Source organism: Saccopteryx bilineata, chromosome 1 (assembly GCF_036850765.1).
Source record: "Saccopteryx bilineata isolate mSacBil1 chromosome 1, mSacBil1_pri_phased_curated, whole genome shotgun sequence".
NCBI classification, from domain to species: domain Eukaryota; kingdom Metazoa; phylum Chordata; class Mammalia; order Chiroptera; family Emballonuridae; genus Saccopteryx; species Saccopteryx bilineata.
The window spans coordinates 70,275,091-70,419,269 of record NC_089490.1 but is presented as its reverse complement, the minus strand read 5'-3'; the positions used below and the strand labels follow the sequence as shown (position 1 = coordinate 70,419,269).

General features: G+C 37.8%; 2 protein-coding genes across 2 annotated transcripts; both read right to left on the bottom strand.

Moving 5' to 3' along the window:
• Positions 1–52,203: 52,203 nt before the first annotated feature.
• On the bottom strand, positions 52,204–86,060 carry FHL5 (four and a half LIM domains 5). Its single transcript, XM_066254345.1, has 6 exons — positions 85,934–86,060; positions 66,707–66,877; positions 65,702–65,876; positions 64,642–64,811; positions 60,505–60,691; positions 52,204–55,986 (listed from the first exon to the last, which is right to left on the bottom strand). The coding sequence occupies exons 2-6, from the start codon at positions 66,863–66,865 to the stop codon at positions 55,823–55,825; spliced, it is 855 nt and encodes a 284-aa protein (XP_066110442.1). The 5' UTR covers positions 66,866–66,877; positions 85,934–86,060; the 3' UTR covers positions 52,204–55,822.
• A 5,859-nt stretch (positions 86,061–91,919) lies between these two features.
• UFL1 (UFM1 specific ligase 1) lies at positions 91,920–124,648 on the bottom strand. Its single transcript, XM_066254340.1, has 19 exons — positions 124,375–124,648; positions 123,170–123,315; positions 121,861–121,889; positions 121,118–121,215; positions 120,456–120,570; positions 118,027–118,157; positions 113,942–114,000; positions 111,923–112,069; positions 110,520–110,695; positions 109,258–109,437; positions 108,066–108,186; positions 105,786–105,902; positions 99,559–99,676; positions 98,004–98,170; positions 97,418–97,548; positions 96,634–96,714; positions 95,449–95,534; positions 94,751–94,931; positions 91,920–94,135 (listed from the first exon to the last, which is right to left on the bottom strand). Exons 1-19 carry the CDS (start codon positions 124,449–124,451, stop codon positions 93,917–93,919), a joined length of 2,379 nt encoding a protein of 792 aa, XP_066110437.1. The 5' UTR covers positions 124,452–124,648; the 3' UTR covers positions 91,920–93,916.
• Positions 124,649–144,179: the final 19,531 nt, after the last annotated feature.

The window sequence follows — 144,179 nt, the reverse complement described above, 5'->3', positions numbered from 1 at the left end:
GAGTGCGAGAGCCCGCTATGAGCTAGAGCCCGCGGCACCCGCACAATAGCTATGCCAAAGGACATGACCCAGAAGTGGGGGTGCATGCGCTGTTGCTCCCAGTAATATAACCTGCTGCCTTATCTATAGTTTACTCCAGCAGAAGGTGGTGTGCACATGCGTGAATTCCTCTGCACTGTATAAGACTGGCCATGGGAAATTCATTGTGCAACAGCTTCTGTAACCTTTTCTCCCCCTATGTTGGCTCTGAGTGCAATCTCTTCCCTCAGCACCACCCCTCCCAAGGGGCCCCAAGATCCCAACAGGTTGTAGCCTAAGACAACACAAATTTAATTTCTTACAGTTCTGGAGTTGTTCAGAAGTCTAAAATCAAAGTGTTAGCAGGGTTGTGTTTCTTTCAGGGGGCATTTGTTTTCTTGTCTTTTCAGCTTCTAGAGGTCAACTACATTCCTTGGCTCATGGCCTTTTCCTCATATCATTCCAGCCTCTCGCTTGTGTCATAACAGTTGTTTCTTCTACTCATTCCGCTCGGACATCTTTTTATAAGGGCCCTTGTGATTACATTGTGCTCACCTGGATAACCAGGAAAATCTCCTCCTCTCAAAATCTATAACTTAACCCTGCAGAGTCTCTTTTGCCATATAAGAGTAACGTTCGGAGGTTTCAGGGGTTGGACATGGATGTCTTTGGAAGGCAAGTATTGTCTATTGCTCCCATTAACTATATATACTAGGCTGCCTTCCACTATATCAATTTCTGCTTTAGCTGGACTCTTCCAATTGCTGCCTCATGGATGGACCTGGTGCATTCTCATCTCAACACCTTTGCTCTTGACTTTTCCCAGATGTTTTTTATATGGATACCAGCAACTTAATTCGACTTACCCTTTAGTTTTCAGCTTCCTTTCCTCACTATACCAGCCCACTGTGATTTTTCTTCTTTGTGACTTCTTCTAATTGTTATTTTATATACCATGTGAGGAGGAAGATAGTTACCACATTTTATCTTGTATTGTTATCATAATTGTTACGAAAAAATTTAACAGTGTTTTATGGGAAAAAATCAATTTTAGGTGATAAGGGAAATATACATATATATAATGGTAATGCGTGATCTAATAGAATTCATAACCTAAGAAGAAATTTTAAAAATTGTTAGGTCAATGCAATATGTTTGAAAGAAAATATATTTTTGAACCATAATATCCTGAATTAGATTATAGTTCTAATCTGGGGCAATTTATTTATGGATACTGAAATTCAAGTTTTCTCATCTATGAAGTAAAGATATTTTTATTATAAATTGTTTCAAAATGCAAGTATATTATAGTTTATAAAGTAGCTGGTTCATAGTGTAAAAGCAGTAATATTCCTACATAATTTTTGACATAAAAATGTCTATGGATGTTCAAAAATCTGAGAGAGAACATCTACTCATGACAGACTTAATCAAGAAAGTGAGATTTGAGTTAGACCTTAAAATCTGGACATGATTTGCATATTGGAGATAGGAAAGAGGATCATGGCCACAAGAATTTGCTTCTTAATGATGTATACAGACAACCAATTTGGGGTAAGCATGTTAGATTACTGCAAGGAAACCTTAAAATACAGGCTGAAGAATCGGAAGGCTAGGGTAAGGGTTCATCCTGTTGTCAAAGGGAGTGATTCGTTCACAAGCCTTTGTCTAGGCTTTCACCATTACTTATCTATGCTATTGAAAGCTCTCTAAAGATAAGAACTATGTCTGTTTTGTTCATTTTAGTACCCCTGGCAGCAGGGCAAGGCTTGGCACATATTAAATATTCAGAAAATGTCTGCTGAATAAACATAAATAGAGAAACAAGAAGATAAATATTACCATATAATTACTTTCTCTTTTTCTCTCTCATGCAGAATAAAATACCTGAAAATGTAGGCATCTTGTACATGGTTCCCAAGGTTTGAGTCTTTTCCAAAAAGCCTGCGGTGAGGACTATGAAAGTGTGGAGATAAATTATCTGCTGTGTTGAAATCTGGCAACACCTGCAAACACTTGAGTGCTTTTTCAAATTCAATAATCAAAAGTATCCTGCATTATAGTTCTCAAAGTAATTTCTGTTATACATTACGTATTAATAACTATTATGTATTAATGTTATTCTTATGAGTCTGAAACTTTGATTGCCTTTAATTTATGGTGATATTTTTGTGTGTAGAATCAGAAGGATCGGTCTATTAAGTGATTGAAATGAATAAACAGATTCAATTTGCTGATGCTTTTTGAATTTTAGACAAATTTATATTTTTGCATAATCTCATCAAGTTTCTCTCTTCCCAGGAAGTTATAATGATCTTAGAGTGCATAAAATGCTCTGAAGACTAATTTCTGTAGTAAATAAGGGGAAAAAAAATCACAATACAAACAAACATTCCATGGACACAAGAGAAGAATCTATTAAACATCAGAGCTCGAAATGGTTTCTAACATCCAAACTTTTATTTGAGACTTTGCCTTACAATCTGCTAATAAACTAAAACATCTTTTCCGTTTTTACAATATACATTTTAATGAGCACAAGGAAGCACGTTTGATCATTAATAGGTAGATAACCATGGCAACACCATAGTTACACTGCTATAACGAGCATCATTTTCTATCTTAGCTAAGAATAGCACATCATGTTGGGAGGTTTACTTAAATGTGATTTCTAAGACTAGAGGTGGAAACATGAGAAAGTTTAAATGCCATATTGTAAATATTCAGCCAAAATTTCACATTTTCTCACAGATCATGGGCAAGTTATTGAGACGTCAGTGATATCTACATCAAATATCAATATATTTCTATCACACCAAGCTATAACTTGAAGGGATGTGTAAGATTTTCTTTAATAATTTTTCTACTACCTTTTAGGGAAGTAGCCACACAGGAAGTGGAAAGAAATGAAAAGATGTTGCAGAATTGGGAGAAGATAGAAACCTATTCTTCGATATATGCGACAGAGCCTGCATCTAGGTGGGACCAGTGAGACGAGTTCTAGATGAGTGGAATATGAGAAAGTATATGTCATCCTTCAGGCTGATGGTCCAACCATATGTCCCCTTTTTTCTCTGGTCACTGTTAGCTGTGTGGATGAAGAGGATCTAACAGAAGAAGGATAGGAGAGTCATAGATAAGGATCAGCAGTCCTGGGATCATTGCATAAAGCGGAGCCCACTGCCCACCCCCATCGCACTATTACAGGAGCAAGAAATACTGGGTTAAGCTGTTGCAAGTTAGGTATTGTTTGTTCCAGGGATCATCCTACTTAACATGGATGGAGGACTTTGGAAGTCAAGGAATTCTCACCTTTAGTTGACTCAGGCTCAGGAAGTGACGTTGGCATATGCATCAGAAAATGTTCATAGAAACTCATCACATTTTTCTTTGTCCAACGAGTCATGGCAGGGGCTGTGGTTGTCATGCCCCTCCCTCTCTCTTCACCTCTGCTTCTGAGGCACCTGTCCTCAAAAAGCAAAGGCCACAACACATGCTCTGCCTTAAATGCATGGTACAGAGCTGATCTTGGTTGAAGTGCATTGTCAAAACCACTACATGATGACGAATTAAGTTTAGTTATGCCACTATTTAAAAAACCGTTAGCACTATATTTTTGTTAGTGAATATAGTGCCAGTAAAGTAGCTTTATTACTTATTTTTGACTGAATCACTCTATTTGCTTTCATTTTATATGGTGCAGAGATATTGATACACTCCTTTATGAAACATGGATCATTTTTCTATAACTTCTCAATAGTATACCTAATATTCAAAAAGGAAAGAAATCAACAACTTTTAATTTAGAGTGCAAATTTTTTGACATAAAGTAGTTCTAAGTAAACCTTAGGAATATTACAGTAACTTCATGTATGAATGTTTTAATTAGCCAAAAGTTTTTGTTTTACTTTTAAATTATTTTCTTAAGAAATATAAAATGGAAAAAAAAGGAGTCATATATGATATAATTATTCTGGTTTTGAGTCACCTATATTGGGCTTAGGTTCAGAAAGAAAATATGCTTTCAATTTTCTCTTAAAATGCATTTATGGAGATGTTGCCAAGAATGTTTTCAACAAGTGACCCACAGGAAGATGGCATATAGCAGGGGTCCCCAAACTTTTTACACAGGGGGTTAGTTCACTGTCCCTCAGACCGTTGGAGGGCCAGACTATAAAAAAAAAACTATGAACAAATCCCTGTGCATACTGCACATATCTTATTTTAAAGTAAAAAAAACAAAAAAACAAAATGAGAACAAATACAATATTTAAAATAAAGAACAAGTAAATCAACAAACTGACCAGTATTTCAATGGGAACTATGCTCCTCTCACTGACCACCAACGAAAGAGGTGCCCCTTCCGGAAGTGCGGTGGGGCTGGATAAATGGCTTCAGGGGACCGCGTGCAGCCCGCGGGCTGTAGTTTGGGGACCCCTGGCATATAGGATAATTTATAATTTGCCTTCCTGCATGAGATCCGTTTCCCATCTATTTTTTGGATTTGTGTCTACCATCTGCTTGGTTCATAGCAAGAAGGACCTGCAGCTTTAAAGCAGGCATCAGACATGGGTACATCTTGCCTCTTGAAAAAGTAGGAGTGACAGATGATCTTTGATTAAGCTACTGAGGGACAGAGAAGACCAGGGCAAAATTGACAGAGTGTGGGTGTGCCCGCTCCCATTTTCAGTGATTTAAATGATATAATTTTTAAATTTAATTTAACCTTCAGGTGTCATAGCAAGCCCAAAACATGTCTGTTTTATTTAAGTTCTGTAAGAATGTTACATATTTTCTTAAGGAATGAATGATTGTTCTTAACCCCCCTAAATAGTTTCTCATTACAACAGCACCCACAAAAGTGGTGTAGGGGAAACTCAGCAAAAAACATTATTTTTTTTCAGAAAAACAGGCAGATAATAAAAGTGTGTGTGCAGCATGGGCAGGGGGGCACACACATAGTGTTTCACTACACAAGAGTATTGGTAATTATTCCAGTTATTTCTTTTTGTATAACAAATCACTCACCGCCACCTCCACGCCCCACCCCACACTTACTAGGATAGAACAACCAAATTTTTATTTTGCTCACTTTTCTCTGTGTTAGGAATTCAAATAGCGCATTGCCTCTGTTGCTGCGTCCTGATATGTGGAGCCCCAGCTGGGATGAATTCGATACCTGGTGTTTATCCTGGGATGGCTCAGCTGCGGGGCTGTTGACCTTAGTCCTTACCTGTTATCTCTCTGTGTTGGCCTCACGGTACTTGGACTTCTCATTTAGCAGGTTAGGGCTCTTAAGTCAGGTGTGTAGCAAAGCAGGCAGAAGTGGCATGGCTTTTTATGATTTGTCCTCAAACTCACAGTGTGTCCCTTCCTACATACTGTATTTGTTAAAGAAGCCACAACCTAACAGAATCAAGAGGGGGGGAGATATAGACCTTTGCCTCCGGATGGGAGAAGGAGGAAAGAATTTCTGGCCGTATTTTAAAATGGCCACAGGAGGATTTGATGCAGATGGAATCTAAAATTCAACAAATTATTACTGTATTTTTCGCTCCATAAGAAGTACTTCCCCCCCCCCAAAGTGGAGGGGAAAACATCCGTGCTTCTTATGAAGCAAAAAATACTGTATTTTATTAAATATTTTAACACACCATTTGGTTCAGAATATTTTTTTCTTATTTTCCTCCTTAAAACCCTAGGTGTGTCTTATGGTCAGGTGCGTCTTATGGAGAGAAAAATACAATAATCTAGATTTCCCAGTATTCAGTATTCTGAAGACCAAGTGTTTGGATATTAACTTTTCTCCTTTGGCCCACTCCAACCTACATTTTGGGTTCCTGAGAATGTCAATGTAATTTTCTTTTCTTGTGGTTTTTTTTCTGTGTGTGAGCTTTAGCAAATATCTACAGAGTAATATTAAATATCATTTCCTCTGTGTTTAACTGGTGACAATTGTACTTACCAAGATTAAAGGCAGTTTTGCCTATAGAGCTGGATATAGCCTTGAAATAGTATTATAAATCCTCTGCAAGAAAGAGAACTACCACACTGCTCTGACTCGGGGAAATTGCAGTTGGAAGTGATGTGTTTCTCCTTCCCTTTATCAGCTTAGCTGCAGAGCTGACCTTGGCTCCCTCCTGTTTACTTCTGTAGGGACTGGCTTTCCCTATAGAGACAGCAATGCAGATTGAATGGTGGCATCCAGCTGCTTCTATCTTCAAGAAACTGATTTGATGTGCATTTCCATTTATCCCTGTCTTGGTCCTCCTTGATTTTATACTTCCTGGTTTCTGTCTGGTCTTCTAGAAATATTCTCTAAGCCTGATCATTGGTTGCATCATTCAGAGACGTCAGATGCTTGCTTTTCCTGACTCTGCTTGCACTCACAACCCTCTTTGTATTTGTGATGTGTTGGCTAGCTTCTAGATCCTGGCATCTCTCTGTTCTCCTCCCATAAACCATAACTTCTCCCTGCTTGACACCAACAGAGGCTAACCTTCCCTACACACAGGTCAACATGGCTGAAAATAACAGAATGCTAACCTATGGGGGAAATTTTCCTCCCTGAATTTCAGCCAGATGGAAGTAAAAACAAAAAGTAGAAGGCATTTCTTTTTGACAAATTGTAACCATCAGTTTTAGTGAGTGCTTTTAAGTTTTAGCTTTATTGTATAATAGGGCCACATTGTCCTGTAACATAAGCATCATCATTCTTTAAAAAAATGCTCAGTCCTACTTTTTTTTATTTGCTTTTGCAATGTCAGTTTTGTTTGATTGTCGCTACCAAATTGGTTTAAATCAGTTGTATTTGTTATTGTAAGTGCATAACTAAATGATATAGAAAGTGAATAAAATGTGAATGCAAATAGAGAGTTGTGGCTTTTTGAAAAAAAATTCAACGCATTTATTGCTTTATTAAGTAAAATCTTTGTAAAATTAAGGAGGAAAAGGTAAGTTTGAAAGGTTGTAAAATAATTGAAAAAATGTAGAAGGATTCTGCATTAAAGCTACCTCATCTGATATTCACCATATCCTAAATAAATAATAACTATTATATTATAGTTTTTAAGAATAACCAGGTAGACAAAGTGCATATTAGGTTTCGTTTGTCATTGGACTGACACTTGAAATGAACCTTGGGTGGGAGGGGAGAGATTGTGTTTATCTTTCAAGGCATCAAAGAAATTGTGTCTTTAACATCTTCTAAATACCTACTTAAAAGGTTGTGTTGCCTGACCTATGGTGGCGCAGTGGATAAAGCATCAACCTGGAACGCTGAGGTCGCCAGTTAAAAAAAACCCTGGCTTCCCTAGTCAAGGTATAAATGGGAGTTGATGCTTCCTGCTCCTCCCTGTCCCCCTCACTCTCTTGTCTCTCTCTCTCCTCTCTAAAAGGAATAATAATAATAAAAAGGCTGTGTTCATTCTTTCAAGCTTTGATGGTCACAGACTGTCATGGTGGTGAATTATACATCTGCTCAAATAATGTATCAGGGAAATTTTGTAATCTAAAATTGAACAAAATTCAGCCTCATTTTTGTAGGCAAAACAGTTCATCCACAGGGTAGAAGAGGTTGAGCTGTGGCATATAATGATGAGAATTGTACAGAACGCTGAGGTCTTCCCCAACCACCTTACTTAAACTGCACCCTTATCCCACCCTTTGTCCGTGTCCTCCCTACCCCCTTTCCTGCTCTATTTTTTTGGCACAGCAATTATTGCCAGATGCCCCACTGTCCACACTGACCTACCTCTATAACCATAAGTTTTATAAACTTATGGCCAAGAGAAGATGAGACAAGTTCTTCCTACTGGTTCTATAACAGAAGGACAGGACAATGGAAAAAAGGTGAAGCTGCACTTTCCTGTTCCTTATCTTACACTCATCAATAAGTCACCCCTCATTCCTGGGAAGAAAGGGAATGTGTGTGAGTGAGTGTGTGTGGGGAGGTGTGGAGAGGTATTGAGGGGCCAGGAATGTTAGAGAGTAGAGCTCTGTTCACAGAGGGTACCATTGTGATCTGAATTCAACATAAGAATTGCAAAAACATTTATATGTTGAAATCCTAATGACCAAGATGCTAGTATTGGGAAGTAGGGGCTTTGGGAGATGATAAGGTCATGAGGGTGGAGACCTCAAGATTAAAATTAGGGTTCCTTATGAAAGAGAACCATGGCTCTGGCCGGTTGGCTCAGCGGTAGAGCATCAGCCTGGTGTGCAGGAGTCCCGGGTTCGATTCCCGGCCAGGGCACACAGGAGAAGCACCCATCTGCTTCTCCACTCCTCACCCTCTCCTTCCTCTCTGTCTCTCTCTTCCCCTCCCGCAGCCGAGGCTCCATTGGAGCAAAGATGGCCCGGGCGCTGAGGATGGCTCGGTGGCCTCTGCCTCAGGCACTAGAATGGCTCTGGATGCAACAGAGCGATGCCCCAGAGGGGCAGAGCATCGCCCCCTGGTGGGCATGCCGGGTGGATACCGGTCAGGCGCATGCGGGAGTCTGTCTGGCTGTCTCCCCGTTTCCAGCTTCGGAAAAATGAAAAAAAAAATAATAAAATGAATGAATGAATGAATGAATGAAAGAGAACCCAGGAAACCCCTGAGTTCCTTCAGCCATGTGAGGATGTATAAAAGGAAAAGTTCGAGACTGGAAATAGGGCCATTCTTCAATCATGCTGGCACCCTGATCTTGGACTTTTAAACTCCAGCACTATGGGACACACATTTTTATTGTTTATAAGTCACCGAGTGTGTGGCATATGATTACGGTAGTCTGAGAGGACTAAGACCGAAAAACAAAGAGTGGGAAGGTTCATTCCTCTACTTATAACTTCAACATGGAAAACATTAACAATGGTGCTAATTAGGCAAACAACAACAGAAAGTAGAAAATTCTGTATAGAAAATTAGCCAAAGGACATGGACAATTAAAAGAAGAAATTTGAAATATAAATAACTATCTTAAAAACTGTCCAATTTTACTTGTAGTCAAATAATCCAAATTTAAGATAATGATGAGATACTGTTTTCCTTCTGAGAAGTAAAAAAACCCACATAATTTCCAAAAAAAAAGGATTTTAATCAAGAACTTAATGTGTTTTGATGTAAAAATGTCAGTTCTCAAAATATAGCCTAAATAAATGATAATAATATGGACAAATATTTAAGCACAAAGATGTTTCTTACTGTTTATATGAGACAAAAAAATGAGATAACTTTAATACTCAATTGTGGGAACCTGATGAATTATTAGGAATGATGGACTATTATGTAGTCATTAACATTAGTTTTGAATAAAAAATTAAAACTTGCAGAAATGCTCATAATTAAAAAGATGCTCATAAAAATAAAATAAAGATTCAATGAAAAAAATCAAGAAACAAATCTGTGTGTACATATAAAATAATGCAAATTTTATTGAACATGTATTTGTCTAGAAAAATACAGTTGGAAGAAACATAAAATATAACCATAGCTTGTTTCATTTTTATTTTTCACTGTATACCTTCATGTATTTTTAAATTTTCTGCAACAAGAACCTATTAGTTTTTTACAATTAGGAAAATATAAGCATTTAAAATAAATCATGATTTAACACAGACCAGCCCACAATCATCAATTAAACTCTATAAAGAAAGAACCACAAGAAGTGGAGGATTTGGGGGAGCAGCAATCAGAAAACCATAGAGTGGCAGTGAGCTGAGGACCTCTCAGTACCCAATGTTACCACTTGGCTGTTAGCGTGCTTATAATCACAGGGACTATTCATTTCATTCTCAGAGCAGCTGGGCACTGCCCTCAGAGACTTGCATGAATTAACTCATTAAATCCTTGCAAGAACTCTATAAAGAAAGTACTAATTTATCATTACCATTTCATAGTTGATAAAACAACTGAAGCAGAGAGAGATTAGTTAATCCACCTGAGTTTCTACAAATAAATTCTGACAAATTCTGGTAAGTGCAGAGGGCAGGATTTGATTCAGAGCAATCAGGTCCCAGAGTCCATGCTTTTAATCCTGCTGTTTCACCTCCTCCATGCTTACATTTGTTGCTTATGTTAGGGTCCAAAAAGGGACTTTATAACACCATTTGATCTTGTGGGAACTTTCAGTACAGCAGTCTGTTTATCTCCATTTTAACTGTGTGGCCCCAGAAGTTTGTCAGCGATCAACTACTAGATATTTGAATCCAAATTTCACGTTCTTCCTACTTCACCATGTAGAACACCAGAAAAGCTCTTTCTCGCTATTATAAGATAAATCTTCTCATAAGAAGGAGACTAACACCAAGAAGCCAGCTTTGCTCTGTATCTTGGATGGTACCTTAATACTTGCTGCTGGTTATTAATGACAATATTTTGATTCATTGTGGGCCATTTGTATTTTATTTTCTAAGTGAGTTACAAGATAATACTGTTAATTAATTAGAAGACCAAATCACATTACTTTAAACATTCTTATTTAGTTAAATTGTGAACACTGTTTAGACAGAACAGGAGACCAGAAAATTGACTTCCGAAGTTGAAGAAGTACATATCCCCACCCAGCTCACAACTAAAAATAAATTAGTCATCAAATTTTGTAAGTCACATTTATAGCTTAAAATAATGTAATGAAAAATATAAACTCTTTCAGTATCTTGAGCTTCCGTGTGCCCCTTATAAAAGTTACCTAGACAGGCCATTCAATGGTGGTCTAAAAATAGGTCTTTTTCCTCTAATTGTTTCATAATAGAAATAAGCTTTAAACCCCCTAAAAAATACTGTCCATACAGAATGATTTGAGAGAAATTTTGAAAACAAAAATAAATGACAGCCCATTACTCTTCCTAATTAAAACAAATTAATTACAGCAAGTTGCTGTCAGAAATAATGCTATACAAGGCAGGTTTAAATAGCTAATTGAAAAGAAATTCAGATCATATGAGATTTTACTAAGGAACACTAGATATTTAAAGTCATTGTTACAACTGACAGTTGCATATTGTGTTTTCATACTACTTCATACTTTTATTTTGAAAAATGTTTTAGTAAAAATCATAGGGTTTTCAGTGTTATAAATGTAATCTGTAGACCAACTCTTGTACTGCATCTGACCCCTCACATCCTTATTCATGATGTCAATTCTCAGCCATTCAAAGAAAGAAAATAATTTTCATAATGCACTGGATGGTCCCCTTCCTAATCTAGAAAAGTAGCGTGTTGTTAAATAAACAAGTGCTTGAGAAAACTTTAATTTTGAAGATATTTTCTTAGACAACTTGCAAATAAAAACTAGGGAGGATGCAGCAGTGAAATGGCCAGATTTGATTAAAGATCCGCATGGAATAAATCCATTCTATCAGACCCCGATAGAGTAGAGAGCTGATGATGCCTGGGACCTGCTGGGGCCTCCCTCTCACCCACACCCCGTCAGAACACAGAAGCAACTGTAGGGAAATGGAGACTATGTAAGTTTCTGCTACTTGGAAGACTAGAAACCAAAAATAGTTGTTTCAGAAAAAATAAAATTTACATTTCTTTTGTATGTAAATTTACAGACTGGTAAGGGAGAGAGGGAAAGACAATAAACAGATCTAAACACACACACACACACACACACATACACGGAAGTATATATAATGCTTTAGAATTTCAGGAGATACCTTCAATTTACATAAGCAAGAAAGGTCTGTCAGAGAAGGTAATATTTAAGCCAATACTTAAAAGATGCATTGATATGGATCATAAAAATTTATGAAATACAAAAAAGCCAGTACTAGAAAAGAAAAGTAGAATCACCAGGACTGAGGACTCGGGGGGGAGGGGGAATGCGGGAACATGAGGAGATGTTGGTCAAAGACTACACACCCCCAGTTATAAGATGAATATATTCTGGGGATGTAATGCCCAGCATGGTGACTATAGCTAACAATACTGTATTATGTACTTGAAAGTTACAATAAGAGTAGATCTTAATTGTTCTGAACACACACACGATAACTGTGGGAGGGGATAAAGGTTTTCACTAACCCTATTATGGAAATCATCTCACAACATACACATGTATCAAATCATGTTGTACACTTTCAACTTACATAATGTTATATGCCAGTTCTATTTCAATAAAGCTGGGGGGGACAAATAAAAATTGTAGATAAAAGGGTATTCAAGGTAGAGGCTGCAGCAAAGGGAAATCCCCAAGACAGGAAAGAGCTTGTAGGTGGAGGGGCCTGCAAGATTTCAGGGTGTGTGTGTGTGTGTGTATCTTACTTACAGAAGATGTGAATTAGGCAAGGTAAAGTAGAACAAATAGGCAGGAAACTCATTGCTCTCTCAAAATACTCCAACTACCTACAGTGCTGGCAGAGGTCAATTTAACTGAACCAGACCTCGGACCTCACTTAAGTCAATCATTCTTTCCCCTGGAAGTTTAGAAGTGGGAACAGCTGAGACCACAGGAGACAGCAGGAGGCTGAGCTGCATGGTCATATTGTGTAGGACAGTGTCAGCATTGGGGGAGGCAGAGCCACAGGGAACTACGGTCATGGGGAGCCAGAAACTGGAGTTTGCAAGAAGAGACATTTTTGTGAAGAGGACAAAGGAATAGATAGATGCTCAAAGGGAACAGAAATAAGAGCACTTGTGGAACCAGGGACAGGCTGACAGAGAAAGTGGCGCCTGAGAGTTTGTCAGTTTCTGTTTGGTTTTGCTCTTCATACCCCATGTGAGTCTACGGGAGACACTTTTCATTTTTGTTTGCTCAACACTCGTTTATCCTTTCCCCAACTAGGGACTCTGGTGGGACTTTCAGTTATATCATGCATCTGGTCCTTTGATCTAGGATGAGCATGTGACCCAGTGAAAGTCATCCCAGAGATTTGGTTCTGGACAACAGGACAAAATAGATCTCTCTTCTTTTGAACCCTGAACTATGAAGGATGTAGGTCCCCAAAGGCACCATTACCTTCCAGGTGGCAAGAGGTTACCTGTGGTAGAACAACGAGGCCAAAATATGAAGAAAAACAGAGACAAGCGAAGCTGAGACAGAGAATCCGCGTAATGCTGTTAGAGTGCTTACGTGCAACCCACAGTCATGCCGTCTCACCCTTCTACTTGAGCTATTTTAGGACAACCTGTTCTTTGCAAATAAACCACCCTTACTCAGATACTTTGTGATCATTTAATTCAGTTTTCTCTTTTCACAGATAAGAAAGTTAAGGCTCAGAGAGGCTGACTTCTCCCTTGACACTCCAGCACTATGACTAATGGCCTCCCAATCACCAACCAGGGCCTTTCTCCTTTTTGGACTTGCAGGGAGTGCTTTACAAAGAGCTCCTAGTTAGTGACAATTTCAGTGCTCTTAAAAATAGGGTTACAGCATAAGAAAGATAACTAGGACATTACGAGATAAAGACACCCCAAAGCAACAGATAATTCAGTTAAAAATGTATCTTTAGAAAATTGATAGATAAGGATCAATCTCATAAGTGTCAAGTAAATGCAAATAAAAATAAAAAGATGTAATGTTTCACCTATTAAGTTAATTTTCCTTCCAAATTAACAATATCTAATACTGAAAGCAGCATATTCAAAGGTTCATTGTTCCAGAAGACCTTCACTAAACTCCTCTTCTAGGTTTAAAGCCTTCTTAATGCTCATAAGATATTTAATTATTTTCTTTCTTTCTTGAGAAAATAAAATTTAAGGCATTTGTGTTCATTCTCAAGTAATTTTTACAAAGAGTTCAATGCACCTTTCTCAGAAAGATAAATTTTGCAGTATCGCAATGATACACACTCAAACTTGGTTACACTTCCAAAGTTCCATTGAGGAAGCATCCCTCAAAATGTTTGCCAGTTTGTGCTTTGAACATGTCTCAGGGGGTGTAATGTCTTTGCTGTCAATCACATTTGCTAATATAGCTTTTAAGATGGGGAAAAATCCTCGTGGTTGTAAAAAGAATCCCAATTTTGAAGTTCTAGTTATGTTCGGACATATAAAAAATTTTAAAAAGTCTCAATCTGACTAAAGCAGTGAGGAACTATTTACATCCTGTGTATTATTGTTTCGGTAGAAAATAAAAGAATAACTAAATAACACTCTATTTATTTATTTTTGTTAATAGCTGAAGTTTTAAAATGTCTTAGCCAAGACTTCCACAGGGACTCTTGAAAAATAACTATGGGAACTTAGGAGAAGGAAGGGAAGGTCACTGAAGAGTGAGGTTCTGCAACCTAAAAATACAACTCACAAACATGCCACTTGCGTATTTGCCAATATAGCATAATGTATTATTTATTTATTTATTTTTGTATTTTTCCGAAGTTAGAAGTGGGCATGCAGTCAGACAGACTCCCGCATGCGTCTGGCCGGATCCCCCTAGCATGCCCCCCCAAGGGCGGGTGCTCTGCCCATCTGGGGCATTGTGGGGCATTGCTTCGTTGTGGCCAGAGCCATTCTAGTGCCTGAGGCAGAGGCCATGGAGCTGTCCTCAGTGCCCGGGCCAACTTTGCTCCAATGGAGCCTTGGCTGCGGGAGGGGAAGAGAGAGATAGAAAGGAAAGAGAGGGAAAAGGGTGGAGAAGCCGATGGGCACTTCTCCTGTGGGCCCTCTCCAGGAATCGAACCTGGGACTTCCACATGCTGGGCCAATGCTCTATCGTTAATCCAACTGGCCAGGGTGTATCATTTATAATAATGTTGAGCTTTAAAAATTAGTTAGACCTTTTCCTAAGATATCATGTTAAGAGTGACTGTAACTAGAGAAAGCGGTCTGTCTAATTACAGAGAGGATGGGTGCAGGTTTACAATGAAAGGAACAAGATGTATTCAAACAGTGGCTTGAGTATTCATCTCAGGGTTTAATTAAAAAGTATAAGTGGCCTGGCCATGCTATATTACTTCAATAAAATAGGTCATTAAATTTCCCACAATCGGGATTTCCTTATCCTTTACAATAGAAATAATATCCTAGAAAAGTAAATTATGAATGAATGAATGAAAAAATAAATTAATATTGGCAAATTCTGCAGGGAATGGACATAGGACTGTTTACCCTTTTAGATTCCTCTAAGGTAGCTTCCTATAGGTAGTTACTTCTTATTGCTTCATGGTGATAAAAGAAGCAATGATAAATTATCAAGCACCTTTGACAATCCACATGTTCACTCATGGGCTGCTGCCTGAGTCGTCCACAGACCAGACATTGCTGTTGGAAGGTAGGTTAAGAAAGAACATGCAAAGGAGATCAGAGTTAGTTTTAGTCGACAGAACCATCCTTATCTATGATTCGGCTAATAAGAACACGTTTAAGATATTAATATAGACGGAAATGGCGCCGTGAGCAGCGCGTCCGACAGCTCTCCCCTAAATCACAACAAATTTATCAACTAGAAACAGAAAAATTTATCCTCGGAGCATTCCGGAGTTCCACACAAACTAATAGTGAAAAGACTGTTATCACTTGAATCTGAGAGACGAGGGTGTGGAGGAATCTACCACAGGGACGTTCTTTCAAACAGCAAGGAAGTGCGCCTGTGGTGAGTCAGCCCATATACTTGGGAACCGCGAGCTGCTGCGAGCGGCCGACGCGAACCGCCGCCGCGAGCGGCCGCCACGAGCCGCCGCCGCGAGCCGCGCGCGCGCCGGGTCCGGTGCGCGCGCGCCGGGTCCGGTTGAGCACCGCTGATGTTCCCAGCGGCCCGCACACTGCGAGTGGGGGTCGCCGGCCACCGGTGCCAGGAGCGCCCCATTCGCGCGCGTGCCTTGGGCATTCCACGCGCCCAGGGCGCCCTGCTGGCCCGCACACCCAGGGGGCTCCATTATCCTGCGCCTGGTGCGGTCCAGCCGCCAGCGGCGGGGCCAGCGGGAGAGGCTTGGGAGATTCTCTCCGTGGGCGGGGCACCTCACCCAGCCATTCAAGCTAACAATCAAGTGTTGGGGGAGGGGCGCGCGCAGGCAGCCTAAAATACGTTCGGAAGCACAGCTGCGACCCAATTACTGAAATTAGCTTAACCCATGAAATCTGCGCACCCTCGGTTCTAATTGATAAGATCTCTCTCAATTCACTTTCCAAGACAAGAGGCGTGATATTTTTTAGTGCCTCTCGCTAAAGGGGCGGGGGCAACTTCTGATTAATAGAGCCTCCATATTTAGGGATAAACGCTAACAAGAAGGACTTGGCAGATAATAAGGTCTATACTACACTAGTCGTAAGCAGAGACTAGTGCCTCTTCTTCCCTGCAAAAACAGGCTACAAAGTGTGGAAAGCCTGGGTTGAGAGGTCCAACTAAATGATAGGCGCTGAACAGTCACCTTGACAACAATTGACTCCCACCCCCGCCTGATTACACTGGAGGCCCTGACTGTCAGAGCCTTTCCCAAAGCCTTGCACTGAGTGGGGATAGAGTGGGGATTTCCCAGCTCTTTGAGCCTCTTACTCCCCAGGCAGAAGCAGTTGCAGCCTTATAGCTGGATCACCAGGCTGCTAATTCAGAAAGAGGGGACTAGGAGAGAGAATCCAGGAAAGCAAACTCTCTCATCGTTGGACCCTGCAAACGCCAACAAGCCTTTACTTCCAGCAAGACTAAAGCCAATTATATGACATTGCCATAGAATCCCATCAACTGCAAATCCCTACCTAAGAGTGACACAGGGGCAGAGCCTGGGGTACAGAGTCACCGACCAGGAAGAGGGAGAGAAAAGAAAAAGGAAGAAGTTAACCTCTCAAAATCAAGAAAAACCCACAGACTTTACAACTTGATCCACTATTTTTTTTTTGTTGTTGTTGTTGTTTGTTTCTTCTATCTTTTTGCCTTTATTTCCTCCACCTCGGTCCTTCTATTCTCTGCCCATCTTATGCTTCCCCTTTCTTGAACTACACTACCCATAAGTGTTGCATTTTATTTTTCTTCTTCATCCTCACCCTCCTTTAAGGTTATACTCCAAAACACTTAACTTTCACTCTCTCCTCTTTTGTTTTTTTTTTGTCTTGCTTTATTTTGTTTTTTTCTCTTCCTATTTTATTTCTTCCTTCGTTTTTCTCTTTTTCTTATTTTTTCCTTTCTATTCGTTTTTTCTTTTCTCATTTTACTTTCCTCCCATATAATCCTCAATCACGAACAAATTAGTTAATTTGGGACTCAAGGCTTTTTTTTGGCTTTATTTCTCTTTTTTGCTTTTTTTTTTTTTTTTTTCTTGTTTGTTTATTTTTGTGGCATTTTGGGTCCTCCCAACCCAAGGTCTCCATTGTATTTAGTCTTCGCTCCACTTAATACAACAGATTTTTACTTATTATTTTTATTTTTTCTTCTTTATTATTCTTTTTTGGTCCTTTTTTCTGGTTCCCTCTTATCCCTCTCATTATATCTCTTAGTTGACCATCACATACAAGCAAATCATCTTATGCTTGTCTAAGATTTTCTTCCTTTTTTTTTTTTTTTTGCATTTAGTAGGTCCCTACTCCCTTTTTTTTGCCCCTTGAACTCTTCACCCCAAATCAGGCCCTCCATTATAGGCACGATATTTCCCTGAGGAGGGGAGAGGAGGGAAAGAGAAGAGAGAAAAAAAGGGGGAAATAATAAATTATTACTGTTTTTTTTTGTGGGGTGTTTTACCTTTTTTATTTTTATTTTTATTTTTTTTTTACTTTTTACTCTTTATTAATTCTAATTAGTGCTATCAATAAGACCACCCTCAGATGCCGATAAGAAAGAGGAAATCGAATATTATGGATACAAAAGAAAGAGAGGTAACACAAATAGATGTGGAAAAATCTATGGAGAAAAGACTTAACATATTGGAAGCCTTGGAGCTAAATGACAGAGAATTTAAAATAGAAATCTTAAAAATACTCAGAGATATACAAGAAAACACAGAAAGGCAATATAGGGAGATCAGAAAACAACTCAATGAACACAAAGAATATATTACCAAGGAAATTGAAACTATAAAAAACAAATCAAACAGAAATGAAAAACTCAATTCACGAGCTGAAAAACGAGGTAACAAGCTTAGCTAACAGAACAGCCCAGATTGAAGATAGGATTAGTGAAATAGAAGACAAACAACTTGAGGCACAACAGAGAGAAGAAGAAAGAGACTCAAAAATAATAAAAAACGAGAAAGCCCTACAGGAATTGTCTGACTCCATCAGAAAGAATAACATAAGAATAATAGGTATATCAGAGGGAGAAGAGAAAGAAAATGGAATGGAGAATATACTCAAACAAATAATAGACGAGAACTTCCCAAGCCTGTGGAAGGAACTAAAGCCTCAAATTCAAGAAGCAAACAGAACACCAAGTTTTCTTAACCCCAACAAACCCACTCCAAGGCACATCATAATAAAGATGACACAAACCAATGACAAAGAAAAAATTCTCAAGGCAGCCAGGGAAAAGAAGAGTACAACATATAAAGGAAGGCCTATTAGATTATCATCAGATTTCTCAGCAGAAACTCTACAAGCTAGAAGAGAGTGGACCCCAATATTTAAAGCCCTGAAAGAGAGGAACTTTCAGCCAAGAATACTATACCCATCAAAGCTATCCTTCAAGTATGAAGGAGATATAAAAACATTCACAAATACAGAAAAGATGAGAGAATTTATCAACAGAAAGCCCCCACTCCAGGAAATACTAAAGGGGGTTTTCCAACCAGATTCAAAGAACAAAAGAAAACAACACCACAAGTAACAGCTCCACCAAGAACACAATCAAACCAAACTTAAACTGTGACAACAAAGGAAAAAAAGGGGGGAGAGGATGGAGATTAACAGTAGCAAAGGATGATGAAGTGCATAAATACTTAAAGATAGGGTACTACAATGAATATGGTAGGTACCCTTTTCATTACTTAATGGTAACCACCCTTAAAAAAACCACCACAAAAACACTTGACTTAAAAAAGGTAGCAACAGAGGAAAGAAGTATGGAACACAAACAAACAAAAACAAATGATAGAAAAACAAAAGAGAAGAATCAAACTAGATACAAAACTAACAGAAAGCAATTTATAAAATGGCAGTAGGGAACCCACAAGTGTCAATAATTACACTAAATGTAAATGGATTAAACTTACCAATAAAAAGACACAGAGTAGCAGAATGGATTAAAAAAGAAAATCCAACTATATGCTGCCTACAAGAAACACATCTAAGCAACAAGGATAAAAACAAATTCAAAGTGAAAGGCTGGAAAACAATACTCCAAGCAAACAACACCCAAAAAAAAGCAGGCGTAGCAATACTCATCTCTAATAATGCTGACTACAAGACAGAAAAAGTACTCAGAGACAAAAATGGTCATTTCATAATGATTAAGGGGAAGTTGAATCAAGAAGACATAACAATCCTTAATATATATGCACCAAACCAAGGAGCACCAAAATATATAAGACAGCTACTTATTGACCTTAAAACAAAAACTAACAAAAATACAATCATACTTGGAGACCTCAATACACCGCTGACGGCTCTAGATCGGTCATCCAAACAGAGAATCAATAAAGATATAGTGGCCTTAAACGAAATACTAGAACACCTGGATATGATAGACATCTACAGGACACTTCATCCCAAAGCGACAGAGTATACATTTTTCTCTAGTGTACATGGAACATTCTCAAGAATTGACCATATGTTGGGCCACAAAGACAATATCAGCAAATTTAGAAAAATTGAAATTGTACCAAGCATATTTTCTGATCATAAAGCCTTGAAACTAGAATTCAACTGCAAAAAAGAGGGGGAAAAATCCACAAAAATGTGGAAACTAAACAACATACTTCTAAAAAATGAATGGGTCAAAGAAGAAATAAGCGCAGAAATCAAAAGATATATACAGACAAATGAAAATGAAAATACAACATATCAGAATCTCTGGGATGCAGCAAAAGCAGTAATAAGAGGAAAGTTCATATCACTTCAGGCCTATATGAACAAACAAGAGAGAGCCGAAGTAAACCACTTAACTTCACACCTTAAGGAACTAGAAAAAGAAGAACAAAGACAACCCAAAACCAGCCGAAGAAAGGAGATAATAAAAATCAGAGCAGAAATAAATGAAATAGAGAACAGAAAAACTATAGAAAAAATCAATAAAACAAGGAGCTGGTTCTTTGAAAAGATCAACAAAATTGACAAACCCTTGGCAAGACTCACCAAGGAAAAAAGACACAGGACTCAAATAAATAAAATCCAAAATGAAAGAGGAGAGATCACCACAGACATCATAGATATACAAAGAATTATTGTAGAATACTATGAAAAATTATATGCCACCAAATACAACAATCTAGAAGAAATGGATAAATTCCTAGAACAATACAACCTTCCTAGACTGAGTCATGAAGAAGCAGAAAGCCTAAACAGACCAATCAGCAGGGAGGAAATAGAAAAAACTATTAAAAATCTCCCCAAAAATAAAAGTCCAGGCCCAGACGGTTATACTAGTGAATTCTATCAAACATTCAAAGAAGACTTGGTTCCTATTCTACTCAAAGTCTTCCAAAAAATTGAAGAAGTAGCAATACTTCCAAACACATTTTATGAGGCCAACATAACCCTCATACCAAAACCTGGCAAGGATGGCACAAAGAAAGAAAACTACAGACCAATATCTCTAATGAATACAGATGCTAAAATACTAAACAAAATACTGGCAAACCAAATACAACAACATATTAAAAAAATAATACATCATGATCAAGTGGGATTCATCCCAGAATCTCAAGGATGGTTCAACATACGCAAAACGGTTAACGTAATACACCATATCAACAAAACAAAGAACAAAAACCACATGATCTTATCAATAGACGCAGAAAAGGCTTTTGATAAAATACAACACAATTTTATGTTTAAGACTCTCAACAAAATGGGTATAGAAGGAAAATATCTCAACATGATAAAGGCCATATATGATAAACCATCAGCCAACATCCTATTAAACGGCATAAAACTGAGGACTTTCTACCTTAAATCAGGAACAAGACAGGGTTGTCCACTCTCTCCACTCTTATTCAACGTGGTGCTAGAAGTTCTGGCCAGAGCAATCAGACAAGACAAAGAAATAAAAGGCATCCATATCGGAAAAGAAGAAGTAAAGCTATCACTTTTTGCTGATGATATGATCCTATACATCGAAAACCCGAAGGACTCCACAAAAAGATTATTAGAAACAATAAACCAATACAGTAAGGTCGCAGGATACAAAATTAACATACAAAAGTCCATAGCCTTTCTATATGCCAACAATGAAATATTAGAAAACGAACTCAAAAAAATAATCCCCTTCACGATTGCAACAAAAAAAATAAAATACCTAGGAATAAACATAACAAAGAACGTAAAGGACCTATATAATGAAAATTACAAAGCATTGTTAAGGGAAATCGAAAAAGATACAATGAGATGGAAAAATATTCCTTGTTCTTGGATAGGAAGAATAAATATAATCAAAATGGCCATATTACCCAAAGCAATATACAAATTTAATGCAATTCCCATCAAAATCCCTATGACATTTTTTAAAGAACTGGAACAAAAAATCATCAGATTTATATGGAACTATAAAAAACCCCGAATAGCCAAAACAATCCTAAGGAAAAAGAATGAAGCTGGGTGCATTACAATACCTGACTTTAAACTATATTATAGGGCCACGATAATCAAAACAGCATGGTATTGGCAGAAAAATAGACACTCAGACCAATGGAACAGAATAGAAAGCCCAGAAATAAAACCACATATATATGGTCAAATAATCTTTGATAAAGGGGCCAACAACACACAATGGAGAAAAGAAAGCCTCTTCAACAAATGGTGTTGGGAAAACTGGAAAGCCACATGCAAAAGAATGAAACTCGACTACAGCCTGTCCCCGTGTACTAAAATTAATTCAAAATGGATCAAAGACCTAAATATAAGACCTGAAACAATAAAGTACATAGAAGAAGACATAGGTACTAAAATCATGGACCTGGGTTTTAAAGAACATTTTATGAACTTGACTCCAATGGCAAGAGAAGTGAAGGCAAAGATAAATGAATGGGACTACATCAGAATTAAAAGTTTTTGCTCAGCAAGAGAAACTGATATCAAAATAAACAGACAGCCAACTATATGGGAACTGATATTTTCAAACGACAGCTCAGATAAGGGCCTAATATCCAAAATTTACAAAGAACTCATAAAACTCAACAACAAACAAACAAACAATCCAATAAAAAAATGGAAAGAGGACATGAACAGACACTTCTCCCAGGAAGAGATACAAATGGCCAACAGATATATGAAAAGATGCTCAGCTTCATTAGTTATTAGAGAAATGCAAATCAAAACTACAATGAGATACCACCTCACTCCTGTTAGATTAGCTATTATCAACAAGACGGGTAATAGCAAATGTTGGAGAGGCTGTGGAGAAAAAGGAACCCTCATTCACTGTTGGTGGGACTGTAAAGTAGTACAACCATTATGGAGGAAAGTATGGTGGTTCCTCAAAAAACTGCAAATAGAACTACCTTATGACCCAGCAATCCCTCTACTGGGTATATACCCCAAAACCTCAGAAACATTGATACGTGAAGACACATGTAGCCCCATGTTCATTGCAGCACTGTTCACAGTGGCCAAGACATGGAAACAACCAAAAAGCCCTTCAATAGAAGACTGGATAAAGAAGATGTGGCACATATACACTATGGAATACTACTCAGCCATAAGAAATGATGACATCAGATCATTTACAGCAAAATGGTGGGATCTTGATAACATTATAAGGAGTGAAATAAGTAAATCAGAAAAAAACAAGAACTACATGATTCCATACATTGGTGGAACATAAAAATGAGACTAAGAGACATGGACAAGAGTGTGGTGGTTACCAAGGGTGGGGGGGGAGGGAGGACATGGGAGGGAGGGAGGGAGAGAGTTAGGGGGAGGGGGAGGGGCACAGAGAACTAGATGGAGGGTGATGGAGGACAATCTGACTTTGGGCGAGGGGTATGCAACATAATTTGATGACAAAATAACCTAGACATGTTTTCTTTGAATATATGTACCCTGATTTATTAATGTCATCCCATTACCATTAATAAAAATTTATTTAAAAAAAAAAGATATTAATATAACATATACATCTAGGCATAAAAATTTTGTAGGAAGACACACCTTAATGTATGAATAGTGGTTATTGCTGGTATAATCACAGCATATTATGATTTACTTGAATGCTCTTTATGCTATCTGTGTTTTAAAACTTTTATTACAATGACATATATGACCTGTATAATAAAAAACTATGAAAACACTTTAATAACATAATTTATAGCTTTTAAACTAAAAATATTTTGAAAATAAGTTCTCAGCACATGGTCGTTCAAAAACTGCATTATTTGCCTATTTTATACATGGACAGTGTCAGGTATGAGGACCTCACTGGAGGAGAACAATACCCAAAGTAGCCCACATCTATACTTTGCTGGGAGAGACTTGGACTTTTATATGCAGGCCAAGTATAATTATTGAAGCTAAGTGCCACTGGGGTAGATGGGCATTTATGGGAGGGTTTTAGAAAAGATAATGGACATAGACTTTGAAATAATTCAACAGATACAGAAGAGGAAGGAAAAGTGGTCTGAGAAGTAGAATCGTGGAAGCTTGAAAGAGTGCAGCATGTTCCCCAGTGGGAGTGCCCACCCAGAGTTCTGGAGCAGAGCCTGTGGGATGGGAGAAGAGAAGGTAGAGAGTGATGCATCTGTGAAGACTGCACGGGGAGGCACGTTGCTCACAAGAAGATGCACACCTTTGGGGTCCAGGAGACCATGGTGGAAGTCTTGGGGTTCAACTCTTAAAACATAATGAAGGGATAAGCTACACTCTGCTCCCCTAAAGCGTATGTCTGCAGTCTGAACCGGGCACTCACAGAAGGACTTTTTGGCACTAACGGCCTCAGAGGATTCACTCTAAGCTTGCCTATAAATGACTCACTGCTTATGGGCACTTTGCAGAAACGGGGCAGGAACACACTGACTTTGACTATTTTTCTGAAGCAGTCTTGCAAGTAAACTGTAGTCCATTTTTATGTTATCCTGTACTCCAGTTCTCCCTGGACTTCATCCTTCCAAGGACATATTTGAAAAAAATTAAAGGTCTCCTTTTGTTACTCCTGTCTGAAGTAGTTTCCTCCTGTGAGTCAGGTGTTGCTTCCCTGACAGCTTCCCAGCGCAGAGCCACCAAACGGGGATGAGAGAGCAGTTGCAAGGCCTGCAGAGTTAGAGGACATGCAGTGTGGCTCCCATCCCCAGAGGAGGCTTTTTGGCATCTAATACAGTGTCCTGTGAGATCCAGGCTCACAGCTAGGCAGCTCAGACATTTCTATTTTTATTCTTGTGTCATTCTGTAGTCAAACTTGCAAAGCCACAGTTATATGCAAACTAAGGATACAGCTCCAGTCAATGAACCTCCAGGTTTAAGGGAAAAGTGAAATTTAGACTTGGGTTGAAACAGCTATGAAGGGCCTTATATTTGAGATATCCTGAGCTATTCTATAGAGCAAGATTTTTTTTCCCCTCTGGCCTAGTCTATGGGGACTATAAATGTAGATGCCAGTCACTGGAACAATTTGGAAAGAAGAATTTAATTGATTCTAGCAGTTGGGGTGCAAATTTGCAGAGCCTGCATCAACACAGCATCCCTAGACAGCTCTTCTCCAACCAAGCCTGTGAAATTCTTCCAGGCTCTTCCTGGATCTCACATCCACGTGAGAACCAACACCTCTTGCTGGAGACAGCCTAATGTCTACATACCTCTGGAGAATCTGTCCACTGACGTGGTAGACTCTATAAGAGGTAGATGTGACTAGGGTATCTAGACGGAATGATAGTTTGATCCAATCCTTGGGATGTTATTAATGAATTAGGAGGGGCCTCTCTCCTATTTATAAAGCAGGATTTCTTAAAAGGGGTTTTCCCAGAGCAGTATGCCTTAGCATCTCTGGGGGGTGCATGAGCAAAGCAGATTCTTTGCCAGACACACTCCATCTCCAGGGGGTGGAGATCTGGAACCACCTTTTCAGAAAGGTCACCGGGCAGTTTTGTTAGGTACTAGCGTTTGAGAGTCACTGCTAAGGCAAAGGAATAAAACTACCCTGTTTTCTCTTCAGTTGCCTTATAATGAACATTTTCTCCCCATTAGTGTTTCCTTTGATGGTGTGTTTTAGTTCCTTCGGACTGTTATAACAGAATAATATAGACTGGGTGTGTATGAACAATAGAAACTTACTGCTCACAGTTCTGGAGACTGGGAAGTTCAAGAATAAGGCGTATTTAGTGTCTCATGAGTTCTTCCTGGTTCATAGCTGCCTCCTTGTTGTGTCCTCACATGAATGACAAAGGGACAAGGGTGTCTCTTGGTGTCACTTTTTTAAAAGGGCACTAATCCCATTCATGAAGGTTCTGCCCTCATGACCTAATCATCTCTCAAAGGCTCCATCTCCCATTACACTGGGGACTAGGTTTCAATGTACGAATTTGGGGGAACACGTACTTTCACTTTACAGCAAGGTGTGACAGTGGAGGAAGGTTGGAGGCGGTATGTGGCAGGGAAAGAGGAAGAAAGTTTGATAAAAAATGAACAAAATTCAAGGTCCCTGCCTCTTCATATTCTGATGTTAGCACCTTCAAGCATATAGATTCTGCCTTGGACATTTTTGAAATATTCTTAACTTTAACACAGAATTCTAATTATCACAATTTTGGTTTCTCAGATTCCTGGAAAGAAATTTATTAAGAGCTGAGGATAGAGAGAGTGGGATGAAGGTTGTAGTTCATTATAAACCATTATGTTTATTTCTGGTCTTATTTCAGCCTATAGATGACTGACTGTATGTGTTGTGTATACTTTAGGAGAACATCAGGATTCTCTGCATAAAGACAGTACATTAATACCTATTCATTCATTTGTGTATAAGTTTAGTACTTACCTAATTGTGAATAATAGGTGTTCAGTAATTTAGTAAATGCAAGCTCTTTGTTCTGCTTGTCATTTACTTTATGCTGATTGGTTGATCAGGAATATAAACTCAATTATGTTGCCAAAAAGATGGTGTGGTGTTGTTCACCTAAAAGTAAAAGGCCTTTCAAGGTGAGAGGTAACAAACATCTATTGAGATCAGTATGAATGGCTATTCAGAATAATTAATTCAGGTAGAACCCCATATAGGCTTCTGACTAGGAGACAAAGGCAATGGATATTTACGAGAAAGGGAAGGGAAAATCACATCAGTAGGAGGAAGCATTTCTATTGGTGCCGATAACATAACATGGTGATTGATCGCTAAGCAATGCTTTTAATTTTTAGTCCAGTAGTCTTCAGCCCAGTAGTCATCACAGCTGCTTTCTTGTTACCTTTGCAGTTATTTTGGGGCACAGTGTTGCTCTAGGCCCAGTCCAAAGGTCATTTTAAAGGTCATTTGGTCCTGTTTTAATGTTCCAAAAATTTGAGACAGAGCAGTGCAAAGCAATTTGACTGGTGTGGCAGCTCTAGCTCTATTTTAAAGTTGTTCTATTTATATGATATTATTGTTTACAGTATAATAGGAAGGGCTCACACTTATTAGATAGAGGGTTGTGATTAACATGAAACAAGGGAGCCTTAAAAACTATATATGTAGCACAGGCCCTGGCTGGTGGCTCAGTGGATAGAGTATTGGCTTGGTGTATGGATGCCCAGGGTTTGATTAGATTCCTGGTCAGGGCACACAAGAGAAAAAAACATCTGCTTCTTCCCCCTCCCCCACCTTGACTCTCTCTTCCTGTCCTGCAGCCAGTGGGTCGGTAGGTCCAAGCGTCGCCCTGGGCGCTGAGGATAGCTCGGTTTATTCGAGCATCAGCCCCAGAGGAGGATTTTCAGGTGAATCCCAGTTGGGGCACATGAGGGAGTCTCACTATCTCCCCTCATCTCACTTAAAACAAAACAAAACAAAACAAAACTATGTAGCACAGTGCTGGGTGCATAATCAGTGAGAAATAAAGTTTGGGTTCCTTTAGCCCAGTCAAAGAAAAATGTAATTCCCATTATAACATATAGTCCTGAAAAGCATCTGATAGAAAGCAGAGAGTTTAGACAGCTGAGATGAGCTGATTAAAACGTCTGAGGATCATATGACAGTACTGCTGGATGTACAGGCAGCATGAGACACAAAGGCCTTTATCAACAAGCGCAAAAACAAGTAAGACAACCCGGAAGAACATTTGCACCTCTCTTGTGTGCACGGAGATGAAAAAATAGAACTAACCACACAAATATTGTGTAAAGAATATGCACTTTAGAGATTGTCTCTCTACACAGATAATTTTCCTTTTAACGGTTAGCTCCTGATAACAAAGAAACATTTATGCATAATTATTTTTCTACTGATTCTTGGATAAAAACAAAGTATGAAAACCTGGTAGCAAAGTTATACAGATAAACTGATAACTAGCATCTAAAAATAACCTCAAAGTAAAAATTGTTTAGTACGTGAAACAGAACTATTCACCTGCTGTTTGACTCTAGACAATTTACTCAGCTTCCTTTTAAGTCTTAGTTCCCATATCTGTAAAAATGGTAATAACACTGAATAGCATCACATAAGCATTAAATAAGAAAATGTATATAAAGCACTTAACACAAAATGAATGCTCAATGGAGAGGAGTTCTTTGGGTTACAGCAGTAATATGGAGTGACTAATAGTCCTCGGAAATGTCATTAAAACACGCACCTGAAAATAAGAATGTGAGGGTGGGGCTGATGTTGAGTCTAAAATAGAATTTAGTTCGACAGCACTTTGTAGATATTTCTACTGCAGCATGTGCACTGTCAATTGCCCTTTCCTCCCACTGACACAAAATATTTTAAATGCTGAAATAGATTTTAAAAAGATTCAAGAAGAGATGTTTAGCTATCCTTTCTGAAGTTACTACAATTACCCATGTACCCCCTGGAGCTGGCAACGTTCTTAATCTGAGAAAATTGCTCAGCAGTAGGTGGCATAGAAATTTCAATCAATGTATTTCATGGGAAAAATCACTTTTGGATAATGAATTTTTCTCTTTATAGATATATAGTTTGCAATCGAGTTTCAGTCATGCTTAGAATGATACAGTTGCTGTGGATCAGTTAAACCAGCAAGATGAAGAAAAGGGTGGAGTTTTCTTTCTCTCTTTGTTGCTACCTTGCTTTCTTTCTTTTCTTAAAATCTTGTTGCCATTTCAAACAAATACATAAATAAAATATAGGAGTCAGGAAAAATATTTTAAGGTCTTATAAGTTATTATATATTCTTGTCTATTATGGTTTGGAAAGGTTTAATATGAATAAATGAGCCCACATATTTACTGTATGGCTAAGATATAAGACTTAATCCCAACTCTCAAGGAGCTTATATAAAGGAATGAAAGTGATACAATTAATGTTTTATTTAAAAAATGAGATGTACAATGTATGTTGTATAAAGTAAACAGGTACATTGTTCCTGTGCTTTGAAGTCTCAGAATAATTTGTTTCTAGAAATGGGCATTCCACTCATCAGAAGAGGCATAAGCTAACTCAGAGTGAGAAGAAAATACATGCTTGATGAAAGGGACAAAAAGTAGCTATTCGACTAGAGCGAGGGGCTCTGAGAATCATACATAGTAAGTCATAATGATAGACTAAGGCCATACATGAAGCATCATAACTTTGAGAGCTGTAAGCAAATGTATTATCGTAGTGAGAGATAATCCTGATAGAAAATTGTTCATCGGAATAGTGGTGGAGACAATAAACAGGTTGAGAACAACTGTTCTAGTCACTGGAACATGTTGTTTCTAAGTAGACAATGGATATGATCAGGGAGTAAGGAGACTATTAACTTAATAGACAAGAAGAAATGAAAGCAAGTGTCTAGTTACACATTCAAGTCGAATACATGAATTGAACCTCTGCCTTGTCTTCCAAACTATTTAATACACTAAAGTGACAATGAAGAGATTTTAGTTTTTAAGCCTAAAATGACAAAGGCCAATGGCAAAAACTTTGAAGCTGACCAAGTAGATGGATAAACAAAAACTGATTTAACAGACCTGAGAAATAAGAAGAGGTGAAAAATAACCAAGTAACCAAGTTACACTACAGAATTCTCAATGGCTAAGGAATTGGTGGCGTCAGGTGACTCTGGCAATGTAAGTGAATTTGGGGCTATAAACAGAAGAATTAATTAAAGTTTGTTTAGAAAGAAAATAATCTCGTAGGATAGGTAATATTTTTACTTCTACCCATCTTAGGTTTTCAGCAGTGACTCTAACAAAAAGATAGATTAAAACGAGAAAGAAAAACAGCTTATTAACACAGGCTGTGCACAACACATGGGAGAAACCTAAACCGAAAGTAATTCCGAATGGCAGCTCAGAATTCCAGCCAATGCAGCGTTTTCAACGAAGAACAATATATCTGTAGAGAAATGACACAAGAAAGGAAGTTGTTGTAGGCTTCCCAGAGCAGCAAACCGAGGGGGGAAACAATGGGCTGATGTTTGCAGATTCTTCTGCAGTCCTTTCTGTGCTAAGGCCTATGCCAGTAGAAGAATTTACATTCTGCCTTAAAGCAGAAAAGGAGGAGCTTTTTCTGGGTTGGCTGCTTCTAATTGCCTTCAGAGCAAAATCATTTTTATGTTAAAGAGGCATGTTTTGGGGTGATGTTCTCTGATTTTTTTGACCCCCTCTGTTTTTTCTTCAGATTTGTTCTCTGAGGGTTGTAAAATAGAGGGTCTTTAAATTGGGCAATGGTCATCAGATTAAGTCAAGATTAATGAATGAGGTCTGACCTGTGGTGGCGCAGTGGATAAAGTGTAGACCTGGAATGCTGAGGTCACCGGTTTGAAACCCTGGGCTTGTCCTGTCAAGGCACATACGGGAAGCAACTACTACCAGGTGATGCCTCCTGCTCTTCACGCCCCCCTTTTCTGTCTCTCTCTTTCTCTCCTCTCTAAAACCAATCAATGAATTTTTTTTTTTTTTTTATAAAAAGGATTACTGCCTTGGACGGTTGGCTCAGAGGTGTAGCGTGGGCTTAGTGTGTGGAAGTTCAGGGTTCAATTCCCGGTTAGGGCCCACAGGAGAAGCACTCACCTGCTTTTCCACTCCTCACCCTCTCCTTCCTCTTGATCTCTCTCTTCCTCTCCCGCAGCCAAGGCTCCATTAGAGCAAAGTTGGATGGGTGCTGAGGACAGCTCCAGGGCCTCCGCCTCAGGCCTAGAATGACTCCGGTTGCAGTGGAGCAACATCCCAGATGGGCTGAGCATCGCCCCCTGGTGGGCATGCCGGGAAGACCCTGGTCGGGCACATGCGGGAGTCTGTTTGCCGCCCCCCACTTTCCACTTAAAAAAAAAGGATTACTGTATGAACTCAGGAGCATTAAATAAAAAACTTTTCTGACTCTGAGACAGCCTTCTTTTTTTCTCATTTATCATAATGCTGGTAGCTAAGCTAATACCATCCACACAGACATTGGAGGCTTTTCCCAGGGACTCTGCTCAGCCAAGAAGAAAACTTTTAAAGAAATTGATGTCATATTTTCTCCCCATGTCCAGTCTAGCTGTTCAAGATCACCTTTTACTTGAGAGTTGCACCTATTGGCTTCTGAACAGCCCATTTAGTGAGCCATTCTGAAGAATAAGCTGACATCTCAGGACCATGAACTGGAGTAAGATATTTGATATGGAAGACAGAGACCAAAACAAAAACATAGAGAAACAGACTATTCAGGGAGAAAAGAAGTCTCAAAGATATTCATCACTACTATGTTCTGTGAGACAGAAGAGATTGTGTTCATGAAACAGAGTCATTGGGATGAAATGGAAAAGAGAACAACAACAAATACTGAAAATGTACAATGTGCCATTAGATATGGAAAAAAACTCTACGAATGATTGGAAATAAAAGTTAAGGAAACCTCCCAGAATAAGGCAGAAAAGAAGAACATTCCAGGCAGTTTAACATCCAAATATTAAGAAATTCATAAAGAGAAAACAGGGAAAGTAGAGTGGAATAATTTTTAATTATATATGTATATATTCTATTTTATATAATATTTATATATAGTATATAATCTATATAATCTGCACACATGTATATAATATATAGTATGCATATATATACACACACACACATATATATCAATATCACTATTAAAAGATATAAGTTTCTGCAAGGAAAGTGTTCTCTGAGTTGACTGCTCAGAAAAATGGATGGAACTAGATTTATACTAATGCACAGCACTGTAAAATTTCAGAAGGCTCATGACAGGAAACATCTTGCAAGCTTGCAGAGAGACAGAAAAATAAATAGGAGGAGGAGGAAAAGAAAGTTCAAAAAAAAAAAAGATCAAGAATAAAAATGCTACAGGCAATAGCATCAGTGTAGATTAGAAGATACTTGTGTTTTTTCTTTTAATTTAGACATTCTCTCAATCAAGCGGGAGGGTAGAAATTTAAAAGTCTCAAAAGATGCTTCTTATATGCACCTTTTCTCAGGATCCTATGTCAGCAAACTGCGAAGTTACCTTTGGAAAGAAGACATGGCATCCGGAAAACGGAGAAGCAACCCAGGAGTTGGAAGGATGATGTGGCTGGAGTGATGGCGGAGGAGAGCTACAGGGGGCAGCGATGCAGCCGGCCTGGGGAGGGCTCACAGTCCTCCTGGAGCAGGTCTAAAGTTCCAGTGAGAGATGTCATCAAGGTAGACCTGGAAGGACAGCTGAGCTCTTTGAATGTATTGAGAAGATACTGACACAGTGAGGGAGAACTCATGGTTGAATTCATGACAGAAACATTAAGCAAATTAAACTTCAAAAGAAACAAACTGTTCAGCAGAGAAGGAAAGAACATATTATGCTACATAAATCAATAAGAGCATTTATTTAGTCATAATAACGTGATCAATGATCCGATCAAAATTAGAATATGTTTATATTAGAAGGATGGAGATTGCAAAGTGTGTGGTGAAGGCTGGAGAGAAAGATCTAAATCTTCACCCAGATTCAAACACCAGCAAACTCCACCTTCCCAACCCATTTACTAGCCATGTAGAGGTTGACTGCAAAAAAGTAGGAAAAGCAGGAGTTCAAGACATGTTTGTTTTGATGAATGCCCAATCTCTCTACAGTCCAAGCCATTGGTCTGCGTGCTTGAGGAAAGCAGACATTAAATATAACAGAGTGCACTGTGGCCGGTTGGCTCAGCGGTAGAACATCAGCTCAGCATGTGGAAGTCCCAGGTTTGATTTCCGGGCAGCCAATCTTAGAGTAAGAGGGACACAGACAAAGAGAGGCACTTAAAGTTCATTGCCCAACAAAAAACTAAGCTCTGTATATGTCTGCTTCCAGTGAACCACAGTGTGAAATTCATGCTCTATTTGTACTCTAGACTTATTGCTACTGGCAAGGATTCATCTGGTTCTAGGTGAACTGATTGGGGTTAAATATTAAACCAATACTCTAACTAATGATTCCTAATCATTAAATGTACCAAAGTGATGTAACCCACTCTAAGCTAGTCAATAGGATTAGAGTGGCCTCCAGTGATAGGCAATGTTTTGGTCATTATGCAAAGTTTCTTGCAACAAAGAATGACTTTCTTAGGTTTAACGAGACAGAAGCAGCATGGCGGGATGGCGGGGGCATTGGCTTTGCAGGTAGAGAATTCCTGTGTGTTATGTGTCTTCAGCCAATACTTAAATCATTAGCTCCCTCATCTGTAAAATAATGATACTGATACTTTCCAAGATTATTGTGAAGGTTAAATGATTAAACATAAAAAATGGACCCAACTCAGGGTCTGACATAGATTTAGAATACAATAATTTTTAGTTGCTTTATTTCTCTGTGAATAAAAAAGAAATGGTCCTGGGTAATTGACTGTAAAATTGATCTTTTGTCTAACTGAAAGTGGAGAGGAGCTCACCCTTGTAATCACATTAGGTCTTTTCCATTTTATTATTGCCAGAAAGGTGGTGGTCTGTCGACCCTGCTAGCTTTAATCTCCATAACTATTTTAGGTGAAAGAAGGCTGAGAAACTCAGTATTGGTCGAGAGCCAGACGCTCTTGATTGTTCAACTGATATTAATTAATCCTCAGTAGCAGCATTTTGGCAACAGATCTTGACTTGTGTGACCTTTCATGCTGGGTTAGAAATTATTCTCCAATGACTCCTTTTCTCAGCCAAGCCCTTCAAAACCTTCTTAGGCTGCTGGCAGAATTCCACAAGCACTACAGTTTCCTGAGAAGTCTGAAGTTGGCACCTTAAATGTGTTATTGCTAAATAAGTGAAATGTGAGACATTACATAGGCAATTTTGGTGATGGAAGATACCCAAATAATCATTTTAAATATGCAAAAGTTACCACTCTGAGCGCCTCAGATCTGCCGAGGCTCAGGAGGATGGATTCAGAAAATAGCCTCCTACCTGCTGCCTCTCATCATTCAGAGGCCTGTGGGTACTCAGCACGTCCACTCACCACGGTAAGGGCTGTCGCTGGCAAAACACGTGTTTCTCTCAGAGGATAAGCAGCTTAAACTTAGTGCCTTGGGTAGCATCATTTCTACATTACTTTTTAGCTTCCCAATGTTACTTTTTCTCCTGTTGTACATGAAAAGGTTTCTTAGGTGATTTTATTTTGTATTTGAAATGAAGGCAGCAGGAGTCACAAAGCTGAAACCAGCAATTGACACTTCTAATCTTACCGGGGCCTCTTACTGTCTGAGGTAAGAGCGTCTATGCACAAACTGAGGGCAAGGAAGGCGCGTGTAATGTTCTAATCGTCTTTTGCATCCTTACGACTGCATTTTCTAGTGTAAGATGCTTAATACAATTTAGAAACCTACTGTGAGGATGCGTCTCAAGATTTTGATAATAATAGTTATTATTTTGTAATTGGAGATACTGTTACTACTATGAATGCCCTGAGGTCACTGGTTTGAAACCCTGGGCTTGCCTGGACAAGGCACATAGGACAAGCAACCAATAAACAGCTAGAGTGAAGCAACTCTATATTTCTCATCCTCCTGCCCCTGTAAAATCAGTAAATAAAATCTTTAAAAAAAATGGCCCTGACCAAATTCTGACTAATACAGAATATAAATTACAAAACTGTTTGCTAAAACATTGAATTAAAGTTACTATCAGGGTCCACTTAGGAGGACACGATGATAGTAATGACGACAAACAACACTGACTAAGGTGTTTGACAGATTGTATTAAGTCTACTTAAGGTTTTCATAAAGAAAACGACAAGCTTAACTCAAGTCACAGTCTGAGTTCCACAGCATTTCTATAAATAAAAGAATCTTTAATTTCTTGAAGTTACATGGCCGGAAGAAAGGTCTCCTCCTCTCTTCCTTCCCTCCTTCTAACGCCCACTGTTGGCAGAGCCCAACGTGAAGTTGGCTGGCAAAGAAAGAAAATAACTTGCAGAGTTCAGATCCAGCATTTTAAAGTAGGAAAAGGACAGGTGGGTTTGGCTCTGAAAGGCAACAAGATAAGGGCTTAAAAAGTAAACCTAAATGGGCCCAGATATGCAGCATAAAATGGAAATAAGTAAAACCAAGTCCAACTTAAAAAAGCATAAATTGTTCTGTGAATCAGAAGAGCTTGAACACTTGAGTAGAAAGAAATAAAAGAAGAAATTCATGATTTAACCACTCATTTAATAATCGTTTTTCTTAGTATAAAAATTGTAATCTTAATGTAATGATACGTGTAGATTACCACTCTAGGATTTCCGAAATTGGAAAATATTGGGTGTTTTTTTTTGCTGTTCTTCTTCTTTTTCAAGCTTTATTTAGAAAATTAACTTTGGCCCTGCCGGTTGGCTCAGTGGTAGAGCGTCGGCCTGGCATGCAGGAGTCCCGGGTTCGATTCCCGGCCAGGGCACACAGGAGAGGTGCCCATTTGCTTCTCCACCCCTCCCCCTCTCCTTCCTCTCTGTCTCTCTCTTCCCCTCCCGCAGCCGAGGCTCCATTGGAGCAAAGATGACCCGGGCGCTGGGGATGGCTCTGTGGCCTCTGCCTCCGGCGCTGGAATGGCTCTGGATGCAACAGAGCAACGCCCCAGAGGGGAAGAGCATCGCCCCCTGGTGGGCATGCCGGATGGATCCCGGTTGGGTGCATGCGGGAGTCTGTCTGACTGCCTCCCAGTTTCCAGCTTCGAAAAAATGAAAAAAAAAAAAAAAGAAAGAAAAAGAAAATTAACTTTAACACAGTGACATTGACCAATAAGAGTACATAGGTTTCAAGTAAACATTTCTATAGCATTTGAACTGTTGATTATGTTGTGTACCTGTCACCCAAAGTCAAATCATTTTCCATCACCTTATATTAGTTCCTCTTTACATCCTTCCTTTGGCCCCCTCCCCCTTCTCCACATCCTCTTCCCTGTCCCCAACATCCCCTTTCCCCTGGTAACCACTTACTTCACTTTTATCTATGTCCATGAGTCTCAGTTTTATGTTCTACCTGTGTGTGAAATCATACAGTTCTTAGCTTTTTCTGATTTACTTATTTCACTTAGTATAACATTCTCAAGATCCATTCATGTCATAAATGTCACTATATCATCATTTCTTATGGCTGAGTAGTATTCTATTGTATATATGTACCAATCTTCTTTATTCAATCCTCTATGGGGGGGGGTATTTTGGTTGTTTCCATGACCTGGCCACTGTGAATAATGCTGCAACAAACATATAGGTGCACGTGTCCTTAATTATCAATGTTTTTGAGTTTGGGGGGTATATACCAGTAGAGGGATTGCTGAGTCATATGGTAGTTCTATTCTTAATTTTATGAAGAACCACCATATGTTCTTCTATAATGGTTGTACTAATTTGCATTCCCACCAGCAGTGAATAAGGGTTCCTTTTTCTCCAAAGCCTCTCTAGCACTTGTTATTATATGTCTTGTTGAGAATAGCCAATCTAACAGGTGTGAGGTGGTATCTCAGTGTAGTTTTGATTTGCATTTCTTGACTAGCTAATGAGGATGAGCATCTTCTCATATATCTGTTGGCCATTTGAATGTCTTCTTGGGAGAAGTGCCTGTTCAGGTCCTCTCCCCATTTTTAATTGGATTGTTTGCTTGTTTGTTGCTGAGCTTTGTGAGTTCTTTATATATTTTCGATATTAACCCCTTATCAGAGCTGTTGTTTGCAAATACCATCTCCTATTTAGTTGCCTGCCTATTTGTTTGGTTGTCAATTTATTTTGTTTTGCAGAAGCTTTTTAGTTTGATATAGTCCCCTTCATTTATTTTTGTCTTTACTTCCCTTGCCTTTGGGGTCAAATTCATAAATTGTTCTCTATGGCAAAGGTCCATGAGCTTCATACCTATTGTTTTCTTTTATGTAATTTATTGTTTTGGATATTATATTTAGGTCATTGATTCATTTTGAATTCATCTTTGTGCAGGGGGACAAACTGTAGTCAAGTTTCATCATTTTGTGTGTGGCTTTCCAATTTCTTTAGCACTATTTAAAGAAGAGGCTTTCATTTCTTCATTGTGTGTTTTGGCTCCTATGTCGAAGATGATTTGTCCATGTATATGTGGTTTTATTTGTGGGCTCTCAATTCTCTTCCATTGGTCTGTGTGTCTGTTTTTCTGCCAATACCATGCTGTTTTGATTATTGTGACCCTATAGGATAACTTGAAGTCAGGTAGTGTAATACCTCCAGCTTCATTCTTTTTCGTCAGGATTGCTTTGGCTATTTGGGGTTCACTTATGGTTCCATACAAACTTGGTAATTTTTTGTTCTATTTCTTTAAAAAATGACATTGGGGTTTTGATGGAGATTGCATTAAATTGGCATATTGCTTTGGGTTATATGGTCATTTTAACTGTGTTGATTTTTCCAATCCATGAACATGGAATATTTTTCTATTTCATTGTGGTTTTCAATTTCTTTCAGTAATGTTTTGTAGTCTTCAGTATATATGTCTTTCACATCCTTTGTTAAGTTTATTCATAGGTATTTTATTTCTTTGCTGCAAATGTAAAAGGAAGGGGTTTTTTTTAGTTTATTTTCCAATGTTTCATCATCACCATATAGGAAAGCAGTGAACTATTTCATATTGATTTTGTATCCCTCGACTTTACTGTATTGGTTTATTGTTTCTACTAGTTTTCTGGAGGAATCTTTAGGGTTTTCTATAATATATAAAGGATCATGTAATCTGAAAAGAGTGATAACTTTACTTCTTCTTTCCTGATTTGGATACCTTTTATTTTTTTTTCTTGCCTGACTGCTTTGGGTAAAACTTCCAAAACTATATTGAATAAGAGTGGAGAGAGTGGGTAGCCTTGTCCTGCTCCTGATGTTAGAGGAAAAGCTTTCATTTTTTCATCATTTAGTATGATATTAGCTGATGGTTTGTCATATATGGCCTTTAATTGTGCTGAGGTACATTCTTTCTATTCCAATTTTATTGAGTGTATTAAACATAAAGGCATGTTGTATCTTATCGCATGCCTTTTCTGTATCTATTGATAGGATCATATGAATTTTGTTTTCTGCTTTGTTGATGTGGTGTATTATGTTGATCGATATCCATATGTTGAACCATGCTTGTCCTCCTGGAATGAATCCTACTTGGTCGTAATGTATAATTTTTTTAAGGTGTTGTTGTATTCGATTTGCTAATATTTTGTTTAGAATTTTTACAACTGTATCCATTAGCAATATTGGTCTGTAATTTTTTGTTGTTGTTATCCTCGTCAGGTTTTGGTATGAGGGTATGTTGACCTGATAAAATGTGTTGGGAAGTACTGTTTCTTCTATTTTTTTGGAAGACTTTGAGAAGAATATGTACCACATCTTTTTTGAATGTGTGGTTGAATTCAGCAGGGTAGCCATCTGGTCCTGGACTTGTTTTTGTGGAAGTTTTTGACAGTTGTTTCTATTTCTCCCCTGCTTATAGGTCTATTCTGGTTTTTCACGTCTTTGTGACTCATTCTAAGAAGATTGTATAGTTCTGGGAATTTATCCATTGCCTCAGTTGTTGAATTTGGTGGCATATAATCTTTCATAATATTCTACTATAATCCTTTATACATCTATGATGTCTGTGGTAATTTCGCCTCTTTCATTTCGGATTTGTTTATATGATTCCTCCTTCTTTTTTCTTTGTGACTCTAGCCAATGGTTTGTCCCTTTTATTGATCTTTTCAAAAACCAGCTCTTTGTCATATGAAATTTTTCTATAGTTTTTTGTTCTCTATTTTATTTAGCTCTGCTCTAATTTTTACTATTTCCTTTCTTATGCTGATTTTGGGTTGCCTTTGTCTTTCTTTTTCTAGTTCCTTAAAGTGTGTTGTTAGGTTATTTACTCGGGATCTATCCTGTTTCTTGATATAAGCCTGTATTAATTGATATAACCTTCCCTCTTATTACTGCTTTCATTACATCCCAGAAATTTTGATATATTGTGTTATCATTTTCATTTGTCTATATATATCTTTTGATCTCTGCTTTTATTTCTTCTTTGACCCAGTCATTTTTTAGAAGTATGTTGTTTAATTTCCACATTCTTGTAGGTTTCTTTACTTTCTTTTTATAGTTGAATTTTAATTTCAAAGCCTTATGATCAGATAATATGCTTGGTATCATTTCAATCTTTCTGAATTTGTTGATGTTAGTTTTGTGGCCCAATATATAGTCTATTCTTTTTTTTTTTTTTTTTTTTGTATTTTTCTGAAGCTGGAAACAGGGAGGCAGTCAGACAGACTCCCGCATGCGCCTGACTGGGATCCACCCGGCACGCCCACCTGGGGGCGATGCTCTGCCCATCCGGGGCATCGCTCTGTCGCAACCAGAGCCACTCTAGCGCCTGGGGCAGAGGCCAAGGAGCCATCCCCAGTGCCCGGGCCATCTTTTGCTCCAGTGGAGCCTCGGCTGCAGGAGGGGAAGAGAGAGACAGAGAGGAAGGAGAGGGAGAGGGGTGGAGAAGCAGATGGGCGCCATTCCTGTGTGCCCTGGCCAGGAATCGAACCCGGGACTTCCGCACGCCAGGCCGATGCTCTACCACTGAGTCAACCGGCCAGGGCCTATAGTCTATTCTTGAGACTGTTCCATGCAAACTGGAGGAAAATGTATAATCTTACATTTTGAGATGAAGTATCCTATAAATGTCTATTATGTCCATTTGGTCCAGAGTGTCATTTAAAGCTTATATTTCTTTATTGATTTTCTGTTTGGATGATCTATCTAAAGCCATCAATGGTGTGTTGAAATCTCCAAGTATGATCATGTTTTTGTCTGCTTCTACTTTTAGAGTAGTTAGTAGATGTCTTATATATTTTGATGCTCCTTTGTTTGGTGCATACATATCAAGAAATGTTATGTCTTCTTGATACAATGTTCCCTTTATCATTAGGAAATGTCCATCCAAATATCTCTGGTTCAACCTTTGCTGTCTTAATGTCAGCATTGTAAGATATGAGTATGGCTACACCTGCTTTTTTTGTATATTATGTGCTTGGAATCACTTTCCCACCTTTCACTTTGAATCTACTTTGTCCTTTCAGCGTAGATGTGGCTCTTGAAAGCAGTATATGGCTGGGTTTCGTATTTTGATCAAATCAGCTACTCTGTGCCTTTTTATTGGTGAGTTCAGTCCATTTACATTTAGGGTAATTGTTGACATTTAAGGATTTCCTATAGCCATTTTATGTTTTGTTTTCTGGTAGCTCTGTGTCTTGGTTGGTTCTTCTATTTTCTGTTTTAGTTGCTTTTGTTTGGTGATATTCCATGCTTTTTTTGCCCTGTTTCTTCTTTTTTTTTTTTAAGCAGTGTGTTTTAGTAGTGGCTTTTTTGTGGGTAGTTAGCATTTTAGGTTATTAAGAGAAAAACATCCATATGTACAATAATCCTTTGTCTTATGAGTGTTCCTGCACTCCATCATCTTTTCTTACTGCAGATTTTTGTCCTCTCCCGTTTTAAGTTATTGTTGTTTCAGATTATCCTTGTTTTTATTGTGACCTTGTTGGAGCTTTTACTTGTAGTTTTGTTTTGTTTTCTTCTTTGTATCTGGTCAAATAACCCTCTAGTATTTTTTGCAGTGGGGATTTTCTGGTGATAAATTTCCTCAGCTTCAAAAAAAAAAAAAATTCCCTCAGCTTCTGTATGTCTGTAAAAAATTTTGTTTCTCCTTCATATTTAAAGAATAACTTTGATAGATATAGTATTCTTGTCTGGTACTTCTCTTCTTTCAGTACTTTGAATTTGGTTCTACTCTCTTCTGGCTTATAAATTTTCTTCTGAGAACTTTGATGATAAACTAATGAGCTTTCCCTTATATGTTATGGTCTTCTTTTCCCTAGCTGCCTTGAAGATTCTTTCTTTATCATTGATTTTTGACAACCTTTTACAATGTGACTTGGAGTAGGTCTGTTTGGGTTGACATAACTTGGCACCTGTTTGCTTCTTGGATTCAGGTCTCTAACTCTTTCCATAGACTTGGTAAATTCTCATTAATTATTTGTTTGAATAGACTCTCCATTGTCTTCTTTCTCTTTTCTTCTTCTGAAATACCCATTATTCTTATATTGCTATTTCTGATGAAGTCAGATAATTCTTGCAGAGCTCTCTCAGTTTTATTTAATTCGTGAGTCTCTCTTCTTTTCCTTCTGTAGCATCTCTAGTTGCTTATCTTTGATGTCACTGATTCTTTCCTCTATCTAGCTTGTTCTATTAGCTAAATGTTCTATCTCAGTCTTCAATTCATGTATTGAGTTCTCCACCACTGTTTTTAAAGTTTTAATCTCCTTTATGAAGTGTTTGTTTTGTTCATTAGTTTGTTTTCTGAGTTAATTAAATTGCCTATTAGTGTCTTCCTGCATCTTGTTGAGTATTTTTAGAACTTCAATTTTTAATTCTCTATCATTTATCTCCAAGGTTTCCATGTGATTGATATTTTAATTCTGAACTATGTCTGTTTCTTATGTAGGCATGGTATTTGATTTAGTCTTCTTTGATGGCATTTGAGAATGATATTGTTAAGAACCCTAACAAAAAAATAAACAGCAACTAAAAAGATGAAAAATTAACATAAATATAATAAAATTTAAAAAATTATGACAAGAAGGAAACCCACAGAAAAAATATTGAAAGCAAACAAAAAAAATCAAAAACAAAACACCCACAAAAAATAAGAATAAAAAGTATAAAAACTAAAGAAAATGGAATTCAAAAGAGGATAAAGAATAAGAGGGGAAAAAAGAGAAAAGAAAAAATAAATTTAGGTTTTGAGAAGTTTCTTCCTGTAGGTGTCGCTGTGTTATAACTTTTAGCTGTGTGAAGTTCCTGGGCTGTCCACTGCTGAGATGTTGCTGCGGCAATGATGTCAGCGGGGCCACAGTTGTGTTGGTGATTGGGGTTTTTGTGAGAGCTTTCTGGCTTTGGCTTTCTGGCTTCAGCTTTACAGCTTTATGGCTCTAGCAATGGCGATCTCAGGCTTTGGGGCACTCCTTCCCAGATCTGAACAGACCTGGGGACCGGATGTGGAGTGGCTCTGGAGAGCTAGCTGTGGGGTTTGTCTCTGCCAGTGTACTGCGAGGTGAGGGAGGCAGGATGTGGGAGGCTGGGGGGCTGCACGTTAGTTTTCCCTGTCTCTGCTGCTGAATGCAGACTGCAGTTAGCGGGAACACTGGCCGTGATCCTGTGCTTTGTCTGCTTTGGTTTATCTCCCTCTCTGCCCCTCTATCTCACTGCTCCACCTGGCAGATGGAGACCCATTCACTCTGAGTTTCTGCCTCTGTACCACTCAGATAAAATCCAGAGAGCCCATAGCTTAAATATTATCACCAATCCTCAGTTTTGGGGACATACAGTAGATTTCTATGGTTTGTTAAGTCACCATATTTCTATATTTCACACAATTTATCTACTGACATTTGACATAGAAGAAACGATTTTTTCTACAGTAAATGGTTTCTAAGAAGATCACAACTATCTAACAAGAATTAAACAGAGTCTGAACTCTGGACAAAGTACTAGTGGAAAATAAGGTAAATTTCAGTGCAGTACTGAGACCCTTTACATTTTTCCTGGTTAAAATTTGCCTGATAATCTGCTTCCTAGAAATAAAAATTTAATTCCTCAATACTAACCCACTCTCTTTAGGGCCAGGGCATTCATTAATAAATGGGGTCTAGATAAAATGGGTTCTAATATTGTAATTATTACTTTAAATATCATAAAATTGTTTTTTTTTACGACAGCCTTTTCTTTTAGGGACTCATGCTAAAGTATTTACAAATGAAGTAATATGGTGTCTGGGATTTGCTTCAAAATAATCCATAAGTGGAAGGAACTAAGTAGAGCTATAGAGAAAAGGCTAGCCAGGAGTTAACAATTGTTAAATTTGTATGATGGGTACCTGAGTGTTTATTATACTCTACTTTTGCAAGTTCTCTATCATAAAAAATTAAAAAACATACAGCGATCACCCTTAGCAGCATTAAGTTGTTGTGAACATGATTACTCTCCAAAAGTTCATAGCAACTATCCTTCATGCTTACCACTTTGCTCTGCCCCGAGGTCTTTCTTTAGCAAGCAGTGCTGATTAAAAGCATTACTGACTTTTCAAAGAGAAGCTCCGGAAACTCAGCTTGATTTGTCCTGTGTGGGAGAATCTATACTCCATCTACCTGTGTTTCTGGGGAAGCCCTTCCTGCTGGGTCAGGAGACCTGCCTGTTCAGATGCTAAATAAATAAATAAATAAATAAATAAATAAATAAATAAATAAAATTCTGAAAGGAGAGGAAGAGTGTGGCCACAGTTCAATTTTTATGAGTCTCTATGATACATGGAGTCAACCCATGTCAATTGATGTTTATAAGATTTACTCAAGAGTTTTCCTGAAAATTCTAATAAGTGAATTTCAAATGCTCTTCTCTTGCAAACTACTGAGTTCAATTATAATTTCACCCAGAAAAACAAATTTATTTCTAAATGTATTGACTTTTTTTTTTTTTTTTTTAAGAATTAACCATTGCTATAGCTTAGTTTTCATAATCTGCTATGCCAATTTTCCAACCTGGTAGGCAGCAATGGCTTAAATAACAATGTAGAAACCATTAATGTTAGTGCAGGTAAAATTTTAGATATAGTTAGAAAACAAGACAGGAAAATAGATGTAGTTCTTTCATTAATCAACTATTAATGAGGGAATTATGACATAAAGTTATTCGACTCTGGAACCAGACTGCTGGATTGAGTCTCAACTTTCCCTTTTACTCCGTGAACTTGAGCAGTTGTGATACTTTTCTGGGTATTACTCTTCCCAAGTTTTGTCATAATGTTGTGGATTAACTAAATTAATGTTCATAAAGGATCTAGAACAGAATTGTATCTTGCACTCATGAAGCTTATAGTAATAGACTAGTTGTTAGATATCAATCCTAGAATGTTAGCCCTGGAAAAAAGATTATAATGTCTAGTCTAATCTTTTTATTTTATAGTTGAGAAGCTTTGAAGAAATACCGGTGTCCAGGCTCTACCATGAAAGAACTGAAGTTTAGGGTAGGACCCCCAGGTGAGTCTAATGTGCAGCCAGGGATAAAAAATGTGACTTGAAAGTTAGTGAAATCTATCTTCTAGTACCTGACATCTAGATGGAATATTTTTCTTCCTCAGCTATTCTCCCAATATGTCTGTACATCTGCTCTTACTATGTTAAAGCAGAGCAATACAAGCATATAATAAGTATGCTCATACCTAATATTTATTCCTTTGAAAACCTCTGATTTTTCTTTCCCAGTTTAAAAATAGTCATTTGTTTTAGAATGCCATGTGTGAAAAGGCCAGCATTGCTAGGCGTTGAGGTGAAAGCACTGTGCATAAATCTGAAGCCTAGAAAAGAACCTGGAATCCAGTGAGGTTACTTTGGACAGTAACAATTATCTGCCATCTAGTGGAGAATTCAAAGAATAAACCATGTCTTTATTGTTAGAAAATGGACATTATCACAAAGCTATGACTTCTAAGCCTCCTGCCACTGAAAGGAATTTTTTTTTGTAATAGCAAGATAATTAGTTTTTCACAAACTATGTCTCAAAGGTACTCTTTCATTTTTAATGATTTGACGACTTATTTTTAATGTAAAAAATTTCATTATGTTATTTCTTTTAATGTTGCCAAGAAAATTATAAACTCGCGAAATACAAATGCAGATGTACACAATTCCTAAGTTTGCATACTTATAGGCGTGTGACATAGAATAGATAAATGTGCTCATACTGGCTCTTATTACAACTTCTCCTTTGGAATGTTAGAGACAGTAGTGTCCAAAGTTAAGACCATGAGCTGCAAAGCCAAACCAGATTTAAAATTTGGGCTCTTCCTTGTACTGCCTGTGGGATTTGGAGAACTTAGCCTCTTTGAGCCTCAATTTCTCCATTGGATAATGACAACACCTGCCTCACAGGGCTGCTGGAGGGATTAACTCCACGAAAAGCACTTAGTGTTCAATGCAGTGGTGGGGCTCAGCTAGTTTGCACCAGTTCGGCTGGACAGATACCTAATTTTTGTTGATGGCACTTGTAATCAGGGTTCTCTCTAAGGTGGGAGCCTGGGCAGCTGCCCAATGTGGAAATCACAAATTTACATTCCTTACTTTTTTTTAACGTTCATCTGCGCAACAGTGTATTCTAAGTGCCCGCAGTAATGTTTATTCATCCATAGGTGAAAAATTTGCAAGTGAGGATGCCAATCAAGAAGCAATATGCGGGTGGATCCTGGCAGAGCGACGCCCCGGAGGGCAGAGCATCGCCCCCTGGTGGGCGTGCCAGGTGGATCCCGGTTGGGCGCATGTGGGAGTCTGTCTGACTGTCTCTCCCTGTTTCCAGCTTCAGAAAAATACCAAAAAAAAAAAAAAAAAAAAAGCAATATGAAAGTATCTTGAATAACAGCTTTACTGTTTTCTATCGGGTGTTATTTAATATCTTTTCATTAATATTTTAAAACCCTTTCTTATAACATAATGTATTGTTCTTACATAAGTATTAAATGAGTAAAATAATAAACTACCTTTCAGTGTATTTTTTTTTATTGTTAAAATGGTCATTAGGGCAGAGAGCCAGTTGTTATTTGAATCCCACCACTGGACCTACTGGAGAACCCACAGAGGCTGCTGTGTAAGATGGAGCCATGATCAGGTCCTATTAACGAAACATTTATCTGGTGGAGGATGTGTGAAGGATACATAGAAGGGTCTGAGGCCTTGGAGGCACAGAAACATTTCACTAGGAGGCAATCCCAAGAGGCCAGGTGAGAGGAAATGAAGCCTTAAACTGTGAAAGTGAAAAGGAGAAAACAGACTTAAAACACACCCAACAGGTAGAACAGGGCTGGTACCAGCAGGAAGCAGGCAGCACGTGGAAAACGGGAAATGAGGTTGCTAGGCTTGCTGCACAGACCGGAGGAACAGGTACCCAGACTGTCAGCAAAGCCGGCAGCATGAACTCTGCAGTCAGAACCGCCGGTATGGTAATGACTCAAAGAAATCATTTCAATCTCTTTATACCTCAATTTCCTCATTAGTAAAAAGGGAATAATTTAAAAGTACCACTTTATTCAGTTGTTGTGAAAAACAAGGACAAGCACTACTTCTCACATTGCTGAGGACATGGTGAGCTCTCCCCCTTGGGGCTGAGTTTTGAGGCTGTACTAGGGAATGTGAGGAGAGTAAGGCAGTCCCTGTAGAACCTGCACTGAAGTCAGAAGTGTTTGAAAGAGAGATTGCTCCCACCTTACGTTTGGCAATTTCTCACAAAGAAGAGAATTAGCTGAGAATTTTTCAACAATTATTGCACATTAGAAAATGAGCCACAGCCTGACCTGTGGTGGCGCAGGGGATAAAGTGTGGTCGCCAGTTCAAAGCCCTGGGCCTGCCTGGCCAAGGCACATATGGAAGTTGATGCTTCCTGCTCCTTTCCCCTTCTCTCTTTCTCTTTCTACCTCTATCTCTCCCCTCTCTAAAAATGAATAAATAAAGACTTAAAAAAAATGAACCACAAATTTTCAGTTACAAAAATACTCATGGGAATGTAAAATACAGTATAGGGAAGGTAGTCAATACTATTGTAATAATTATATGGTATCAGAGAGGTACTAGACTTATTGGAATGCTCACATCATACAGTATGTAAATGTCTAATCACTATGTTCTACACCTGAAACTAATATAATATTGTATGCAACTGTAATTAAAAAATAAATTTAAAAAATTAAAACAAATGAACTATAAATTAAAGAGCCCTATTTTGTATTTGGGAATTAAAATAATGGTACGTTTTGCTATTATCCTCTTTGTAGATTGGCAAAGGCTTCCTTTCAGGAGCTAGAAACATACCTCTTCTGAGGAATAAAGAGAGATTTCATGAAAAACCTAAGAATGTGAATTAGACTAAAGTTTCAACACCTGATGTCAATATGTTTTATTTCCCCCAGCCTCGGGGCCTGCGTCTGAACACGTGCTAGCTGTAGCCTCCCCAGCTTGAGAAGCCATGTATAGAGTTTGGTATAGACTAGAGGCACCAGGCAGTATGGATCAAGAAATGTGCCTAGATGTTTACAGTCTGGAATTCCATCCGAGGTAAGAGCAGTCTGACTTTATGTGCAGAGGGAATTAATGTAAATTAAGAGAAAGAAAACACTGAAATAGAAATGTGAAATTGTCAAGAAAAGGGGAAATTTAAGGAGGAACAAGAGGAATGCTGCACCCTGGGAGGGCTGAGGCAGTCGTGGATGCTGGTCCAGTATGGTAAGAGAATTCAAGATGCCCAAAGTTACACATACTCAGCAATAGGTTCAAGAAAACTTGTCTGCAGTTTTGAGAGACAAAGGGAATGCATTTTGCAGTGTAAGCAAAGTAAGTACAGTTACATTTCTAACTATCTCTAAGTACGTGATTACCTAGCTTGTTGGACAGATTGACTCCAAATTTCACAGGCAGATTTGAGATAGTCTGGCTTAACATAAGAGCTATGAGTGGATGCGACAATCCATGTGGGAGGCCCAAGAAGAGAAACTTCAATATAGGCAGGTATTCTCCAGAGAACCTGAAAATTAAGTGGCTCAAGACAGCCATGTGGATGATGATTGAGAGAAGCACACTGTACAGATTAGTAATCTATGAACAGAGGAAACAGTAATGTCACATTCAAAAATTCAAAGCAGCCATTTGAATTTGCAATCTAGCTACCTCTTATATGGGTAGCTTATCAAACAATCAAAGTGAGTAGCAAAAGGGATTTACATATTTATCATGGTTATTGACAATCAACAGAGAGAACATTATATTACAGCAATTACACTTTCACAACTAGAATTTAATCCAGCAAGTATTTACTGGTTGTCTACCAAGTGCCAGATATTTTGGTAGAAATTAGATTTATAAAGGGTGAGTAAATAGAGGTTGAATGGGGTGAGAAGAAAGGTGAAAGTAATTAACATTTAATAACTTATAATAAGTTAGATATGTTCTAGGTAGATGTGAGGCAAATTTCTTTCATTTCATTTACTATTTACAGCAGCTTTTGTAATTTATTTTTGGAAAACTGAAGCTCAGCTAGTTTAGTAACTACCAAATGTCATACACCTAGGAAGTGGCACACCTGGGAACTGAACCCAGTGTTTCTGGCTCCAAATACCATCATCTTTTAATTAGACTGCCTCCCATGTCTAACTGTAATATAAATCAAGTTGTTTCAGCTGCTCATAGAATTGTAAACGAAGATGCAAAAATGATCAACTTTTTTTTTTCTTTTAAGGGATGTTAGTAAAGATTTCACACAGGAGCTAACTTTGATCTGGGCTTTAGAAGTTGATTAAAATTTTGACAGGCAGGTAAGAGGAGAATCTTAGTTACAGGACAATGAAAAGAAAAGGTATTTTGGGGAAACAAAATAAACCTTGCAAGGCAAAATTCTTAAATTGCGGCTTTTATAAGAGGATTTAGATATAGGGGGTTGGGGGGAGGGAGGAGCCACGGCAGAGTGAAAAACAACGTTATTAAGATACACTTTACATACCATATAATTCATTAAATTTAATTATACAATTCAATAATTTTTAGTAATCTTACTAGTCTTGCAACTATCACCATCAACCAGTTTTAAAATATTTTTATTCCCTTTCTAAAGATCCCTCACGCCCCTTACAATGGAGCCCGTTACCATTCTCAGCCCCAGGAAACTCAAATCTTTCTATCTCTGTAAATTTGCCTTTTGTGACCATTTCATATAAATGGAATTATACAGATGTGGTCTTTTCTTGTCTGGCTTTTCCCACTTAGCATAATGTCTTTAAAGTTCATCCGTGTCTTGGCACTTTTTCCCTTTTATCATTGAATCACATTCCATTGTACAGCTATGCTATGTTTTGTTTATCTGTTCATCAACTGAATACTTGGGTTGTTCACTTTTTGCCAGTTATGAATAATACTGACATGAACATCTATGTGGACATGTTTCCATTTCACTTGTGTACATATCTAGGTGTAGAAAGGCTGGGTTGCATGGTAATTTTATATTTAACTTTTTGAGAAACTCCCAAACAGCTTCTTTCTAAAGTGGGTGCTTTGTGCCAATAATGTATTAGGTTACTATTTCTTGACATCTTAACAGCATTTGTTATTGCCTGCCTTGTATATTATAGCCATTATACATAGTTGGGTGAAATGCTATCTTGTGGTTTTAATTTGCGTTTTCTTAAGAAATAATGGTATTGAGCATCTTTTTTATTTCCCCAAGACATAAATTCTAAAATCTAAAGGCTTTGTTTGGATATTGCATTAACTAAGATGGAGAACATAAGAAGATAAATGGAATTCATAGAAAGATAAAGTTATCAGCAGTCCACATTATATTAAGTTGCAGTTGTCCAGAGGACAGAGAAGAACTTGGGTCTGGAACTCAGAAAAAAAATTAAAGCAGGACACACAGATTTGAGCTTAGTTACATAGAAAAGGCAGTTGAACTCATGAGACTAGATGAGTTCACTGGCAGAGAAAATGTAGAGTAAGAAGCTTTAAGAGAGAATATTTAGACATATCTGCTTCAAATAAATAAGTAAAGGATGGTATACTGGTAGCTTTAGTGGACATGAGAGACTGGTGTTATGGATGTCACTGGGAGAAAAAAGTTGTTTTTCTAATGTTAATATTTTGTTGTATTATTTTGCAGAGTTTTTCTTCGCACACAAATTAATAAATTTAGCCATGTTAGATAATATCATACATGTTATTTTATTTTTTATTTATTTTATTTTTAGCGAGAGAGAGAGGGACAGGCAGGTACAGATAGACAGAAAAGGAAAGAGCTTCAATGAAGCATGAATTCTTCACTGAGGTACTTTAGTTGTTCATTGATTGCTTTCTTATATGTGCCTTGACCAGGGAGCTCCAGCAGAGTAAAGTGACCCCTTGCTCAAACCAGCAACATTGGGCTTCAAGCCACTGACCTTTGGGCTCAAGCCAGTGACCATGGGGTAATGTCTATGATACCATGCTCAAGCAGGAGACCCCGTGTTCAAGCCAGTGACCTCAGGATTTTGAACCGGGGTCCTCAGCATCCCACGACAACACTCTATCCACTGTGCCACCTTAGTTATTCATTGATTGCTTGTCACATGTTCCATGACTGGGGAGCTCCAGCTGAGTCAGTGACCCCTTGCTCAAGCCATTGACCTTGAGGTCATGTCTACGATCTCACGCTTAAGCCGGTGATCTTGGGATTTTGAATCTGGGCCCTCAGCACCCCACTCTTTCCACTGCACCACTACTGGTCATGTGTTAAATTATTTTATTTTTAAAAATAAAAATTGTATATATTTAAAGTATAAAACCTGATAACGATATATGTATACATAGTGAAATGATTACTACAGTCAGATTTGGAAGGAACAAGGGAAGGCCAACAATACTGAGACACCCCACAAGAGCATGCAAAGCTGAAGATTTTTTACTTTGGTGACTACATAGTCATGATGGCATCCAAAAAAGTAATTTCCCTTAAGTGGAGATGACAGACACCAAATTATAGTTCTCCAATTCAGAATTTTATCAAAACTTTTTATCTTTTGCCCTTTTATTTTGCTTTCTTTGAATAACCTTATAGTTTTGAAATGTTTTTATTTTATAGAAAAGGTGTTTTTAAAAATCTGCTTCATTTTCTATTTTTTTATTACCACTTTTTTCTTCCATTTTTCAAATTCATTTTCCCTCAATTATTTCCGGTTTGAGAACTTAGATTAGAATTCTTAGGTAAACAGCTTTATAAATGATTCTGCAGAGGCAAATCAGGAATAGGCAGTCATTTGTATAAAGAAAAAATAAGCCTTTGGGATTCAGTGCATGGACTTCCATAAATATCAGACTTGATTTTTGTTTTGCATGTGGTGGGAATAGCATTTAATGTCACTGTTTGAGTCATTTAATGGATCTCTGTTGAAATCATTATTGTTTCTCATTCAGGGAACCCTTTATGGACATCTACTTCATGAGGTTATTACCATTCGTGGGAAAATATTTGACCCAAATACTCTCTGCTCCTCTGTGACATGGATCATAATTCTCTCATAGTGAGTTGTTCCCTTTCTCAACCAGAGACATATATAATCCAGTCATTCCAAATACACATAAATCCTGTTATTTCTTTAATAGACTCAAACTTGAGCATGAATTTTCTGTTGCTTTTTCATTTTTGATTCCCAACTTGAGAAATATTCCCCCCAACAGTATATCTGACCCTAAAGCTAGTAATTTAAGAAAATTCTGATTGTTCAGAATTCTGAAAAAGAAATTCTCTAATTCTCTTTTGATGATGCATTTCTAAGAACCTCTAGGAAGCCACATGAATGACTGAGTGTATGGACTCATTTCTTAAGTTCTTTCGAACTGGATGGTTCAAATGAAGACTCTTGGTATCCTTTTTCTTTAGTGTCCTTCATTATGTTGAGATAATGAAATTCACATACCTTCGCTTTGGAAAAGTTGTAAGGTTAATCTATCTTCTGACATTTCCCCCAAGTCTTGACAGATTGCCTTTCTCTCTCCCTAGAAAGAGGATCTCAAAGTTCCTTAAAATTTTTTTATAGTTATCTAAATTGACTCTTGAAATGTTTCTGGCCGAATAATGATGTAAAGGTTTGATGCTCTGGGGGGGAGGAGGTGTGGAATAAAAGTAATATCTTAACAAGTATAATTTCTGTTGACTTTCTCTTACATTAGAAAAACCTAATCCAAGACATATAGTTTACCTTTTGAGTGCTCATTAGAATTTCATTGTATTTCAAAGCCATGTGATTTTTAAAATAAACTAGAAATGTTTACTGAGCTATGTTCTTCCAAACATTTCACCGTAAAACATGTTCTAACATTTAATGAGTTCATAATTTAATGCAACTCAGGAGAGGGCCTAAGTAGTGTGGGTTAGCTGAAGTTGCACGAAGGTTTGTTACAGCCACCGATTTTGCTTTAGGTAAAAGGGTCTCAATTACTCCAATGTAGAAATAATAAAAAATTAACAAAGACTATCTCAGTCAATACAAGAAAATTTCATTGGAGTTATTTGTGGTATATTTAGAATTATAAAAATGATAATTAAAAATAATTCTTTTAGTTTAGAATATTTAAAAAGTTGATCACTGTAAAAAAGCACAGATGTGATTCACAGAACAGGCATTACTGTTGAGGTCAGACAGAATTGAATTGTTATTCTTTTATTAATGCTCTGTAATGATACTCGAACACATAGCTATTTTGTGTGTTGTTGTAAAAATGAATGAGACAAAGATAAAGGGCGTTATGTTGATTTATGTAATAAAGGTAGAAACACTACAACGTTATTCCATACCTATTCTATTTACTACCAAGTTGATTTAAAAAACTAAAATTCTAAAAACAACTTGAGAAATATGCAGTATGCAAATTTATTTGGCATAAAATTTTGAAAACCATAATTTGTAAAATACGTAAAAATTATATTATTACAATAATGAATATCTATAATTGTATTTGAAAATAATTTGTGTTCAATTAATATACTATATCTAAAACAATCATTTTCTTATTTAAAATATGAACTATTATTAATATACTAGGTAGAGTAAAAAAGTATTTTTTCCTTAGATTAAAAAACTGTGTCACTAATGTCAGACATATTTTTGGATTGACTTTTCTTTTGTGGTGATTTTTAACCAAGGTCATTTGTAATCAGTATAATACATTTTCACAATAGTTGGCCAATTTTTCACTCCAATGTGCAACAGATTATTATTATTTTTTACATAGTGACTCTGTAAGTTTTGAACTCATGAGAATAGCATGAGTTACTTTTATCACACTTCATTTAATCAGTGAACCTGGAATGTTCCAAAGTCCATTGTTTAAGTGAAAATTGAACCCTTGGGTATTCTTCCTGATATCATAGAAGCAGAATTTTTTTTTTGCATTTTTTGTCATCTTTAATTCAACATGAAATATTTTGGTTTGTTGTCTTGCATACTCATCTTTATCAACAGATGTAGCTCTCGGCCTGTGTTGCGTTTCTCTTTTCACTTCTATTGCCACTAATCACACTCACTGCTGCATGAGGAGACCTAGTTTTTGGACCTTGCCCTCTTCAGCTCTAGGCCTCAGGAGTCATTGGTGTAATCTTTCACAAACACTGTTGTGATGATTTTTCTTCTCTATTTAAGGCTAGTTAGTAACTTTCTATCGCATGCTATATCAAACATAAACCTTTTATCCTAAGAGTTAACATTCCCCTTTCATCTGTCCCTTGCTATTTTAGCACTCTCATTTGCTCTTTGGTGCAATTTCTCTGTGACTTCCAAACCATCTTGTTTTTAGCACAGGATTTGCTTCTAATTGTTTCCTGCCTGCACATCACTGGGAGTGCAAGGCTTCCTTAGGCAGTTAATGCCATCTTTACATGGGTCAGTTAGAGAGCTTTTCCCTTTACTGACCCGAAATCAACCATAGTTTAAGGTTCTTACTTTTATCATTGTATGCATGTCAGGCGAGTGGAGCCTCCTTTCTTAGTTGTTTTGCTTATGTGTGTTGTGTCTGTAGTGGCACTTTTTACAAGCTGTATGGAAAGGATCTCTACATCTGACACTCCCACATTTTCTATAACCTGACCTACCCCCACTTCATCCCAGAACTGTAACAGCTCAAGCTCTAACCGTCCATAGACATGCTTTATATTTGATGACTAAGCTACATTCTAAAACTTTTTTTTTTTCCCTGTATTTTTCTGAAGCCGGTAATGGGGAGAGACAGTCAGACTCCCGCATGCGCTCAACCGGGGTCCACCCGGCATGCCCACCAGGGGGCGATGCTCTGCCCACCAGGGGGCGATACTCTGCCCCTCCAGGGCGTTGCTCTGTTGCGACCAGAGCCACTCTAGCGCCTGGGGCAGAGGCCGAGGAGCCATCCCCAGCGCCCGGGACATCTTTGCTCCAGTGGAGCCTCGGCTGTGGGAGGGGAAGAGAGAGACAGAGAGGAAGGAGAGGGGGAGGGGTGGAGAAGCAGATGGGCGCTTCTCCTGTGTGCCCTGGCTGGGAATCGAACCCGGGACTTCTGCACGCCAGACCGATGCTCTACCACTGAGCCAACCAGCCAGGGCCTTAAGCTACATTCTAAATGTAGAATTACTTATATGCAAGAGTATATATACTTAAGTATCTATATCAAAGGATAACAAAACTTCTAACTCAGCAATGATTTTGTGAATTATAATTACATAGACAGAAAGCAAGCCTGATCACGTGCCCTCACCCCATCCCCCACACATGCAATAAAATGCCTAAATATTACCAATTGTTTAACCAAGAAAACATTACTTTTGTATGTTTTTATATAAGTGGTGAACTGAGACAATGTTACATGTTATATATCCGTCCAGACTTAGAATGGCTTGGTTTTCTTAAAAAGTAATACACTATTATTTTCTAGAACATAGGACAGTTGGCATATTTAGTTCTTTACCTGTTATGTGAAATTTCCAACAAATCAGAAAAAAATATTGATAGTTTTTCCTACAATTTAAAAAGTGAATGTGAGAAAATATCTTGGTGTTGTTAATACAAAAGAAAATTATTACTGTCATATAGCCTGTGTAGCATGACCTTTTCTAAGTTGTTAACATCTCCACATGTCCTTGCATTTTAAACTATCTTAAAAATTGTGTTTCCATAACAATTTTAATTGAATCTCCTGTGATGCTATTTTAATCATGATAATCAGCCACAGCATATAATTAGATTTCAATCAGAAACTTTAATGCCATGTAATACTCTCAGTGTAGATACATAAAAATGTTATGTCTATGAGTTTCTCCTCCTAAATCCCCCTCCCCCGCTCCACTCAAGTGCACTTAAAAAGGGTGATAATTGACCATAGGGAGCAGAGGTTGCTTTCCATTTGTTCCACTCAATGTGGCAAATATTGTCCAGGGGCAGCTAAACTTTTTACTATGTCCTTTATGGCCAATAAAAACTGACATGTTTGTAGAATGGTTGCTTAGGGTCGAGAGTGCACCTCTGGGTCATACAGGAAACTGGAGCTCTGAGGCATGGATGGCATGGGCAAGGAGAGTGGCACAGATGTGGGGGAACAGTGGGAGGGCTCGTCTATGGCCCATATTGCTCTATTCTATTGCTTTACCGGTCCTGAATTACCAGCAGTGAATTATTCTTTTTCAATTCTTATTATTACCAGAATTCTTTAAAGCTCCCTTTTATGTCTTTCCATTAATCATCTATGTAATTTTAGAAGTCAAAATGCATGAGGCTCAGAGCTAATTATGCATTCTATTATTCCTTTAGATATCTGGATGAAAGTCATGTTCCAACATTCAATCCCTTACCTAAAACTCATTTCCACAAGTGATGATTTAATGATCTATTTACTTTAAAGGTTTGCCTTTGGGGACAATGATAATCCTGGTTCGCTCATTTGAAAGAATAGTCATTTGCTTTCATGAAATCTGTAAGTCTTCAGAAAAATCATGTGGGCTTTGAAAATACATTTAATAAAAAATGTGTTGAAACCTACATTTTGACTATGCCCAGGTACATGCAGAAGACCTGTTATATCTATAGAGTGTATGAAAGCCACAGATCCTATGATTCTCTGATCCCATTGCTTAAATACAGGAACCAACTAACTGCAGAAGCAGAGTGGATGAGGACAAATTGCAGTTTTGTTTTTCAAAGTCAGTATGTGTGAGTAATCAAAGAATGATAAAATGACAGAATTCTTAAATGTGATTATTGCTAATCAGTTTTCCCTGATCACTGTTGTTCTACTATTCATATCCTGTTATATATAAATAGCTTATTAAGAACACAGACATTAGTCTTATGTATGCCTTTTAATTTATCTCTTAATTTCCTTTTTACTCTGCAGCTTTGAAAAACATCTGTCTTCAGTAATAACATCCATGACTTCTAGAATAGGTCATGTACTTGATCACAATAAAGAGACAATTCCTATGTTTCTAACAGCAGAGTGCAGTATTTTGCAAGGAGAGGTGCCTTTGTGATTTAGTGTATATTCATTTGATAGACTGCTTTTTCTGTGCTCTTATAATACAGTTCAATCAGAATGTGTGCAAAAAACCCTTCTGCTATAAATTCTACATTAATATTTTCTAAAAATTAAGTCAGAAATATGGCTTCAACCAAGTTCTGGATTTAGTGAGAACACAAGCTGGGTGGATTTTTGGTTGGGGAGGACTACATCCTTCTAGATGTCAGTCTCCACCCCAGAAGCACATTTGCGGCAGAAGATTTCCTCGTTCTGGGTCAGGAAGCCTTCCCCCACCAGGGAGACGGAGCACTTCCCACAGTTAAAGCATTCGCTGTGCCACTGGCGGTTTTGAAAGCAGATAAACTTGGCACCTCTGAGACCTGTAAAGGAATTGGAGAAAAAGAATCACCTCTTCTTTCAATGAATAGATTGACCATTCTATCAGGAACTCTTCCAGGAACTGGAAATACAGCGAGGCTATACCAAAGCAGGTAACCTAAAAGAGAAAGCCGCCTGCTGGCTCTCTGTCTAACTGCGAATGACACCCACAGGCAAGTTCCTCCAATGAGATCCAGTCTCTGGTGAGTTTCCAGTGAAATGTTTCCATAATCTGCACACATAGGTAGAACTTGGATATAAAAAGCGCATATTTTTGGAAACAGATAGGACTGCTGAAACAGAGAAGGGAATACAGTGTAGCGAGTGGGAAGAGCTGTTCCTTACAGAGATCTTGCTCCTTTCTCTCTTTGTGCCCTTCTTTCCTCAGAGCAACGCTAAGATAAAATACAGCCTAGGCTTGTGAGAAAGATCTTTGATCATTCTGAGACCATGCTATCCAATGATTCGTTTCTAAGAGGTGCCTTGTCAGCCTCCACCACTTGGGCCTCATTTGAGCCGTAGTATTTCTAAGAAAGGTAGAATTTGAGTCTTCTCAAATTCTATTTGAGAAGTATTTTGAAAACATTCAGTGAGACACTATCTCTATATCTCTAATACAAATCCGGGGCACAGTTTAAAGAATTGATTTTAAGGGTTTGTAAAAATGGAAAAATGTCTAAGAATTGGGTCTTTTTTATTAGCCAAGGTTTCTTCTCCGAGTGATCTTGGTATTATGAACATCCTGTGATTTGCTTATCACACAATTGAGTGAGGTTAAAATAATTCACGTTCTGATTTCACATATAATTCACAAATATTCCATTTGGGATAGTAAAGCCCTTTACATGTGTTACTTCATATAGCTCTTTCCTCACCTTCATGGGGTAGCTATTATCACTAAGCCTACTTTGTATATGAAAATTGGCAGAAGAGTTCAACCACTTGCCCAAATCACCCAGCTGGTAAGTGGCAGATCTGGATTCAGTCCTAGGCCATCTGGGTTCAGAGCCCATGCTCTTAACTCCACCAAATTCAGCTGAAATTTATCTTTTATAAAAAAAATAACCTAGGCCTGACCTGTGGTGGTGCAGTGGATAAAGCATCGACCTGGAAATGCTGAGGTCGCCGGTTCGAAACCCTGGGCTTGCCTGGTCAAGGCACATATGGGAGTTGATGCTTCCAGCTCCTCCCCCCTTCTCTCTCTCTGTCTCTCCTCTCTCTCCCTCTCTTTCTCTCACTCTCTCCTCTCTAAAAAAAAAAAAATGAATAAAAAAATAAAAAACATAACCTGAAACAGCATCCTTTTTGAAAATTATAATATTTAAAACCCTTTTCAATTTAAATTAGCAGAACTAAAAGAAAGCTAAGATGTAATCCTGTTCAACTTCTTATTTGGAAAAGAAGACAAATGAGGACCTCAGAGGTGAACGGTTTGCCCACTGTCACAGAGCAGTCAGGGCAAGACCAAGGTGATCTTCCCCTGGTCTGGAGTTCTCGCTCTATCAAGCTGCTTCAATTATTCCAGAAAAGGGTTAATCCTATCTTGGAGGAGGAGAAAAAAAATAGTTTTACATTGAGTTTGTTCAGATGACTTAAATTCATTGTGATGAGAGTTAAAATAAATTATACCAGATGACTTAAGATTTAGTTAATATAAAATAGTATTTTGAAAACATTCTAACATAGTTTCATATGGTGACATGATGTTTGCATGAATGTGCAACTTTGAGAAGATAAATATTGTATACATGTCTGCATAAGAATTCCCTATGGTAAATTAGTTCAATAGCTCAGTTTTAAAGAAGCGCTACTGTGGGATTTATATATAAGTTTAAGAATTAAATAAAAAATATTAAAGTGAGTTCAAAGTTTTGTCAGCATTATAGGCTCTGGTATCCCTCAGTCACAGACCCCAAAGAAGATTAAGATAATTAGCAAAAGACTGATTATTCTAAATTAAATATTTAATTCTGCATTTGGATTACTTTTGGGTCAACTCTCTGGTTCCTGATCATCCTTATGTTACACGCAGAACAATGCGGTTTTGCTGTCTGAAACCTAAAGAGCTGGGCTCTGCGATCAACCAGCTATGACCCATGAGAAAAAAAAAATTCTGAGACACATGGGTCTATTATGGATCCAAATTGAAACTCATCCAGTCCAGGGCTCAGGGTGGCTCTTTGCAGACTAATATTAGCCATTTAGGTCCCCAGAAAGTTTTAAAATCCATTTTGAGTCATTTAATTTCTCATTTCCTTATGGAAGCTCCCCTTTTTTCTGATGAATTCAAGAAAAGTGTTCTAGAATAAGCTGACTGAATCTGTTGGGTTGTGACTGCAGGTTCTACTAAGGAGATAGTGGAGCTCCAGGTATTGCATTTCTGGAAGTCCCATATTCTAGACAACATCAGTGACAACAATGGCTTACGTATTCTCTGGACTGCAAGAGTTGCCAGATGTATAAAAGGCAGGAAAGTAGATTGGTTAAGAGTCCAAGCTTTGGAGCTTGGTTGTCTGGAATTGCCCAGGCAAGGGCTGAAAAGTGATGTAGCTGAGTGATAAAAACAAGGTGTGAGAAACAGAGAGGACATGCCCTGAGCAATGGGACAACCTCTTCCCTCCATATGACCTCGACCTGGCTCTGGAGTGTAAGGGCAGTTAGCGCACCTCGGCAGGATTTTATATTACGTTACATTACATTGCTTCCAGACATGTGCGGGCTAAACAAAACATGGCTGCTGGCCAGATGCCGCCCCTGGGCGGGTGTGAGATTCTGAACACCACAGTGCCCCAGACAGGCAAGCAGGTGAGGCTTGCTTTCCGCCTGCCGGTCAGTGAAAGACTGCCACGCTGGGTTTGCAGCAAAACTCTGTCCTTTCTCCAAAGATGCTTAATTTTCAACTCTTATTTTGTGATATATTTGAAGATGGAGGAGAAGGAAACCTGGGTTTCTCAGTTGCCATGTTAGCTTTAGTTCTTTCACTATGAGATAAGTATTTTAGAAGCGTCCCTGAGGAAAATATAATGTTTTTTTTATTTTTATGTTTTTGCCTTGAAAATCTATTTAACACCGATCTACCATTTATGTCATTTTCAAATCATGTCTCATGTACTTTATTTCTTCCTACAATGCTTTCTTGTTTTACTTTGTCTATTCATAATTAAAACTTATTGCAAAGAAATAGAAAATAATACATGTGTTAGAAGCATCTTAAAATGAACTTTAACTGATTCTAACCTTTGCTCCCCTAATCAGTTCAGGTTTAGATTTTTGTTCAATACTTATTATATTTACTTAAAACTATTTCTATTTTAAGCTCCTTCATCATTGTTTGGAATTAAGCAGGATTTTGATATATAGATATTTTTGACAGAGACAGAGAGAGGGACAGATAGGGACAGATAGGAAGGGAGAGAGAGAAAAAGCATCAATTCTTTGCTGTGGTGTTTAAGCTTTTTTTTTTTTTTTTTTCTGAAGCTGGAAACGGGGAGAGACAGACAGACTCCCACATGCGCCCGACCGGGATCCACCCGGCACGCCCACCAGGGGGCAACGCTCTGCCCACCAGGGGATAATGCTCTGCCCCTCCGGGGCATCGCTCTGCCGCGACCAGAGCCACTCTAGCGTCTGGGGCAGAGGCCAAGGAGCCATCCCCAGCACCTGGGCCATCTTTGCTCCAATGGAGCCTTGGCTGCGGGAGGGGAAGAGAGAGACAGAGAGGAAGGAGGGGGCGGGGGTGGAGAAGCAAATGGGCGCTTCTCCTATGGCCCTGGCCGGGAATCGAACCAGGGTCCCCCGCACGCCAGGCCGACGCTCTACTGCTGAGCCAACCGGCCAGGGCCTTGTTTTAGCTTTTTATTGATTGTTTTCTCATATGTGCTTTGACTGGGGGGCTACAGCAGAGTGAGTTACCCCTTGCTCAAACCTAAGACCTTGGGCTTCAAGCCAGTGACCTTTGGGCTGACTCCAGCGACCATGGATTCATGTCTATAATACCATGCTGAAGCTGGCAACCCAGCGCTGAAGCTGGTGACCCCGCACTCAACTGGTGACCCTGTGTTCAAGCCGGATATGCCGCACTCAAGCCAGCTACCTTGGGATTTTGAACCTGGGTCTTCTGTGTCCCAGTCTGACACCCCATCCATTGTGCTACCACCTGGTCAGGCAGGATTTTGATTTCTAAGTATCCCTTTCTCCCTCTCAAATCCTTAAAGGTTCACCCTCAGATCAGACCTACTCATGAAGATCTCTGACCTTGCAACTCATCCCGTTCTCCTCTTTTCCTGAACTATTACTTTATTGAGCGTCAGTACCATTATGTTTAGCTTTAATTACCCTCTGTAAAGCATAGCTACCCTAATTATACTCTATACTTGCCTTTAGTGGTGTGTATAATATGTATATTTGTGTATGTTGAGTTTATCTTGAAAAGATTACCTTCTTTTAACTTGCACTTTCAAAATGAACTATAGCATTCACACAGCCATAACTGTCTCATGGTAGGGTTGTATTAAACTCACCAGTAATGGGTTTGCTGCAGGCTACACACTTTTTGGCAAAAAGATGGTTGTAGCAGTCCAGGCAGAATGGATAATCATCTCTGGACATAAACTCTTCTTCACAGAGCTCTTTCCTACAGCCACTACACAGAAAACACTCTTTATGCCATGGCTGGCCATGAAATGTTACCCCACCTGAAGTTATCGCCTGCCAAAGGATCAGAAAAAAAGTTAATGACCATGGGAGCCACTGTAATTTAGACCTTTTGTGATTCTCTTCTATGTCCACAAATGCTTCTTTGGGCTACTCAATCACCCTGTGTCAGGCTCTCTTTTTCCTATGATTTATCTGAGTTGCTATGAGAAGCAAACGGCTCTAGGAATTAGACTGAACTGGTGATAAATATCCTAACTTTTCTCCCATACTGTAACAGAAAAGATGCAAAGCCATAATGAATCCAGAAAGGTAGAAAAGAAGTTGGCTGTTGATTCCTTTGCTTACCTTTCTATGACTTTCTCATTGGTCTTCAAAGATCTGCCATTAGAGCTAAGATATTTTTTATACTGTGTTCTTATTTCCATGTTTACCTTTTAAGGATGCTGGAGGTGGGGGGGGGGTTCCTGAAGGCTTGACTCCAGGCTCAAGAATACCTACCAGTAACAAACCTGAATGAAATTGATAAGCACTATCATCTGCTAATAATGACTAAAACTTTTTGAGTGATTTTTCAGAACTCAACCCCGTGCTAAGGAATGACCTTTTTTTTTTTCTATTCTCAACATCCCTATATAGGAGGGACTATTATCATTTCTGCTTAAGAGATGAGCAGCTACTTGGTGTTAGAGTGGTTGTCACTTGCCAGAATCGCACAAAGTGAGCATTCAAATTGGCATCTGACTCCACAGCCCATGTGATGAAACATGAATACAATACCAAGGCAACGTAACTTTGATATAGTAAACAGTCAATCAGTCCTTGTCAAATGAATGAATAAACACCAAGGGGAAAAAGTGTAGAGAAAGCAATTCCAGCATTGTATTTAGCATAGTTCTGTGGGCAACTATGTGAGTTTTCAGCTTTAGGGCTCTAGGTAATGAGCCCTGGTTGCCAACTGAGCCTTAATGTGTGATGTGCTAAAGTTTTGTCAGAGATGGTTATTATTCTTCCAAAATATAATATCTTTTTCTAGAGTAGTTTAATCTATGGATTCTACTTTTTAAAAGTCAGTGACATCTTCCTCTAGAATCAGATGGGTAAATGCTAGACAACTCTTCTTGTGTAACAATTTATAAGTCATATCGTCTTTCAGAATCATGGCTAAAGACCTGGGGTAGATGTGGAATGTGGAATGTGTTCATGTAAATGTCTTATAATGACTGAAGAAATGTTGTATCTCAGGTGGTTCTTGTCATCTTTGTATTTAAATTTACTAGATATGGCCTGACCTGTGGTGGCGCAGTGGATAAAGCATCGACCTGGAAATGCTGAGGTCGCCGGTTCGAAACCCTGGGCTTGCCTGGTCAAGGCACATATGGGAGTTGATGCTTCCTGCTCCTCCCCCCTTCTCTGTCTCCCCCCACTCTCCTTTCTAAAATGAATAAATAAAAAAATTAAAAAATAAATAAAAATAAAAATAAATTTACTAGATATAAAAATGTAGAGCAGATTCTAAGCCACCATACTGTTGACAAATTAAAAAATGTTTTGTCTGTGATACAGAGTTTTTGAAAGATTATTCTAAAGATGTTGTAAAATATAACAACAAATATCTTAAGAATTAAAGGTATTTGAAAGACAAATTATTTTTCCTAAAAGAAAATGGAACGTGTACTATTCTAACTAAGTAAATGGGAAACACAACGATGTGTGTGAACACAAGCAATTTAAAATACTCCCTACTGATTTCCAAATGCCTTACGGTAGGCACAGCAGAACTCAAGATTCCTTTGATTTGTTTGTTCAAATGATTAACTTCAATGCTTAAAAGATTCAAACTTGAAAAATGTATTCACAGCAAAATAAAACTTGATATGTACAGCAAAGACTGATTAATTAGGGAGAAGACACTCTGACACATGAAAAATAGTCTGCTTGTGAATATGTTCCTTTTGAAGAATCACGTGGGCTAAGATGAAGTCTAATATCTAAGCTTCGTTTTTGCCACCGATTGATCCCAGGATTTAGATCAGATTTCTTCTCTGACAAAGTGGAAGTAATAATAATTATACATTCCGTAGATAACAGCTGATGAATTGTAGAATACTCTCTTTGAAGCTTGAGAAGTTTCAATTCAAAGCATCTGTAGTGTGAGATGCCTTGCTTTTAGGTAGAAAATTTTAGTTTCACAAAATAAAATCTATTAAAAATGTTTTAAGGGTTTGATTGTCAAATAGTTTCTGTCTATTTTGTTTTAGAGTTCATCTTTGGTTGGATGGAACTATCGATAATTGATTTTCTTCAGCTGAGGTTATCTTGATGAGTGACATTTATATTCAGCTTTTCTGAAGAGACTCATGGCTCAAAAAAATTAAATATAGAAAATAAGCTGGCATGTCATGACCTGCCTACTACCCAATATAAACATTTCATAAATTTTTGGTGACCTCAAAATATGTCCTAAAAATAGGACAGACTCCTATAACCTGGGAAGTGCCAGTGCTTTGGCCTTAGAGAGTTCTTAGTGGTTGATGTACTAGAGAAGTTTCCCTCTTGAATCTTTATAGTATCGAAAGAAATTATAAATTATGTGCCCAATAGAGGATTTTAAGATAATTCCCATAAATCTCATGAATATCATATTTTAAGGTAAATCTTTAAGAAACAACATACAAATAGCCAGTTTAGTTATCCCTCAAAATAATGAGATAAATCTATTTTTTTATAGCACCTGTTTCTAAATGTATGTTCTTGACTCTGGTAATTCTTTGGAACTTCACATAGTACAGGGTCATAGGGTCTGACTGTTGCTTTTAACGTTGTTTTCTAAGTCCTTGTTCCTGGCAGTGCAATGGAAGTCTCTGGATATAAGATGTTATGTGACGATCATTTTTTAATTTTCAGCCATTATTATCAAGCAATTTAGGAATTATAACAGGGGTTTACTGATGCTTCCTCAAATGCAGTTATGGTATTTTAAAAATACCTAGAAAATTACTAAGTGTGTGTTTGTGTGCATGTATGTTTGTATATGCAGTATGTAGAGAAAGTGCAAATGAGACTTCTAGTTGTCCAGACGCAAGTATACAAAAGGTCTTAAAAGACCTAGTAAAGTATCCCATATATCAAAAGTATTTAGAAATCACTGTACTAATTTTTATGATTCAGTTTTATCATAATTTATAGTGCTGTTTTAAACTTATAATGCCTCATAGGTCAAGGATTTCTTTGGTAACATCAATATATATTTTATGGACTACAAACAGGTTTTTATAAAGGTGATAGAAATCAATGACTTTTCACAAAGAAAACTTAGAAGATAAAAAATGGACAAACTTAAAAAAAATGGACAAACTTTACTTAAAAATGACCTATTTTTTTTTCTATTGGCAAACATGTTTGGAATAGAAATCCACATTGAAAGGCCCTATGTGATACTCGTACTGGAAGTGAAGGAAACCCCTCAAAGCTCCTCGTCTTCTTTCTCTCTAATGACTTTCCTTCACGGGATCCTCACTCTCTGGAGCCTACCTACCTACTCTTTAGAAACGGAAGCTCCATGCCGAGAAAACATTTGTGCTGCTGAGGCATAATGTGTGAGGAGTTAAGCATCTTGTTTATATTGGTTCACTTTATCCCTTTGGGGGACAAATCCATATTTCTCTAAAATTAAATGGATCAAAAATTATTTTCTTTGCAAAATTTTGTTTAAAGAGAGATATGTGTTCTCTACTAGAAGGCATGAAATCTAGTGTAAAGCCGTAACTGGAAGTGAAGGGTCAAGTCACTTGAGATTTTAAAATATTCATGTTCTGGGTGGAATTTCATAGTGAAAAAAATAGACGGCCATCCTCACTCTGACAGGTCATGTGTTGGGACATGGTGGAATTCATACCAGCATAAATGTATAAAGACAGATAAAACATGGTGTATCAGTTCATTTCAAATAAAAAGCAGTGGTCTGGAAGCTTCCACAAGCTTCATCCTTTTTTGATAATTACCTTCTTACAAAAGCTGCAGTAGTGAGCCAACTCCTTCTCAAAACACTGCACACAGTAATTGCCACTCTCTTTGGAAATCAACGGTTTAGTTCCTATTGGCTGTCGGCAGTGCTCACACACAAAGCAGGTTTCATGCCAGTAGTTTCCCTTAAATTCCATCTTGCGGGAACCTGTACCCCCAATGTAAGAACCTGTTATTACAGATCAAACATAGCTTTATTTTCTTTTAAGCAAAGTTTTGTCAAATTACTTTAAAATATACTATATGTGAATGTTAAGATGATAAACTACTAGCCTTCATTAAAAAAAATGTTTTGTCTGTTTTCAAAATATTTATCTGGAGGAGTAAAAGTAAACAGCATTCAGCCATGATGATGGTTAATACTCTTTCCCTGAAAATTCTTGTGTTCTGTAAGCTACAATGTTGAGATGTGAAAGCATTTTATGTAGAGACTCTGAAAGGCTGCATGTGGTTTAGATAAATTGGGCCATAATCATCACTACAAGAATATCAGAAAATGCCAGAGGCTCAAACTCCTGAGATGGATGATGTGAGTTATGATTTCCTAGAAAGTCTTTGAATCCAATATAAGACAATCAGAGAGAATCGTGTTCTTGTCCTGCTATCTATACAGATTGAGAAGAGGATCAAAACATAGAGAATCACAGCTTGCCTAAAAGTGTAATGATTTATGTGGATCCTTGCTTCTCTCAGAGAGAACGAAACCTGCCATTGGTTAGATCTAGGACAGGGCGTTTAATGCAGTGTTGGTATTATTAGTATAGATTTTAGCTATACTATTCTATGACTCACCTTCCAGTTCAAAATGTTTCTATGACTTACTACATATGTTTATGAAAATATATAGAACACTGTAACTAACCCATTCGAGACAAAAATAATATTTTTACTTCTACAGTACACTAAATGAGATCAAGAGCTAGCAAGAAAGGTGTTTTTTTCAGAAGCGGGTTTTGTTGTTAGCTACTATGCTCTTCCTGAGCTTAATTCAAAGCATCCTGGCATCAGTTAGAGACCAGAACGCCCTTTTGATCTTACCGGGCATGATGGTCTTCTTGCAGTGGAAGCACTTGGAGGAGCACTCGTTAGAATAGCACTCGGAGCACAGCAGGAGTTCATCCTTGGCAGCGAAAGGCTTTTCCACCAAAGAGTGATTGCATCTGGCACAGTTGAAGCATCTTTCATGCCAGTGCCTGCCTTTATAACAAAGATCCTTTGAGACAGTGAACAAAAGTTAATTAAATGTGTTTGCGCTGAAACAGGGCATTTTATAAGACAGAATTAAACACTTCTGGGTTTCTGGTGCTGGTAGGTAGTGCTGGTAGCTTGAGGAAACGTTGCTGTTAGTACTATTACCTGTAGATAAGAGACTTTCTGGAGCAATTAAGAGCTAGAGATTGGGGCTTTCTTGGTTGGTCAATAAAGACAAATAGAAAATAAATAGACCTTTTCCTATCTCTTCATATGTCTGCTGCCTTCTTTTTACAACAAGAGAGGTTTTTCACTGAACAATATTTACTTTTAGGTTGCTATATCTTATTATTATTTGAGAATTAACAGAATCTGAACACTACCTAACTAAAACAAAGACAAAAAAATGAAGAAGAAAAGGGAAAAAATACAATAATGTGTTTTGTGGGAGGAATGAGTTGCGCATTTGAAAGGTAGCCGGGCACAGTGGGTGTGGAGATGAGGTTGGTTTGAAGTCAGAAAATATAGATTTTTGAATCTATACACATCTAATTATTTATTTATACTCTTGTGATTTTAGAAACAACTGAATATTTTATCTCTGTAACTTGAGGCAAATAACTTCTTTAATATTTAACATCCTAAACTACTTCCTAAAATCACCATGAGGATTAAAGTATATTTGAAATCTTATAGTGCTAAGCATAGCGCATGGAACTTAATTGATGGTAACTTTGAATATCCGTTTACCCAGTAGCGGCAGGATTATGAGTTCACTAGAGGAAAAGAGGCATTCCAAGCATCTGTCTGCTGTTCGTATGCAATAATTATGTGAACTGAGGTAAGACCTACCTTAGAATCTGATTCAATTGCTTCTTTGCACTCCTCACAATAGTTACAAAAAACACGATTGTAACATGAAATGCAGTATGGATTGCCATCCTTTAACATAAACTTCTTCCCAAGAAGTGGTTTTGTGCAGTATTGACAGTCAAATCCAGAAGCTGTCATTCTGGCTCAATCCTGTGAATAAGAAAATGATTCAAACATATAAAAGCAAATTTTGTTGATAGGAGAAATTATAAAGCCTTAATACAATAAGAATCAAGTACTGGAATAAATTTATATTTTCTTAAGAGAAAATTCATCAATTTAGGAAAGTATGCTGTAGTCATGGTGACACTCGGACTGATCTAGGGCCACTTTCCCATCTTAGCAGTTCTTGCATGTTTTGCTAACAAAATGCATCAAGCTAGCAACCAGATTGTGAAAAACACATTGCATTCATCATTCATTAAATGTGGAATTCAATGAGAATGTGATACGTGTTGAAATAGACAGTTTCAGCTCAGGGATATAAATATGAACTGTTGATAAGGGCTTTCACTAACTGTCATCACTTACTATCTTTTTTTTTTTTTTGTATTTTTCTGAAGTTGGAAATGGGGAGTCAGTCAGACAGACTCCCGCATGCACCTGACTGGGATCCACCCGGCATGCCCACCAGGGGGCGATGCTCTGCCCATCTGGGGCATTTCTGTGTTGCAACCAGAGCCATTCTAGTGCCTGAAGCAGAAGCCACGGAGCCATCCTCAGCGTCGGGCCAACTTTGCTCCAATGGAGCCTTGGCTGCGGGAGGGGAAGAGAGAGAGAGAGAGAGAGAGAAGAAGGAGAGGGGGAGGGGTGGAGAAGCAGATGGGCGCTTCTCCTGTGTGCCCTGGCTGGGAATCAAACCCGGGACTCCTGCACGTCAGGCTAATGCTCTACCACTGAGCCAACTGGCCAGGGCCATCACTTACTATCTTACTGGAGAGTTCTGGAATGAAATTCCATGGAAATAAGAACAGTCTTTTTTATTCTAACTGAAATAAAAATTCTTAATCAAGAATTTGATTAATTCTTAAGACTTTGCATCTTCTAGCACTCTTTTAGTTCTTAAATCTTTATTGAGCACCTAATGATTTGGACACATTAGTCCTAAGATCTTCTTTTATCAAATACTCTCCCCTGGGACATGCTCCCTACCTGTGGCTTCAGATATTCTGTTGACTCCAAAATTTCTAGCTTTAGCCCATTTATGAATTGTCTCCTGGACATGTCCATTTAAATGTCTCCCACCACCTGACCTCTGGTGGCACAGTGGATAAAGCATCAACCTGGAATGCTGAGGTTGCCGGTTCGAAACCCTGGGCTTGCCCGGTCAAGGCACATATGGGAGTTGATACTTCCTGCTCCTCCCCTTCCTGTCTCTCTCTCTCTCTTTCTCTCTACTCTCTCTCTCTATAAAATAAAATAATAAAAATAAAATAAATGTCTCCCACCAAGATGGCCAAATAAAACTCAGCTGGTAGGATTCAATGCAAGTACCAGGTCTTTGTGACTGCAGTTGAACAATTGCCCAGGTTATAAAAGTGCACATAACGCCATTAATAGTAGAATTAGCCTTCTTTAGGCTTTAGGGATGAGCTAAAATGTATATAAAACAATAATGGCCGCATTTTATAGAATAAAAAACTGATATGAACTATAAAGCCAAGACCAGGACATAAATTCTAGTTATTTTGTAAATTTAAGAAAACCATTAAAGAACAAAATATACAGATTTCCAAAGGTTAAATTAGACAATGAACATGAGTTTTTCATTGTCATCAAAAGCAAGTAGCACTGATATTCTTTGAAAGTGAGATCTGTCATCTTGGGATTTACTGGAAGATAAGAGCTATGAACACTTTTTAATTTTCCATATTAGAATTAAAATGTTTAATCAAAATCAGATAAATTAACTACTCTGATGCTTTTTAAAGCTTATAAATGCTAGTTTTTATTTGCTACATTTGAATTGTATTCCCACACATTTTGCTGCCTTTTATTTTAATGACACTTGCAGCAATGTCTTGCTGAATATACATTGTCATTGATTCTGTGTATAATAGTTTTGATATATTGTTCTTCACTAGCAGAGAAAAGACTGAGGAGTTATAATATATGAGGCTTTTCCCAGGGAATATGAAAATTCAGAAAAGAAATTTCCCAATGGAACATCCCAAAATTATCTGCAGAAACATTGAATTCCATATTTGATTAATTTCACAGAAATGCCTCTTCCTAGTGAGTATAAGCATGTTCAGTGTGTTACTAAGGGATTGGAAACAGGAAGAAAATAGATCTGATTCCCTTGAAAGATTTTAAAATGCAAGTTTTATTTCATTGACAGTGGTCAAGTGTTTATCTCTTAATAGTGAAATAGGGCACATAGCTTTAACTTTTATCACTTAATATGGAAAATACAATTTTCATCGTGAATATTTATTTAGTCTTAGATGTATATAACAGCAGCATGAAGCATGGCCCTTATGACTTGGGAACTCCTAGGCTGCTTCATTTTCTAGGGCTTTTTAGTATACTATAAAATAAACAACAAGAAGGATTACAGAGTTGGTGGAGTTTGGTAGAGGGTTTCAAATATGAAGAGTTTAATTTCTTAAGTCAAATTGTTATTCCCTGTACATTGCATATATATTAGAAGTATTTTTTTCTACATATGTCAGGTTTTTTAAAGGTTTTTAAAAGTGAATGATAAGTAGAAGTAGTATATATTAAACTGTCTTTTCCTTATGTTTGTAAACAGAGAAATAATCCAGATGGGTATAGCATATCCAGGGAAGGGTTTTGTGTGCTAATGGTGATCATAAAAGTTGTCCAAACAGGATGATCTGGGATGCTGTGGGCTGATGCAGTCAACCACTGAGGGGGACCATTTGAGATGAAAGAAAGAGGAGAGACAATAGTTCTCCCTCTCTATCTCTAAATACTCACTTATAATGGAAATGAGCAAAGCAGGGACATAGTTTTAATCAATGTACATGAGCTTCATGCATGAGCATTGTGCAAAATGAAGGACAACCTGTATGTGTCCTATTACTTTCCCACTGTAGATTACAAGTTTCAAAAACGAGAGGGCTTTTCCTTCTTATGGTGGAATTGAAATATACTAGATTTTCATGTGCATATTTTGGTTTCCAGTGTGTCTATGTGGATGTGTTTTTGAGTAATTTATTTACAGTACTTGAGGGTACTAAATCATACTGAATCACCATATATCCTTTATTGTAAACATCAATTATAACTTAGAGCAGGGGTCAGGAACCTATGGCTCGTGAGCTAGATGTGGCTCTTTTGATGGCTGTATCTGGCTCGCAGACAAATATTTAAAAAAGAATAATAACATTAAAAATACAAAACATTCTCATGTATTACAATCCATTCATTTTCTACCACTCATGTTCATGGTTGCGGGTGGCTAGAGCCAATCACAGCTGTCCTCTGGGACAACACCAAATTTTTATTGGATAATGCGTAACATACACGGGTCATTTATGGCTCTCATGGAATTACATTTTAAAATATGTGGCATTCATGGCTCTCTCAGCCAAAAAGGTTCTCGACCCCTGAGTTAGAGCATTGATTTGATTACAGCTTTTTGTCCCCCATGGAGGCAGGTAATACTATATAAAATCACCACATTGATTATGTATCTGAAAATAAAGGATATACAGTAAATGATATCTAAGATAACTTCTATCTCTAATACATGATCTGTTTTTGCTAAATAGATACAAGTGATGTCACAACCACTACTTTTGCAAATATGTCAAAGTTCACTGCTCTTTACAGTTTGCTTCCTGGCTTACTTTTCTTCTGGTTATTCACAGCAGCATCACGTTGCCTGCATAAACGCATCTCTGCTCACCAGAAAGTGCTGCACAGCTATTTCAATTGCCCATTCAGGTCTTTCATTGATTCCATAAAGCAAACTTGATTCTGCTTTACTTTAGGGAAGAACTTGAAAGAATTTAAATCTAAATGGCATAAAGAATATTAAAATGCTCTTGGGGAACATTACTACAACATGCTGCAGTCTTTGAAACCTATCTGATTGATAGACTGAACTTGGATGGAGGCAGAAACTGGATACAGAAGCTTAATTTGAACTATACTTAACTGAATTTACCTGTGGTCATTTTCTCATTTAGGATTTCAATTTGAATTGCTTCTCTGAGGGTAGACAGGGGATTGATGGCTCCAGTCAAGATCATTTTGGAAGCCTCATTGAACAGGTTATATTGCTCAATGCTTTATAAGAGCTACAGAAACCATCTACAGCATAGTTACACAAGCCACCTGGTCTCCTAAGGCAACTGTTTCAATCATTCTCTTCTCCTCCTTCCCTGCCTGCACCTCTACACATTTTTTTGGGCGCCACCCATCTTATTGATTCCACTTCAGAATCATCCCTAAATATTAATTTAGGCTCTCTTCTTATCTCTGATGGACCACAGTGGCTTACATCAAACTGAAGATATTAAAGATTTCTTATTCTGTTGAGTGGAACCAAGCACACTTCTACTGCATGGCTTTTTTCCTCTGATATAAGCTCAGTATCCATAGGGAATTCCAGAACATCCTCCGCAATGCTCAAGAAAAGTCCTTCTCAGACTCATCTGATCACCTCCCTTTCCTGGTAAAATACCTCCAACAGCTCTTTGATTGTGAAATAGTCTAAACTCCATTACTCAGCACAGAGACCCTATACTAGCTTTTCTCCTTTTGCTACTATTCCTCTATCCCTTTCCCAACCTTGTACTGTGTGACACACTCACACACCTTAGCTGTGCTTTAGCCACTTCTCATGACTTTTTATTTTTCCTTTTATGTCCTTTTATGCCTTTGAGCCTTCACGTGACTTTTCTTTTATCTCTAATGCCTTTCTCCTTGTCCTCCACTGACTTTGTCCACCTAATGATTCCCCTCAATAACCAAAGTCCAGTTAAAAGTCCTCCTCTTAGATTTCTCAAGACAGAGTAACTGCTCTTATTAGTTCATATAGATGTCTATTTTTCTTGTGCAATGTTTTAAATTGGTCATTTTGCCCTGTGTGTGTCTCTCACTGTTCCTCAAGAGTAAGTATGTTGCTTTATTTTATCTGTGTGGCTCAGGTCTAAGCATAGCAGGACCTCAGGACATGCTTTATGACAAAAAAATGAATGGAGAACTTCCTGTTCTCTAAGAGCTTGGAATCTAACACAAGTGCTAATGAGAACATAAGCAAAAAGGATTAAATCAACAGAATTAAAGATATAAGCAGAAGTATAAACGAGTTAAGAATTTGTATTCTGTATGTTCACTTGAGTAATGAAATAACATATCTATTATATCTGTGGCAGATATGTCAACGGACTGAGAATAAACATTAGGGAATAGAGGGTAAAGCCCCAAAGGCCAATCTATGGTGAGGAGAATTCTTTTATTTCCCCTGTGAGGACAGCTGAAGACAGCTAGAATGTCTTTGAATACCAACTGAGGAGGATATCGAAGTAACAGCAGAAGAAGGCGCTTAATCCGTTGACATTCTTAAAGAGTTTTTGTCTAAACTAGTGGCACCAATAAGCTTTCACTAACAATTTTCCAACTGTTTGATCAGATACTTCAATTCTTATTGGAAGCTATACCAGTCTTTCTGGGTCTGTGCACATGACATTTCAAGACAAACCATGTCTTTACCAAGATTATAAAATCCCTGTCTTCTGAGAGCTATGTATTAGATAAAGTGTTTGACTAAAATGTTAGTTGACTGAACTTGATAAAAATTTGAGGAGTTATGATATATAAAAAAATAAATTCAAGTCTGTGTAAAGTAGGCCAGATGGGATAAGTATATGTTCTATGACAGAAACATTTAGAATTCACATATTTTAAGAATAGAAAGGAATTAGAATCACTAGTAAAGAAGTTCTACTTTTACATCTTTCTTTCATTTCTTTTCCTGGTTCTGAAGATGGAGTTGAGCAGACCTGTGTGTACTTCCTTATCTGTTGTTTGCATGTAACCAAAGATATCACATGCTAAGAGTACTGGGTTAGAAGTCAGAAGCTGCAAATAGTTGTACTGGTTACTTTCACACTAGTTAGCGTCTAATTTAGCTGCCGTTATGAAAACCATTTAACCTTTCTGGTCCTTATCATCCTTAACTGTGTAATGAGAACAGTATCAGCTGCTTACGATCGCACTCTAGGATCAAGCGTGAGGCGAGAATGGATGTCAGGGGTCTGTCACCTCTTGGTGTACTGGACTGGATGGGACAGGCGCAATTATAACTACAGTTCCCATTTTAAAGAAGGAGGCTTCCCCCACCCCCAAACATGACATTTTAAAAACTCAACAAACAATGTTAAAAATAGCTAAAGCCATAACTTCAGGCCATCAATCAAAAAGAACCTAAAACAAGCACTATAGGATTGTGGAGGAATGTTTGATACTGGTCTCCAGAGGCAGATCTGTGAGCCCTGCTTGTTGGAAGCTGAATGTCTTGTGTGGTGAGGTCAGATATGAATTCTCCTGAGAGCTGATGAACTATTCTCCCATGAAACAAAAACAGCGGACTGGACTTTCCATGTGGTTAACTTGTTCAGTAGATGTTAACAACATGAAAGTGCTTTGTATGATTTTCTTGGAAGGATTACATTCAGAATCATGTAATTTTGGCAGCTGTTACAGATATAGATATAGTTCGTGGTAATATGGAAGGATAACCACATTTTATCAAACATTGTATTTTTTATGAAATTTTAAAAAAGTAGGCCTGGCCAGGTAGCTCAGTTGGTTAGAATGTTGTTTCCATATGCCAAGGTTGCAGGTTTGTTTCCTGGTCAGGTCACATGAGAGAATCAACTGGTGATGGCTTGAATAGGTAAAATAAAAAAAATCAATGTTTCTCTCTTTCTAAAAATCAATCAAAAAAATTTTTTTAAATCTAGTTGCGCCTGTAAGTATGTATCCTGATTGGAGAATTGAACCAGCAACCTTCGGGCTCTGGAAGGATGCTCTAACCAATAGAGCTATCTGGCCAGGACTTAATTTGTATTGATTTTTGAGAGATAGAGAGTGGAAGGAAGAGGGAGGGTAAGAAGAAGAGAAGCATTCATTTGTTCCACTCAGTTGATCATTCTTTGGTTGCTTCCCATGTAGGTCCTGATCTGGGATTGAACTTGCAACCTTGTTGTTTCAGGATAATGCTCTTAACCAACTGAGCTAACTGGCCAGGGTCTCAATCAATAAATTTTTTTAAAAAAAAATAAGATTCTTAAATATATGTAGGTTTAATACCATCCTTGATTTTTTTTTCCTCACTGGCATATAAGAATACTTGCAAGACAAAAAGAATATTGCCTTATTGCCTTTTAAGGTGAAATTAGATTATTTAGCTGTCTATCCAGATCCCAACTTTCTGCTTTTAAATTCATGATTAGGCTTGCCTCTACCATTTTGATTCCATGGGAACCGTAATTGTTTCTGTAAGTATATGTCAAATCTTCCCTCCCATTTCTTGAAAACTTGCTGTTATTTCTGTAAAAGGTTTTCTGCACAAGCAAATCTATTTCCCAGATGGCCTCAGGGTCTCCTCAAGGTCTTGTTTGAAGTTATGATTTAGTGCTAGGGTTTGGTACATACAAGGACTAAACTGAGAGAAATAATTTATATAAAACTGTTTGGTAAGGAGTCGGCTCATGGGAGGGGCAGGTTTTCTTGTATATGAATCCCCCAAATCTATCCCATTTCCTAGAGATGGAGTCGACAAGTTCACTGCAGATGTAATATAAACATAGAAGTATTTTCCTTGTCTCTAAATTCTTGGAAAATTAAACAAGTGCTCTGTGGAATTCCTCAAAGGTAATGATTTTATCATTTGTTTTTGGTGTTTCATTCTATATGATGATCACCTTATTCATCATTCTCCTTAGTGCTACCAGTATCTGAACCCTAGTTATTGTTTTCTTAACAGTGGAGAAGAAACTCCATGGATCCATTGGTATAACACTGTTTCTACCTGCTTTCCCTTTGTATCTAATAACAAATGGAAGCTTATTTAGCAAAACGTACAATCTATCATTGTCATAACTAAGACTCCTGAGGAAGGACTAAATCTATAATCTAGGCTACATCTCTAATACATGCTAATCAGCCAAATAAGCCCCCAGGGCCAGGTATTTGAGAGCTAAGGTCACATGAAAAATATGCTATCCAGGGTCAGATACTTCACCAGAGAGGAAAGACAATGTCTTTTGTAACATTTTTTTTTTCATTTTTGAATTCAATATCCTGTGATCTGAGATTATAAATTGATCACTATAATCACTGAATTTTATCCTCCAATTTTCTTCCATAATGACTGATGAGAAAGCTCAATCCTTAATTAGTTTACCTTAGAAGAATGGCAAATCTAGTCTAACAGTGGCTTGAGAACAGGTTAGGTTAATCACCACAGATCCAAGCACTGAGAGAAGCAATGTTCTAGTCGCCATGGTCCAGTCGCTTTAACTTGCCTATAAATCTTGAAGCACTAAAAGTACATGTAGATGATGTTATGTTGAGCTTGCACACCTGACCCTGTACCCCAATCAAATCAATTAATAAAAAATATAGAATTGAGCAAAAATTGCTTTCTATAATTTTCTTTTAAACAAATGTTTTTAAATATAAGAAATAAATCATTTCTATTCTGATAATACATAGATTGTATTAAAAACTGTCCAATAAAATGAAGAGGGTGCTTTATTTGGAAGGTGGCCAATATAAAATGATAGATGTATTCTTTATCTAATGGAACCTATAAAGTAGTCTTTTAAATCTACGACTTAGCTAACAACTCTAGTTAAACAAATTGGAAGACCTTTCAAACATTCAACTAAGAGCAATAAATATGGTTTCACAATAAATCACATAATACTTTCCTGAGATTAAGCTAAGTCTAACCACCTAATATGTTGGATTTCACATGTTCTGGCAGTAACAAATATTATAAATTCTATTGCTTTATAATCTTCAAAATCATAAAACAATAATAAAAGAAGAGCTCATTTCTGGGCTTCCTAAAATAAGGTGAATTTGTCAACAAGTTCTCTTTTTCTTGACTTAAAGTTTCAAAATTTTTCAATTTTAAGGTACCTGAAGGCACATTTATAAGTTGTATTATTATAAATCTTTGAGGGTTTGTCATATTCTTTAAAAAAAATTTTTTTTTAATTTTTCCAAGGTTAGAAGTGGGGAGGCAGTCAGACAGACTCCTGTATGCGCCTGACCGAGATCCACCCGGCATGCCCACCAGGGGGCGATGCTCTGTCCATCTGGGGCATTGCTCTGTTGTGGCTGGAGCCATTCTAGTGCCTGAGGTGGAGGCCATGGAGCCATCCTCACTGCCCAGGCTTTGCTCCAGTGGAGCCTTGGCTGTGGGAGGGGAAGAGAGAGATAGAGAGGAAAGAGACAGGGAAGGGTGGAGAAGCAGATGGGTACCTCTCCTATGTGCCCTGACCAGGAATCGAACCCAGGTTTTCCACACGTGGGCCAATGCTCTACCACTGAGCCAACCAGCCAGGGCCTGTCATATTCTTTAATCATAATATAAGCTCACTGAGAGCAACTATTATGTCTTACTTATTTCTTTACTCATATTGGAGCTTAAAAATGCCCAGTACTTACTACTGGGTGACCATGAAAAATGTCTCAGGTAAAACTGATGATAATTTTCAAAGGATTTCTACTTCATTCAAAGTGAGGATGGCTCAGAATCAGGAAAATAAGTTGAAGCACCTCTAGTTTTAGAATTTCCTGCTGAGAGGCATCATTATGATCCCCTAGGTGACCAGAAGCCTTCTAAGTAAACATTCTTTCCTTGATTTCTAGGGAGGACGCTCCAGATCCTCTTTCTTTTCATTTGAACTGGTAGGCCAAGTAAGGATACCAAGCACAGTATCCTTTCTTGATGCAAATTGACCAACAATGTAACAGATGGATGCAGGTGTGAAGTAGGTAATGGCTATCTCTTTGAACTTCCTATCCTGTTTGCAAAAATAGTGGTCATTGCAGCCTTTAGACATCTACTGAGCCTGCAGAGACCTGGGAAGGGACAGGGCTAGGCCTTCCATAGAAGGAGCGCTCCCTGGCCCTTCACTGACCTGGGGTGAGGCAGGTGGCATCTCAGACACTTCTGTGAATCTAGCAGCTTGTCACTAAGGGCTGTCACATGAGGCATATGTACCCCCTGTCATATGCATGCATACTAATTAGTCTCTAAATTCTTAAATCTCAGTGGATTATTTTCATGCTTTTTTGAGCCAGCTCAATGTAACACTTTATGAAACCACTTCCTTATCATCATCCCACTAGGCATTTTGGCAGCATCTAAGTACATACATTATAAAGAAGAACTGACATTTATATTCTAAAGCCTTTCACGGTAGAATGTGGTGCTTTAGACTAGAGCAAATGAGTTAATACATATCAAAATATGTTAAAAACTAGTTTGAGTTACTTAAATATAAACATTGTTTAGGAAGAAAGTATACAAGAATGAAAATAATGGTAGGTGAAAAATGACAAAAATTTTACAAAATATATAATTTGTTATCCTAATAGTGCTGTAACAATTGCTACTCATCAAAATTAAACTTGGCTTCCCATTAACTGCCATTTAACTTAAAAACATCCGGGGTCCCTCTTGAACCTGTGAGTAAAGGCCAGGTCAGGAAGTGAGATTTAATTTTCACTGGATAGCCTTTTATCACTTTTGAATTTTGGACCAAACACACGAATGGCTTATTTTTAAAACAAAAATGAAATAAACAAATCAAAAGTCTAAATTTATTTCCCCTGAGAAAATAAGAAATAGAAGAGTTATAACATTTTAAATTCCTTATTTTACAAAGATCCAAACTAAATCCCCCAAAAGGTTACTATTAATTAGCTAATATTCCTTTGCTGAAAATTTCAGAAAAATGGAATATTATCTTCTAAATAAAATTTTATAAATACTTAATAGAAAACACCCACAATGCTAATAAAAATAAATATGAACAAGCTCCTTTTTAGACTAGATTACTAGTTAATTATGAGCGACCTATATTAGGACGAGTTTGTTAAATGAACATGAGATTTTCTTTTAAGATTGGCCAAAATTGGATGCCAGTTTAGTGATCCAATTAAAGAACCTTACATTTACCATAATTTTGAACAATTTGTTTCTCAGCTTTGCTCTGTGACCTCATTCTCTCAAGGAGAAAAAGAATTGACTTCTACTCTTCAATAAATTGGTGGCACAGCAGTCTTTTCTGTAATAGGTTATTAACAATGAAATTAAATCTCAGCTATTAAGATAAGACGAGAGGAAGGACGTTGGAGCGGGAGCACAGGGGCGGAGACTTGGTGGGGAAAGCAGGAGCGGGAATCCCCTGTGAACACACGAAGATATTGAGCGATAAAGCCTCCTGGTACCGCCGTCATTTTGATATATTTTTTCTGTAAAAGCATGCTTTTGATCCATGAATCACCAAAACTAGAAGCTGGGAGGGATTTTTGAAAGTATTTTCTTTCTTTTTCTCATCTATCATCTAACAGCAAAGTGAGGAAAACATAAGTTTAGAAAGACAATTGAGTTGTTTTATTTTTTAGCCCATAAAGTGGTTAATGTAAAAGCGTCAACTAGAATTCAGATTTCTAGGCTCCAAACAGACGCCTTTTGCTGTTGTTTTCACATGTAAACGTATGCAAAGCTCGTATGTAATGAAGCTTAGGTTCCTGCTGTGATTTTTTTTCCAAAAAAGAAAAATAAGAAAACTCTCTCCTGACTTCCGTCTGGCACTCCGGGTTTGAATAGCTGACCAGGTGATGGCCTCACAGGCATAACCAGAGAAGGTCCTCCCGTGCCCGAAGCCAGGCTATAACTAGCTGTTCAAATGAAGCAATAATCCTCAAAAACAGGTACATCTTCCCTACGACATTCAAGGCAATTCGGTTTCTATTGGATTTTGTTTATTATAGTTATTACCGGTTTACTGTGGAGTGGGGAAAAAAGCCCAAAACCACATTTGGCTTTATTTTCTGGGTCCTTACCTAAAAAATGAGGTAGTGATCTGTACGCGTGTGTGGTGAGTGTGTTTGTGTGTTGTATGTGTGAGTATGTGTGACAAGTGGTGTGTGTGGGTGTGTGGGGGGGTGGTATTGAAAGTGGGTAGAAGTTGATGTTAACTAGTTTTCACAGTATTTATGCCTGAAGCAAAATAATCATTTTCTTAATAGAATGTGATTTAAAAAGATTCAAGGCAGAACTATATCCTGTACTTTGGTGATAATACTTACTGATAACTATAAACTACTTTATTGCCAGTTTAAAATTTTTTGGTGATAGAGGGTGTGACCGTTTAAACTACCACATGGTGATATTTCAAACCAGCTTTAATTTAATTTTTATCTGTTCCGAGTCTCAGAGATTTACACAAAGCTGATTTTCAGCTTCTGTCGCAGGAAGAGGACTATAGCTGGAGTCCTCACAGCCTTTACTCAGTTGCCAGTTTATAGCTTTGGAAACACAGTGTGTTGATCTCAGGTTGTTTATGCTAATTCAGTGTATAAAGGAAAGGGAAAAAACTGTTATCATTCTTCTGTAAACCAAATATTGACAGTATAAGCTGACAAATACTGGTTATGTTTTAGTGTTATGTTCATTTTCACCCTAAGCCTTACTCAGTGTGTGAATTTTTAAGGCATATATGAACATGTCGCCAAACAGGAGCAAAGACCTTCCCTGCCTTGTTCAGGGCTGTGTTCCTGGTCCCGAAAACAGAGCCTGGTAACAAATACACACTAAAGGAATGCAGGAGGAAAACAGTCAGATGTTTCATGATACAATATTAAAGGTGTAGAGCCAGACAGCTACTTTCTATTTAATAAACAGAGGCCAACCTAGAGTCTTTAATGACTCGTCTTTTAATCACACTATTTTCTGTGACCCTCATACTCCAAGCTTTTTAGCATAACATTTCAGATCTTTCACAGTCTGGCATGAACCTTGGTCTGGCTTTTTTTAACTTGCAAACCAAACAGTATGCAGCAGCTAGCTCTCCGACCACAGTGAGCTTGAGTTCTGTAGGTTCACGAAGAGGGGTGAATGCCAGCGTTGGGCCATCCCTGGACCTTGGCGGGTAAGACCAGTACTCTATCCATGCACAGCTTCCATGCTGGTGTGGGAGAGACTCACAGATAATTTCTTTACTCCATCACTCTTCCACCTGATTAGGACCCTGGCTGTTCAGTTCTCGTGGCTCTTGGTACTTTCACACACATTACATATTAGCCCCAATCACCTTTCCTGTCAACAGTAAGCTTCCAGCAGGACAGATGCTACGCGACCACCAGACTGCTGGTCTCGGGCATATTACTAGCGTATGCAGAGCACTCAGTAAAGATTGTGGATGGACGGACGGGCAGTGAGGGAAGAAAGGGAGAGGACATGCGGAAATGCTTGAACATATGCTAAGGGTGCTCTGGAAATTTCAGGATATTTCTAGAAAACTTCAGGTAAAGCTTCTCCTGGGAGCTCTAACTTGAGGTAAAGTTAGTCTCTAAGGAAAGGTGAGAGGAGGTTCCGAAGCAGTGGGGACTGCCAAGGGCCGCGGCCCACAGCCGGGCACACTACCAGCGCTGCGGGTGCTGTAACCGGAGCGCAGTACTTGTTTCTAGGTGGATAAGAAAAAGGTCACGTATGAAACAAAATATTTGTATATGTCAGAGCTTAAAACACTCAATTACATATTGCTATTTATTTAATTTTGGCCAACTGAAGAATACTATGTAAAAGTAAGTCTATATGCTGTCAACCAAAACCTCCTCTCACTTGTCATTTCAACAATTCACATTGATGATCTAGACCAGGGGTCTCAAACTCGCGGCCCGCTGAACAATTTTGTGCGGCCCGCAGACTAATCCACGAAGTTCGAAATATTTTGGATAAAATTAAGTAAGCCTAGGGGCCTACTTGTATTTTTCATTTCTCTAGCATCCTAGCTAGATATTAGCTTAGTTAACAGCAGTTAACTTAGTTAACAGCAGTTAACTATGCGAACTACAGTTTCTGGTCGTTTTGTGACACTGAGTAAACTGCATGTACGATTGTGCTTGTTGTACTGATTTTTTTTTGTTTTCAACTGCAGTGAGAAAAGTGTTGCGTAACAGTTGCCTTTTGTAGACCTAGTGTGGCCCACCGAATGGCTGTGATCTTGCTCTGCGGCCCACATGCTGAGTTGAGTTTGAGACCCCTGATCTAAATGATAAGAAACCAAGAATTTTTTTAAATTAAAAATTATATGAACTATCCGGGGGAACACTTTGTAAAGTATATAATTGTCTAACTACTATGCTGTACTCCTGAAACTAATCCAAAATAACGTTGAATGTAAACTGTAACTGAAAAAAATAAAAAATAAAAATAATTTTTACAAAGATTAATAACTAAAAACAAAGTACGTGAGAGAACCTCTCATTCCCCCAGATTTTTTTGGCATTGAAAAATTTCTCTCTCCCATTGTGAAAGCGTTGAGGATAAAATGTCCCTCCACTGGCTCACTGATTCTACTCTGCTTGAGGAGAGGGAACCGGGCAAAGGGACACTCTCAAGTGTAACCTGCTCTCACTCCCCTCACTCCAGTGCGAATCGAATCGTTAGTGCACGGGCCCAATCTCTGCTCCCCTCCCTGGAGGGGGCCGCTGCAGCTGGCCTCCCCACGAAGGAGCTGCAGGGGCCCAAGCTCTACCCCACTGGGAAGATGCTCCATTCAGGGTGGGTGGGCTAGGCTTTAGAAAAAGCTTTGTTTCCCAATCCAGCTATTGATGGGAAACTGATCCAGATATGACACCTGTGTCTATTTTGCAGTTGCCTTAGAACTCTGAAAGGAGGGGCACGTGCTTAAGTGGAACTTTCAACCACACATGTCACAATAAAGGTGGTTTTCTTCTTCAGCTCCTCTGTTATACTATGTATGTATGTGTAAACGGGAAGAGAGGGAGAGAGAATAATATATACAAAAGCACATTAACCAGGATGTTAGATTATGATTCTTTGATTGTGCTAGCTTTGTAGTTTAAAACTTAACAGAAACAAAATGAAGGAGTGAATAGCATTATTTCTAAGCCCTTGGTTTAGTCAAAAAACAAATATAACAATAAATGTTTTAATTACCTTGATGAGAGTAACAATTCTTTTAAATGCTTTTGGGAATTTAACTTGTTATATATATATTTTTTTGTACGTGATAGTTTATAAGATGTTTGCGTTTTTAGTATCAGTTTCCCATGTGGAATTTTGATAATGGCATACATATTTTTCAATTAATTAGTGGACATGTGTGTGTGTGTGTGTGTGTGTGTGTGTGTGTGTTTGGAAAAGAACATAAAGGCTAAATTACTCGAGATCTTGACAAGTAATAATAACTAGAACTTAATACATTATGTTTCAAGTAATTTTAATATAATATGCCTATTTCTCATAACAAACCTAAGAAGGTACACCATTAAGATCACTTTATGTATAAGGAAAGCAATACACACAGAGACTAGTGACTTCTCTAAGTTCCCAGACCTAGTGAGTGACACAACTGGGATTTGAGCTTCAGCCAGTTTGGCATGAAAAGTGTGGTCCGTGGACCAGTATTCTCAGCATCATCTGGGGGCTTGCGTAGGCTCAAGCACCAACCCAGACCCTACTGAACCAGGGTCTGCATTTTAACAAAGATGCAGAACTGGTTCCCAAGCACCTTCAAGTTTGAATCAGAGATATGCTGCAATTCACTAGACCACTTCTCTTTAACCTTGAGAAGGCATCTGGACATTATCCCAAAGCCAGCAGAGAGTCAGGGGAAAGTACAAAGTAAGAGATTGGTAAAATCAAGTTTTTTAGACCAGTGGTTTTAGGTTTATCACTCTGGCTTCCATACCCAGAAAAGGCCGATTCTGGCAGCAGGAGACCAGTGAAAGCTGCTGCTCTCAGACAAGTGAAGGAAGACGCAGCCCAACATGGGTGGGTGGCTGCAGGGACAGCAGAGAAGCAGGTGAGTGTGTTAGGGAGTGCTGACGGATTCTCTGGGTGTGTGATTGAGGCAGAAGAGTTAGTTCACCCCAAGTTTCTGGCTTGAGCAATGGGTTGCATCACGCTGTCCCTTACTGCACAAGAGTATACTTGAGGAAAGTAGGGTGGGGAACAGGGAAAGGGAAATAATGAAGTTACTTTTAAGTTAAAATGATAAAATTTGAGAGGAATGTGGGATAGCCAAGAAGAGCCGTTCAACTGGGGCTAATTAGATGGAGCAGTGAAGCCATACAAATAACTTGGGCATTTTGGAAAGGGTCCTATGGCAAATTCCATGTCAAAATTTTTGCCTGGCTTGCCTCTGATATTCCTCCCACCTTCCCATTGTATCAATATTTACTGGGGTCCAGTCTGCTCTGGGCAGTCCTGTGATTAACAGGCTGTTAGAAATATGGGTCTGTGGCTTAGAAAAGATATCTTAGCTAGAAATAAAAAATTTGAATTTATAATCATGGAGAACAGATGATAAGTAAAGCAGTGAAATTGCTCCAGTAAGAGAAAAGGAGGCTAGCATATAGGGGAGAAGGAAAACCTGCAAAACAGACTGAGAACAGAGGTCTTAGAGGTGGGAGGAAAACGCGGAGTTTGATCTCAAAGAAATCCCAGGCAAAGAGTGTTTCCAGATGGGAAAAGTGGAGAATAGGGTAAAATGCTTTTGAGATGCCAGGTAGATGGGGAAAGAAATGTCTGCTGGATTTAGCAATACATGGGTAATGGATGCCCTCGATGAGCTCTGAGGAAGACCAATGTGGACTGAAGCCAGAGTGCAATGGACTGAGAAGAGTGGGCGGAGTGTCATCGAGTGACAATTCTTTCAAGAGATTCATCTGTGAAGCTGAGGAATGAGGCTAAGTAGAAGAGCCCAGTAATGGAGAAGCTGTTCAAGACGGGAAATGGAACACATTTAAATGCTGATGGAAGCCAATAAAGAAGAAAAGACTAGAGACTGATCCTTGAAGAGGAGGGTATAAGATAATGGGAATTAACTTAGATCTCCCCTTTTGTGTTTTGATGTACCAATAGGTGTGTACAGGGATTCTGGAGGATGGCCAGAGAAACAGGAAGATCCTCTGCAGCCATGCTTTCCACATCCCGGGCTCTTTAGAGGCTTAATTCTCTCACCCTTCCATTCTAAAACTTGCTTCTACAAAAGAAACTGTTCTGCTACTTAAATCTTCCACTGTTCTTTCCATGACACTCTGCGCAGAACAAGGGTGACCATGAATTCATTAAGCACCAGCTCTGAAAATTAACCCTTAAACTTCCCTTTCAGCTAAAATCCTTGTCTTCAGGTGAGAGAAATTTAGAAAGTGTTTAGGCACACTTCCTCACTAAGCCTTTTAACTAGTTGGTGATCCCACCGGCCCCAGCATGTGTCTTAAGCTGAGGTCTGTGGCTTCATAATGGTCCATAATGAGGACCCCAGAGAATACCCAAGGACAGATTCCATGAGTCTATCCACCCCAGAAATGTCATTGAAATATCTATTTTGCCGTGGACTTTTTGTCAAGAAAGAAGGTCCATTGATTCTCTCAGATTAAGGGGGTCTGTAATCCCAAAATGTGGAGATAGATAAAGGCTCAAGTTGATCATTTTGAAGGATTTAAGATGTTCTTCTCCTCCTTCCCCTCCTCCTCCTCACTGCCCCACCCAGGAGACCAAAAGGCAACAAGAGAAAATGATTACAATCAGACAGGAAAAAGGCAATTACCAGAACATGAAAATGCAAGATTGTTTAACTGACATCTGACTCAGAGCTTCCCCTGTGAACCCAAGTATTTGGTTTTCATTTCTAAAGTGACCATGTTTCCTAGATTGAAAACATAAAAAAAGAAATCAAGATATCTCCTACATGTTCTAGAAAACCATTTATTTTCAAGATTAGAGCAGAAAGTTACCAGGCTTGTCTAAGGAACCCAAATTAATCCAGCTTTACTCAAAATGTTGTTGGCAAGTAAAATGAAAATAAGAGGTAAATTTGTCAGTGAGGTGATGTTACATTAAAACACAAATTGGCTGCTCTTGTTTAGGTAGTAAAGTCCCAGAAATGGCAACTAAATGATAACATATGGGAATAAACAGAACCAGCGTAGAAAACAGACATTAGAGTTTACTTTCCCCATCAAGCAACTTGGACCAGGGCTGTAGGCAAACACCATAACAACTACGTTAAGCATCTCTCTCGTATATAACATATGTTTGCAATATTTATGTTATATTTTAATCCACATACTTTGCTAATAAGAATGCTAGAATTTCTACATGACAGTTTTATGGATGTGAAATGACGGCTAAAATGCCTTGAGGGTTTTCTTACATTTTATTTATAAGAATTACACATTTTATTAATGATTTTTTTTGTTTGTTTTTACAATCCTGAAACCCAGATTGACAGCCGAGAAGTTGCATTTGGTTTTCAAATGGATGAAAGACACCAGTGAGGTTCTGACTACAACAGTGAAGGAGAAAGTATAGACATATGGGATGCATGCTTTTGCATAAGTAACACTGTCTCAGTTTCCAGAAGCACTGTATTAGATGCATGTGGTATATATCTGTGTGGGCCAGACACGCAGTTATTTTAATTTAATCTTAGAACTCTTAAGATTAGGAATTGTCTCTATGCCTGCTTCTGGAAGGTAAGCAGATTTTTTTTAAAAACAGCAGGACTCTCACTTAAAATATGTAAATGACTTCAAAATGTGCTCCAGATATATAAATCCAGCCATAAAGTACCCTCAGTGATCAAGTTAGTCATTCAAATAAATTGGTCAAATGAAACCTGGGCATCCCACTGTCCCTTTATGACGACTCTGCCCCATGAATAAGGGCCACTCTCAGATTTTGGGAGGCAGCTCCAAAGTGTAGCCTGGACCCTGCTGTTTCCACATGTAGATCATCAAAGTGAGAAATCTGAAAAGCTCAGCATATAAAGTTTGATAACTGTTGGCTCACATGGCTTTTAAAAGGCTTCTAAGGAATTTTAAGATCCATACTTATCTGCCAAGTATGTTTTCTCTTATGCGATCATTAATGAGTCTCTTCTACTTAAGCGAAAATACTACATAAAAACACATAGAAAAGAGGAAGGAAAAGAAAACAAAATTTACTTTTTCTTAAAGCTGCTTCTTCCTGTAATTTAAACAGCATGAAAGGAGACTACACGATGATTTTTTTCCCTCCAACACATTCATAGGTCAGCTCCCAAAAGAACAGAGGGAGCCCGCAGAGCTATCTGAGGCCCCTCCTCCCAACAGCGGCTCTCTCAACTTTTAGGAGAAAATAGGAGGGTTAGTTTTTTCCAAGGCTTGTGATATACACGAAGCTGACTCCCCACTGGGCTGAAAAAGCATTCCTTGCCAATTTTTACTTAAAATGACGAGTAACAAGTTCTCTGCAGGACATCCTTAAAGGGCAATCCTGCCAGAATTAATATTTGAAATATCTGGATAAGCTTTAAAAAGTTTAAAACACAAACTGCACATACACACTTGAAAAATTCCCACTGACTAGGCTAAATTAAGGGTGCATTTACATTTTAAAAATTTCTAAAAGAGGAATGTGTTTTGTGTTTGATTAATCTGTTTTGTGTTTGTTCTGTGTCTGGTGACTATCAGAACCCTGATTTGGGGGTAGAAATGGCTGAGCCACAGAGCTATTATTCTGTTCTCACCTGCAGAGTTGTTGGTAGCTTGAGATAAGCCCTTGGTTGTGGCTTTTATCACCGTCGTCCTGGGAAATCTGGGAACTCTGAGCCTTGGATTTGACTAGAATAACTCCAGGTTGTTACCTGCTTCCTGCACCTGCAGTGTGGACTAAGTCCCTGTTTCTGCCTGTTTCCCTATGAGCTGGCAACAATTGTTATGTCACCTGCTGGCTGGATGCATTCACTTAAGCTGTGTGCTTCATTTAAGCACAGACTCCTCGGAGTGTTTGAAATCTTTAATTCAAAACATGAAAAGTAGCTTGAGATTTCAAGAGTTGAATCTAAAGAAATGGTTGAATATTGAACGAGTGAGTCAAACTAATTCATAAAAGCAAGTGGCATTTGCTCCTAGAATCTCTAATAGAAGCCATTTCTTTTTTGGTTTGTAAGTGGGGTGAAAAACTGCCTTAATTCCGTTTATTCCCAGAACAAACTTAACTGTCCTTGTTCTAATTGCTAAAGGAATGATAAATTAACATTTTCTGAGGTCAAACTCAGATATGTACAAAAAAAATAAAGAAACGAGCGAGGGAAAGACAAAACCAGTCAACTCTGTCGTTATTCATCTAACTTTGATGGTTAAGATATGAAAATGAAAACATGATTAGCAGCAACAAATTGATTCCGTGAAACGATGTAAGTGCATTCTATTAGTAATAGATTTTAATCAGGATACTGCTAGACAAGCCTTATTTTTCTTCTTTCAGAAGTGAGGAAGAAGAGTCTTGGAGATACAGACTGCCTACGTACCCACCAGTTATGGGGTCATTACCCTCTTTGTTTACACCTCTGCCTCCTGAGAGGATAATCTATATCCACTGATTCCACTTCTGATCCTCCTGTTCCCTCCACAAACTGCTGCAATCTGACTTCCACTAGAACCACTTCACCAAACACTGCTTCATTAAGCTCATAAAAGATCTTAATTAGCACCCCAAAGAGCACTGTGTTTTATTTTACCAGAAATTTCTCACCTTTGGCTATGTTTCTTTCTTCTTAAGAAATTGTCTCCCCTTGGTTTCACTAAGTTATACTCTTTGGATTCCCCCTTGCTCTTAGAGCCTCAGCCTCCTTCCCCTTTATTCACCTCATCCTTCTCCGGAGCGTCGTCCTCAGTTCAGAACGTTCCTCCGTACCCTCTCCACGCAGTGTGGCAATTAACGATATGACTCCCAAACTGGTACTACTCTCTGTTCTCAACTGATACCACTTTCGAAGGTTCTAGGACAGGATACAGGCAGGCTGAGGCAGACACCATTTGTTTTAACTAAATGAGAAATGTGCGGACCTGAATGCAGGGCGATGACACATTTGAGAGAACCAGCAGAAGTGACGAATGACGATGGTGGAGAGCGAGGGAAGTCTTTGGACATCTTTGTCTAGAGATCCCCAGGCATCTCAAACTCAGTCTCAAATAAACTTCTTCATCGTCTCCCCAGTCCTAACCATCAGCCTGCTGTACTTGCCATCTCGGGGCACGGGACAGTCATCCAGGCTGTCACCTCAGACTTCCCTTCCCTCGCTCTCCACCATCGTCATTCGTCACTTCTGCTGGTTCTCTCAAATGTGTCATCGCCCCGCATTCAGGTCCGCACATTTCTCATTTAGATAAAACAAATGGCGTCTGCCTCAGCCTGCTCCTCTTCTATTGTTTCTCTATATCACTATGAAATATTTATTTAAAAATATCAGTTTTATTAATTCTAAAGACATGCTTCTCACAGACAATTGGGGATAAGAATCAAAAAAGAATTTAAGATGACTTGCAAGTTGAGAAACAGCCACATCTCAAATTTTTACCCACATCTCTTTAAAATATTATGTAAGCACCCATATAAACATTCAAGAAAATGTTTATGTAAATGTTTCTATGCAAATTTTATAGATATTTAATTAGAAAGCCAAGACTACCTTGTATACAACTCTGTACCTTTTTTTCCTTAATATACTATGAGTGATTTTCCAAATCTTAAATATTTTGAAATGGTTGTGAATGATGGCTGCAATAGCATGAAATACATTATGCAATAGTGTTCTCTCTTTTATTTTTCTATCTCTCAGATTTGTTTTCTTCAACACCAAAAGTTACCCTGAGCAAGGACTTAATTTAGGTGGGAAAGAAGATGAAAAAATAGAGAACATTCACTGTAAGTTCATTTGTTTATTAGATACTATTTAAACAGCTATATATTCTACCCTCAATCAATTATCTAACCTGTAAGTAGATATAACAGTAGGTTAAAGGCTACATTTTAGGTGAATAAAGACTAACTCAGTAGGTAAACAACTTGATAAAGTGTTTTTTCTTCTTTACATTTCCTAACAAGAAATGAAAAAAAACTTTTGGGACCTTTGTCTTGGCTTGATTAGTCAGTTATTCTTGGTGGACTAGCATCTAAATAAAATTATTTCCAAGCCAAGAAGACTGCCTCCTTTTTGTGCAAGACATATTGTCCATGCTTCTTTTTTATGAGAGGCTGGGGAAAGACAGGGACACATTAACTTCACACCTCTTAGAAAGGGGAAACATTGCTTTCACAAGAATATATATACATTTGAGAAGACTTTGGTTAATTTCACGGTCTGCTAGAGTGATTTTTTGAAAAGACAAACCTAATCACCTTATTTCCCTGGTTAATTGAATCTTCTAAAGGTTCCCGTTTGCAGGACAATGATTATACTTTTTAGCTTAGTGTACAAGGCATTTCGTGAGCCCCCTTTGGTTTCTCTAGCTTCATCTTATCTCACTTCCCCAGACCATTAATTTCTCATCCCTTAGAGCAGTGGTCCCTAACCTTTTTTGGGCCACGGACCGGTTTAATGTCAGAAAATATTTTCACGGACCAGCCTTTACGGTGGGACGGATAAATGTATCACGTGACCGAGACAAGCGTCAAGAGTGAGTCTTGAGCCCTGGCTGGTTGGCTCAGCGGTAGAGCGTCGGCCTGGCGTGCGGGGGACCCGGGTTCAATTCCCGGCCAGGGCACATAGGAGAAGCGCCCATTTGCTTCTCCACCCCCACCCCCTCCTTCCTCTCTGTCTCTCTCTTCCCCTCCCGCAGCCGAGGCTCCATTGGAGCAAAGATGGCCTGGGCGCTGGGGATGGCTCCTTGGCCTCTGCCCCAGGCGCTAGAGTGGCTCTGGTCGCAACAGAGCGACGCCCCCGAGGGGCAGAGCATCGCCCCCTGGTGGGCAGAGCGTCGCCCCTGGTGGGCGTGCGGGGTGGATCCCGGTCGGGCGCATGCGGGAGTCTGTCTGACTGTCTCTCCCCGTTTCCAGCTTCAGAAAATACAAAAAAAAAAAAAAAAAAAATGTGAGTCTTGAATGTAACAGAGGGGGGAATCTGGTCATTTTTTTAAAAATAAAACATCGTTCAGACTTAAATATAAATAAAACGGAAATAATGTTGTTATTTATTCTTTCTCTGCGGACGGTATCAAATGGCCCAGGGACTGGTACCGGTCTGCGGCCCAGGGGTTGGGGACCACTGCCTTAGTTTCTCAAATGACTTCACATTAATTCACATCCCGGTACTTCCGAATGCCCTTTCTCTGCCCAGACACGCCTGGTGTCCTCCCCCTACTCAGCAGGCTGGCCCTGTTTCTCCCTCAGGACTTGGTTCCAGTCATTTCCCTTCCGCTCAGCTCCCTCCCCTGCTGTGCAAGGCAGGTTGACTTCCACTTTTCTCCCAGAGCATCCTCTGATAGTCGACTTATCTCAAACACTGTACATATTGAACTATAACTGCGAAATCTTCCCATCTCCTTGAAAGCAAGGCAAAATTTTAAGATTTACATTAGTATTCCTGGCACTTAGCTGTCATTAAGGACCCAGATTATTGAGCCAAGGCTTTGCTCCTCCCTTTCTTCCATCACACCACAATACAATCCCTCTTCCTGCTCTTCAAATACACATCCGGGTAAGTTCACTACTAATCACTGAAAAGAAATACAAGACAAATAGAGGCAAGCCTGGTGAAACAAATACCAGGAACTTAAAAAATTTAATGCCAGTTTAGTTATTGCCTTTTTTTTTTTTGTATTTTTCTGAAGCTGGAAACGGGGGGAGACAGTCAGACAGACTCCCGCATGCGCCCGACCGGGATCCACCCGGCATGCCCACCAAGGGCGACGCTCTGCCCACTAGGGGGCGACGCTCTGCCCCTATGGGGTGTCGCTCTGCCGCGACCAGAGCCACTATAGCGCCTGGGGCAGAGGCCAAGGAGCCATCCCCAGTGCCCGGGCCATCTTTGCTCCAATGGAGCCTTGGCTGCGGGAGGGGAAGGGGAAGAGAGACAGAGAGGAAGGAGAGGAGAGGGGTGGAGAAGCAAATGGGCGCTTCTCCTATGTGCCCTGGCCGGGAATCGAACCCAGGTCCCCCGCACGCCAGGCCGACGCTCTACCGCTGAGCCAACCGGCCAGGGCCAGTTGTTCCTTTTTGTGTGTGATGTAAATAGAAAAGACTGTGTCTGAAAGCCAGAAAGTCAGGATTTCTTTCTTAGGTGGTTTTTTTGGAAGAAGTCTCCTCTGGGTTTTATTTATTCTTCTGTCTGCTTAGCATGGCCTTCAAGGTAAGGCAGGTTGTGTGAATCGGAGGCCACTTTAGTAGTGCTCCCGGCTTCTGTGGAAGTGTACATCCCAGAGTTTATATATGCATTTTTTACTGTAACTCCATTTACACTGGGGTGAAGGCATCATGGGTATTTAGTCAAGGAAAGCAAACCTTCCATCACTCCCACCCCCACCCACCTCACAGAAGTTTGATAGAAAAACGCCCCATTTGGCCCTGGGTCCAGCAGCATTTCCGAGGAAGGAAGGAACTATTCCTTCTCCATCTATGGGCTGCATTATACTTCAGATCATTTTGTTCTTGGCCTCAACCTTGGTGGTTCCTAGTCTGAATAAAGTTCCTTTTCTAAAAGGTTCAATGGTTCTACATTCAAGTTAAGCAACTTCTATATTTGTTTTAATTTAGTCTTAAGATTTTTTCTAAAAATATCCTGATTTGGATAAGATATGCCACTCTTCACTGACTCTGATGGTCAAAAATGGGTTTCTCCTTGATTCTTCAGAAACGTGATCTAGAGAGGGAACACACGGATAGGAATACCTGAGCATGTTATTAAAATATTTCTACTGTAGTTGCAATAGAAGACAGCAGCTGGTAAGAGTATAAATGAACAGTTGCTGAAATCTAGCCAGATGAACAGGTTTACTAACTGGGGTGAAATGGTTCATTAATGGTAAATTTTCAAGGAATTAAAGACACTTGAGAACTATGAAATTATTTTTTTGTAAGAATAATATAGTAAGTTAATGTAAATACATAAAATGCATGCATTAATTAATCTAGTAATAATTTTAAAAAAGGAAGCTTCAAAGTTCGATAACATTTAATAGAAGAAACAGGCAACTTTATTTTAAATAACATTCTTAAATTTGCCCATGAAGATCATAGTAAAGATTTAACAATTTTTTATTAACAATCAGATTACATAAAAAAATTAGCCATATAGTTTTATTTACAAAAACAATAAAACTTATTATTATGAATAAAAACCTTATGATAAATGAAAAATACAAACAAAATAAGAATGGTTTTTTTATTTGCTTTGCTTCTTTTATTCTTATTTTCATGAAATAAAGTCAGAAAAATTTTATTTCTTTATTGTCTATAATATAATTTCACAAAAACAAAGATTACTTTGGTATTTGCTAAAATAGAAATGATAATGTTCTTGAGCACAGATTAAATAAAAAATTATGTTGAGTGTTCAATATTTTGAAAGCTGAATAAGCACATAAAACTAATTAGAGTTTGTGGTCAAAGAGGATTTGTCATTTTTCCTCCTTTGCCCTATGAAAATACATTAATATAAAATTCCCAGTGGAAAAACATTTTAAAATTTATGTTACACTTCTCTATCAACTTTCATAATAATAATTTGTCAGCAATTATATAATTCCTTTCACTCAGTATTAATACTCTATCTAGAATTAGAGGTAGGAAGATTGATTTTTATATTCAAATATTTTAAAACATACACTTTTAAATGCCACATAAGGCATAATATAAAATAGTATTTTTTAATATTTGAGATTTAACTATTAAAAATAAATTAATTTTGATATATAATCAATTGTTGCTTAAAACTCATTAAGGTGAAATGATTACTCCAAGGAACTATTTTAGTTTTAATTAGCTTAATTCATGTTTTAACTACTAATGATATTTAGAATACAAGAATACTTTTTTTTTTTTTTTTGTATTTTTCCTAAGTGGGAAGTGGGGAGGCACAAAGACAGACTCCAGCATGTGCCTGACTGGGATCCACCCAGCATGCCCACTAGGGGGCGATGCTCTGCCCATCTGGGGCTTTGCTTTCTAGTGGCCAGAGCCATTCTAGCACCTGAGGCAGAGGTCATGGAGCCGTTCTCAGCACCTGGGCCAACTTTGCTCCAATGGAACCTTGGCTGCAGGAGGGGCAGAGAGAGACAGAGAGGAAGGAGAGGGGGAGGGGTGGAGAAGCAGATGGGCAATTCTCCTGTGTGCCCTGGCCGGGAATCGAACCTGGGACTTCCACATGCTGGGCTGACACTCTACCGCTGAGCCAACGGGCCAGGGAGAATACCTATTTTTTTTATAAGGATTTTGCTTTTTGAAAAGAAAATGGTTGCAATGATTTAAATGCATTTGTAAATTCCCTTACAACAAAGTATTAGGTGCTTGAGTGGCTACTGATTAACTAATTAACATTTAGAAATGCAAACTGGGGTGAAGAAAAATATTTGCATAAAATTTTTAGTTATTCTATTGTTAAAATGTGACATACGTATTAGCAGTAAATTTTTTTTTCTCTTTCTCCTGTTAGCATCTTGTTTTAGAGCAGAGCACAGCAGTGCATGGGCCCCTCAGGTGTTCTTCTGCAGCTGTAAAGACATCCCTAAGGACCCCAACCACATAAAAGTTCACTCCTGTGGGGAAGATGGGAGGCCCTCTACTTGCCAGAAATAAGAGTAAGGGCTTAGTGAAAAAAAAAGTTTGCAAATTTTGCTATGTTCCGTTTGAAGTATTCTCTATTAATTTTAAAATAAAATATACAATTAAAAATTTTGACACCAAAAAGATATATTTTAAAAATATGACGATATTGTAAGTTTCTAATATGTATAAATATAATGATGCCACTCAAAATATAAAACAAATGAGTCCTTTCCTAGAAATGAAAGATACCAGAAAATTTATTCTTCAGTACATGACAAGCAAATAAACCTAACTGTGTGTGGGAGGGGCTGTGGGGGGCTGGGGACTTAAAGTAAACATTTCTTATACTACCCACCAGTACTCTGGGGAAATGCTTCCTGCAGAGCAAACAGAAACCAAGATCCTTACTCTTCTGTCACAGATGATTTTCTGGATTTGAGAACAAGGTCTTTAATGGACGAAGAAAGTTCTTGAAGTTCTTTATGAGTAGTGCTGGTGACATCTTCTTGTACTCTGTCTAATTCATCACTCAAGGGATCATCACCCTGCCCAGTCTTTTTATTTTGATTAACTAAATGCTTTACAACCAGTCCTTGATACTTCACCAAAAGAGTATGCTGATCCTATGAAAAAAGAAAAAAGCAAAGTTAACAAACATGATTTAATTTTCTGTGGAACAAAGTGAGGTGTGTTCTGCCAAGACACATGGAAGGTCTTGGTCTTGGCAAATCATGGGTCATGTCAGCAGGAAGCTGAATGCAGGAAGGTCCCTCCTCTCAAGTTTACATTTTTGGAGAGAAAACACAAATACAGTTATTTTAATAGTTAATTTAGCTAGGTTCTATCACCAAAGATACAAATTGACATGGAAGTTCAAAGAATCTAAAGTTACTTTTAGTTGAGGTGCTTCTCAGAAGAATTTATACAGGACAAGACTTTTTTGAGGGGGCCTTGAAGGACAGGTTAACAGTGAGTAAGCTGAAAGGAAAGACTAGACATTATTATATCTTTGCCAAAAGCTTAATTTCCAAACTCAGTGTGTTCTTTACTGTGATCTGATAGGATCCGATTCCTGAGCTATACTGAGTTTTTAAATCGAACTCCTAATTCACTGTTTGCATTCATGGAAACAGGAAGATGATGTTAATATTAATATGTCTTGGTATTCACATCTATCCATTTAAAATATCTGCAATCTAAAATCTCTAAAAGTAACAAGTGCACAGAAAATGTAATACCTCTGGAATTTTACTATTAAGAAAAGCAATGATCTGTGGGACACATCTTCCAGGTGCATGGAGCATGGTGTGGGTTGAGAACTGAAACAACAGGACTGATGTGAGGTGCAGAATCAGAGCAGGGTCTTCTGTGACTTTTAGCTGTTCAGCCAGCGCTTGTCGATGCTGGAACAAGATCTGCCTAAACAAACAACAAATACACACAGAATCTCAGCAAGCTCAGTTCTTCCCTTCTGTATTCATTTCTAAATTCTCTAGCTTAATTATTTAGTTCAATAAACATGTTAAGAGGCCTTTAAATATGGCATACAGACACATACAACCCTAAATGGCATGGGAAAATTATGCTAGAAAGTGATAGAAAAAACAATATAGCAGGCATACTCAAAGTATGCTTTTTATTTTGAGTTGTAGGGGATCAAACAGAAGAGCACTGATTTACAGGTTTCCTGTAAAGAAGGTCTCAAAGCTAATAAAAAGCTCCTAGGCTTGATCAGCTACGAGATTAAAGAACTCTGCTACCTTACCAAGATAAGTAAGAGAGGGACAATGAAATATATTAAGACTGAATATATGCTTAAAGTTGTACAATGATTTAGTCACAACAGTTCTCTATGCAATATTCTAACAGTCAAATTCCAATTTCAGATATAGCAAATTGAAGAATTTATTAATAATGCAGATTAAGTCAATGTTACCTATCCCTTTTTTTGTCTCCCCTTTTCACCATAATATCACAGGTTTCTGCTGCAGAATCCAGACAAGAAAGAAAGTCTTCAATGCTCTGAAAAAGTATTTAATACAATGATTAACTTTTATGAACAGGCTGCCTTAAGAAAATACAACCATGGCCCTGGCTGGTTGTCTCAGAGGTAGAGCGTTGGCCTGGCATGTGGAAGTCCTGGGTTTGATTCCTGGTCAGGGCACACAGGAGGAACAACCATCTGCTTCTCCACCCCTCCCTCTTCTTTCTCTTCTCTCTCTTTCTCTCTCTCTCTTCCTCCTGTAGCCAGGGCCAAATGGTTCAAGCAAGTTGGCCCTGGGTGCTGAGGATGACTCCATGGCCTCGCCTTAGGCGCTGAAATAGCTCAGTTGCCAAGTAACAGAGCAGTGGCCCCAGATGGGCAGAACATTGCCTTGTAGCAGGCTTGCCGGATAGAACCCAGTTGGGGTGCATGTGGGAGTCTTTCTGTCTCCCTGCCTCTGACTTAATAATAATAAAAAAAATACAGCCACTTAATACTGTTTTAAAATTTTTTTTTTTTTTTTCATTTTTCCGAAGCTGGAAACGGGAGGCAGTCAGACAGACTCCCGCATGCGCCCGACCGGGATCCACCCGGCTTGCCCACCAGGGGGCGATGCTCTGCCCCTCTGGGGCATCGCTCTGTTGCATCCAGAGCCATTCTAGCACCTGAGGCAGAGGACACAGAGCCATCCTCAGCGCCCAGGCCATCTTTGCTCCAATGGAGCCTCGGCTGTGGGAGGGGAAGAGAGAGACAGAGAGGAAGAAGAGGGGGAGGGGTGGAGAAGCAGATGGGCGCTTCTCCAGTGTGCCCTGGCCAGGAATCGAACCTGGGACTCCCGCACGCCAGGCCGATGCTCTACCACTGAGCCAACCAGCCAGGGCCAAAACTGTTTTATAATTTTACACCCTAAATACAATTTTTTAAAAAGGTTATTTTGTCATTAAATTTGAAATTGTGATTTAGGACTTTAAAAAGGGTAAATTGCCCCCAGCTTGGTCACCCTTTACCTCCTAAAAGTGTATTTGAGTTCAGAATACCAGTTTCAGACTTAGTTTACAATTATTCCAATAAAAATCTCCTCAAAGATCACAAAGTCTAGCCCTAATATATATCTAAATAGAATCAAACTATACTTACCTTTTCATTCAGAGAGTTATGGAGTTTTGTGAGGGCTACTTTAGTTTCTTCTGATAATTTACTTAAAATTTTTTTTCTTACCTACAGGGAAAAAATTCTTTAGGTATTATGTTTTTGACATGTGGTGGATATAAAAGCAAACAGAATGAAACAAAATGTGTATTTATTACTATAACAGAATTTGAATGGAATTTCTTTGTTCTTGAATTTTATATCTCAAACTAGGGATAATAATATGCTAAAAACATTCTCAAATCAGAGAGCTAGCCAATAGCCAGTCAGCCAAAAACAACAGATATAGCCCTGTCCCTTCCAGCGGCCTCAGCAGTGTAAGGAAGACGGGGTCGGGAGCAGCAGGCATGCACGTTCTCTTCAGAGATTCTAATTCTCTTCAGAACTAGTGTAAATATTGAAATGAGATGGTGGCACTAAATGAAAATGACTGCAAAGTTATGGAATCTGGCATGGATATTGTTAAAAGACTTGCAACTCAGTAGGAATAAGGGCTGTGACATAACAAATTAATTAGGAAAAAGTAAAACTGCTTGTTCCCAAATAACTAAGTATCATTACTGTTTAATAGACTGGTTATATTACTAACCCTGCTAGCAACCACATATATAAGTTTAGTATATACACTTGACCTAAAAATCTTGATATTTTTTCCTACAAACTATTTCCTGTACTTTATTTTCTTTTTAGATTACTTCAGATGTGACTAAATAAGTTATGCTCAGATTTCAAACAAAATACATCAAGACTGGCAAGAAAATCACTAACATACATCACTTGTAATGGCTGCAGGATCATCAACTGCCATCATTAAATCCGAAGCTAAGAAGCTGAAAATGAGATTAGTGACATCGGTACAGACTGTCTTTAACAAGTGCTTGGTAAGAGCAGTCTGTGTATCATCTGAAAAATAAAGGTGCTTTATTAAAATGAATGTCCAAGAAAAAATATGAGAATCAATGAGTGAAAAAATAAAATTAGACCCTGGCTGAATGGCTCAGTGGGAGAACCCTGGCCCAGTGTGTGGATGTCCTGGGTTTGATTCCTGGCCAGGGCACACAGGAGAAGCGACCATCTGCTTCTCCACCCTTCCCGTCTCCTTCCTCTCTGTCTCTCTCTTCCCCTCCCACAGCCAAGGCTCCATTGGAGCAAAGTTGGTCTGGGTGCTGAGGATGGCTCCATGGCCTCTGCCTCAGGTGCTAGAGTGGCTCCGATTGCAGCACAGCAATGGCCCAGATGGGCAGAGCATCGCCCCCTTGTGGGCATGCCACGTGGATCCTGGTTGGGTGCATGTGAGACTCTCTCTGCCTCCCCGCTTCTCACTTAAAAAAATATTTAAAAAATTGAATTAAGTATACCTGTAAAGAACTTCATCCCTTTTTCAAATAATCGAATATTGTTGAATAGGTTGGAGACCTCCTCTTGCAAGTCCTTGATTGTGCGCTTTCTGCCAGTTCCAGAAGCAGAAGTTGTTGAAGACATGAAGACTGAACGTACCACCTCAAGGTACATTTTATTAAGAGGTCTGTAAACAAGATAAATAGTTAATTAAAATGTACTGGGTTTACATAGATAAAAAATTTTGATTCTATGGAAATAAGATTTATGAAAACACTTCTATTTTTTAAATAAATAAGATTTGGAGAACAGTTCATAAGAATCTGTCTTCTATCCCAGGAATTGTAACTTATATGGATTATTTTTATTAATTTTAAAATATCCTGCTCACAAAAATTAGGGGATATTTCAAAATAAATATGAAGCGATAAAAAAAAGCATTTGCTTTTTTTAAATTAAATAAGAACATCAGAAAAGCAAACGACAAGTCAAAGAAAGTTTGATGATGCAAATGAGATGTAAAACCAACTTTTATTTCTTCTGTGAAAATGCACTCACTATACAAAAGGCTGAAAGTACTGGAGTATTCGTACATTCCCTGATCCCAATTTTTGTGAGCAGTCTACTTATAGTTATTGTGCTAAAGACAACAAAAACAATAAAAAAGCTTCAATTCAAATGAAACTCAGAATAGCTTTTGAAAGTTAATTTGGAGAATGGTAGACTATAAACCTGTTACCCATTCTGAGGAATAATACCTTAAATTCTTCATTTCTAAAGTACTATAAAACATAATGTATATAAAGAAAACCCTCCAAAAGCCAAAACTTTCCATGTTTAATTCAGAAAAGATTATTTAAAGTAATGGCAAATAATTAGTATCTATTTCAGCTTTTTACATATAAAAATATGATTATGTAATATATTTATGAACAAAAATATTCACTTAAATTAAAAATAAAACCTCACTAGAAAAGCTAAATTTCTAAATTCAAATGGTTAGATGCACTGGGCTCCTAGATTGCATTTATACAAGCTTATTCACTGGGACTACTACTTTGAAATAAGACCACATTAGGTAATGGTCAAGTGAAAAACACTTTCTTTGACTTCAGTATAAAAGTAAATTTAGCATGGTTCATGTTACATTAGTGCTGTCTAAATTTATTCTCTTCCAAGGCAGTTTCTTTCTTCATTTTCTCTCTAACAGTGCACTGTGTACTTTCTGTCATCTCTAGATAGAAAATTATCTTTCTTCCTTTTAGACGTTACTTTTCATGCTATGGAAGAGAACAACCAGCCAGTGGTTAGTGCTGGTGGTTTTCTCCCAACAGGACTGTGAACAAGAACACCTCCACACTCTGGCCTTTTATTTCTTGTCTCTCCAAAGCACTGAGATGTTTGCTGAACTACCTCTATAGGCAAACAGAGCCTGGAATTCGGTGACTAGATTAAACGTTGAGCTTTGAAAAAAACACACCCAAAATATGTCTTCTATCATCTTGGTGAAAATTTTACTTAATAACTCACTGAATTTCTATCATTAGACAGAAAAAAATACATTTTTATACTTGCTTTATTAAGTACTCAGCAAGTTCAGAAATAAACTCCTCAGGAGCATCTTGTATGCGTTTTCTTAAAAAATCTTCAATCTCATCCTGGAACATAAATGTGATCTCTGGCTTCTTTTTTCCTATAATAGAAAAGAACAATGAGAAAAAACAACAAAACAAATAGCAACATAAAGGAAATTATTTCCCATTAACACATTTAATAAGGTGGTAATTCATTCACTGACCACCACAAAACTTCTGATACTTTCTGTCACCAAAATTGCCAATATCGAATAACTTACAAAAATAATTTAAAAAATAGGATGTATAGTGGCATTTTGAAAATTTTTTTGTTATATTTTACTAACTTCATTTTATGACTGTTTTCTACAAGTCTATCAGAAAATAATAAAGATAATTTCCCCCTATCTAAAAAGTAGTTAGAAATCCAAACAATCAGGTAAATGGAAATCTTTTAGGAAAGAATAAATTCTCGATTTCTCCTTTTCCAAGTGAAAGGAAGGGAGATAGAGAGATGGACTCCCACATGTGCCCCGACCAGGACCTACCTGGCAACCCCCATCTGGGGCCGATACTCTGCCCATATGGGGCCATGCTCACAACCATGCTATGTTTAGTGCCTAAGGCAGAGGCCGCATGGAGTCATCCCCAGTGCCTGGAGCCAGAACCAATCCAGCCATGGCTATGGGAGTGGAAGAGAAAGAGAGAGAGAGAGAGAGGGAGGAGGAGGGGGAGGAGGAAGAGGGGGAGGGGGAGGAGGGGGAGGGGGAGGAGGGGGAGGGGGAGGAGGAGGAGGAGGAGGAGGAGGAGGGAGGAGGAGGAGGAGGAGGAGGAGGAGGAGGGAGGAGGAGGGAGGAGGAGGAGGAGGAGGAGGAGGAGGAGGAGGAGGAGGAGGAGGAGGAAGGGGTGGAGAAGCAGATGGTGGCTTCTCCTGTGTGCCCTGACCTGGAATCAAGCCCTGGACATCCACATGCCGGGCCAATGCTCTACCACTGAGCCAACTGGGCAGGGTCAAATTCTCTTTTTTGAACAATGGCTTCTCAGCAAAATTTCCTTCTTTAAAAATGAGTATTTACTAAAAATCAAATCATCCTTATAATTTATCTAAGATTCTTCAGGAGAACTCTTTTAATCATGTGAACCACAACTAAAGTAGAATTTAAGCTAAAAATTGTCTTTTTGCAAAGGTTTAGATTAAAAAGAAACCTCAAATTTTATTTTTGCTCTCAAAAATAATTACACACCAAGGAAAATTTGTATGCAGCTATTGTAATGGAAATAATTGTTAATTGTGGAAATGTCATACCTACTCACTTACTTGGAAAAGTACAGATTGCAGACAAGGAAAGCTAACAATATTTTCCTTATTAATTATAAAAGTGATTATTTTAATCTAAATTAGGTACTGACTCTAAAAATTAGACTTTAAAAATAAAAATAGAATAGCTCAAAATTCAATTTTTACTATGGTTCAAGATATAAGTAGCTGAGATCACAGCTTTAAAATAGATGAGTACTATCCTTTCTTTTTGAGAGCTGCTATTCTTCCTTTACACAAATTAGTTTCTGATTCTTTTTTTTTTTGTGGGAGAGACAGAGTCAGAGAGAGGGACAGATAGGGACAGACAGACAGAAAGGGAGAAAGATGAGAAACATCAATTCTTCGTTGCAGTTCTTTAGTTGTTCATTGATTGCTTTCTCATATGTGCCTTGTCCGGGGGCTACAGGGGACCGAGTGACCCCTTGCTCGAGCCAGGGACCTTGGGCTCAAGCTGGTGAGCCTTGTTCAAACCAGATGAGCTCACGCTCAAGCTAGTGACCTCAGGGTCTCAAACCTGGGTCCACCACATCCCAGTCCAACGCTCTATGCACTGCGCCACCGCATGGTCAGGCAATAGTTTCTGATTTCTTTGTTTGCTTCCTGCAAGCATTTAAAATTATTACATTGTATTTCCTTCTAGTGATCTTTCACACTGAGTTGACCTTCTATCTTAGCTGAGTACCTAGTTATATCCCAATTTCAGTGATTACAACACAATCCTTTTTCAAAAGCAATAAAATTAAATTTTTTAGGTAGAGTGGTAAACTGTACTTTTATAGCCCCTCTCCATAATTTATGTACAAAAGGAATATCACATGCCCCACTGTATAATTACTCAAGGCCACAGATATTAATTAGAGAAGTTTTTTTCTTAAATGCACTTTCACTCACACCCCTACTGCATTTGGGGAATAGAGAAATCTATTTATCAATGAAAAATTAAAACCCACATAGGACAGCCTTCATAGTATTTAAAATAAGGGTAGAGTTAGTAATTTCTATGAAGGTAATTTTCCTTTAATTATTATTGTTTTATGCATAAGAATAATAGCTATTTTTACCTATCTTAAAATATTTTAAAGACAGATTTTGGGTAACCATGTTATTACAAGTAGTAGTGTATTAACAGCTGAAGTCATGTCACTTGATCTCTGTATCACCTAGCTCTAGCCCACATATAATGAACTCTGTAGAAGAGGTAAAATAAAAATCTCAAATATCATCACTTCAAATTTTTTTTCTTTTTGCTGGAAAAAAGGAAGTGTGAGGTATAGTTTAAGTTGTTTTGTAAAGACAGAAACATATGGGAAGTGACATCAGAAAAATGGCAGCTTGAGAGATACTCCTGATCTCACCGTTTAAAATGTGAACAAATTGAACAACTATAATACAGTGAGGGAACCCCAACTGGTCATGCCTGAAAGACCTGCTCACTGAATGGTCTGAAGGGAGGGACGGATTGAAAAGGGGGCTGGAAGATAAAACATATCTGTGGTGACACATTTTAAGTTATGTGGAAAGGAGAGAAGCTGGAGAGACTGGATTTTTCTTTTTACTTGCTGAACTGAGGGAGAGAGGCTCATTCTGCTTGAGTTTTATTTTGAGCTAGGAAAGGTGGAGAGATTAAGGGGCAGAAGAGAAGGTATTAAACTAAGGAGAGCACAATCGAGCACAGAATCATGGCCCTGCTTCCTGTGGACTGCCTGCTGTGCTTCTCTTGCAATCTGCCTGCAGCGCTTGGCACGCACTCGACTGATGTGCACACGAACTCCTGGTGCATCCTTAGCCCACAGAGTTTGGCCCATGTGGTACTCTGCATGTGCTCAACCCACAGAGCTCAACACACACACAGCCCCTGCAGCCGGGACTCTGCTGATAGCCCATACTCTGTGCAGTCACGGAGAAGACCAAAGTGTGCCCCCCCCCCCCAGGTTCCCAGATCCTGCCTACCTCTCCTCACTGTAGGAAGACTGGCAGTGGCGGACCCCCCACAACTGATTCTCTGGGGCCACTCTCTCCCCTGAGAGGCAGAGTGCTCCACATCTGATCCCCTGGTCTGTGAGAAGTGGGGAGGAGCACCCAGAGACCTGAAACCGCCATTGCTAAAGCTGTATATCCAGAGGCATAAAGCTGCAACGCTGAAACTTGTAAAGTCCTCACAACACGCCCCACCTACCGATGCGACTGCAGCCCTGCCTACATCATTTCAACAGTATTATCTCAGGGGAGTTCTGCCCAAGATTACACAGAGCCAAAACTTATAGTACAGCGACACCTACTGGGAAAACAGAAGCAACCTTCCAAAATAAGTGAATGGGACTATATTAAACTAAAAAGCTTCTGCACAGCAAAAGAAATTGACAACAAAACAGGCAGTCAACTAAATGGGAGAGGATAATTTGCAAACAACAGCTCCCATAAGGGGTTAATATCCAAAATATATAAAGAACTCACAAAGCTCAGCAACAAACAAGCAACCGATCTAATTAAAAATGGGAAGAGGACCTGAACAGACACTTCCCCCAAGAAGACATACAAATGGCCAACAGATATATGAAAAGATGTTCATCCTCACTAGCTAGTCAAGAAATGAAAATCAAAACTACAAGGAGATACTACCCCACACCTGTTAAGACTGGCTATTATCAACAAGACAGGTAGTAAGTGTCAAAGAGGATGTTGAAAAAAGGAGCCCTCATTCACTGCTGGCAGAAATGCAAATTAGTACAACCATTATGAAAGTATGGTGGTTCCTCAAAAATTTAAGAATAGAACTATTGTATGACCCAGCAATCCCTCTACTGGGAATATACCCCCAAAATTCAAAAACACTGGCAATTAAAAACACATGCACCCCCATGTACACCGTGCAGCATTGTTCAGTGGCCAAGACTTGGAAACAACCAAAATGCCCCTAGATAGAGGACTGTTTAAAAAAGGTGTGGTACATACACACAATGGAATACTACTCAACCATAAGAAATAATGACATGGATGGACTTTAAGAACATTATACCGAATGAAGTAAGTAAATCAGAAAGAGCAAAAATTGTATAATTTCACAAATAGGTGGGATGTGAAACTGAGATTCGTGGACATAGATAAGAGTACAGTGGTTACCAGGGGGAGGGAATTGGGGAAAGGGTGTAAAGAAGGACAAATATAAGGTGACAGAAAATGATTTGACCTTAGGTGATGGATTTATTATACAATATAATTGATCAAATACTGTGGAGATGTTTACCTGAAATCTATGTACTTTTGTTGATCAATGTCACCCTGTTAAATTTAATTTTCTAAATAAAAAAAAAGAAAAACTATGGGTCTCAGGCTGACAAACAGCAAAGGAAAAAACCCCCAGAAACATAAAGTATCATAATTTAGAAAACTAAAGTAAGATGCCCCTTGCTAATTTAACCACATCAAACGCTAACAAGTGTAGCAAAAAGAATATACACACACTTCCTTTTCCTTTGTACATAGAAGCAACTAACCAGTTAGGTGTTTCATGATAATTAAGTGTGTATAAAATTATTTCCTACTTAAATTTGTAGAAATACACTTTTCATAAAATCATTGCGCCTGACCTGTGGTGGCGTAGTGGATAAAGCGTTGACCTGGAAATGCTGAGGTCGCCGGTTCAAAACCCTGAGCTTGCCTGGTCAAGGCACATATGGGAGTTGATGCTTCCTGCTCCTCTCCCCCCCCCCTTGTCTCTCTCCTCTCTCTCCCTTTCTCTCTCCTTTCTAAAATGAATAAAAACAAAACAAAAAACAAACAAACAAAAAAAACCCCATAAAATCATTGCAATTTGTTTTGCAAAGCAGTATAGTACCATAAAAATGACTGCAAGCTGAAACTATGCAAAGTGTTCTTAATAATAATGCATAAGTTTACGATTGTTGTGACCTTTTAAAAATGTATGTAAAAACATTAAAATCTCTTACTGGTGATTACAGATGTGTAGGGAAATAAAAAATAAAACGAGTATTTATATTTTAGTAACTATAATTTAGCTCATCACAGACGCTGAGAATGATTTGTGAAAAACGAATCAAGAGCAGTTTGAGCCGGCTTGCCTCTTCCTCATCGTGTAATCTACAGTACAGAGCAAGCGCCTTTTCTATGCCTTGGTAAGTTGTTTTACTCCATTTTTAACTCGACAACGTCTTATCCTTTGTCCTTTAAACACTGTGAAACATCCCTGATAATTTCTCTAATGTGCCAACTTCACATCCTCTAAGACATTTTCATCCTTTTTGCACAACTTTCCTCATTTATATCATTAAGTGCACCTTTCCCAAGTTCCTCTGGCTGCACAGCTAGGTCCCCTGAACAGTGGCAATGTCAACATTCCCACAGTCCACTACTTTCTCCATAACTCCATTTATTCTTGATTCATATTTTATTTCTAGTGTTATCACTTTTCATTTATTTGCTGCGCTTTCATCTTTGTTGGACAATTCCCTCTTTTGATTATCCATTCTTGTAAACTGTCACATGGATTTATCACTGGAAAACAATGAGGCAACACAAATACATGCTTCATTGGTGCATAAAGTGAACAAGAGATGCACAGTGATCTATCACTGACAAACTGAAATAAGTGATGTGATAGTCACAGATCATGGTGCATATCTGCTATTTATGTGCTGATGTGCGGGCTTGGGAGCTAGCAGCGAAGTTAATACTTAATGCAATTAATCAGTTACTATACCTTGATCACTGAAATATGAACCATGTTGTTGGGGGGACTAATGTCATTTAACTTAACTGTGGTAACAAATTAATGCCCACTGATGCTGCAAAGCAAGGACTTCTTGTATAAGCATATACACCTAACTATATTTATCTTAAGAAAAAGTTAAAAGAAATGCATATATGAAGAGTAAAATAATGCTACAAACCAGTCTGAGATGATTCATCATCACTATCATCATCTTTTCTTCCTTTCTTCTTGACTTTCTTAATCTTGTACTCTCTTGCATTGCTACCACCGCTTCCTCTCATACTTCCACTGCCCTCTGGTGGAAGATGACATTAGTTAGTATTACCTAACTTAATTCTTATTTTTAGAAAATAATGAAACTATGTTGTCATATTTAACTTTAGAGCAGGAAAAATAGAAGCCAAATAATTAAACATAGAAGCCAAATAATTAAACATTTAGCCACTTTTTAATGTCACAGTTTCTCTACTAAAACAAAAGGTTTGTAAATAAAATAAAAAAATCAATAAATATAAAATCTCTCAAATTTGAGCAACTCACTCAGAAAGCCTACATGCTTCCAATGCAGTCTCTTACTCCTTCTCTAAAGACTCCTCTTTCCTGTAGCTCTGTCCTACTTTTTCTTGGCCCAATATATTCACTTACCTCCTTTTATATCTTCCCCAAAAGAAATGTACCCTTATTTGTCCTTCTGTTGCCACAGCCTCATGAATACCCCATTACAGTAGTTCACAAATTTATTTGGTCTTTTCTTCTTGGCTGAAAAATTACCCATGTTTACAGGAGACATCCTGATTCTTCCCTCATTCAATAAGATAAACTTCTTCAGAGCAGAAAGCATATCTAATATTTGTATCCTTGGGGTTAAAGCAATGCTTGACAATAAAATTTATAGAGCACCTAAAAATGTGGCCCATGAATAATAAATCGGTTTAGTAGGAAAATATAGATATTAATCACCTACTGGTCAAAATGAAGACTAAAGAAACAAAATAAAACACAAATTATAAAACAAATTAAAACACTATAAAGAAAAGTAAACAATGTTGAGGTATTTTTCTATTAGATATTTACATTTAAAGTATCGATTCAACAAAACAATACTTATATAATAGTGGGGCTGAAATACTGAAAATATATTTCTTCATAAAAATTCATTTTTCCAATAATTTATATAAACTAAAGATTTTTTTAAGTTCCAAGTAAAATTACCTCAAATGTTATCATATCATATAATTCTAAGTTCTAATTTATTTTTCTGTACTTTTATGATAGAAAAATACAATTTTTAATAGCACAATTCTAAAGTGAATGTGTTTTTAATAGCATTTGGTAATGTTTCCTATGGGGAAGACATTCACGTCTGGCATCATTCCATGCTTTATAATTCAACTATTATAATACAACAGTACTAGCACTGAGACAAAACACCAAATGACCCTGAAGTTTTAGAAGGAAAAAAAAAACCACTTATACCTATCATAAGTGCAACCAATTAAGGTGAATTTATAACTGTATCTTCAAGTAATATGATAAAATATCCACTGCTGTGAATACTACTATGATTTATTGGAGCAATTTACTATATAGTTTTCCTAGAATAGAGAAATTTCAAAATATTATTCAAACTCTGTAGAAAAAGGCTTTTGAAGAGGAAAAGTGATTGCAAAGAAACAGGAGTGAATTCCCACAGCAAATAAAAAATTGTTCCTACCATAAAAAATACAGAAAATGTTAGTTTCCAAATGCAAGATATTAATAAACCAGTGCTGCCTACAATAATTTCCAGTGATTCTAAACTAAAAAAGTAAATTTAAAGAAGCAGTATCTCTTTGGAAAATTTATTCTTTCAATAAATACTTATAGAGCACCTAAAGTATGTCAGGGAGGGCTCTAAGATCTAGGGAAAAAACAAGATGGACAAGATTGCCAAACAATGAAACACAGCATAGTGATAAAAGTAATTACAAAAAGAAAACTGGAAAGATAATATACTGGAGACTGAGTGTGTCCACTACTCTGGGCAATTAGCAGGCCTCTCTGAAGAACTGTCTATATTTAGAGTTGATCTCTACATGACAAGAGGGAACCAGCACCTGAGTTCAGGAGACCACATTCCAGGCAGAGAGAATAGCCAGTGCAAAGGCCTTGAGGTACACAAGCTTGCCAAATGAGAATGAGACAACGGGCTCCTGGGCTGGGACACAGAGGGGGAGGGGGAGAGTGCAGATGGGCCAAGCATAAATTATCTTAGCTCTCACAAATAAACAGAATAATTACCAATATTTCCACTTATAGAATTAAAATTTAATTCATTAGAAGACTTGGTTAATATTAACAGTCAAATGTAACTAGACCCAATAAAAGGAATTTCAAAGGGCCTAAGAAACGCAGAGTTCACCACAACAAATAAAAAACTCATCTCATATTTGGGTCTTCCATGTTAATCATTTATTACCTGTTGCTTTCCTTCTCCGTTCATCTTTTTTATCCTTTTTAGTTGTATTAATGTTTTCTAAAATGGAGACTTGTTTCAGATCTTCTTCAGTGATTAAATGAACAGGATTGTTTTTCATTTCCTAAAATAAAACATGCTTTTTTTGATAGGCAAAATATACAACATTACAAAAACTATAAAATAAGAGTTGTTAATATACTCACACCCAAATTACCTTTGGTTTCATTGCTAAGAACTAATTTGTCTCGCAGCTGTCACTGAGACTATTTCTCTTTGCCAAAAATCAGTCTCTTCCTTTACTCTGCTTGGATTTTTGTATCTTTATCAGCTAATGAGAAACCTAATCTGGTCACTGAACAATTGGTCACACAGCACCAGATGCAGTCCTCTTCAGCTGCTACTGGCTGGTTTTACCCTGCTTACCAAGTGACCCTTACTCCCTTTCTTTTCGAGATTCCCAAGTCCATTGTCATACCTGCATACCTGAAATTACTAGAAAGATAGCAAACTCGAACCTGCCCCACTCCACCATAATGAGCATATATGAATAGCACACTTAGCATATTAACATTTTCCTCTCTGGATTCATTCTTGATTTCTACTTTTATATGTGAAGAACAAAAACAAACTATTTCCCAGTTTAGAAACTGGTTATTCATCATGGAAAAGGGTTCTAAATTTCTAATGACAAAAGTTCATTTTCATGTTAAAAATGGTTATTTCCCTTCTGGTTGTCTGAGGAACTAATTAATTTTGATAGTAACAAACATATTCTTTTTCACTAAGTTATCTGGTTTGTGCACCCTAAATAGGTAAAATTAATGAGGATCTGATCAATTTAGTAAATATATTATGTAGTGATAAATAAATATACTGTATATTCATGGATTTTAATGTTCGACCAATACTTTCATGTAACTTAATTATGAAGTGTATAATTTCATTTATATGATTTCAATTCATAAAATCAGCTACCTAAGTTCTAACTTATATGTCCGATGAGAATAAAGAAGGGAAAAAACAAATCCAGGAGAGAAAATAAAACGGAATAATGCAGTAAAGGAAAATGATGTATAAAACATACTGTTCATTTTTGGGTATTCAGTTCACGCCATTTTTTAAAAAGACACCAGATAATTCTAACTAATGTGAGGATACTGCTAAGATGCTGGTCAAAAGAAATCTGGCATACCTTTTCAGCTTTTTGGTGCATCAGTTCACTGAAGAGTTCTGTACAGTCATTTATAAACTTTTCACTGACTACAACAGTGTCGCTAAAGACTACAGCTGAAGGCTGTTTGCTGAATGCTCTCATCACTTGTTGAAGCAATATTGCAGCATCTTCCACTGATAAAGAACTGGGTAGCAGAGGCTAGAATTACAAACAAAATGAAAAAGTATAAATGCAATACAATACAGATTAAACATCTGTTATATATGTGTTCTCTCTAGCTGGTCTCATTAAGTCCAACGGCTTTTTGGAACCACCTATATGCTGATATCCTCCCTAATTATACTTCTGCTTTTACCGCTCTGAGTTCTGGAATCATATATCCCACTGCCTCTCTTACTTTCCTTCTCTGATGCCTAACAGACATCTCAGATTCAACATGTCCACACAATACTGACATGCAGCTGCCTGCGCCCAGACTCCCATCTACTCTCCCACTTCGATTCCCCCATCTCAGTTAACAGTACCACTTACACTCTCCACACACCTGATCACATCTCAAACCTACACATCACATTCAGTTCCTCTCATAAACCTACAAACAATCCATCATCAAGTCTTGATAACTTCACTTCCAAAATACATTTCTTTTTAGCTCTTTCTAGTATCTAAAATGATCATTTTTATTAACTATTTACCCTCAATGAAAGTATCCCTTCCGGAGAGCAGGAGCCTTATCTGAATACCGCATTTCCATCAAGTTAAATGGTGCCCAGAACAAACATAAAATTTATTCAATGAAAAAAGAAACACATATCTGAAATCTCTGGGAACTTGTGTATTCAAAACAAGAAATGTTCTGTTGTATAGAGTCTGGGTCCTGACTAGTAAATCATGGATTGGCTTTTTGTTTCATTCTCTTCACCTGCATTTTCTTGGCATAATAAAGGCAGGGCAATAACACTGAATAAGGAATAAACAAATGTGACATGATATCTGTTTCTGTATGGGAGGAGTAACGCGACTGTTATATTGTTTGCTTGTTTCAGATTTATACAATTCTGGATGTTTACTATCTATATACAAAAGCTCTCCTCACTTGAATAGCTAGAAAATCTTTAAGCATAATATAATTAAGATATTTTTGTTGAACAATGACAGCTAGAATTTGGCTCTAAAGTCAAGACCTTTATGTATACTAATTCTTAAAATGCCATATACTAGTGAAATATCAGTTGTCATTGATTTAAAGAAAAATTAAGAAGAAAAAGAGAAAAACATACAGCAATATCAACCCATGTCCCAGAACTGATGGCTTCCTCTACTGATGCTTCCACCTGATCCACAAGTCCTTGACCAACACAAGCTGCTTTCAAAAACAGGAGCTGTGTAGTCTTATATCTTTTCTTTATGTAGCTCAGAGCATCTGGGATCCCAAGTCTGGCCAAAGCATCAAATTCTAGAAATACATCACAAAGTTGGAACAGAAGTGTTAATTTTCACACTTTTTAGAAATCTTAGTAAAAAATTCTACCAAACCCTATTCTTTGTAAATGCACTGTATTCTAATATCTTTTTTAAAATAATAAACCAGCATATTCTTCTTATGTTTCCTTCCTAAGCTTTTATTACTAAACGTATTTTTTAAAAAATGGGTTCAAGTACTTCCTCAATCCCAAATGCTTTACTCCTTCTCTAATTGAGGGTTCAAAGAGAAATATGAGAACTACAGAGAAATAAAAGTAGACAGGATGAGGAAAAGGAGAGTATAATGATTTAAGTCGAGTTAAATAAAGGAATGGAATTTATTTTTTCAAATGTTTCATCAGACAACTTAGAACAAAGTACCGGTAATTTTTCAGTCTAATTTAAACTAGTAAGAGATTTAGCATATAAAACAAAAGTAAAAAATGAAGACTTAAATTTATAATCATTAATGTTATTGAAGCTATCTCCCATCCTCTCTCCATCCCCAAATAATTAAGTTTAAGAAATGTAATTATAACAAAGTCCTAAGCCAAGTCCATGGTTAAAGAAACTAAAAAGTATATTACAGAAAATCAAGAAACCATAAGGCAAATCCTGTATTCTAGCATGTATTTAAAGCATTCAAAAACTAATGACTTACATACAGGCTTATTAATCAGAAAGCAACTAATCTCTTACATGGCTTGACTTGGATTATAAAAATCAAAGTGAGATAGATATATTTACTTGATAATTGCTTTAATGACTAAATTCATCCAATGTACTTCATCGAAATGACAGAACCGCAGAACCAAATTTAGAGTAACGTCAATGTTTCTGAAGTATTGGCTTAACTAATAAAAACAAACATTATAAAGTTGATAGCTGATAAAAATATTTCTAAGATATTATACCTGAAAAACTAGGCAACTTCATAAAATACAAGTATAATTACTTTTTATGTATTGAAAAATACTTGAAGTTGTAATAGCGTATCACTAAAAGGTGGTAACAAGTAACACCAGCTTTTGGCCTTTCCACAACGGTTCAGTAACTAGAATTTAACTCAGTTTCCAAGACCCGCGAAAAGCTGCAGTGTGACTTCTTTTATGGGCAACAGTAAAATATGTGTGTATTCCCAGGGCTAATACAAAGCTTTCTAAGCATGCGGTTAGTATTAGTAAGAAGTTTTAGTTTCAAAGGAAAAAAAACCAGTTACCTAGATAGCCATTCTGCCGAAAAAAGGAATCCACCCAAGTACTTTGTGTTCTAGAGTAAATGTCAGGTACAAACATCGTCTTGGCTTGTCTCCCACCAGCCACAGTGCCTCGTAAGCGTCCGCTATTAACAAGTTCCTCAAGGATAGCTTAAAGCAAAACCAAACAAACAGAAATAAATCAGAGCAGGAATAAATCACAAAACCCCCAAAACTTATCTATTTTACAATTTAGCTATTCTCACACTTTAAGAATCTAATATAAAGTTTAAATTGCATAAAGACATTATATTTTAGACGAAACTTTCCTGCCATTTGTGAGAATTCTCAGGTGATAAATTCAGAAATTTTGGCAACCAGCTAAAGATGCTGAACCTATAAAAACTAGTCAATAACATTGTGTTTTTAGTTTGAGTAATCTGGATGGAAAAGGCCATTATTTAATCTCATGATTTGTTTAAAAGGTGATAACTATATACTTTGAGAATAAATGTTACCAATTTCAATTTTCTCATATTTAGAAAAATCATGATACCTAGATCATATTAGAATTAACAGTGTGAAATAAAGCCATAAAAATTGGACCAACATGTTTAAACTCTACCTACAAAGAGAAGTATGATTCTGGGATTAACAAATTGGATCTGGACACAGACAGTTTTAGTCCAAATCTTAACTCTGCCACTTATTAGCTGACAAACAATGGGTCAGTCATTTTACTCACGTCTTCATTTTCTCATCTGCGAAATGGGGAAAATAATAATGCCTATTTCATGGGGCGGTTGTATTCAAGTAAAATGCTTAGAACTATAGCTAGCATATCATAAGTACTCAATAAATGTTACCTGAGGATCAATACCTGCACCACCACCACCCACCATTATCATCATCATCAAAAAAGGGTTGCCAGTTTGAGAACTTGAGAGTACTGTGACTAACACCAAATTTATACTTTTACTTAAAAAATAATAACTAAACTATATATCAAAGTCCCCTAAAAGTAGGTAGCGATAGGAAGGAATTATTTTTAAGTGACTATGCAAGCACATTCAAAGGATGCCTGGCACAAGGAAAGTTTATGAAGACTAGTCTTTAACAGAAATAAAAATCAGTTTACAGATGAATTAAGAATTTCAATACTGAGTACATTAGAATTCATCAAAAAAGTCTAGATCTCTCAATAGATTGCAACACAGAATTTTAAATACTAAATTCAGACCAGTTATCAAGTTATATATAATTACTTGAAGACCTTTATAGTATAATGAAATCCCACCAACCCCCACTTATATAGATTCCAAAATGTCATATTTTAATATTAAATACATCTTAAATAATTTAAATTTAACTCTATATTCTGAAAAATATAGTGAATGAAAATTAATTTTTGGTTCTGTACTTGAATTTTTTTCCATTCTTCCTTTTAATTCTTATATTTGCACAAATATCTGGGTCAAAAGATCAAATCATTGATTTTGAAAATGATCCCAGCAAAGCTTTAAAAAATCCTCTAATGCCCTCAAAAAAGCTTCACAGACACAGACACACACACACACACACACACACACAGACACACACACACAAATAGGTAATGAACCAAGATTATTTTGGAGATACTACTATTCTGTTTGAATGTTAAGAGTATATTTTTATTGCTATAAAATCTTTGTAAAATTTTTGACAAACATTATTTAATTCCATATTAGAGAATGTAGTAAAAATCTGTAAGAAGTAAAAATTACTAACACAACTTTAAATCTCTCTCTCTATGGACATTCATGTATTTATACATACACACAGCTTTTTTTCATTCCACTCCCCTGGTGGTAGCCACCAATAACTGTTTGGTAGGTATACGAGACAGGTACATGAAAACTGGAACAGATATATTTTTCAACCAGATATTTTATTTACATAAGTTTTAAGATTAAAAGACATAAAGACATTAAAATAAGTAATGTTTTATATTTATTAATATATTCAGGAGCTATTTAAGTAATATATAATTTAAATTAAACTCACAGTAAAAAAGCTGCTCCTGAAATCCATATTTTGATATCAAAGAATTCACTGCTGTAGGCCTTTATGGAAAGAAAAAAGAAAATCACCAAAGTTCTGTTATATAGTTATACATATTTATGAATTAAAAAAAAATAACTAGGGTAGTTTATAAAAATTAGTAGCCAATTAATTTAAATTAATTAAGGCAAAAACTGCATCAAGTTGTATATCCTTAATGAGAATTATGCTACTGAAACACCAGGGGAATGACTCTGTCTTCCCAATCCAGAATCAGTTTCCTTTCCCACCAAAATTTTTACCTCAGATTTAGTGATACCTGACTATCTGCCTTGTCCTTTATTGTATGTTTGTTTTTTTCATTCTGTCTGTCTGGGAGGCTCTTTCCCTACCGGGAATGGTCAGGTGAATGTTATATGATTCTATAATATTTCTGAAGAAAAAGGAGATCACAGATACATTGAAGGGAATAGGAAATGATATACTCCCAGATTAGGTGGGTGACTGAGAGGGATCCAGTTAAAATGCTCTCTATTGCTTATCAGTATTTTCTGTAACTACTAGGCATTTTAAAAAAGCTTTAATAAGATATAATTTATGTATCATAAATCCAACCAACTGTAAATATGCAATTAAACATTTTTTTTTTTTTTTAGAAAAAGAGAGAGACAGAGGGATAGGCAAGGACAGACAGAAAGGGAGAGAGATGAGAAGCATCAACTCGTTGTTGCAGCACTTTAGTTATTCACTGATTGTTTTCTCACATGCCTTGACCAGGGGCTTCAGCTGAACCAGTGACTCTTGCTCAAGCCAGTGACCTTGAGCTCAAGCCAATGACCTCGGGCTTCAAGTCAGTGACCTTTGGGCTCAAGCCAGTGACCATGGGGTCATGTCTATGATCTCACACTCAAGCTGGCAACCCCATCTCAAGCTGGTGAGCCTATGCCCAAGCTGGGTGAGCCCATGCTCAAGCCAGCGACCCTAGGGTTTCGAACCTGGGTCCTCACCATCTCATGCCAACACTCTATCCACTATGCCACTGCCTGGTCAGGCTCAATTCAACAATCTTAATAAATTCAGAGTTGGACAACCATCACCATGATCCATTTTAGAACATTTCCATCACTCAAAAAGTTCCTTCACTGATGTTTACAGCTAATTCCTGCTGTGACCCCCTAGAGAACCACTGATTTGCTTTCTGTCTAGAAATCTGCCTTTCTAAAGATTTCATATAAATGAAATCAACATGTGATCTTTTGTGTCTTGCTTCTTTCACTTAGCATGTTTCTGAGGTTAATACATGATTAAATATAAACCAGTACTCATTCCTTTTTATCAAAGAGCATTCCATTGTTTGGAACATGCCATGTTTTGCTTAAGCATGCAACAGTTGATAGACATTTAGGTTGTTTCCAGTGGAGCTATCATAAATAATGCTTCTTTTAAACATTTGTGTTCATGTCTTTACATAGATATGTTTTTATTTATTTTGCGTAGACAGTGTGAGTGCCTTTCTTTTATGATAATCATACATTTTTTTAAGAAAAAGGATCTAGACTTTTTCTGACTACAATTATTTCCCTATTCATTTTAAGCCAATTATGCTTGTCTCTGGTTTAGCTTTTGTTTATGTTTTTATTTTTATGCATATAATTAAGAGACTTTTAAGTTATTCTGACTACTCAGCCCTCTATTGTTGATTATTTAGGTATTATAAATTTTCTCTTTGACAAATTTGGGAGGGCAGAAACAGTTGGCTGGATAGAAACTGGTATTAAACCCTGTGTTTGGGGATTTTTAGACTACCTCATTATTTTTACCAAATTCTTGTATGAACCAATTTGTTTTGTATTAAATTTTTACCCACATTTTTCAGCTTTACTATCTAGAGCCCTCAAACCAATTAGGTCCAGTTAGGCACTCTGCTTTCCTCTGTTTATCTTAAAATGATGAGAGCCTTCTCATGTTGTATTTTTCTGTGTGGTTTCTGTTCCCTTCTATCTGAACATATTCCTACAAAAATGAAAGGGTTTCTTGAAGGACTTTATCTTAAAATTTCTGGGTGCATAATTTATTGTGGGTGTTCAATAAATGTTTAATTGAATTGTACAAAAGTTTCTAGCTTTTTGTACAATGAAACTTAGCTGCTCAATTCTGATTTTAATTTGGAATACAGTGTTGTTGAGTATACCTACATATCTTGCTCCTCTCACTAATTACTTTCTGGCTACCAATAATAACAATAAATACAAATCCTTTTTCAATTAGAGATGCAGGTATTTTCTCTGAAGTTAGATTAGAAAAGTGGGATAGTTCCGAATTTCGTTCTTTGTATTATAGTTACCGTATATTGGACAACACCCTTGTTTGTAGGACATAAAGACTAAAGTATTCTGACAATGAGACATAGTAACAGCAACTTCCTCTGAAATGGGACAGAAAAACAAAGGTTCTCTTGCAACTTTTCTGTGAGATTAATAAAAATAAAACTGTTGCATTAGATTGCAAGCCTCTCCCTTCTAACCTGCTAGTCTTTTACACCACAGTGCCTTGCATGTAGTAGGTGTATAATAAATGCTTTTGATTTGTTGAATGATGAAAAGAAATTACTGTGGCTGCTATGTAAAAAATGTCTAAAAAGTAATGAACTCAGATGAAGGGAGACTGGTTAGAAACCTACTAAAACAGGTAAAAAAAACTGAAATGATGGGAATGGTGATGTCAGAGAAGTAAAGATGAAATAAGTATTTAGAATATAGACTTGAGAAGACTTAGTGTTCTAGAAAGAGGATGTTATAAAAGTTGACTCCTAAATTTCTAGTGAAGTCAACCAGATTATAACATAAACTAGTAATGGAAACACAGTGGAAGAATTAATTCATGTGGGGTGAGGAGTGGGATAGCTCAGGAATAGCTGGAGTGCCTTTAAAAATGTTGCATCTTAGGCACTTATAGATGTTTCAATAGAGATGCTGTGTAGATAGTGTGAGTCTGGAATTTAAAAGAAAGGTAAAATCACCTAGGAGACAATACAGAACTGAAAAGATGGCCTGAAACAAATCTTTAAAGGCTAGGGAAACGAAGAAGAACCAGAAAAGGTGACTGAGAAGGTACAGCCAACAGTGGTAAGAAGAAACCAGCCAAGGGTGGTGTTTTAAAAAGCGGGGTCGGGAAGTATGAGAACATTTCAAGAATGAAATGCTGCTGCAAAGTCAAGTAAAGCAAGGACATAAAGTACCCATTAGATGAAAAGATATTGACACCATTGCATGCCAGTGGTAGAAGCGAAGTGGGCGAGTTGAGAAGTGACAGACGGTAAGAAAACTGAGACAGTAAATGTAAACATAAACTCACAAGGGTCACTTTAAGAAACAAGATAGCAGATGTAGGGGAATAACGGGTTGAGAGAGATTAAGCTGTTTTCACATGGAAGCAAGCTGGACATACTTAAACGCTGGTGGGACTAAAAAACATTCAGATAATGTTAATGACATAGGAGAGAGAAAATAATTAAGAATTTAGGTTTTCTTAACTCTACATTGGAGTTTGTCACACAGGCCCAAAATATTTCAGGAATTTTTATTTTAGAAACGAGCTGATTTTGAAAGTAACACTGTTAATTCATTAGAATTATAGAATAATAGTTAGTAAAAAAAAGTTCTAAAATTATCTATCCTCATCTAAGGCCCAAAGAAGTTATGTGACTGACCCATCTGCTCAAGCTCATGTGGTTACTGTGTGATTGAGCTATGCCCCAAGAACTTCTGGCTTGAAACTGTGTGCTTAAATCTTCTGACTTAAAACCGCATGATCCCAGAGTGACTCTACGGAATGACATGGGTATTCTGCAAAAGTGCACCTGGGGCCAAGCGCTTGGTGGAGGTTGGGAGGAGAAGGAGATGCGGGTTCGACAGAGTTCAGCAGCTACATTCCAGGGGTCTGGAATCCCCATTCCTACTTCACAGAAGTTCCACCATCAGTTTAATAAACTAGGGTCCTGAATGAGATTGTGTTTAAAATAAAAGCTGCTAGAAAAAAATGATGCAAACCATGATCAAAGAAATACACAGACTTTAAAACAAGCTTACCGGGTAACAGCACTGAACAGTCCACGGATGCGTGCTTTAAGGCGAGCTACGAAAGCTTCCGTATATATTACTCCTCTGTTATCAAGATCAATATGTCCATTAATAATTCTGCCCAGTCGCTGAGTTAGTGCCTTGGGGTAAAAATGCACATTTTTACTAATTTCAAAGAAAAATATTACAAATATACATTTGTATAGTCTTACTAAAGTCATGCTGCATGTTGATACTATATTAATCATATAATTGAGAAATTCCAACAAGCATAAATAAGACATATAAGTCAAAATCAAGATTTAGGATCTAGTAAATATCATAATCCCATGGAGAGTCAAGAACTGAATGAGTCTAATAGCTGATATGTTAAAAAAGCTTAGCTATTTACTAATAAGTGCTATTTCTAATGTAAAATAAAAATGATTGGTTAACCATTTTTCTAGATATAGGCAATCTGAAACATACAGACAACCAAGACATATACACGAGTCTTAGAGAAGGCCTCTCTGAAGCTCTAACCCTGACAGAGATAAGTCTTATTCTAAGATTTTTCAACCTAACGAAATACAAGATGTGAAGTTATCTTCTTTGATGTAAATATTAACAAGATATCTGTGCCCAGGAATCTACCCTGGCAGGAAATTTGATTTTTTAGTAACCGCAAGCGAGAAATAAGTGTGGATTTATTTCACATCCCAAGATAAGTTAAATCACCTCAAGTCAGTCTAGCTCCGCGATGGCGAACCTTTTTATAAAAACCGCCCACTTTTGCAGTGCTGGTCAACCTGGTCCCTCCCGCCCACTAGTGGGCGGTCCAGCTTTCACGGTGGGCCAATGGCGGCGCCGTTTGGTTGCTCCGCTACCGCCCAAATTATAACTTAATTTTATGCAATATGGTTCATCAAATTTTAATAAACTGAATTTTATTTATTTATTTTTTGTGACAGGGACAGAGAGAGACAGAGAGACAGATAGGGACAGACAGGAAGGGAGAGAGATGAGAAGCATCAGTTCTTTGTTGTGGCATCTTAGTTGTTTACTGATTGCTTTCTCCTATGATCCTTGACTGGGGGTGGGGAGGCTACAGCAGACAGAGTGACCCTTTGCTCATGCCAGATGAGCCCGTGCTCAAGTTGGCGACCTTGGGGTTTCGAACCTGGGTCCTCTGTGTCCCAGTTTGATGCTCTACCCACTGCACAACTGCCTATTCAGGCTTGAAAAACTGAATTTTTTTTTATTCATTTTTTTTTTTTAGAGAGGAGAGAGAGAGAGACAGAGAGAGACAGAGAGGAGAGAGAGACAGGGAGGAGGAGCTGGAAGCATCAACTCCTATATGTGCCTTGACCAGGCAAGCCCAGGGTTTTGAACCGTCGACCTCAGCATTTCCAGGTCGACGCTTTATCCACTGCGCCACCACAGGTCAGGCCAAAAAAAAAAACAACTGAATTTTAAAAAGTGATATATACCTATAAAGAAATTTGGCTTTTCTTTTATTCTGGTAAATACAAAACAAAACCATCACTTATTGAGTGCCAAATATTTCACTAGATATACAGTGTATATAACCTCATTGAAGTCCATAAAAAAGACAATTATTCCCATATTACAGATATGTAAGTAGAAGAAAAAGAGATGAAATAATTTTTCTAACATTGAATAATAAGCAGTGGCACAAACAGATTTCATATAAAGGTCTAAGAGCTCATGTACTGTCTACTGTATTAAATGGACTTCTATAATTCTACAGTGTCAAACTATTTTTAGAAGGAAGAAAACAAACAAAAAAATAGTCTCTATTTTCAAGTAACACTGCTATTCCAGTATAACTCAATATATTTCGAGTACTGACACAGTAACTAAAATGAAGAGACTATGAGATTCTTTTTCTAATCACACTCAGAATAAAGAGGAAGAAAAAAGGTGACAAAAGATATTGGTACTATTGACATTTTGGGCAAGAAAATTCTTTGTTGAAGGACGGTCCTATGTATTGTAGGATGTTTAGCAGCATCCCTGACCTTTACCCAACAAATGCCGGTAGCACCCCTTCCAAATTATAGTCTTCACCAGTTATTTCTTAAAATATAACTGGGCAATCGTAATAATAGATATGCTACTTAAATTTTCTGTATAGCTGATATCAGAACCATTAAATAAACCTATGTTCTTATAATATTGTTTGTATCACATCAAAGCAGGCCTAGACTTGGTCTATTAATTGTTTTTAGGATGTCTATGGGCCCAGGAAGATTATAATCATTTCTAAATGCTCATCAAAGCCATCAATTTATAAGACGTACACCCTCAAAATGTTGCTACAACATAACAGTCAAACACACAAAAAAATTGTTTAAAGGTAAGAAACTATTTTTTTTCCTCCCATTAAAATACTTTTTCTAAAAAAAAACCACATTTTACTTTTAAGAAAAAAATACCTGTGTCAGGAAATTTCCAGGAAGATCATAGGTTTTACACAGTTCTGATATGGTTACCTGACCACTTTCTTGCAATTTATCATTTACTTCTTCTGCTAACTGATCCAAATAGTTTCTAATAGTAAAACAAACAAACAAACAATAACAGCCAATTAGGAATTATAAAATGGTTTTCTTCTATCTTTTATGTTTAATTTCTGTTGCAATAAGGTATGCCCCAAAATTAATGAAAAAGTGTCATTGTCATTTAGGTAAAACACTATTTATTATTCACAGTCTGAAAAATCTTTGTTTTCTTTTCAATGTAGCTAACTGTAAGGTTAATCAAATTATAAATGCTGGAATTTCTTTAAACAGTGGAAATTCTGCATTTTCCATTAATATTTTTGGAACAAATTTGCTTTCAGATTTAAGATTACATAGAAAGATTGTAAAAATTATATTTTGAATTGCTTTAAGATAACAGAAAAAAATCAAAGTTTGTATTATTTCCAAGTACTGTACTCTGTTAAGCACTTACTTTTTTAGTACAATAATCCTTATATTGAAAATTAGCATTGTAAAAGTTCTGAACAAAATACTGAATTGGCCACAATTGTTCTAAATTTAAACACTATTAAGAGAAAAGTACACAACAAAGTGCTCTTAAATATTGTACTTACTCATCTATCAGTTGTCCCAAAACTAGCTGAACATGCTTTTCAGATTTAACAATGTCACCAATTCTATTTTCAATATGAGTCAGATCCACATTAATTACCTGAAAAATAAATACAAGTTCTATTAGTAATAAGTTCATATTGTTCTTTTTAAGTTCAAAATTATATATTTAGAATTACCTTTTTAAAAACTTACTCTTAGTTGATTTCAAATTTACATTAAATATTGTAAAAAGTCTTAGTCAAAAGAGCAGAGGCTTGTTGCTTATTTATTTTTATTTCTGAACAATTATACTTGCTAGAAAAGTTTGTGTTAGGAAGTTACACTTTCATATAATGGGCACCATTTCACATAAAATTTACAAGCTTTTTGTATACAGACTACCTTGGTGATAATGTGCACTTATATTTTCTAAAAATAACTCCTTTTAAAAATTTCTCTATACTCCCATATACTAAAAACAAGTGATTTTTATCCCAAATTGTATAAATCCTATAATTATATAAAATAACAATTTTGAATTTATTTGATAAAGAATAAGCAAGTCAACTCAGAAAGAACTTATCAAATCAATTCAATATATCAGGACTTATTAAATTCATTCAGTGCATTGGTGAAAAATATAACTACTTCACAAACATTATACAAAATCTGATACTTGTATTAGTGAATACTTAAAGACACTGAAAATCTTCATAGTATCAAAAAATTGACAAAGGAAAATGTTTATGAATTAAAAATTTACCTGTTGCAGATCAACAATGTTTACTCGACCTTTAAAAGAAAGACATCCATTTATTTTAAATTATATATAAATACACACTAGCCAAAAACTGTAAATTCTAACAAATTTGCATTTTGGACAGTTGAAGTTCTCCTTCTACAAAGGACATACAGACAATAATAATGTCTTCAAATACAAACCATTAGCTGCATAAGTTTTCAGGGCTAAAGCCTAGGCAATAATAATTCATTTTCAAAATGTCATTTGTCACATCAGGCCAAATATGTGCATCAACTGATCTACAAGTTGACCAGGCCTATAAAGGCTATTTATCTCTCTTCACTATTTATCAACTGTGACCAAAGAGATATTGACAACTAAATTCAGATGAATTTATTTTCAATTATTTAAAATTAGTATACTTCCATCTATTAGCAAAATAAAATCTGTTAAGCATTTCAAATTATAGCTAATATTTTATTAGCACTATTCATGAAAATAAAACAAACACCAAGCATGTATCTGATAACACCTAATGAAGAGTTGTGCTCATAGTTGCTTCTATTTTAATCAGTCTTCAAATTAGCTCTGTAATTTGTTCAAATTTTTAAAAGACAAAAAGAAACAAAAACTTTCTGTGTGTGCTTGTAATAGTATATCTTACAATACTATTGTATATTGAATTGTTTCCTAATTTGCAATTAACTAAAAGTAACTTAAAAGGCGGGGGGCTGGGAGCATGGTAGCACAGCTTTGGTTTTCAACAATCTATAATCCTTTAATATCTCTGTTCCCCAACAATCTGAGGGACAGTGAACTGGCCCCCTGTGTAAAAAGTTTGGGGACCCCTGACCTAAACTATTTAAAACAGTGGTTGGGAACCTATAGGTTGCGAGCCAGATGCGGCTCTTTTGATGGTTGTATCTGGCTTGAAGATACATCTTTAATAAAAAAAATAATAGCGTTAAAAATATAAAATTACAATCCATTCATTTCCTACCACTCATGTTCATGGTTGCGCGTGGCTGGAGCCAATCACAGCTGTCCTCTGGGACAACACCAAATTTTTATTGGATAATGCGTAATGTACACGGGTCGTTGTACGGCTCTCACGGAATTACATTTTAAAATATGTGGCGTTCATGGCTCTCTCAGCCAAAAAGGTTCCCGACCCCTGATTTAAAATATTAAGGCTGTTACCATATTGACAATTGAGATGGGTGTCTTAAAACCTCTGAGTAATTTATTATTTATGGCTTTAAGGGGCTCCCCCCCCCCCAATGAACCAGAAGGGGACAAAACAACAACAAAACCCTAAGGAATTACTTACCACCTCGGAGATGCAGCTCATCTCTCATTTCTTTAGTAATTTGGGCTGGAGTAACATACTCCTTCCCATCAAGTGTGTGAACTACTTCTAGCTGTTTCTGAGCAATCAGTTTATTCACAATCTCAATGCAGTTCCGCTCTGACAACCTAAGGGAAACAAGAAAAGTTTTAAAAATTCACTTGATAACATTTGGTGCTCAATAAAATTAACAGAATGTGTGAAGGTGGGCTTTTAAAAAAAATGGGTAAAGAGTCACTAGGTTCTATACTACAAAATCTCTTGTCTTTTATTATTACAACAACGCTAATTCAATGAATTAAAAAGAAAACACTTGGGAGTAAGCAGGTTCACATGCACTTAAATCATGGACTTAATTGGTATAAATCATTCTATCATGGATTTCAAGTTTGCACTCTACAGGGCCTGTTTGTGATGCTCAAATCTGAATAGAAAAGTGAAAACATTGAGTTAGAAAAAACCCCGGCCTGCTTTCAAACGATTGGTCTGCGGGCGGACCTGGCTTAGGAAAACCGAACAGCCAGCGTTAGGGACCCAAGCACTGAAACACCGCATGTGTCCTAGTTTGCTCTGTGCTGCAAAACACAGCATCAAGGGATTAAGGTCTTCAGCCCCAGAATAAAAACATCGAAGGCGAGAAACAAACAACAAACAAGGATTCTATTAGCATTACACGCGTCCTGTTAGAAAGCCGAGTTAGGGTGCTCTGGACATATTCCCCCAAATTAGTGGCTCTGCAGGAAATGTCAGTATCCAGCAGTCCCTAAAATCACAGATGGAACCGTAGGTCTGGCCTAGCACATCTGTTCTCGTGGACAAAAAGGCGGCGCGGCACTTGCAAAGCAGGGATTTAGGGGGTGAACCTCTCCTTGCACGCTCATTCTGGGTCAGGAAGCGTATGAAAGGCAGTGATGCCGCAGGTCCGGACCGGGAGCAACGCCAGCTCACGGCCGCCGGCACCCGGCTGGGGTACGGCCCGGCGATTCCGGGGTAGTTCGGGTTCCGGGTTTCGAGGCCAAGAACGAGACTCGGAACCGCGGTGCCGGCTTGGGGAGGGGAGGAAGGTGGACACCGTGACAGAGTCTGGGAATGTCCAGGGTCAAGGGCCAGAAACCTGCGGCCACAGATCTTGGAGTGACCACCCAGGGGCTATTTTGGACGCCACAATGTGAGGGAGGGGCGGGCACCTCTGCGAGGCCTCGGCGAACTGCGCTCGCTGGAAGTCAGCCGCCAACCGCCTGATCTCTTCCCAGGCATCCGCCATCTCGGCCCCACTGGTCAAGCAACCGAGGAACAACGGACACGTCAGCCCCAAGGCAGCGGGAGCCGAGGTGGAACGGGCCGCGCGGAGGGACAAGAAACTCCTCCGCCGACGCAATTACCGAACGCGCGCGCCCAGCGCCAGCAAGACGGGCAGGAAGAGCCGCAGCCCCGCCCACGCCGCGCGGAAGGTGTGTGCTCTGGTACCCGCCGGGTGTGGTTTGCAGAGATCCAGACCCTGAGGTCTCTGCAGGGCTATGGGTGGGATGCAGGGGATGCCAAGGTAATAAAGCGTTAACTTTGGTCAATGTTTGCATTATCCCTAATGTTTCCGCGCAGTGATAATCAAATCAACCACTTTTTTTTTTCTTCTGCCCTCCCTTTCTTTGGGGGGGGGGGGGGTAAGATGTGCCTGTAATTAGCATCTCCTCTATAGGGAATCAGGTTTAATTTTCACTTGGGCTCAGAGGGAGACAGGTGGGCGACACTACTGAAGGCAGTTACTTTGTTTGCACAAGGTGAATAATTAGAATGCCATAAAGGCTGGAAATGACTTTCATGTATTCTAGAGTCTTACCTATTTTTTGTATGGAGTTAATTAGCCCCATCAAATAATGAAGAAATATAAACATAAAGTAGTAAGTGTATAAGGTTATGGGTAAAATGGAGGAAGCGAGGGGCATGTTTATGGTGTTTTCCTTTACACTGAAATCAGAAGTAGATATTTTGCAGGACCTTTTCTTGTTTTTACTTTTATATTGATACCTCACCCTTCACTTATTTTTTTTTTCTTTTAACTGCATGCCTTATAGAGTTTAAGAAAGGGAGTTATTTCAGGTCTTTTTCTATCTCAATATTTGATTCTGGGTGACTCATTCAATACCATACATGTACTTTTCTAGTAAAATTCCCACCTTTCTTTAAAATGCAGAGAATACAGTCATAAAACCTGTTAGTACTGCCACTAAACAGCCACACTGGCAATGTGAGTGCCAACCAAGAGGAAAACCAGAAGTCAAGTCAAGGAGGTAACATGAATGATGGCAGGTGGTGTGGTTTCAAAGGGCATCAAGCTTCAGAACAAGTAGAAACATTCATTCATACAACACATACTCTCTGATTCTTTACCAGTTGCCATGGAGTGCAGTGATAGATAAGGCAGACATATCTTGCCATAAATAACCTATAACTATAATAAAGCAGAGTTTTAAAAAAGTAATTCATATAGAGCAGTGGTAATCAACCTGGTCCTTACCACCCACTAGTGGGTATTCCAGCTTTCATGGTGTGTGGTAGCAGAGCAACCAAAGTATAAATAAAAAGATAGATTTAACTATAGTAAGTAGTTTTATAAAGATTTATTCTGCCAAACTTAGTGAAAATCCGACATAAAGTACTTGGTAAGTATTTTTTTTTTTTTTTGTATTTTTCTGAAGCTAGAAACGGGGAGAGACAGTCAGACAGACTCCCGCATGCGCCCGACCGGGATCCACCCGGCACGCCCACCAGGGGGTAACGCTCTGCCCACCAGGGGGTGATGCTCTGCCCCTCCAAAGCGTTGCTCTGTTGCAACCAGAGCCACTCCAGCGCCTGGGGCAGAGGCTAAGGAGCCATCCCCAGTGCCCGGGCCATCTTTGCTCCAATGGAGCCTCGGCTGCGGGAGGGGAAGAGAGAGACAGAGAGGAAGGAGAGGGGGAGGGGTGGAGAAGCAGATGGGCGCTTCTCCTGTGTGCCCTGGCCGGGAATCGAACCCGGGACCTCTGCACGCCAGGCCGACGCTCTACCACTGAGCCAACCGGCCAGGGCCAGTAATTATTTTTATATGCTTTCACTTGCTGTAACTCTGCTTTATAAATTTTATAAAGTAAAGTTACTTCCCTACTTTATAAATCACCATTACTGTGGAACTGGTGGGCGGTTAGAAAATTTTACTAGATACTAACAGAGATACAAAAGTGGGAGGTAGGTATAAAACGGTTGACTACCCCTGATATAGAGTATAAGAGTTATAACAGTAGGAGAAATATAATGTACTATGTGACAAATTTGCATCTAAATTCTTAGTAATCATGTAAGTCTGGATCAACCTGGACTCTACTTTCCAGCAGCATCCTCTGCTGCTGCACAGCACATGTGGAATAGCTTGCTGCATTCTAGACATACCAAACCCATTCAGAACTCCATCACGTTTCTGAAATGTCTGTCCTCTTCCTAAATCTATCCTGTTCCCCTTTGGTTTGTAACTTATTCTTCTATGATGTTGCTGCTTAATAAAAATTCTTCAGGCCCTGTCGGTTGGCTCAGTGGTGGAGCGTCAGCCTGGCGTGCGGAGGTCCCGGGTTCGATTCCCGGCCAGGGCACACAGGATAGGTGCCCATCTGCTTCTCCACCCCTCCCCCTCTCCTTCCTCTCTGTCTCTCTCTTCCCCTCCCACAGCCGAGGCTCCATTGGAGCAAAAGATGGCCCGGGCGCTGGGGATGGCTCCTTGGCCTCTGCCCCAGGCCACAGAGCGATGCCCCAGATGGGCAGAGCATCGCCCCCTGGTGGGCGTGCTGGGTGGATCCCAGTTGGGCGCATGCGGAAGTCTGTCTGACTGATTCCCCGTTTCCAGCTTCAGAAAAATACAAAAAAAAAAAAAATCTTCAGTGAAACCTTTTAAAATCCCCACTGTAGCTCTATATGTTTTGAATTCACAATTACTTATTCAGATGTCTCTAAGAGCAAGCAAAAATATATATTTTAATTTTAACTTATTGCCTTTCAGAGTTCTGAGCTTCTAAATAAGCTCCTAAATTCTTCTTAACATTTAATAAGACAACTAATACATAGTGCCTTATATACTCCATAAATGTTAAATGAATAAGTCAGTGTAAACGTTTTGCTGTAGCATTAAACTTTGGTACAGTAATAACATTTACATTTATTTCTTAAAAATAAATAATTCATAAAAAAGAATAATTTATGATTGTATTTTCAGTAGACTAGACTTGTGCTGTCTAAAATGGTAACCACTAGCCAGAGTAAGCTATTTAAATTTAATTAAAATTAAATGAAACTGTGCCAGCAAAAATAAGTGGAATTTTAATTTTTTTGTTTTGACAGATACAGAGAGAATGTCAGAGAGATGGACAGATAAGGACAGACAGACAGGAAGAGAGAGAGATGAGAAGCATCAATTTTTTGTTGCAGTGCCTTTGTTGTTCATTGATTGCTTTCTCATATGTGCCTTGATGGGGGAGGGGGCTACAGCAGAGCGAGTGACCCCTTGCTCAAACCAGCGACCTTGGACTCAAGCCAGCAACCTTAGGTTTCAAGTTAGTGACCTTTGGGCTCAAGCCAGCGACCATGGGGTCATGTCTATGGTCCTACACTCACACCAGCGACCCTGTGCTCAAACTGGTGAGCCCATGCTCAAGTTGGATGAGCCTGCACTCAAGCCGGCGACCTTGGGGTTTCAAACCTGGGTCCTCCGCATCCTAGTCTGATGCTCTATCCACTGCAGCACTGCCTGGTCAGGTGGAATTTTAAGTTTAAATCACAAGATCCTTATTAGAACCTCTGCCCCCCTCCAGAATGGAATAGGTATAAACCAAAATAAAAAATATTTACAAGATCTGTATGAAAAAAACTATAAACTCTGATGAACAAATCAAAGAAGTAAGTAAGTGGAGAGACATACCCTGTTCATAGATAGGAAGTCTCAATAGTGTGGAGATGCCAGTTCTTCTCAATCTGGTCAATAGGTTCAATGCCATCTCAATCAAAATCCTAACAAGTTATTCTGTGGATATCAACAAACTGATTCTAAAGTTTATATGGAGTGCTAAAAGATCCAAACTAGCCAATACAATATTGAAGAAGAGGGAAAAGGTTGGAGGACTGACATTACCTGATTTTAAGACTTATTACAAAGCTACAGTAATCATGACAGTGTGGTATTGGTGAAAGAATAAACAATTGATTAATGGGACAGAAGAGATAGCCCAGAAATAGACCCACTTAAATATGGTCAACTAATCTTTGAAAAAGAAACAAAGGCAGTACAATTGAACAAAGCTAGTCTTCTCAACTAATGCTACTGGAATAACTGGACATTCATGTACAAAAGCAGTGATCTAGACACAGACCTTAATTCCCTTCATTAAAATGAACTGAAAATGGACTACAGATCTAAACACAAAATGCAACTATAAAACTCCTAGAAGACAACAGAAGAAAATGTAGGTGACTTCGGGTCTGTCAATGACTTTAGAGATACAATACCAAAGGCAACGCATGAAATAAATAATTTATAAGCTGGACTTCACTAAAATTAAAAACTGCTTTGCAAAAGTAAATGTCAAGAGAACAGAAAACCAACCTCAGACTAGGAGAAAATATTTGCAAAAGATATATATGATAAAGGACTGTTATCCAAAATATATAACAAGGGTGAGTTCTAATGTAAATTATGGACTTAGAGTGGTTATGATGAGTTAAGGTAGATTCAGCAATTTTAGCAAATATACCACTGGGTGGGGGATGTTAATAGAAAGGCGAACATGTGTAGGAGCAGAGAGTATATGGGGAATCTCTGTACCTCCCTCTCGGTTTTGCTGGGAACATAATACTGCTCTATAAAAGATACAGACTTTTAAAAAGTTAAATGAAAATTTAAAGTTAGTACTTCAGTCACAAAAGTGCTCACTAGCCAGATGTGGCTCATTACTTATAAAATAGTATGGAGAAACTATTTTCACTTTAACCAAAAGTTCTATTGGATACTTCTGGTTTAGGCCTTTAATGAGGTCACATGGGGCACACATTTGTTCCGATTCTGAGATCATGAGATTTAAAGCATCTGTATCTACCTTACCCCAACTGAAGTTTTCCTTTTTTAGATGGGGAATCAGAATTTGGATGGGGAAGGATTTAGTGCTGGACAACATCTGATACATATTAGAGAAGTTTTACATAATATATGTATAGCATAATTATAAACAGCACAAGTGATCTTTGAATGAAAGAAAAGCAATTCCTTTTAAGAACAAACTTTGGGTGAATTTGGAAAATGGAGCTTCAATTCCATATAAAATTTTCTATAGCTTATGTCTATAAATTTAAGTCAAATTTTGACATGTAAATTATGTGGGAAAGACTCAAGCTCTTTTCAGTTACACTAGGTCCATGATTATGATACCATCCTCGGATTTTTTTTTAATTCAAAAGCTAATGAAATATTCTAATATCTGTAATGTGGATTGATGATTTCACTGATCTAAGATATGACTGTAAATTTACCTCCAAATAAACCTCTTTTAATAAAATTTGAAGAATTTTTCCTTGTTTACCAGGAAAACTAAACAATAAAATTTGAAGTACTTTTCAAACTCAAATTGGAAAATACAACTAACCAATTATAAAATGGGTATTGCAAAACATGTCAATACAGTAATCCCCCTTTATATGAAGTTCTTTTTCCCCTGGTTTCAGTTACAGAGGTCAACTGCAGACCAAAAATATTAAATGGGAAATTCCAAGAATAAACAATTCATAAGTTTTAAATTGTTCGCCGTTATGAGTAAGTAGTGTGTTGAAATCTCGCGTTTGCCCACTATGATGTGAGATGGAGCTTGGGTTTACAGGTTATCTGATGGGCTGTTGCTATATCACAGTGCTTGTGTTTAAGCAACTTTATTTTACTTAGTAATGGCCCCAAAGCACAAGAGTACTTATGCTGCAATTCAGATATGCCAAAGAGAAGACATAAATTTCTTCCTTTAAGTAAAAAGGTGAAAAATTCTTGACTTAAGGAAAAAAAAAAGAATTCTGCTGAAGTTGCTAAGATCTAAGGAAAGAAAGATTCCTTTATTTGTTAAATCGTGAAAAAGGAAAAAGAAATTTATGCAAATTTTTCTGTCTCACTTGAAACTGCAAAAGTTACAGCAATAGTCCTGGCCAGGTAGCTTAGTTGGTTAGAGCATCCTCCTGATACACAAAGATTGAAGGTTTAATCCCCAGTCAGGGCATACACAAGAATCAATGAATGAATGCATAAATAAGTGGAACAACAAATCAATGTCTCTCTCACTCTCTCTAAAATCAATCAATAAAAATTAATTTAAAAAAAGTTCCAGCCACTATGTGTGATAATTGCTTAGTTAAAATGGAACAGACATTATATTTGTGGGCAAAAAACATGAACAGAAAATGTGTTCCAATTGATGGCAATATGTTAGGTCAGAAAGCACGTACATATACAAAAACTTTGGCAAGAGACTCCCTGAAATGAGTGACACCAAACTATTTACTGCAAGAAAGAAATGGTTATACAGATTCAGGAACAGTTTTGGAGTGAAAAATATAAAAGTTATTGGAGAAGCTGTATCTGTTGATAAAGAAGCTGGTGCCATGTTTCTGACAGAGTTGAAGAAACTGATTAAGGAGGAAGGATGTCATCTAAAGCAAGTCTTCAGTTGTGATGGAACCAGTCTCTTCCAGAAGAAGATGCCCAATAAAATCTACATTCATAAGTGTAAAGGTGGCACCAGGGCATAAAATATGGAAGGACAGATTAACTGGTACTACATGGTAACACTTAGGACATACAACAAAGCCAAGTGTAGTATATATACAGAGCGAAGAACTCAAATACTCGCAAAAACAAAAACAAAATTATCTGCTTGTGTTCTGGCTACACAATCAGAAAGCATGGCTGACAGCCATCTTGTTTATGGAATGGTTTCACCAATACACCACAAGAAAAAGGGTGAGTACAGTATCATAATATATTTCTAGAGACAGATCACATTCACATAACTTTTATCACAGTTTATTGTTATTGTTTTATTTTAGCATTAGTTATTATTGTTAATCTCTTACTATGCATAATTTATAAATTAAATTTCATCATAGGTATATATGTAAAGGAAAAACATAGTATATGTAAGGTTTGGCACTATCTATGGTTTCAGGCATCCACTTGGGGTTTTGAAACATATACACCACAGATAAGGGGGACTCTTCACTGTTTGTCTTCGTATTTAATATTTATCCCTGTAGAGAAACTACAAAGACAGAGATGATGTAAATTACATTGCTCACATTACTTATTGTGGTAAGAGATGTAACAATCCTATACATAGAAAGCATCAATTCCTTAAGAAAGCACTATTACTTATGAGTGGAAGAAGAGAAAGAAAGCACTGGCTGGGCAGCTGAATTGGTTCAAGTGTTGTCCCAACACGCTGAGGCTGTGGTTCCATCCCCGGTCAGAGAATATGCAGGAGACAATCAGTGATTGTACGAGTAAACGAAACAGCAAGTCGAACAAGTCCATGTTTCTCTCTCTATGTGTCTCTCTTCCTTCTTTTTTCTCTAAAAAATCAATTTTCTTTTAAAAAAAAGGATCTGAAATTTTTGAAAAAAAGTAGAGAAAAAAGATTAGTAAAGGAGAAGATGAAACTGAAAAAAAAATAGAAATAAGAGATACAAGAAGGTATAGGGGATAGAATAATTAAGAATCTCTCTACACAAAGAGAATGAAAATAAACGGAAGCCCACTGACTAGTACAGCAAAGATGTGACTTTTAAGAGGGGATTTTTTCCCCCTTTTGCTTGCAAAGGAAGTCAGATTGTGTAAAACTACCTCATGAGCAAATGAGGATAATAGTAGCAGGAACAAAGAGAGACCTGATAACACATTTCATAAAATGAAAATTAAGTCAGTGAAAAGGAGATTTTGATGATATTGAAGAGAGAGGCAGCAAATCACACAGAATATCAAGTCAGGAAACGGTTCTTCAGATCATCCATGCAAATATCCATTCACAGTGATAATTTTTCTGCAAGGTCCTGGTAAATTATACTTTTTGCTTGAACACTTAAAATGATGAAGTGTTCCCTTCCTTGCAAGGCAGATTAATTCATTTTCAGACAGATCTCTTAGAAATTCTTTCCTTATACTAAAGCAAGATGTTTCCCTGTGGCTTCCATATTCTTTTCTTAGGTGACCCACCGAATGACTCTAATATATCTTTCTCATGACAACTCTTCGAATATTCAAAGCATGTCCTTCTCGTTTTGCCTTTTCCACGTTAAACATCTCGGATCTTTCCATTATATCTTCCAACAAGATTTTCAGATATTTAAATAGCCTGGCCACCATCTCTAATTGCCAAGGTCAGCTTTAGAGAGTGATGCCCAGAAGGAATTTAGTATTTTACACATAGTCTGACCAGAGCCGATGACAGTGAGATTAATTTCCCTAGGTATTATACTTCTGTTAATTGGACTCTCATCTTAAATTGAGCTGGTAATGAACTGTATCTGACCGGTATTTATCTAAATTGCTATCAAAGCAGGCTTAGTTTATCCTGTACCTGAACAAATTAATTTTATTTGTTAAATTTCACCTTGCTAGTTTGACCCACTTATTCATTATTTCTTCAGCAAATAGTGTTTGAGGTCTACTATGCCAGCCTTTGTAGTAAGCCCTAAAGATACCAAGAAGAACAAACTGTTCTAACCAGTTGAGATTATTTCAGAAATTAAATGTGTCATTCAACCTTATTATTTCTGCCATTGCTTGTCATCTATAAGTTTGAAAAATATGATTAAGGCTTTATTCAATTAATAACAAAATTGGTTAAGAAGAATAAAGGATATATTCTTGTGATAAGCTAGTGACAATGATACATTAGGATCCTAGATATAAAAATTTTAGAGCTAGATGAGATTTTAGGGACATCCAACAGTCTGATTCATTCATTTTACAAAAGAGAGTTAACATATACCTTTGAGTCTGGTTGTCTTAAATGCCATTTTACTCCTCTCACTTCAAGGGAAGGTCATAGAATGCCACCTTATTTATGGAATTTCAGAATTCAAATTTATCACTCTTAGAAGGCATAAAAGTTTCAAGACTTATTCTTAAAGAACTATGCTATTTTGTAATGTTCACCATTTTCTTTATCTAAATTCTACAGATTCATCTATTTAATAATGTATTTTGGAATATTTCTCGCTTTCCTATATATTTAAATGAGATTTAAAATGTCCTTTTGATATTATTTGTAGGTTTTGTTGGGGATTAAGAGAGCAAGTTTTTACTCATTGTGACTTTTCATCTTCATCAATAAAACAATAACTGGCATTGCTTCTGGTTCACATCACTATCTTTGGTACATGAGCTTTGTGGTCTGACCTATGATGCTGAATGCATATAAAAGTAAACTATAAAATTCTATATGTGTTTAGGCCCCCGATTTATTTCTCACTGGTGTTATTTGTGATTATATTGTCAGAATTTCATTTTAGCCTGACCAGGCGGTGGCGCAGTGGATAGAGTGTCGGACAGGGATGCAGAGGACCCAGGTTTGAGACTCCAAGGTCGCCAGCTTGAGCGCAGGCTCATCTGGTTTGAGCAAAGCTCACCAGCTTGGACCCAAGGTCGCTGGCTCGAGCAAGGGGTTACTCGGTCTGCTGTAGCCCCACGGTCAAGGCACATATGAGAAAGCAATCAATGAACAACTAAGATGTTACAACGAAAAACTGATGATTGATGCTTCTCATCTCTCTTTGTTCCTGTCTGTCTGTCCCTATCTATCCCTCTCTCTGACTCTCTCTCTGTCTTTAAAAATAAAATAAAATAAAAACCTAAAAGAATTTCATTTTAGAGCCATATCTTTGCAGAAATTGTGCTGCAAATATATATATCTCCAAAACACTAAGTATCCTTTTGTTTCCAACAGAACAAATTCTATATTAGTATTTTCTGGTTTTGCTTCCGCCCACCTCCCAATCTCTTCACAAGGCTGTACTTAGAGCCAGATTTATTAGCACCAGGCATCACTTGCTTTCCTTTGTACACCTCCTCACTGGCAAAATGATAAAAAGGCAAATTCTCAAAGGAACAAGTTAGTGTTCTTGGGCCTTGTTCTCAAAGAAGCTGAAAATTCTTCTATTTTATCCACAAAATGTAATTTAAAGGACTATATTGTCAGCTTGTATCACAGCTAAGGCAGTGGTGTGGAGAATTAATAGTCATAGGAACACATTCTAAAGAAATATATAGTTGTCTGTACTGCTTTCCAAGCATGGAGAAAGTCAGACTGGCTCAAATCTTTAGCAACAGCTTGTGTCCTTCTTCTTTTTCTTCTCCTTCTATTGTTTGCTTTTTGTACCTTTTGATCACCTTCACCCATTTTATCTACTCTCAACCCCTCATCTCTGGCCAACATCAGCCTGTTCTCTGTATCTATGATTTTTTTTTCTCCATGATTAATTATTAAATACACAAACAAGATGATACATTGTAGAGAAATCAAAAACTTGTAGCAAAAGCTACACTTGCAGCAACAGCCATAACAACATCTGGTAGATGTCAAGAACCACAGCTGGCATCTCTAAAATTCACCTTCTGAAATTTCATTGTAAGGAGATTGTTTCTGAATGTAAGTTCTAGCCGAAGTCCTAAAAGTGCCAAAGTTAAGGGTAGTTAACATCTATCCTAGTTCATGGGAAAGGTAAAAAAAGTCTTCTGATATATAGATACCCAGGATATGCTATTGCAAACCTCTAAGGCAATTCTTACATTCTTTTAAATTTATTTGTTTCTTTGAATATTAAAATCTATGCTTATAAGTCAATTGAATTTGTTTATAAGGGTGAATTATTGTTGATATCTGATCATAATAACTTTATTTCTATGTAATTTTTACCTTGGCAATAAATTGTCTTGCTCTACATCTGTTTGACCATAGAAATTCCAATTGATTTCACATAGTAAGCAAATACAGAGCACATAAGTTAACACTTTTCTTCTAGAACCGAGGGTAGACCACTAATCAATTATGGCATTTGTCTTGCTAAGCCTGAAATGCCTCAGAATCCTTCTTAAACAGTGTTGCAACCAACCCCTAACAATATATCAGAGTTAGATAGCACTTGCTATAAAATATATTTGACATTCCAGAGAAAAGCCATACCACTGAGAAATAATAGCCTTATGTAAAAGAGACCTCTGGGATAGTGGCATTAGAAATATAAGGGTCACAATAGAGTATGCCAGAGATCTGTTTGAATGGGGAATTATACCAGGGCAATCAGATAAAGATCTTAGTTTCTTAGGAACCAGAAATTGCTAGAAGATAATTCTGGTTTGGACTTGGACTAAATGTGGGACGGAAGTGAAAATTGAAAACATAGTTTGGAACTGTATCTATAGATCTATATCCTGTTATTGGTGTAGGCCTCCCTCAGAGTCCTCTCTTTCAAAGATGTTGCCTAATGGTGTCATCGTGGGTGTTCCCTGGAACTAGGGGTCCACAGGAGTAGTGAAAGGGGAGATATTTGTTTTTGTTTTGTTTTCCTACAATATAGAGGAAGGAACTCCTTTTCATCTGCTGGTTCTCACATTTTGGTCCCAGAAAATTTTTGTAGTCTTAGACTTTGAGACGCTTCTAAAGAGCTATTGTATATGGGTTGTATCTATCAATATTTATTTACCATGTTAAAAATTAAAACTAAAATAAAATAGTTATTGAAAATGACTATTGTAAAATCCTGTTAACATAAATAGTATATTTTTGTAAAATTAATCTAGGAAAAAAATTTAGTAAGAAGAATGGCATTGTTTAATGTTCTTATAAATCTTTTTTTTTATGACAGAGACAGAGAGAGACAGAGAGAGGGACAGATAGGGACAGACAGACAGGAAAGGAGAGAGATGAGAAACATCAATTCCTCGCTGTGGTACCTTAGTTGTTCATTGATTGCTTTCTCATATGTGCCTTTACAGGGGGACCACAGCAGACTGAGTGACCCCTTGCTCAAGCCAGCAACCCTGGGCTCAAGCTGGTGAACAGTGCTCAAACCAGATGAGCCCGTGCCCAAGCTGATGACCTCCAGGTTTTGAACCTGGGTCCTCCACGTCCCAGTCTGATGCTTTATCCACTGTGCCACTACCACGGTCAGGCATAAATCCTTTTAACATTTGGTTAGTCAAAAAAAAAAAAAATCAGAGAACTTTATGTGATATGAATATTTTATTGAACAGTAAAGTAACTATTCATGAGCTGGGAAACTCCCAAACTAAAAGTGATAGAAGTTTGGCTTTCAGCATTTCCAGCTTTGTTTATAAAGCATGAATGAGGAAATACATTGTTTTGCTATTGTGATCAGTTACTACACAAGCACTGTACAAGCTGACTTGTTTGTAAATACACTTACCTGATTGACTAAGGAAGCTATAAGGTCATGCTAATATGAAGAAAGCATAGGTTTTGTTTAAGGACAGAGTCAGCATGTCATGAAAATCAGGACAGTTTTAAAACTCAGTTATGTGTCTATAGATGTTTGGTCTAGGGGTACATTCAAATTGTGCCCTCCATTTTGGTTTCTTCTTCACAGGTTTAATAGAAGATAATTACCTTCTTAGTTCAATTTATGATGATATCACACATAATGGAGTCTTTGGAAAACTTCACTATATACCCATTAGACAATAAATGTGAGAAAAAGACAAAACATGTCTTAGTACTATTTTGAAAATAGTTTTGACCTCACACTCCCCCTTGAAAGATTTTGCAGACAGCAGAGATTCCTGACTGACACTTTCAAAACTTCTGCCTTGACCCATTCTGGGATGACTGCTGATTCGTTGTAAAACGAATGCAGAAGGTCTTTTGTTAAGACTATGCTTGGCATTGCATCATTCCAAAGTATCTGGTCTGTGGAAATAATATATATCAAATGAGATAATCAATTAAATGTCTATTAAAGATATTTTTATAACATTTGCAATATATACATTTATAATTGAAAGTAAGTACTTGCCAGAATTACTGATACAGAAATAATTATTGTATCAAGCACAGTGTGTCCATAAAGTCATGGTGCACTTTTGACCATGGAAAAAGCACTTTCACAGGAAAGCAACAAAAGACAATAGAAATGTGTAATCTGCACCAAATAAAAGGAAAACTCTCTCAGTTTCATACCTATTCAGTGCAGTTTGATGTGGGCTCACACACAGATTTTTTAGGGCTCCTTAGGTAGCTATCCCGTATAGCCTCTACAGACTCGTCACTGACTGATGGCCTACCAGAACGGGGTTTCTCCACCAAACTGCCAGTTTCCTTCAACTGCTTATCCCACTGAGTAATGTTATTCCTATGTGGTGGCGCTTCGTTATAAACGCACCAATATTTACGTTGCACTTTGGTCACGGATTCGAATTTAGCGAGCCACAGAACATGCTGAATTTTCCTCTGTACCATCCATATCTTGACTGGCATGGCTGTGGGCTGCTCTGCTGTATACACAGTGTTTCATCATCATCTGCGCATGCGCACATGCTGCCACATCATCCTACAGAAACTGGGAGGGTTTTCCTTTTATTTGGTGCAGATTTCACATTTCTATGGTCTTTTGTTGGTTTCCTGTGACTGGTCAATAATGCACCATGACTTTACGGACACACTGTATAAATAGAAAACAATTATATGCAGAGAAATATAAGAAAAAATAAGCTAAGATCTGGGAACAAAATAACAATGCAGATATTAGGCCATGTAGCCTTATAAAGTTGGCTCATTTGTTTATTTAATAAATGTTCATTGAGCACCTGTACTGGGCATAGGGTATGCATGAATGACTAAGACAGAGCTACTAGTTATCCTCATTTAGCTTCTAGTTGTATAACTGGCATCCCAAATATGGCTTTTTTAATTTTAATTTAATTTTATTTTGTATTTTTCCAAAGTGAGAAGAACGAGGAGGCAGAAAGACAGACTACTGCATGCGCTGGACCACCCAGTGCATGAGATCCACCCAGCATGCCCACCAGGGGGCGATGCTCAGCCCATCTGGGGCATTGCTCTGCTACAACTGGAGCCATTCTAGCACCTGAGGTGGAGGCCGTGGAACCATCCTCAGTACCCAGGCCAACTTTGCTCCAGTGGAGCCTTGGCTGCGTGAAGGGAAGAGAGAGATAGAGAGAAAGGAGAGGGAGAAGAGTGGAGAAGCAGATGGGCACTTCTCCTGTGTTCCCTGGCCGGGAATCGAACTGGGACTTCTACACACTGGGTGGACGCTCTACCACTGAGTCAACCGACCAAGGCCCAAATATGGCTTTTAAGCAAAACAAAAACAAACAAATATACATACAAACAAACAAGCAAACAACCCCCCCCCCAAAAAAAAGAAAAACCCAGCAAATACATCATTTACAAGATTATCATTGACCAAAACATGAAAAGGGACCCTCAGGGAAAGCAAAGGTTTTTGAAGATGTACTAAATATTTTTTTATAGTAACTATCATAATAGATTTTAAAAAACTGTTTCTTATATCTCCATTGATATGGAACACAAAATGCAACTGACAATATCACAGAAACTGCTTTTTGTGAAGCAAACATTATAATCCATTTGTTGCCAGTCTTATAAGATGTGACTCAACAATGAAATTACTTTTCTTTTCTATAGCCGCATTTTCATAGTACAGTAGTGCTGCCAACCAAAAATTAGTCCCAAAGCTCTGCCTTATAGCAGGATGGACAGGAAATGTGGAGAGCATAGGGTATTTGATTGATGAGAAGTAAATGACTGGTATAGATGGTATTTTGAGGGAGTAATACTTTAATTTGGGGGGGGAGGGTTACTTCTTTTTTTATTTCATTTTTTAAAAATTTTGATTTACTGTGTTTACATATATTTAAGTGTACCATCGAATATATCTCCCTCTCCCCGACCCCTGTGTTCCCCTTGATACCCTCTTTGCCCCCTCCCCCTAATGCCCTCCTCCTCCAATGCCCTTCCCCCTTCCCTCCAGGATTTGCTGTCCTGCTCTCTTTGTCTCTGTGTTATGTATACATAAATTCACTAATCCCTTTCCCTTCTCTGATCCCATCCTCTCTTCTCCTTTCCCTCTGGTCCCTTTGACGCCACCTTTTCCTCTATTCCATTCCTTAGTTCACATTGTTCATTAGATTCCTCATATGAGTGGGGTCATATGATATTTATCTTTCTCTGCCTGGCTTATTTTACTTAACCAAATAGTCTCCAGGTCCATCCATGTTGTTGCAAAAGGTAAGATTTCCTTTTTTTTTTTTTTTTTTTCATGGCCACATAGTATTACATTGTGTATATGTACCACAGCTTTTTTTTTTTTTTTTTTGTATTTTTCTGAAGCTGGAAATGGGGAGAGACAGTCAGACAGACTCCCGCATGTGCCGACAGGGATCCACCCGACACGCCCACCAGGGGGCGTTGCTCTGCCATGACCAGAGCCACGCTAGCGCCTGGGGCAGAGGCCAAGGAGCCATCCCCAGCGCCCGGGCCATCCTTGCTCCAATGGAGCCTTGGCTGCGGGAGGGGAAGAGAGAGACAGAGAGGAAGGAGGGGGGGGGGGAGTGGAGAAGCAAATGGGCGCTTCTCCTATGTGCCCTGGCCGGGAATTGAACCCGGGTCCCCCACACGCCAGGCCGACGCTCTACCGCTGAGCCAACTGGCCAGGGCCTGTACCACAGCTTTTTAATCCACTCATCCACTGTTGGGCACTTGAGCTGTTTCCAGATCTTGGCTATTGTAAACAATGCTGCAATAAACATACTTTTAGATGGAAGGTTTTTGGTTGTTTTTGCTGTTTTCCAGAATGGGAAAAGATGGTCTATGTATGGGGTAAATTGTGTTCCTCCCAAATTTATATTAGGAAGTCCTAATCTCCAGTACCTTCGAATGTGACTGTATTTAGAGATAAGGTCTTTGAAGAGGTACTTAAGACAAAATGAGGTCATTAGGGTGAAACTTAATCCAACCTAACTGGTGTAAATACAGGGAATTATGACAATCATATAGAGAAGGAAGAGCATGTGAGGGCAGAGAGAAGACAGCCATCTACAAGCCAAAGAGAAAAGTCTCATAAGACTCAAGCCTGCCAACACTTTGATCTCATACTTTTAGCTTCCAGAATTGTGAGAAAACTTCTGTTGTTAAAAATACCCAGTTTGTGATTATTGGGCAGATAAAATATATTATGCTCACTTTGTTAAAGATGGTGTTGCCCACATGGAAGCCTGTCGCCCAGGTGATATTAATGTGTGTTGGGGGCGGGCTATGGGCAGGCAGGATCCTTGTAGCCTGGGGCTTGGTTTTAGGACTAAGCCTTTCCCACCCTTTTTGATGTGGGGTGGTGTAATCCCATCATGCCCCAGATAAGCGACTTTGTATTAGAGGCTTCCCTATTTTATATATTGGATTAAAGGTTTTGATTTCTACACAATAAAATAGGGGCAGAACGGGAGCTTGTTCTCTTGGTTCCTGAGATTAGCATTAGAGGAGAGAGCAGAGGAGAGCAGAGAAAGGCCACGTGGAGGAGGCCAGGAGAAGCAGCCAAGATGGCAGAGTGTTGAGTGAGAAGCCAGTTTGTGCAGTTTGTGCAGGGAGAAGTAAGGAGATGGGGAACAGAGGTGAATAAAGTCGGGTGAGCTAGAAACTTTTGATTCTAGGAACCTCGGATAAGTCAGTAGCTTTGTGAGCACTGAATGTGAGTGGGTTTTGGAACCCAGTGTGTGTTTTTACTTGCCCGCTGGTGCAAGCTAGGATTAAAGATGATGGCCTACCAGTTTTTGGCTCCATTGTTTCTTTACCGAGTGTCCGAATCCAATGAGAACCTGCATGGGCCGGGCTGCTGTGATAGTGGCCCTGGATACTGGCTTTACAGTGATACTTCGAGATGGCAACTCTAGGAAATGAATACATACAGTGTGATTATATGATGAAAGGAAGGAAACAATGAAGGGGGAGAAATTAAAGCTAAGAGGGGAAAGAAAGAGGTAAGCAGAAGGATGGGTATCAGAAAGAGAAAATCTCAGATGTGGCAGAAAAATAGGAGATAAAAATCCTAGCTAGAGAATGTATGGTGGGCTGAAAAATAGGACCCACAGATATCTGTGTCAATTCCCTGAAACCTGTGAATATTATTTTACATGACAAAAGATATGATAAAGGTAAAGCTCCTGAGAGGAAATGTGACCTTGGGTGATCAGGTCGGGCCCTAACCACAATCACTTGTATCCTTATGCTAGAGAGGCAGAGAGAATTTTGGGACAGACACACAGCAGAGGAGAAGGGAATAAAATGCAACCTTGAACCAAGGTGTGCCTGGAGCATGGAGGGGCACAGAGAAAATAAATTGCTGTTCCTGTAAGTCATGATTCTGTGGTCGTTTGTTAAAGCAGCCACAGGAAAATAATAAAGCTGAACTAAGCTTGCATATCAGAGGGAATAGTCTGCCTTCCAGACATGAGGTACAAACAGAAGTAAGGATGTTTATGTACTGATTATCTTGGGTAATACAGTATTTGGTGATGCAGTATTTGAAGCAATTGGAGAATATCTTTTCTGACTTTGCATTTGTTAGAGAACCCAGAACTTAGATTAAACTGCAACTTTAATAGAAAGCATTAAGGTTTTTAAAAAATGTTTACTCTTTTACACTAACAAACAGTAAAGATTATTTTGCTTCTTTAAGTATTTTAGTTATAAATTTAGGAATCAGACAGTAAACAAAGGGTCAGCAATGAAAACCCAACTCCTCAAGGTGTTTCATTAGTTAAGTCAGAGATTTCCAATTGCTTTTTCTGAAGACAAAACAACTACTATAATAAGATTGCTTCTTTGACATACTGTAACAATACAATGTTCCAGATTGGGAGATACTGTGTCATATTAAAGTCTAATGGATTTTCCTCATAAACAAAAATTTATACTATTGCTGTGATTAAATACTGCTCCAGAACTTGGTAAATATATGTTTTTATAAAATCTTATATATGTTATCATACTCATTCTGGCACATGGGGAGAAATTTGGGAGAGTGTTTGTTGTTAGCAGAAGGATAAATTAGTTTTACAGCATGAGTTAATATTCTGTTAAATACATTCACAAAAGAATTGCTTACTGGAGCTTTTCATCATTATATCTGAGAAGGAGAGGCACATCTGTGCTTCTTACAATATAAGATATTTGTCTGTTAAAGCAAATGATATACATTAGAATAGATGGAGATATGGGAGAAAAAAATATTCAGTGGTTCTACTTGACACCATGATTTCAACACTAAAGGCAGAATTGAGATTAAACCATACTGTAGCTATACCATGAAAAGCCACAATAACCATATGGAGGCATCACACCTTTTACTTCTGTCTATGATAGCTTCCTTTTGGATAATTTGGTAGAGAAAACCAATAATGAAACACATGTGAAGAAATCTGTAAGGTATTACTAGTTGTGTATGGACTGGTTTTAGAACGATGGTATGTTGCCGTCTTAAGCAAATAAGAAATACTCTAAACAGACAGCATGAGATCATGTTCTAAAGCCATCAAGGAAAAGTGGCGCCAAATATAGAGCTCTATTTTTTTATGTCACCCCCTATATCTGGGTCTTTTAATTCATTCCTGTCTCTTTATTTAAGCAGTTTTAAAAAATATATTTAGCCAGTTTTTTTTTTTTTTAATAAACATCTTTTTTTTTTAATATTTTATTTATTGATTTTTTTTTAGAGAGAGAGGAGTGAGAGAGAGAGACAGAGAGAGAGAGAAGGGGGAGGAGCAGGAAGCATCAACTCCCATATGTGCCTTGACCAGGCAAGCCCAAGGTTTCGAACCGGCGACCTCAGTGTTCCAGGTCAACGCTTTATCCCACTGCGCCACCACAGGTCAGGCTATTTAGCCAGTTTTAAGAGTTATATTAGCATAATGGTTGATCAGATTTACTTTGGTTAGAATTACTGGATATGGAAATCAGAAGCAATTGCTGGGTTTTTCATTTTATAAGTTCTATTTTATTCTTTGAAAAATTAGCTTAAATTAAAAAAATTTTGGTAGTCTCCTTTTTTTTAGTATGTTTTAGAGTTCTTTTATTTGTCTTTTATTTTTATTCTAAAAGTAGTTGTTTTATTGTGTTAACTCAATAACTGCATTAATAGAAGTTCTTATGATATAATCCTGTTGTTTAGTGTGGGTTTGAAAAAAGGGGAGTTCCAATTGACATATTAAGTTTATTCTTTAATTGTTGTGTGATCTGAGGCAGTTTGCTTTTTTTTTTTTTTTTTTTTTTTTTAGTGAGAGGAGAGGAGATACAGAAACAAACTCACACATGCACCACATCTGGGATACATCTGGCAACCACCTTCTGGGGCCGATGCTTGAATCAACTGAGCTATCTTCAATGCCTAACCAATCGAACCACTGGCTGTAGGAAGGGAAGAGAAAGAAAAGGGGGAGCAGAACGGGGAGAGAAGCAGATGATCACTTTTCTTGTCTGCCTTGACCAGAAACGAACGTGGGACATCCATACACCAGCTGATGCTCTATCCACTAAGCAAACCAGCCAGGGTGCTTAAATTTTTAAGGTTTAATTTTTTTTCCATCTATTTGAGGTGACAATTGTGTCCAAATATAATTTTAATAGTCATGTAATGTAGATTTTAATTCTACCTCTTCTGGTACTATAAAGTTGAAGAATCTAAGACTAAGTTTTTGCTTATCAGATAATGTTATAATATAAATGTTTTGTTCTATAGATAGAGCAAATTCAGCATTTGGAAGCTTCCTGTAATCACAATTTTCCATCTGACATTACCTTGACAAAGGACTCAAATCTTTCTGCTAGAGAAACTTGGGAATTTTTGCTTCCAGTAGGGTTGAGGGCTAGATCACCAATGTCAAAAGGTGCTATATACA

What these genes read in the sequence shown, in the direction of transcription:
- FHL5 (XM_066254345.1), bottom strand. Translation starts at nt 66,865, where the DNA reads ATGACAGCTTCTGGATTTGACTGTCAATACTGCACAAAACCACTTCTT. An exon ending in CAATTGAATCAGATTCTAAG is followed by an intron (nt 65,877 to 66,706) that starts GTAGGTCTTACC and finishes ACTGTCTCAAAG; the next exon opens with GATCTTTGTTATAAAGGCAG. An exon ending in CAAGAAGACCATCATGCCCG is followed by an intron (nt 64,812 to 65,701) that starts GTAAGATCAAAA and finishes TTGGGGGTACAG; the next exon opens with GTTCCCGCAAGATGGAATTT.
- UFL1 (XM_066254340.1), bottom strand. Translation starts at nt 124,451, where the DNA reads ATGGCGGATGCCTGGGAAGAGATCAGGCGGTTGGCGGCTGACTTCCAG. An exon ending in TGATGAATCATCTCAGACTG is followed by an intron (nt 99,677 to 105,785) that starts GTTTGTAGCATT and finishes TTTCTATTATAG; the next exon opens with GAAAAAAGAAGCCAGAGATC. An exon ending in AGGGATGAAGTTCTTTACAG is followed by an intron (nt 97,549 to 98,003) that starts GTATACTTAATT and finishes TTTATTTTTCAG; the next exon opens with ATGATACACAGACTGCTCTT.